This window comes from Chaetodon auriga, chromosome 1 (assembly GCF_051107435.1).
Source record: "Chaetodon auriga isolate fChaAug3 chromosome 1, fChaAug3.hap1, whole genome shotgun sequence".
Classification (NCBI taxonomy): Eukaryota; Metazoa; Chordata; class Actinopteri; order Chaetodontiformes; family Chaetodontidae; genus Chaetodon; species Chaetodon auriga.
In genome coordinates this window covers 3,065,555-3,187,450 of record NC_135074.1, presented here as the reverse complement: position 1 = coordinate 3,187,450, position 121,896 = coordinate 3,065,555, and the positions used below count along the sequence as shown (strand labels likewise).

At 40.1% G+C, this 121,896-nt stretch overlaps 4 protein-coding genes and 2 long non-coding RNA genes across 6 annotated transcripts; 2 read left to right on the top strand and 4 right to left on the bottom strand.

Moving 5' to 3' along the window:
- Nucleotides 1-1,307: 1,307 nt before the first annotated feature.
- il16 (interleukin 16) lies at nt 1,308-48,702 on the top strand. The gene is made up of 26 exons (XM_076728796.1): nt 1,308-1,451; nt 5,501-5,747; nt 6,096-6,375; nt 10,527-10,666; nt 18,941-19,058; nt 21,884-22,027; nt 22,209-22,314; nt 23,216-23,364; nt 23,907-24,017; nt 24,382-24,496; nt 25,000-25,073; nt 28,280-28,529; nt 28,770-28,887; nt 29,364-29,496; nt 30,821-30,908; nt 31,913-32,139; nt 32,352-32,489; nt 33,767-33,919; nt 37,269-37,365; nt 38,080-39,245; nt 40,353-40,504; nt 40,793-40,958; nt 43,678-43,779; nt 45,316-45,550; nt 45,752-45,880; nt 46,825-48,702. Exons 1-26 carry the CDS (start codon nt 1,439-1,441, stop codon nt 46,989-46,991), a joined length of 4,818 nt encoding a protein of 1,605 aa, XP_076584911.1. The 5' UTR covers nt 1,308-1,438; the 3' UTR covers nt 46,992-48,702.
- Nucleotides 48,703-48,739: 37 nt separating this feature from the next.
- On the bottom strand, nt 48,740-60,183 carry stard5 (StAR related lipid transfer domain containing 5). Its single transcript, XM_076728924.1, has 6 exons — nt 59,604-60,183; nt 58,510-58,559; nt 55,947-56,079; nt 55,267-55,384; nt 53,297-53,390; nt 48,740-53,185 (listed from the first exon to the last, which is right to left on the bottom strand). Exons 1-6 carry the CDS (start codon nt 59,691-59,693, stop codon nt 53,035-53,037), a joined length of 636 nt encoding a protein of 211 aa, XP_076585039.1. The 5' UTR covers nt 59,694-60,183; the 3' UTR covers nt 48,740-53,034.
- A 654-nt stretch (nt 60,184-60,837) lies between these two features.
- tmc3 (transmembrane channel like 3) lies at nt 60,838-87,824 on the bottom strand. The gene is made up of 22 exons (XM_076736987.1): nt 87,703-87,824; nt 84,102-84,248; nt 82,321-82,396; nt 80,304-80,385; nt 80,020-80,126; nt 78,077-78,175; nt 77,171-77,313; nt 76,540-76,687; nt 76,273-76,316; nt 75,343-75,490; nt 74,345-74,454; nt 74,155-74,233; nt 73,203-73,466; nt 72,742-72,870; nt 71,308-71,375; nt 70,816-70,944; nt 65,499-65,609; nt 64,934-65,059; nt 64,747-64,825; nt 63,667-63,709; nt 63,302-63,575; nt 60,838-61,840 (listed from the first exon to the last, which is right to left on the bottom strand). Exons 1-22 carry the CDS (start codon nt 87,822-87,824, stop codon nt 60,838-60,840), a joined length of 3,531 nt encoding a protein of 1,176 aa, XP_076593102.1.
- Nucleotides 87,825-94,091: 6,267 nt separating this feature from the next.
- On the top strand, nt 94,092-96,489 carry LOC143324231 (uncharacterized). Its single transcript, XM_076736560.1, has 3 exons — nt 94,092-94,939; nt 95,972-96,190; nt 96,282-96,489. Exons 1-3 carry the CDS (start codon nt 94,092-94,094, stop codon nt 96,487-96,489), a joined length of 1,275 nt encoding a protein of 424 aa, XP_076592675.1.
- A 463-nt stretch (nt 96,490-96,952) lies between these two features.
- Nucleotides 96,953-98,318, bottom strand: LOC143325937 (uncharacterized). The gene is made up of 3 exons (XR_013077587.1): nt 97,871-98,318; nt 97,216-97,430; nt 96,953-97,141 (listed from the first exon to the last, which is right to left on the bottom strand). It is a non-coding gene; the product is annotated as an uncharacterized LOC143325937 (long non-coding RNA).
- A 20,579-nt stretch (nt 98,319-118,897) lies between these two features.
- LOC143324077 (uncharacterized) lies at nt 118,898-119,697 on the bottom strand. The gene is made up of 4 exons (XR_013077433.1): nt 119,581-119,697; nt 119,348-119,482; nt 119,093-119,161; nt 118,898-118,977 (listed from the first exon to the last, which is right to left on the bottom strand). It is a non-coding gene; the product is annotated as an uncharacterized LOC143324077 (long non-coding RNA).
- Nucleotides 119,698-121,896: the final 2,199 nt, after the last annotated feature.

The window sequence follows — 121,896 nt, the reverse complement described above, 5'->3', positions numbered from 1 at the left end:
CAAAAATGTGGAGCTCAAAAATAGTAAAACAAATTGCAGGTGGCATGTTTGTGAAGTTTATGCAACAGAGGCATTCCAAAGTTAATCTAACCCTTCAAATACATAATAATGTTGCTATGCGCCTGCCAGATCTGTAAATAAACAACTGTTTGGTAATACGTCAGTCTTAATAACTTAATATAAACGTGATGTCAGACGTTGTTGTTCTCCCTAGAGGCCAAAAAAATCAATTAACACAGGTTCAACTTTGTAACAGTGAGCTTGCATTGCACACTGGAGGTGTGCAGTTTGAAAGATATGGATGTTCAAAAGACAGTGAGCATCATCAAATAGCAACATAAAATGCAATTCTCTTGCATTATGGGAAGTTCAGGATCCAGTGTTGACCCATACTGGATGGGACTAAAAATCAGGATATCTCACGCTCTGCTACATCAGTTTTAGCTCTTCTTTCATGGATCTGTCTCTCACCAGTCTCACTGAAGTACACTCTTAATGTGACATAGACAAGGGATTTCTGGTTGTCTTCACCAGCAAGCTAAGATTCTAACCTGCATGAATGGAAAATAATCTCTGTATGAAATTTTTGTAATTTACTAAATATAGTCTTATGGGAATGTTTCTCCATACAAATAGTTGTACAATTCAAAACTAATGCAACAATGAAAATATTTGCCTGTTGGCTTAAATCTTATCAAATGAGGTTTTGTGGCTGTTTGACGGCACCCTTTTTGGTAGGAATGCTGGTTTCCTCTGAGTTTGAAAATAACCCACATCAGTATCTTAAACCACATACCAACCTCTTTAAAGGCCTTAAACAAACTCAGAGTTCTCTCCATTCACAGCCCCCACCAAAATTAACCCATATTTGTATATTTACTGCCAGTGCAGCAATTCAAACAACACTGATCCAGACTGAAAACTGGATTCATACACACACACATACATACACTCAAATGAGGGTTGTGTGTTTATATGTAAACTGGAGGGGGCCACAGAGAACCTATTCATCCTGTGCAGCATACAGTATGTACCTACACATACTCTGGGCACACACACAGGCACACACTCACAGAGCCTTGTAAAAGACTATAACCAGTGTGTGATGCAAAATAGGTGTGAGGTCAGGCCCAGTTAAGTGTGGTGTGTTTTCCTCTCTGGAGCTGGCTCACAGGAAAAGGGCAGTGATTTTGGGGAGCCGTGCCTCACTGAGACACAGTGTTGTATTCTCCAGACAGAGGGGGAGGAAAAGGAGGGAGGAGGAGGACGGACGAGGAGAAGAGGTGCGGGCACGTTACCCCAGATGAATCACAGCGAGGAAGCCATGCTATGAGTGATACATCAGCTTTCGACCTGATGTTCTGTCTGGACTTCTGCCTGTCTGTGTGGACTGAATCCATCCTTTGGTAGAAGCTGTGGACACTGGCTGAAAGACAGCATGATCGGCTACGGTGAGTAGGACTTCCATTCCTAACGCTAAAGTGCTTTTAATGGGAATGTTTATCAGTGCAAGTCCATGATTATCTGAACCATATGTCTCTCAGACTGGTATCCAAGTTGACATTTACGACCATATAGATCATATGACAGGAAAGTAAGAGGAAAAAAATGTTGTTTTTGAGGCCCGTCTGAGTGAGCATTGTGTAATTATCAAAATGAGTTGCAGAGCAGGGAAGTTACATGATGCACTTGTTGGCCTGAGGGCTGGATGTGTGTAATAACCTGTGTGTGTGTGTGTGTGTGTGTGTGTGTGTGTGTGTGTGTGTGTATTCATGGACCCACTTGCACACAGAAGTCCTTTGTGAAAACACAAATTATATAACACTGTGTATGTCCATTCCAAGGCGACTTTTAGAGTACAAATAGCCCAATGAGGCCAGCAGTGGATGGGCATGGCTTCCTCTCTGCTCTCCCCACAGCCACACATAAACCCACGGGGCCAGGCTTAGATAGGGCCACATGGTCATACTCAGCATGAAGTTGTCATTCCACACTGATGCAACAGAGGCCATAGCAGCCAAGCCTCCGTCGAGAGTGTGAGATCATTTGCTGAACAAGAATTCAAGATGAGTCGTGTGCCCTTAAAGACCAAATTGAGGAATAATCTGTGATTGTAACACTGTGAAAGTGGTGGATTATTCATTGGCAGCCTGACTCCCTTCAGGTGGCTCTCTTGGCTGTCCTCTGCAGGCCCTGCTCCATCTCATAGACTGGAAAAATCCCCAGTGAAAACTCCAAACAACACACACGTTGTTCAGCTGCGCAGCGCAGCAGCCCCACCCACTGCTCTCTCTCAATCAGGTTCTGTTCAGCTGGAGTCCCTGCGAGAGGCAAGGAGTGGGGTTTCTACGAGGACATGTACACATTCATACACGTATGCACACACACACATGAATATGCAAACACGTCACACACGTCTATCCTAAACACATCTTTCAGTGTGACCTACACGACTCAATATCCTCCTCCTCCTCCTCCATTTTTCCTCTTGGTTTTCATTCTAAACAGTGTTACTGCTGAGCCATGACATCAACAGAATAGAGTGTGTCAGATGAAAGTTAGACTCTGAACTGCTGCCGACAACACATGAGAGAGTAACATCTTCAAGGCTCTGAAACAAGCATCACAGTTAAGTTGCCAAAACCATCAGTGATGATCGCGCACAAAAACCTGTGCTTGCTGACTCTATAACCAGAGACACAGCAGTGCACTGACGCACTGGGTGGAAACTGTTTTTAAGATATTTTTACAACAACTACCCCTAAAATCACAAATGATGATTTTAAAATTTCTGTGCAAGTTTGGATTAAACAAACAAGGCACAACATGTTCATAGAATTCACATACAATGAATTCAACAAACAATCTCACATTTGACTTTTTCTGAAATGAACTTTTGGCCTCTTCCTGCCTCAGCATGTGTGGGTTGATGGTAACTGTTCTCTTATCAATAACATCCACCCACGCTTTTACATCCAGCAGCTGCTTTTGAATTGGTCTAGTTGATGTGATATGTCTGCCAGTGATGATCCTTTGACTGCATTGAAATATTGAGAGCTGTAAAAGTAGAAAGTCAGTAAATGGTAAATACCCAAGTTAGTTTGGAGGAGTACCTCAAAAATGTACCAAAGTACAGAGCTTCAGTAAATGTACCAGTCAAACTAAATTTTTAGCAGTGTGCAAGTTCTTCTACATATAAATGGTTGCTTGAATATGGTACTACACTGCTGCAAATCTGACGCAGCTTTATTTAAATGCACATTGGTATTTATATTCACGGAGTGCTCAGAAAGAATATGATGGTTCAATAGCTGGTTTGGAGAATGTAGCTGAGATTGATTTACACATCCTACTGCTGTTCCCACTGTGCTGGCATCTGTCCATCTGGAGAGTGTATGAGCCTTTGAAAAGGGAAGAGGGGGAGATATGGAGTCTATGGGGCTTATAGGCCTCCAGCATAGAGATCCATGTCTCTGTTTCCTGTCTATCTGGCCAACACAACAAGCCGACTAATGCTCCATAATTGCTAACACACTTTCAGGATTGGAGCCACTGATTCATCAGAAAAGAAAACCTTACATCTATACTCATTCACTGGATTACTGAGTGATTTATTTGGCTGTTCAGGCATTTATCTGTTTATCTACATGACACTGAGGAAGAAAAAAGAAAAATGTAATTATCAAAAAGCAGGCAAGGTCAAAACCTGGAGATCAGTCCTTCAGGCAAACAAATCTAAAGAAGGCCAGACAGATAACCAGAATCCAAAAGACAGGCAAGCAGAGTCAGAACAGAACAGGCAAAACTAGAATTGCTGGAGAGCTTGACAACAACACTCAATCTGACTGAGACCAAGTGGAAGTGGACTGGTTTGTCTACTGAAGGACTAATGAGCCACAGGTGAGGAGATGGGAAGCTTTTGGAAAAGTTCTTCCAGGGTGAAGAGTTTTTGGCTTGTGAGTGTGCAGCGGCGTGTGTTATCTCCTTTGTTAACATGAGGTAATTCTGTGCAATGATGGACATCAAAATAGTGCTGGTGCTGACCTTGATAAGAGAACTTTACACTTTTCTTGAGGAACAGAGGTGTCAGAATATGCCTTAAAGTCACTGCTGCAAAATCCAACACTCCCACAACACAGACTGCACCATTAATGTCACCAGTTTTGAAGGAGACCTGGTTGGACCTCTAGCTGCAGGAAGCCAACCAGTAATAGCTTTTTTCTTTCAGGCTTCTGATTGGCTGTGTACATGTGGACTTGGTCTTTGTGATATGACATGGATGAAAACAAAACATGATGAAAACAGACTTAAAGTCATTTTGAAGCATTCATTTATGTAAATGATTTTTTAAATAAAATATATGTTATAAGAATTGTTAAATTAATTCATTTAATATTTAAGTTTCTTACTTGTTTTAGTTTTAGCTTTAGAGATATAGATAAAATTGAATGTTGGGACTACAACTCACTGCCTTGTGATCAGCACATTATACATAATATTTACTGTTTGAAGAGGTCTGTTATATTCCACCTGCATGCTGTAATATTCACAGCACAGAGAGGCATTTGTCATCATACAGGCTGCCACGTCACTGCAACAGAGCAGCACTGAGAACTCAGCCAAGGTTGCTTAATCTGACAAAGTGACCATCTCAAAACCACATGTGGTCTAGTCTCATGGTTAAACTGGTTTTTCTTAGCTTAGCATAAAGACTGGAGGAAGTGGAAAACATGTTGTTTTTGACAGGTGTAGAACACCTAATCACCAAAAACTAAAGCTGCAGCAGTCTCAAAAGTCGAGCTAATTACTATTCAGTCAATATGAAATGATCCAAGCAAGACGGTGCGAATGCCTCGTGCGGTCGGAGAACCAACATTGTATGCAGCTGGAAAACTGTTCTGAACCAGTCACGCTCTGACTGTGAGGGGGTTAGCAGAGAAGCTAGCAAGATAATGATGTCAGACCAAAGGCCTTATGGGTTCCACTAAGAGCTTCTACACATTGTTTACTAAGTGTTCATGGCAAATGTGAGAGGCTATCTACACTAGCATGTATAATGCATTTAAGGGGCATCCTACAGTGCTCTCTAGAGTGTGAAACACTGAAGTTTAAAGACCATCATTCACTCCAGCCCATTAATGGAACCAGTACAATATAGCTACACCATTATATTACATTATTTGTTCTCACAAACTATAGCCTGTGTGTACATTAAAAAAGAAATTGAGCTAGGAGTGAGTCTCTACAACTACATCAGATGCTGTTGTCCATGCTCCATGTAGTCTAGTCGTGTGTGTGAAGTATTGTTTCTCTCAGCAGCAGTCTGATGAAGCTGCAGTCATGTGGATTGAGGAAAACTTTGCCCTTTTTTTTCAAAGCAGGGAAAGAAAAGCGCTTTTATCTCTGTTAGCCTCCACAATTGCCTCAGCAGTTTCTCAGAACACTCTCACAGACGGATGCAGTCAGACTGTCCTAACTGAATTTTCTAATTGCCCTCTAGAGCGTCCCTCTCCATTAGGCTTCTGGCCGGCTGGGAGGAGTGTGTTGGTTCCTGAGCTTCCAGTGTACACACATACACACACACTGACAGCCATGCCTCAGAGATACTCCCACCAGAGGAGGAAAGCCAGCACAGCGGCTGCTCGGAGGATGGAGAGAAGACGCAGGGAGCAGGGTAAAAGCAGCAGCAGCAACAACCCAAGCAGCAGCCACAACCACCGCTCCAAGAAGCTGGCCATGCTCTCAAGGTACCAGCACCATTTAAAGGCTTACAGCTAGGGCTGCACAGGAAGGTCCGGACACAAGAGGCTAGCTCACTCACCTTCACGCTGGCAGAGATAGCAGAAACCTTCTCTATAGCCGCATCTAAATCTTGTAATTTCATAGTCTAGAGTTTGCTACATATTGATTGAGTTTTGTCGAATGAAAACCAGAGATAATAGTTTGAGTATTTCTTTTTTCATTTTCAGTTCTGATATACAGCATGCACTTCTCTATCACTTTTATGGCATCATTACTATGGTACTTTACAGCCTTGCAGAGTTGCTGTTTATATCATTTAATGCCTGAAGCTGACTTTCAGTGACTTTCTCCAGGTCCCTGATCCTGTGTCACTCTAAAACTAATGATGACTATCCAGAAGAGAGGCATGCTGGGGAAGTGTCAGACGGGTGCAGTACATGGAGTCCAGGGTGGAAGACGGATGTGACTGCTGAGGATCAAACACAGTACAGAGATACAGAAAACAGACACTGGAGGACAAGCCAGCAATCAGCCCCTGAGAAAAGAGGAGGCACTGAGGCAGATAACCAGGTGCATCATACCGCCACACTCAGGGAGAACAAGAGGAGCATAAGGAGGTCCTTCAGCATCAAGGTACGACTGCAAGAGTTTGCACAAGACTGATAATTTGCATCTGAAAATGATCTAAGCATATTCTCAGACTATTGTGAAATATTCTCACCCTTATCCTGCTTTTAATTACTTTAAAGGATGAATTCTCTTGACTTTGGTCATCCCTTGACTTTTCCTCTAGTTCCATCACCACCATTTTTTTTTATATCAATGCTAGTTGTCTTTTTCCTGTAGTGACTCTGAGCTGTGCCCTTTTGCTGGGCAACAGACATGCAAACTAAATAATTTGAGAGGAGCTTCTGTGATTATAGGCCTGTAATGTAGATATGGGAAAGTAGTTTATGCTGAATTGCATTAAATGTTGTTGTCTCAGATAGATGCATCTGTGTTACTATCTACTATCTCCCATTTATTATTCACTATTTCCAACTGAAATGTCAATCAAAACCATGTTTCATACATTGCCGTGTTTAATATTGGAATTATTGGAATTACGAGATTCTGACTCTTAAATAGTGCTGACATCAACATGAACATCAACAAGTGGTAATTAGGACTTCTGAAAGCTCCAGTAGATCCAACTTGGATCTTGGGAATACGGTAGTGCTTGAAAACCAAACGTTTATCACATCAGCCAAAGTCCATCATTCAATAAAATCGAAACCCACATTTCATTGATTGAGTGTTATTTTGTCAATGCGCGGTATTTTAAACCCTCACTAGCCCAACTCTGTAGTAAAAGAACTGTCTTGAGTTCTCCTGTCACAAGTCGTAAACATGGGAATCTGTCCTTCCTCTACCATCCATGCCATTGGTATAGCAGCATTACGGCATTCCAACATGGCATTACTCTCTCTCATGTCACTGAATGATTATGTCATAAAAACAACTGACTCGACTTCAGGCCAAAGCAGCCGCAGTTGAGCAAAAATGACATGATCTTGCCTTGAATGTCAAACTGCCAATGCTGTTATTTTTCTGGGGAGGACAGTCTCGTAATTCAGCGTTCTTAACCACTGAACTGTTAAATTAGTGGTTCCATGCATTGCACACTAGATTGTTTTAGAACAACTGTGACATGGATGAGTTCCAAAGCGTTATTTTAGACATTGAGATATATTTGATTTAATTTTTATATTTATATATTGAAGTCAGAAACAGATTTAGTATTTTAGTATCAATGTCACGAGGCATTCACATTCAGTGTGTGTCAAAGCCTTAAACCATAGTCACTTGACTGACTCTGTAGCTGATATGATGATGAATTGCCATGTTACAGTATTAAAAACCATGACCATGTGTGCTGAAACATGTGCTGAACAAACATTTTTCAGTACACGTGGCTCCTTCAGGCTCCCTGTAAAGTGTAGTTTTAGTTCATATTTGTGAGGAACAAGCACAGAAAACACTGACAGTTGCAGAAGCAGTGTCTGATGTACTGCACACGTGCATACAGCCAAGGCTAATTTCCAACATCATCATCAAGAGCAATCCCTTGATGGATATTGATAGTTCAAACTATCATTCAAGTTACATGTTGCAGTGTGAAATCTGAAAATGAATGTTTATAATAACCAAAAACAAGAACAACCATCTATGACATTACACAAGGAAACATACAAACACAAAAACAAATAGAAAAAAAGAAACGTGAGCTCAAGTAGACAAACAATGGCTAATGATGACTAATGGCTAGTTGGTGTTATGATTACAGTTCTGGTCAAGTTTTAACCAGGATGTGACTGTTGCAGAGAACGTTTTCCTGAATCTGAATTGATTTTGAACTGACAGGAAGGGAGGGCTGTGCTTTTAAATGAGAATACAGATCATGCAAAGGAAATATATCCCTACAATTGTGATTCATTCTAGTCAAATGACTGACTGAAGCATCTGCCATTTAACTTATGGTTCCAGATGGTCAGATGTATAACTTACCCATCAATAATGTCATATAATATATCAATAATTTTCAATCTTGACAAAATAACATGGAGAAATGAGTGTTTATTACTTGTATATGCTAAGCCTCAGCATGGTATCAACGTGCTAACGCTGTGCTCCATAAACTGTGGGGAATGTTTGTTGTCTAAATGTAATGATAATCACATGTCCTGTGTCGGTGTGTTGGTAGACGGAGAGCTGTGGCTGGCCTGAATGTCAAACAGACAAAGGCAGGGTTTGTCGTTCTGTTCTGTTTCTACAGCTCATACGGGTAGACAGTAATGATGCTCATCTTGGCCAGTGAGCATCATTAGTTATGTTTCCGACTCATTGTTACATGTTTAATGCAAATTCCTATTATTTTGAACTGGTCTCTTATGATCCACATGTCCCCTGTCTGGTTTTATCAGACACTATGGCACTTTGAGAGGTGGTGAGAGCTTAAAGAGATTCAAACTCGCTCCAAGACCATACTTCCCTCAACAGCCAGCTACACAAAGACCTTTTTATTATATTTATGTTATGCTCATGGAGAAGGAGGTAATGGTAGGAGGGAGTTAACTTAATATCTATAGCTGTAAGACTTTTAACACTTCTGTCAGTGTTTAGGAAACATTTATTCCAAAGATGAGGACGATTGTGCCATCAGAGAAGTGTTGCCTCAGCAAGCACTCTCCTGGTTTCCAGTCATTGAATGTGGACCACAGTGTGTTATCTTTTTTTATGGAGGCTGCTTGCTTGATTTTCATGCCTACATCAAAGTAAACAACAGAGTCATCTCACACACCTTGGAGTAATGTCACAGTAACATATGGTTTCTAACTATTAACAAGAACACTTGCTGTACAGGTGAGAAGCAGCACTCTCTGCATATCAGTTATTGTAGGATGTTAATATTTAATAAACTATTATTGGCTGCAGTTTTTAAATAAAAGTAGCAAAAACTGAGGCATTTTACATTTCCTGATAGAACACAGATTGTATTCAGTCTGTAAAAAGCAATTGACTTTGTTAAAGTAATTAGACCTTTTAAGTCTCATCAGGCAACCTCTGACTGTCTTTAATTATTTGTCGGCATGTTGCTGGAACTAAAAATTGAAATGATAATAATGAATAATTGAAGTGATTGCCTCCTAACTGAAATAAATCACATGAATCTATCTTCACATTAACAGCTCTGTGACAGCAGAGCTCACAAGGACATAGCTAACATGTTAATCTTTGGTCACCATCTTAGCTTAGCATGTAGCATGCTAACATTTGCTAATTATCACAAAACACAAAGCACAACTGAAGCTGATGGGAATGTCATTAGTTTTCTAGGTATTTGGTCATAATAAAATAATGGCCATTTTATAAATTTGACCTGATGATGGTGGAGGAGGATCCCCAAAGTGTTCACAAGTCATCTTCAAGGTAAAACAAATGTCTGATCTAAATTTTATTATAATTTGTTGAATAGTTGTTGAGATGTTTCAGTTTGGAGCAAGTGATCGACTGGCCATCACTGACATCCCTAAACATGTGCCTAATACTTTTATGTGTTATTGTCTAAAAGGTATGCAGTAACACATACCAAGACCTAAATGTGCTGAGTTAGAAGTAACTGGTATTTAATGAAGCAGTGTCTTTCCTCTTAGGCCAATTTATATCATGTTTAACAATAAATCAGTCACCAACCAGACAGAAACAATATCAGAGCCAATTTCTTTTGTCTTTTATGTTGAGAGTAAATGCTTTAGAGTCAAATAGATATTCATGAATGAAGTCCTTGTGAATATAGTCATGTTGCCATAAAGGGGTTAATATCAAGAACACATTAAAATAGTTTTTACTATCAATTGGATAATTGGATTTCCTTTTTTCACTTGTGAACATGTTCACCTTTGTGAAAATGATTGATATTTAAAGTAATTGACCCACAGGAAATACCTCAGTGCCCATTTAAAGAACACAATCATACTGTCTGTTTTTTATTATTTAATAATCTGGTCACATACTGTCCCCTTAAGAGCTATTGAAACGTAAATGACTTTGCCTCATAAGCTCAACCTCCAAACACAAGGACCCAGTTCATGCACCTATAAAACCTTACTGCTGTTTTCTTTTTCCTTGGCTGTTCCCTCCCTTAGCCAGATGGTGATATGCTCATAAAGCTTGCTTTCTACCTCCTAGTATAGAGGTTCCCTTATATGTGTTCACTGTGTGTATGCATGTGTATGTGTTTATAGGAGAGTAGTATCTGGAAAATGTGTGTAGCCACAAAACCCACTGAGGAGGTGTGTGGACCACAAATGGCTGATAACAGCGTCCAGACAGAGGACAAAGACAATAATGTGGAGCCAGCGAGGAATGGAGGGAACCAACACAGGTAATGAAACAGTACCACAACTCTAAGTGATTGAAAAATGTTGAAAGCTGCACTTAGATAGGTATACAAAAATACTCTCCTCATATCAGGTTAAATTAGAATGTAGTACAGATAAAGAAAAGCATCCAATCAGAACTTCTTTCTTTCATCACACTGAAAGAAGGTCTGGATTCATTATGTGTAGGTGAACAAAAGCTGATGTCGGACATAGAACCCACTTCTACTGCATCTGTATTTGGATATTTTATGTGGATCAGGAAAACTGCATATTAATACAACCGTAAATGGTCACTCCGCAATCATAATGGCCAGAAGTTATCTAATGGTCATGTTGAGATAGGGGGAAAATGAAATCTGTACAGTTTGTCCAAAAAAAAACAACCAAACAACTTGAAAGATCATCTAACCCCTAATCTTCTCCTGTTGTCTAAAGCTGGTGAACATTTATCAATACCACATGCAAAGGCCTCTTATCAGATGTCGTTACCCGGATAGCATTACATTATGATCCTTTCCGTGGATTTTGCATTATTTGTGTAATCTTTTAAATATGGAAGTAGGCTATCATAAGTGTATCACAGCTGGACTCATAGTGACTACATTTAAATGCACAGTTATTTAGAATATGAAAACATTGTGAATTTGATACAGGTCTTATAAACAGCATATTCTGTTTGGATTTTCTGAGTTAATTCTTATTTTGAATGGAGCATTTTCTGATTAAGACATGCGGGATATCCTGAGATTAGGTTTTAGGAGAATTCTTCGGACATGTATGCAGCAGATTTTGAATTTCCATCTCAACTGTCCCTTTGCTAAACCCTGCCCTCCTTAGTCACTGTTGCTACACATATGGAGTTTACAGTGATAACAATGGCAGGTTGAACATTGAAATTCACAGTCACTTTGGAAACACCAGGTCTTCAATCCCTCTGGGAATCTCATTAAACAACAGCAGGCATTTCTAGCTGACTGTGGATTTTGGAATGATGAGTCTTGCTTGCAGATGTTGTAAGTGCAGCTAGCTAATACAGTATAAGCTAATGCTAACGCTTAACGTCAACTGGAGACAGACTAATCAAGTGGTGTTAGTGGCTGCACATTGAGATGAATGATTTCTGCAGCATGTCTAATCTGGTATACTGATCAAGTTGTGATAACACATGAAACCTGAGGATTTGGTCATGGTCATGGATTCATTGGCTGCTTGGCTGCAAAGAGCATTCAAAGCAGTTAAGTTCTAAGTGTGTATTGATCCAAGGTTTACTCCTGTTTGCTGGTTAATGGCCATGGTAAAAGCATGACAGCAAGTGGAGTAATTCAACTCCAATCTGGATTAGAGGTGTGAAAAAATCTATTCACTTTAGTATCGCAATTCTTTGGCTTACGATTTCTAAATCGATTTCTTGATTCTTTCTTTTTTTTTCAACAATATCTTTATTAATATTTTCAAATTACTTCCAACAACAAAGATGCAGGTATGTTCTCATCCAGCAAGAGAATATCAAAAGACAGAAAAATTATTGTCCAACATTGAAATTGGACTTTCTCTTATATGTCAGACATTTGGAAAGCAACTAAATGCAAAGAACAATAACAGTTTCAAAACAAAAAAATGACAACAAAATAAAATAAATAAATAAGGTAAAAACAAACAAACAAACAAACAAAAGGGTTCCCCTATTGTTATCACACCATTACATCATTGTCAAACTCAAGGACACAATTTACAAAAAAAAAAAAAAAAAGAGTAATCAAGTATCAAAAGGAGTTAGTTCAGACATCTGCAGAGGACCACGTACATTTATATCTCATCCACCACATCCACCACACTACTTAGATCCACATTCTCCATATATTGTATAAAAGGACCCCAAATTTCTTCCAAGAGTGATTGTTTATCTTTAATAATGTAAGTGATCTTTTCCAGAGGTAAAGTTGTGGACAGCTCTTTAATCCAGTTAATAAATTTTGGTTTACTGGTCTTTTTCCATGAGAGTGATATAACCCTTTTTGCAAGCAATAAACAAAGATCCAAGGCAACCATAATTCTGGTAGGAGTATAATGTTTATCAGGATGTAAACCTAAAATGAAAACCTTGAGGTCACGTGTTAAGTGTACGCCCAATATACTCTCCAGGGCTTGTTTAAATCTCACTCCAAAACTGCTGAACTTTATCGCATTCCCAAACACAATGAAAAAAGGTTCCTTTTTCCTGTCCACACCTGATACACAAGTCCGGGATAGCACTATTGTACTTGTTTAGCTTTTCTGTTGTCACATATGTCCTCATCAGCCAATTATATTGTAGCAGTTTGAGCCTAGTATTGACAGTTTGTGTTTCTGCTTGGGCACATGCTGCTTCCCAGTCCTCAGAAGAGAAATCCTCTCTTAAATCCCCTCTCCAGGCATCAAGTTTTAGTAGAGAAGACTCAGAAGATCCCTCAAATAAAAGATGATATAGTTTTGAGATTATACCTTTTCCAAAGCAGTCGTTTTGCATTTCTGTTTCCACAATGGATAATGAGGGGATTGATGAACACTGATTATGAGATGATCGAATAAAGTTTTTCACCTGCAGGTATTTGAAGAAATGTTTGCGTGGAATATCATACTTGGTAACCAAGTCCTCGAACGACATTAAGGTCCCACTATCTGGCATCATAAGATGCCCTATTGTCTTAAGACCTTTTTTCATTCCACTTCATAAAACCTGCATCTGCTCTGCCTGGTGGAAAGGAGTGGTTACCCCATATTGGGCTGAAGCGTGAGCGAGAGAGGAGAGAACACACTGACTTTTGCTGAATATAAATACTGAGGGAGAGGTAATGTGATAGCAATTTTCAATATTCATCCAAGATGGAGGAGATTTATCTGGAAAAATAAAACATCATTGTCCTCAATTGAGCTGCCCAATAATACCAAAGTAAGTTGGGGCACTTAAGACCTCCTCTGTCATAAGGCAGGTAGAGGAGTGGTAAACGTAGCTTTGAGCGTCTATTATTCCATAGGAATCTAATGAAAACTTTCCTTAAGTTTGAGAATAGGCTAGTAGGAGGTGGCAACGGGATGTTCTGAAACAGTATGTTCGACTAATGAACATTAATTCTTCCTATGAGCGACAATGGTAAAGAATACCATCTATCTATGGAGGAGATAATTGAGTCTACCAAGGGGGTATAATTAACCTCAATAATGTCTCTAATACATGCCACTATCTTTATACCCAGGTAAGTAAAACAATCTACTATCTTGAATTGAGAAAAAATTCCAGTGTTAGGCCTATTTCTTTCCTCCGATTTAAGTGACATCAAGTAAGATTTGTCTTTGTTTATCTTGTAACCTGATATTCTTCCAAATAAATTTAACAGATCAAGCAAGGCTGCGATAGAGTTCTCCAATTTTTCTAGAAAAAGAATAACATCATCAGCAAATAGAGAAAATCTGTATTATACCAGTAATGTTTTGGTGACACCACACAGCAATGGCAAATGATTGAATTGCTAGAAGAAATAATAAAGGGGATAAAGGGCAACCCTGCCGACAGCCCCGCTGGATTTTAAATGGTCTAGAAGCAATTCCAGTTGTTAATATTTCTGCATATGGTTCTTTATATAACAGTTTCACCCGCCTACAAAAATTATCCCCACAGCCAAAACGCTTTTATATTTCAAATAAATAGGGCCACTGAACTCTGTCAAAAGCCTTTTTGGCATCCAGTGACAGTAAGGCAGTGTCTGGTTGTTCCTCCTGAGCATGAAGAAAATTCAGCACTCTCCTGACATTGTGAAAACCTTGTCTGCCCAATATAAAACCATTCTGGTCACTGTCAACTACCTCTGGCAAAACTCTTTCCAACCTTCGAGCCAAAATTTTACCAATTATCTTTAAATCTACATTTAATCCACAAGAGACTTATAAGTCTTAGATTTTCGCACTTGTTACAGGGTTTAGCAGGTTTGGGCAGCAATGTAATCAGAGCTCCTATTAGTGAAGAAGGAAGGATTCCCTTTTCAAATGAATCTGAAAACATATCTAAGAGAGGGAAGAGCAATTTAGTTTTAAACTTCTTAGAAATTTCTGCTGGAAGCCCATCTGAACCTGAGGCCCTACCACCTTTCATATCATCAATTGCCATAGATACTTCATCCGCAATTATAGCTACACCTAGATCTGTACTGATTAATTTTGAAATATTAGGTATTTGTAGGGCATCTAGGAAGTTTGCTCTTGTCCTGAATGTGTTATATCTGAACTGTACAATTTTTCAAAGAAGCTCTTGAAAGTTTCATTAAGTCTTAAAGGATCAACAAGTATCTCTCCATTGCAGTTTTCAACTGAAGCAACATACTTTTCATCTTGTAGCTGCCAAAGGCGCCAGACCAGTAATCTTCCAGGTTTTTCCCCCTTTTGTAAAATGTCTGCTTAAGACGCAGGAGATTTGAAGCCGCTTTGGAAGCAGCATGTTCAGTATATTGTGCTCTTAACAGCAGAAGTTTTTGATGTAGCCTTGGACATCCCGTTTGATAATATTCCCCCTCAAGTGACTCTATCTCCGCCTCCCGTTTTATTTGCTTTCTGATAAGTGTGTTTTGTTTTATAATTTATAAAACTAATTATTTGACCCCTTATATAGGCCTTGAAGGCTTCCCATCTAGAACAGGCTGAGGTTTCGTCTGTATTCATTTCAAAGAATACATCAATTTGATTGTCAATGAAAGAGATGAATTCTGGATCCAGAAGCCATTTCTGTTTAAATTGCAACCTAGGAGGATCTCTCCTTAATCTAAGATCTTCATATATTAACGAGTTTGGTGCATGATCAGAAATTAAGATACTATCATAGTGACAATCTTTTACTTTATATACCACATTGGCAGACACTAGAAAATAATCAGTGCGGAAGTATGAGTTATGTGTAGTTGAGTAGCAGGAGTATTTGAAACTATTGGGATTCATGTCCCTCCAAATGTCCTTCAGATTTAGTTCCTCCATAAAGTAATGGATGGTTTGTCTACTTCTAGAGTGAGAGTTATCAATACCTGAACTTCTATCTAATCCTGGGTTCAAAGTACAGTTAAAGCCCCCTGCTATAATGTAACTACCAGATAGGGATGAGATTATGAGAAAGAGATTATGGAAAAACTTTGGATCATCATTGTTTGGGGCATAGATATTTATCAAGTTCAGTTTTTCGGTAATAAGTGTGCCCTGTAAAATTATATACCTTCCAGCCTTGTCTTCAATTACCCTTGTCACATGAAATGGCATTGATTTATGAATTAAAGTCAGAACACCTCTTGCCTGAGAGGTAAATGGTGCTGAATACACACTGCCCTGCCACCTCCTCCTAATTTTCGCCTCCTGACCACTCAACAGATGGGTTTCCTGAAGGAACACAACATCAGAATGTACATTTTAACCTATTCATAACTTCTTTGACTGTATTCAGTTTCTGTAGTCCTCTGCAGTTCCAAGATGAGAACTTAATCCTTATCCCACTAAACATACCAGATAACAATGAACGGGTTTCCCAGTAAATTAAAAAAATATATAGGTAAAGAGAAACAAAACACACTTGGACTTTAAGAACTACATCCATTATGATTAACACTAACACTAAACAGTACCCCCTTAACTTTAAACTTGGTTACCCACTTCCCTCCCCCCTATGTATAATGGTACCAAACAACTAGTGGTTGTTCCACACACCCGTAAGGATCAACCTAACTATACTGGAACACTTTCTACCCCACCCCTGCTACAGAAACAGGAATCTCGTTTATAGATAGGGTTATGAAAAGGGTTAAAATTGGCTGTGAGCCTCTAGCCTGCCACATAACAAGTAAGCTATGTTCCTTTAACACAATTCAGGCTCAGTGATTATCCAACTCAGCACACTGTAAACATTGTCTGCATTACTCTGGTCCATTTTTTGATTTTAACTCCCTGATAAAATCCTCTGCTTCAGCTGGTTTGTTAAAGATGCGAAATTGTCCGTTGTGTGTCACCAGCTGCCGAGCAGGGGGAATCATGCCATACTGGATCCCCATGGTACGAAGCCGTTGCCTCGCTGCATCAAACTCTTTCTGCTTCTTGTGCACACCAGTTGCCAGGTCCTTATAAAATCTCAGCGGATGGCTCTTGTAGAGTATCTGCCTCTTCGCCCTGGCGATTCTCAACACGGACATTTTATCCCTGTAATTTAGAAATTTCATGATAAGAGTCCTTGGTGCAGCGGTGTTAGATGTTTTCTTCTGACCAACCTGGTGTGCTCTCTCAAGCGTCAAAGCAACTCGTAGTGGAGCCAAGTTCAGAACCTCTGGTAACCAGTTTTCCAAGAATCTGCAGGCATCCTCCCCCTCCGCACCCTCAGGTAGATTAACGAGTCTCAGATTCGACTGTCTTGATCTAGTCCTCAAGATCATTATTTTTATGTTTGAGGGCGTGCACTTTAGCTTGTAGAGAGTTAATGTTATCCTCAGCTTCAGATATCCGAATCTCTGCATGGTTGATACAGTCATTACACTCATTAACATCTTTTTTAATGTTTTCAACTGCCGACAAAATGTCATCCAGCTTGGACGAAAAATCTGACTTCAAGTTTGCGATAGCAGCTAATATTGCTTTTGATCCTTCATGCAGCATTTCCCCACCAGTTGACTCACAGTCTTTCTCTGCCATGGCCTCAGGTGTGCTAGCGTTAGCCTAGCTATCTTTACAGTTAGCATCAGGACCCAGCTTTGAAGTGAAGTCAGACAACTTTGGCTGAAACGGTTTATTGGTACTTTTAGTAAGTTTCCTTTGCGAGAGAGGTATCACAGTTGTCAATAGCACCCACAGAAGTCGATTAATGTTCCATATACCGAGTATTGATAAAAGTTTTGCAGAAAGGTAGTGGAGCCAAAGCAAGTACGTCCTCTCAGCAAGCCGGCATTCTCTTGATTCTTTCTTTGATTAAACCGCAAACAGAAATTTGCATCACAACAGTGGTAATATCTCAACAAATGATCCATTTTACTTCACATGCTTCAAATAAAACATACAAGTTTATATTTGCAAGTATATATTTCTTGGGATCTGTGGAAATGAACCGATAGCTGCTGACTTCACATGACATTGCTAACTTAGTCTGCTACATTCATTCTGTTGTACAGTTTATTGACCACTTTTATGTGTACTGAAGTTCAGGCTTTTGAAAGGACAGGTTTCAAGTTCAATTTCATATGTGAAGGATGTTAAGCTAAAGTTTCACATTTTCAGGGTCTGTATTCATTTTGGCCCAACATCTTGTTTTACCTATTTTCTTATGACACTCTTGATGAGCAGCTAAGCGTGATTTTATTTTATTTTGCTGCTGAAATGAAACTCAAACAGACTGGCATGTAATGTGCATTGTTTTTGGACACATGACTCATTATATATAGTCTCTAGCAGTGTATGACTCAACTTTTTTTTCCATAATCTAGTGTTCAAAAACAAATAAAAATCACAAAAAATCATAATATCAAGTTGCACTACCTGTAGAATCGCAGTAGTTAATCATAGTAGACATTGAATCAGCACCTAAGCATCGTGATAGTATTGAATTAGAGAAGCATAATATCCTGCCCTTATCTGGATCATGCCTCCTTTTTTTTTTTTTTTTTTTTTTTGGATAATCACACAGCTCATTGAGGATTACAGAGTACCTTTACAAAAATACTAGGGTTCAGACTGTGTTTGGCTTGCTGATATTCATCATGACTTTAAATATGTTAAATAGCACAGTGTCCTGGATTTAGAGAATATAGAAACAGTAAGCAAGTAAGCAGTACGCATTTCTGGAATTTAAAAAATAAAGAGAAATAAACATGAGCTAAATTCTTGTAAACAAAGCAAAATAGTACTTACTTTCAGAGTTACGCACCAAAACGCATTGTGTGTGTCACTGAGCTAATGAATGTGTTGAGTGCATTTCTTGCAGATCAGAGATGTGACATGAAACTCGTGGCAGGAGTGTGTGTCATGTAGTGAATACGACCATTCCTAAAAACAAAGCAGTATTAGTGGTCAGAATCTACACAGAAAACCATTCATCTGCTGACTCAGTGAAATGGCTTTCAATATGCTACTAATCAGTGTAAAATACAAAATATATTGACATTCGGCAGACTTTTGGCATATCAGTTTAACTCTTGTAATATAATGTTCATTTGAATGAGTTATGTAAGTTTAGTGCTTGAAAACTTTTGGACATGCTTTTCAGGTGTTTCTGTGTGTTCATTCTTCAGAGGCTGCAGCTTCCTGAGCCCAGACAAGCTGGCACCCTTTAACGGACAGTTTCTAAATGGCAGTGCTTGGATGGCAGGCGAGGGAACACGGAGCATTCACATTAAAGCCTATAATGAGGTAATAACAGCTGACACATGGAATGAACTCTAGTGTGAGGTTTCTCCTGCTTTTCTCTAATTTACTACGAAAACACTACCCTATTGTCATCAGTCCAATAAAACCAAACACTTGGGTAATTGAAACATTACGTAAGATAAATAGTTTCTACAGTGGCAGATAATCAGTTGATGCAGTACTTTGTGCACATATGACTTTACCTGTTGGTGCAAATAGATGCATGTTTTTATACTGCATGTGTGTATACTGTAAATGTCTTGCATAATGCTTAATGTAGATTGAACGTCATTATGTCACTAGTGCAACAGCTACAACCTCATATCCTGCACTTCATTTTACTGAAATTTTGGGCACATGTTTGTTTGCTCTTATCAATAAATTGTATCATGAGCAATCTTACAAATGATAAAGAAATAAGGCTTTATAAGGACAATAATGGACTTATGTTTGGCTATGCCGTGCAGGACCTCGTAGTTGTTAAGAAGACTCCTCACCTTCCATGAATTCTAAAAGTGTAAAAAGTCTGCATCCACAGTGATGCGAGCAGGTCATTGGATCTAGAGAAGAGAGGTGAAGAGAATTTAAAAAAGTTATTTAGTCACATAATTACAGTACTCTAGAAACATGTAATAAAGGTATTTATAGGTTTCAGCATCCTGGGTACTCATCCATGTGATGCGCTCACTGATATTTAAAGTGAATGGAGATATATAGATAAAGAACTCAATGAAACCCAATAATGATCAGATACATGGCTTGCGTGTGTCCATGGGCTGTGGATGAGTTAAAAATGACAGTCCAGTCACTCCAAGTCGCCTCTCGACACTAACTCTTTCTGTGTGGGCATGGCATTTCTCATGCTGCAACATTCCCAGTCTTCCCCCACACACCGAAACACAAGGCTCTTTGGAATCCAGTCTGAAATGGTAAGACACACACAGGAATTTAAAGAATTTGAATTTGGTCAACAAAAAAAGAGCGATGTGAGAAGAAGAAAACCCAGCAAAGTTTAGATAACTAGTACGCTTCAGAGTGCTCATGGAATTTCTGGAATAACATGAAGTCTAGAAAACGTGTATTCCAGACAGGAAGAGTCAAGGAATTTGATACATTCTGACATCATGAGCAAAGCACAGTTTGGGAATCTCCTCAGCTCGAGATTCAGGGAAATGATGTGTCATTCTACATTACATACAAGTCCCAGGTAAAATTTTAAAAAGGTGTAGTGAGATTATAGCTTTAATTATATATCGTCCGTATTACCATTAGACAAGGAACTGCATCAACAGGAGCGAGCAGCATAGCTGAGTGTGTGCATGTGTCAGTTGGAGCACAGCTGTCAGTGCTGAACCCGGCATGGTGTGTTTCCACTGCTCCTCACAGCCACAGGGGCAGTATATGTGGCTTTTTTCAGGTTTTAGGTTTTGGTTGCCGTGGTAGCTTTCCTGCTAGGCAGCGTAACACGTTGTCATCCTGCCAAGTCTATTTGAGTCACTTTTAAGAGGCTGTGGAAACCTGAACGGCAGAATGAAGCAGAAATGGAGAAAAAGAGCAGTAGGAAAGAATGTCGAACATGTGACGTCTGGGCTCAGCTGATTCTGTTTTCAACACTGTCTGTTTGATTTTTTTTTTCATAATGGCTCCCTTCAGCAATGTGCTCCAAAAGACTAGTTCATAATAATACAGCAGATATATAAATCATGTTGCTGTAAATATAGCTTTAAAGTCAGGGAATTGACGAAACTGTTACATACTCTTTGGGTCAAATTTGATCCCTTTTGACACTTGACATCAGTTAAAAAAAACCCTAAATGTCATTCTTTTAGCCTGAAATTGTATGACCTTTCCTAATGTGACCCAAAATTCACAAAAATCAAATTATGTAAAAATATTATACCAAGTTAAAGGTGTCACAGTTGTTTGACCTATGAAGCGGTTTCTCTATCGAAATAAAGCTTAGATCCACCAGCTGGTGGTTTTAGGGAATCTTGAAACTGTGAAACTGTGCATATCTTTATATATTGTATGGGACAGTTGTGACAGTTGTGACAGTAGTGAGTTGAAGGGGGACCTTGACACTGTCACAAGAACGGCCTGCATTCCCTCTGCTTTGAACACAAAGACTAGTTTACAATTGGCAAATACTTTTTGTTTTGTTTGTGAAATGCTAGCTAATGTCAATAAGGATTTTTTTGTATAATAAACCCCAAAGTTCCCAAAATACTCTTCCTATTTTCAGTTTTCATAGAATATGTTCAAATGATTTTGGCCGTTATGTCTTTCATGTCATAGGTAAAATAGATAGAGCATGATATTATATATAATAGAGGTTTTTTCTCCAAAGCCAGTGCAAAACCTAAAAAATGCACTCTCCCTGCTCTCTGAAACTCTAAGTAAGGATTAATCGCCCATTTGTTAATGTCAGATAGTCACTATTGACACTCTGTGCTAAGCTACTCTGCATTATACAATACTCTATTGTATATACTATAATGTACTATACTACTTTACATTAAACTGTTATTCTCTACTATTCTGTACTAGACTTTGATATAGTCCCGCAGTATGTTTAATGCATGTAATGCTAACTGCTCAGTGCAGTTAAGTGTCCTGATATGCAGGGTTTAGAGCTACAATAGACAGAGTAATCCATTACAACATACAAAGATTAGTGTAATGTATTACTTTGTGCTGTACAGTCAGAATTAGTACAGAAATGATCATGTGAACCAATAAATGAAGTAAGCCTAGTGAACTTTACAGCTACATTCTGCCATTGTTGTGCCACAGCTGAACTGCCTTTGCTGGTGTGTTGTGTACTTTAGGACATTTCCAGTTGTGAAGACGCTCTCTATTCACATAGCATGACTACAAGCCCACAGCATCCAGCTCTCATTTCCCCATCTGAACATCCATCATTGCCTGGATACACAGATGAAGAACTTTTAGCCAACAACAACCACCTCAAGGTAAACTAATCTTTTGCCAAAGGTGGAATCTCACCCACTATTATATTTATAATTTTGTCATCATTTACGTTGTTTTCTAAGCTGTCCACACTGTCCACAAAGATTTCTTTCTGTTTCCCATTAACACAAATGTGTGTGTGTGTGTGTGTGTGTGTGTGTGTGTGTGTGTGTGTGTGTGTAGTTACCCATCCCAGAGGTGAACGAGGAGAGATGCTGGGAAATGGAGAAAAGTGAGCACAGCCCAACAGGACAGATGGCCAGCAACAGGACACGCTCCAGCTCAACTAGTGTGTATCATACACTTTCACTCAGTTATAATTTATCTATCATCCACCAACATGAGTGAGAGGCATTAGTTTTACTGCATTTCACTTTGCATGTACAACCTGAATGAGTCACATTTAGGCAGAAAGCTGCACAAACAGGAGGAGGCTGCTGTTCTGTCCAGAGGCATAGCCGAAGCTTTTAGAGGGTGACAGATGATGAAAGAAGAGAGGGTGATGGGGGGATTGTCTTTAATATGTTTTTTGTCTTCAGGGAGGTGTGAGGCCAGGGAGTAATACCCTTTTAGCACTGGGAAGCCACACCACTTCTTGGAAATGTGGTCCTAATTGTGAGAAGTGCTGCACTTACAGTTCCACTGGTGTGAGATTTAACTGAGCAGATTGTAGATGGTGCTGTGTATCTGGAGTGACCCAAAATATGACAGCTGTTTAAGACATACAGTCACAGTGATCCAGATAATACAAGCTTCTGTGTGTTTTAATTCAATCCAATACATCCTTTCACTTTAAATGAATTTTTTACCAGTACAGCATGGGCAAACACATTCAGCACACCGTGTCAGCAGTGTATCATTTGGGCAGACATAATATATCAAACAATAAATGATAGTCACAGTATTGCTCGGTGTACAGTGAAGAGCTGCATGCATCACAGTGCAAGGGGATTAAAACTAGGAGAACATTTGGGGTAAAGTGGTAAATGTTTGGTAGCTGTTTCTATGTTATTGGCCCCTCTGTGTAGAATTGGACAGAGAAACACAGAAGTTCATTAAAATTGATTTCATGCGCTTTACAATGGACTGTTTAAATGGGGGTTCTGGGTCTATTTCTGTCTTACAATTTTGAGGCAGAGTCATTTTAACCTGACATTCATTTTCTATTGATACTATGTGTGTGTAACCAGGCGTTCATCCTTATTGGATCGGGGACCTGGACAGCATCATCATGAAGACCCCAGAGCTGTATGCAAGTCATCCTCATGGGAATGGTGGTTTATATGGAAACAGGAAGTCTCTGTCCCAGCAGCTGGAGTTTCCTCATGCAACTATACAGGTATTTAATTGATCTGACATTCTAAATGGAACACGTTAAAGATCGCACCATTGCAATGCACACCACTAGAGCACAATAAATGACAGGAACAGGTACATGAAGTGGATCCTCATCCTAACGATAAACAGACGACCCATATAGCTGGAAAACAGTGCATTCTTATCTGGCTATCTCCCAGCAGGACAGTTTGACTTTTTTTTTAAATTTAAATGTAAATTAAAGAACACAAATTAGTGACCAAAAATATGAAACAATACCCAGGACTAGTCAGCAGTATAAGACAGTTGCTGTATTGGCATTTTAACAGATATTTAAAAAAGTAAATCTGATAGAAACTTTTAAAAATCAGACTTAATATTGATGCTAGTAGTTTGATCATGTCAGCAACAAAATGTTATTGCTTACTTCTAGTAAAGGGAAGAATTACATCGTGATGTAATTCCCTGCTTTGTGTGTGTGTGTGTGTGTGTGTGTGTGTGTGTGTGTGTGTGTGTGTCTATGTCTGTGTGTGTGTGTGTGTGTTACACGCCGCTCCTCTCCAGCCTGTGCACCGTCCCTCCCGCTCTCTCAGCTCTGCCCAGCTCGTACACTCCTGCAGCAACGTGCAAGCCTTCATCATCTGTAATATTGTTCTAATGAAGGGCCATGGCAAGGTGAGAACACCCCCACCAACAAAGATGATTAGTTCTCTCTATTATCAGATTGTAAGTAAATGTTGTCACAGATCTGTACCTGCTGCTGTTCAGTCACCGCTGTCGTCAGTAGACCATAATAACTGCTGTACAATAAATGAATTATGTTACTTAACTGTTTTTTGCACATACTTTTGTTTCCCTGTTAGTACTTGACAGTGAGCTTGACACCCAACCAGTTGAAGTCTTAATTAACTCCTTTTATCTAAGTTAAATGCCAAAATGTGCCATTTAATTATGATTACGTTCAAAACTATGCTTGTGATTACTGAAAGATTAAAATCACTGCTGATGTTATTAATATGAATTCTGCTGCTGTTCTCAGGGTCTGGGCTTTAGTATAGTGGGAGGGAGGGACAGCATGTATGGACCAATGGGGATCTATGTCAAGACCATTTTTCCTGGAGGGGCAGCAGCTGCTGATGGAAGGCTACAGGAGGGTGAGTGACAACATACTGTACATGAAGCTCATACACAAACTACAGTGTGTGAGATAATTCATGTCTTTTCTCCATAACTTCCATCCTGCTACTCTCTATTATTAATCACTGTGAGGCACCTAGTTCACATGGGCTTTTCCTTCTGCTGTGGCTCTCCAACTGGTCTGAAAATGTGTATTTGACACACTTTTGACGTCTGATTTAAAAACTACAAGATTACAGCAGTTGAAAATTGGCAAGCATTTGAGTTTTAAGTGTGTGATAAGTACATGTGATGAAGGCACTTGGATCCTTAGTTGAAGTTTAAGCTCCATCAGTTGAAAAGTAAGAGATGAAAGCAAAATATTACACATGATGTGTTCAGTCTTGAGAGTGTAACACATGTGTGTTAAACATGATCAGTCGTATCCATATCAGATTTCTGAGCAGTGTGAGTGGACATGTCACAGAGCAGATGTCCAGCCTTCAGTGCTCTCAGATCTTCTGTTGCTGTGTCTGTGTAGGTGATGAGATCCTGGAGCTGAATGGAGAGTCACTACACGGTCTGACTCACGATGAAGCCCTGCACAAGTTCAAAGTAAGGCGATACGTTATGATCCTGACAACAGTGTTCCTCTCAAGTTGGAGTCAATTTTCTGTTGACACAATGAAGAAATGTTGTTGGAGAACGTGTCTGGCAAGTCATGTGAGAGCTGCCTATCAACATTTAATCGAAACTATGATCTCTTCCTAACCTTAACCAAAATGCTTTTGTTGCCCAAACACAACCGCACACCAGACGCCGGTGCAGTACTGCTTCATTCACGCAAGCTGCTTCTGATTACAGTGCAGGCAGAAATGAGGTTTGTCAGCACAAAGTGATTGAGAAAACAATTTTGTATGATGTAAATGTAATTTCTTGAAGACAGGGTTGATATATCACATATTATTTCCCATTGGTGGAAAGTCACTAACTACAGTTACCCAAATACTGGACTTAGGTTTAATACATTGAACTCTTGCCCACATTTATTTGACAGCTTTAGTTACATTGAAGATTATAGACTCTGCTCACTCACACACGTGTTTCCACTCACTATGCGCTAAGAATGATAACTGGGTAAGGTGGGCCCCCCCAATAGGTAACACCAACAGAATTGTGAGAGAAATCAAGCACAGAACTCATTAGGCTGCATAAGTGATAAGGCCTGTGTGGGTGATTATGGGTGTGCATTCTCTGTAAGAGTATACAAGAAAATGATATGATACCTTTACAAGACATGATGCATTGCTACTTATTAAATAACAGTATAAGTTTGCTTTAAGATAAGATAAAACTTAATTAATCCCACGCTGGGGAAGTTAAGTTGTCACAGCAAGGTATAAAAATATAGGCAAAAGCAGTGGCAGACAAAGATCAAGATAAAAAGGATACAGAATGAAAAATAAAAATCAACCATGTGCATGTACATCATGTACAGATTATAAGATGATAATACTGTTCTACCAAGGCCATATGTTGAATTGCACATGAGAAAGATAGTGTTGTATAAAAAAAAATTGCATAATGGATAATGAATACAGTGTTTGTACTATTGCACAATATAAAAAAATATACAACCAAGTAAAAATTGCACAAGATGTAATGGATGTGAGCATATATCAGCATAAATAACAGTAGTGAAAAAACAAACAGTAGGTTTGTGATGTTGAAATGGGAAACACTGACACAGTGCTACATTACATGATTCTGGAGTTAAACAGTCTGACGGGTTGAATGAAGGACCTGTGGAAGCGTTCTGAAGCGTTCTTCTGATTATACTATAAAAGTTTGCATGTGTACTATTTTGAATGCAGTATTTTTACTTGTTAAATGGCATTTTTACTCTGGGGTATGACTACTTTTTCTCAAGTGAAGCATCTTAATACCTCTTCCACCCCAACATATCTACTCAACTATATGCATGTGCGCATGTACAAGACAGACAAACAGACCAATACAAACCACAGGAAATACATAAAAAGAAACAGGTGACTTTCATATATGCAGTATGTGGATAAATATAATGAGATTAAAAGTTGTGCAATTAAGGGATTCATCTTCCAATACAATTAAAGTTCTCCAATCTATAAAAGCTTCTCCACTTTCTTAAATCAAATGTTTATATAACATGTGTGCGCTGCTTTACTCACAGTGAACTTTCTCTTTTGGAAGTGTATCATCCTTTAGAGCCACTTTGTCAGTTGGATAATAGACAAACATTTAGCCATCTTGTAGTATCTATATATGGCCGTGCTTCTGCCCATTTTGCCTTGATGATTGCTCTGTGCTGAAATGTGATGGTTGAATAAACATTACTTCCTGCTCTCTTACAGAGCAGACACGTCTCCTGCTTGCTCTCTGCTTTGCTTACATTCTTTTGCAGATTTCTTTTTTTTTTGGCCAAAAGTTTTGAAAAGACAAACCCTGATACTTATAAATCACAGGGACTTAAATTAATGAAAGAAACAGATGGCTACCACCATATTTTTTTTTTTATCACTTTTATGACTTCTTCAGTGCTTGATGAGCGTGACCTCTGGACAGCACAAACCTTCTTGCTGTGTCTGTGACTGGATCAGGACAGAGACAGCATGGTAACTGACTGTGAGCCACTGACTGAGAGAGCTGCACAGCTTAAAAAGATTGATTTACAATATAACTTTATTCATTCACTCTCTGAGAGACTTCAGCTCATTCAAATTCTGCAGCTCGTCTATTAACCAGAGCCAAGAGGAGAGAGCACATTAGTCCAGTTTTAGCTGCTCTGCACTGGCTTCCTGTAACATTCAGGATTGATCTGAAGGTCCTCCTCCTCGTATACAAAGCCTTTAATGGACGAGGACCAAGCTACATTATTATTTGCCTTCAAGAACACTGTGATCATCTGCTGCTGGTTCATTGGAGGTTTCCAGCAACAGACGAAAGAAAATCAGGGATGCAGCCTCAATTATACCCCAAAGCTCTAGAACACACAACCTACAGATATCAGTGAAGCCAGCTCGCTGAATATTTTCAAAAGAAATCTAAAACTTTTTTGGGCTTGGTGTAAATACGTACAGACCTAAAATTCCGAGTTTTGTGGCAAAGTGATCCATCTGTTTTCATTGTAGATGTCTATCATTTATTGTGCACAGTATTTGTAAGAGCCTGAGTGGTTTTATGACCTTGTGTGACCCATTCAGTAAGTAACATGCCTTTTTGTGAATGTGAAAAATGAATCGTGCATTTTACAAGTTAATCTATTCTTATTCTCTGAGCAAGCTCTGTTCACCAGTGTTCCATCCAAGGATGGTTTATTTGGTATATCCCAGAGCCCCAACCATTGGATCTTTGTGCTAATGTGATTAGTTGCAAATTTGTTTGGTAACACTGTGTGCACCACGGAATACACAACAATACGAGAGTACCGTAAAGGTGACACTTGATTATCACGTAATCATGAGGCCTTGTTTTGTTGAGTTGAAATCTGGTTCTAAAGCCTTTATGATTAGTGTAGCTTGTGCTTACGTGGTGCATATTCCTAAATAAATGTGAGTTTCATCAAGTTACCTCAAACAAACGTGTCATTACTAGTTACTAATCATACACAATGAGCAGAGAGTAGGAGAAACTAGGTTGTCAGCAGAATACCAGAGCTCATTTTTGCTCATGGTAGAATTAATCCACCCTGGTTACATCTTCAACAAGAGTTTTAGCCAGCCAACATTTCTTCAAGCATTCAGCATTGTTCTGAAATATGAAATGTTGGTTTCTCTGTGCAGCAAATCAAGAAGGGCCTGCTGACTCTGGTGGTGAGGACCAGCCTGCGTGTGGGAGCTCTGTGTGGTCAGGCCCAAGTTGCACAGCTGTGCAGGTCGCGTTCCCTCAGCTCCACAACAGGCATGGCCAGGGTCAGCGTTGACATGGGAGACTACAACTACCTGAACAACAGCTGCAGTAACACCCTGAGCATCCCGGGTCAGCCTGCGAAACCCAGAGACCGCATCATGATAGAGATTATCCTGCAGAAAGGTCAGCCTCAGGGGACAGGACTGACACTAAAGTTACTGATTTTGACAATTAATTAATTATTGATGTTTCTTTTATATATATTTCATCATTTAAAATACCAAATATGGTTCTAGTGTGCTTTATTTTAGTGTAAATGCTAAATCTCTTTGAAGTAAAACTGCCACCTTTAATGCTATATCATAACAGATCACAGTATAAAGTATCATAATAAAGGTTTTGTATGCGTGTCTCATTTCTCAGAGGCTGGTGTTGGTCTGGGTATTGGACTGTGTTGTGTTCCATCGGGTGACGGATGCCCTGGGATCTACATCCACACCCTCTCTCCTGGATCGGTAGCACACATGGATGGAAGACTCCGGTAAGGAGAAATCTGGTTAGAAAGAGTTCGAAAACCCCTACTGTGACAAAAACAAATGAGACAAAGTTTATGTGAAGGAGTGTATTGAGTGCGTTACTAAAAGACAGATACTGTTTGATGCAGCTTGTAATGTGATGTAAGGTTAAAAGCACAGAGTTCTGTATGTGACCATCAACACTGTGCTCAGTAATTAAAGCACTTCCTGTACACAGCCTTTCTCCTTAATGTATTTCAGAAACGAAGAACTCCTGTGGTATATGTATGTTACACAGCTGACCCAGTTACAACAGAGTTTATTTTTATATAGAATTTAAACAGTATATGTGTCAAATCATTTGTGCCCAACAATAAAATACCGTATTTTATTCTACCATGTCTTTGGTCCTGTGCATGCTCTTCTGCACACTTATGTTTGACTTCTCTGTGTTTTTTTTCTCTCTTTCCAACACCTTTTCCTGAACTCTCCCTACCTTTAGGTGTGGGGATGAGATCATGGAGATCAACGACACTGTGGTTTACAACATGGCGCTGAATGACGTCTACACAGTCCTGAGCCAGTGCACACCAGGTCCAGTCCACATCATCATCAGTCGACACCCAGACCCCAAAGTATGCAACGCCTCCTCCTCATTTACTTCAACCAGTGCAGATTTACAGGCTTACAGGGCAAAGCCTTCATTGGCTCAGTGTGAATGTTGCCTCATGAGTTCACCTCAGGGTCCCTGTGCTGCTGGCATGGACTTCCTTCAGCTTTCAACTTGGTGTTCTGCTCAGTCCAAACTCCAAGAGGTTTGACCTGAGGCTCTAACTTGCTGTGTGAGAGGGTGTGTGTATGTGTGTGTGTCTTTCTGGGACTTCCTCCCAGTACATGCTGGAATAGCTCTCATTCTCACCCCCTTGCTTGTCAAAAGGGAGGAATAAGCAGGGATGAAAAATGAATACTTAATGAATTGTTAGGACCTCAACAACAGTCAGTTATTGGCTGAGATGAAGCCCTTGAGGAAGTTATGTAACACCTATTCACACTATTGGTGTAGAGGCTGATGATGAAGTCATTTGTTTTGCAGGTTACTGGTCATAAATAAAAGTATTGGACAAATGAAATGCTTAACCTGTGACAATGGTGCTAGATGAGAAGTCAGTCTTGAATTTGCTCTCTAATACCTTTGACACTGTTTCTATTTTCTAGTTTCTTAAACTGCCTCTCTAGTATCTCCCATTTGTTGTTTGGTGGTGATTTGAAATCTCAGTATTTCTGTGTAACTAGTTTCTAAACTACTTAAAGCAGAAAGAAACAGTGGATTTGTTGGGGACTATTTTCAGCGGTGGATTAATTAGCATTTGGTGCTTTGCTGAGTATATGGGGCCGCAGGATGGTGTATGTTGTATTGAGCCAAATTAATGACTGTGTGTGTGTGTGTGTGCGTGTGTGTGTGTGTGTGTGTGTGTGTGTGTGTGCGTGCGTGCGTGTGTGTGTGTGTTATTGAAGGAGCATATCAACATAGAGTGGAGCCATGTGGCTCATTGCTGTGTTTTTAATAATTACTGACTTTGGATACACAGACAGTCCTTGTTAGTAGAATCAAGTCAATGTCGGTTTTGGTACTTTGATGAGATTTGTTGATAATAAGAAATGTATAGAATAATACCAGATGGCTAAACAGACAGATAAACAGGAGTACAGAAGATGTCATAGTTTTACAGACATACTGATAGAAGAATTCTGCTCTGTAGTAGCTCTATACAACTTGGATTTTAAGGCTCAGACAATAATGTTAGGACTGTTTTTATGCTCTTTGTTTTTATACGTATGTTGTCCTTTCTGACCTTTATAACTCTCTTTAAAATGTGAATGTGAGAGTCAGTACTTGTCATCACCCTGACTTGCACATCACCATTGACATTCCCATCGTCTGCACTCTGTGTGCCACAGGTATCAGAGCAGCAGCTGAATGACGCCATCGCTCAGGCAGTGGAAAACAGCAAACTGAGAAAGGATAAGAGCCAGTGGAGTATTGATGGTGACATATTTATTTGTTCATTATTTTGTTTCCATAGGCACATATTTGTCTTCACTCATGTTGTCTTGCACACTAATTAGCACTCCTCCATGTTCTTTTCTTGGCTCTGCTGTTATTGTACCAATTGGTGTTGAAGTTAATGCATTTTTTATTTTAGAATTCATAAATTCGTAAATCCATAAATATTTGCATTTTTTGAAGAGATTCACAAGGAATGTTTCCAATTTTGATCCCCCATAGCTTAAATGTTACAGACATTATACATGCAGTATGTCAAAGTGTGCTTAATTCTCTAGATTGGTGATAAGACTTTTCTTTGAAATAGCTTGTGTACATTTTCAGTTATTAAAGTTGCACTCAAGTAATTTGATGTTTGCCTTGCAGAATTTCATCAATTTTAGTTCCTTGTGGGATTTACACTCCATAACACTGGATTCTAGACATCCCATAATAAAACTCATTTATCAGAACCTGCCTTGTAAATGCCCACACAGGCTTCCAGTTCTATACTCGTAAATCTGTCTCCCAGCCCAATCCAGGATAATCTTAATGACATTATCAGTTATTTTCTCAGATTTTAGAAAAGCCGAAGCTTCTTCCAAAAGCATCACGAAAGACAAAGTACAACTTTTTTACTACTACTCATGGAAATTAAACTGAGCTGCATGTGTGAAATCAGTGGAGTGCCCGTCACAATCAAAATGTTTCATTCTCACTGTTTTTATAACTCATCACCAGTGTAGTGTAGTGGAAGGACCATTCAGATTTCTAATGCTTACTACTGCACATTGATCAAGAGTGAGTAACCTCTATGATGACATGGACAGTTTGAGACATACTGAACGCAGAAGTATTTAAAAGCCTCTGTTCAGTTCATTACATCTCTAATTCGGTCAATACTTTAAGATCAGTGAGTATTCATGTAATTTTTGAATCATTATTTCAATATACTATCATTCTCTGATATTTTCTGAATAATTCTTGGATTTATTTTCCCATGCCAGGGCTGCGTAGACTGGAGTCTTGCTCTCATAGCCGCCAGAGATGCGAGCATTGTCTGGAGAAGAGTTTCAGCCAGCTGACGGTTCGACGTGCACAGAGGACCATGACCCGCTCCTGCAGCGACAACACCACCAGCCACCACCACCACAACCGCTGCCTCACCATCCACAACCTCCACAACACACACCATAGCCCGTCATCCCGTGTCCACAGCCTAGACACACCCAAGGTAACCTAACGGGAAAACACATGGTTGAAAATACAGTTTCTAGGATCTGTATTCAGAGAGTTAGTTAGTTTTCTGTATGTAGATTTTTTATGAGAATGTATCAGAATGTTGATGTATGATTTTCTTAATTGGAAATTTATCAGTGTGTCCAAGTAATCATCTCTTCTGATGTGTAGCAGTGTATCTTATTTTGTCCCATTCCTGCTGCATAGTCTATGACAGAGACATGGTCTGACAACAGACTATCAGTGCCTGTGTATCCTGATGAAGACTATAACGTCCCATACAACTCCTCCTCTGCCACCTTATCCAGTCAGCAGGCCCTGGATCTGGCCTTCAGGGGCAACAAGGTACCTCATGCACATTCTTTCCTTCCTTCTTTCATATCCACTTCAAAAAATGTGTTAAGATTAAAATAAAAGTAGTTTTAAAACACGAACGAATTCGAGGTTAAGGGACTACCACAATAGCCTTGAGACCCTATTTTGTTGCATTATTTTTACTCACATCTTTAAGGTCCATCCATTTTCTATATTTACATATCCTGTTCAGGGTCATGGGTGCTGAACCCTATTGCACTGTTCATCTGGCACGACACATGGTGCAATAGGGGCAAGTTGCTAGACTATCACAGGTCCTCTGCAGGAATGAAAAACTGAGTCTTAGGAGGACAGAGATGACTAAGAAATTTTTCTAAAAAAAAAATTGTAGTCACTGATTCTTTGCTCTAAGCGCATCAATATTCTGCTGGACTGTGGTGATGTTACATACATGCATGTATTGTTACAATGCAAAATACTGCCTACCATGGACCACTGAGACTTCTTACAAATGTCAAAGCCCTTACCATTGCAGTTTGTATGCTGGGGTTGGATGGTCTGCCTTGTCCACCTGTAGACTTAACCATTGGCATATTCTTATTTCTAATGCTATTCTTGGTCTGCTTCCATCTTAACAGTACATCTACATTCTTCAGAAATGTACAGGGAGTTGTTGTCTTCACTCCCACTAACTGCCATAGAGTCTGTACTCAGTAACATTGCAGTACAGTTGCAAAATGACCTGAATCTTCAGCAGCTGTCTCACTTGATGCATTTTAAATGATTCTAAAAGGCTTGAAAGCAAGAACATCTGGCTGACATGTTTTGAATGTTGCTGAATATTTTTTGGTTTTATGATTCTGTAATTTTCTCATTGTTTTCACTGTAAATTGTTATGTTTGTTTGATGTCTGCAACTTAGTAATTGTGCTGCTGTCTGTCTTGTGTCAGGACTGTCTTGAAAAAGAGACTTTTAATCTCACTCCTGTTGAAATAAAGATTAAATACAATAAATAGATAATATGAATAGCCATACTGTATCCATACAGAAGTTCATACAAAGTTTAATGGGTACAGCAGCCAATCTAATGGACATCTGACTTCCAAACAATAAATCATTCACCCTTAATTATAACCTCAAAGGTTCCACCAGTCCCATGGCTCATGGGAAATGTGCCAGTAAACATAACTGCTTTACCATTTACTAGTCTGAATTAGGCCTTTGTATATTAGTGCATTGGCTGTAAACTGTGTGTGTGTGTGTGTGTGTGTGTGTGTGTGTGTGTGTGTGTGTGTGTGTGTGCATAGTCCACCTGCAGGGTGCGAGCTTCTCCACGTCGGTACTGCTGGCCTCAGGATGTGACTAGTGAGGAGGGTTATAATGGAGACTCCAGTGGCTCCAGTAGAGGATCACCAGTTAGAGATGAAGGACTGGAGTCGTCATCGCACACCAGCTGCCAGGTACAGCACTCTACATACAGCTGCAGGACAACACAGGAAGGGTTATAGTTAAAGGAAGCTGTAAAAAATTGTACTCGCTTGTATTTGCTCTTTAATGAACACATTTTTGAAAAGCTTTCAATTTTCTATTTCCTTATACACTTGGCATTTTTCAGTTGCACACAATCTTGTGCTTTCAAGGTAGCCTGTGGAAATTTAACAAAAATCCTCATCTGCATTGCTTTCATTTTCAATGCATCGCCACAAACTGTTCAGTGAAATAATGTAAACCCATAGTGAAACAATGTTTTTCACTTCATCTCAAGTGCAGGTATCTGCATGCTAATTTAAAACAAGATAAAAAAAAAAAACAACATTGCTCTAGAGCACCACTAGTGTTTAAAAACTCCACAGGGTTCCGTTTACATCATGATGGGGACGCCATGGTGTTTACTTTGACAATCTTTGGTCCTGAAATCATTGTAGATACTCTTTCTTACTGCAAATGACAAATTGTCATGTGCAAGTGAATAATTAACCACTTGAGCGTGATGAATCCAACTTGTGTTTGTATCCAGTGAAAACTGACTGTTTCCATGTTTACAGTACTAACAGATATCTTATAGTATTTCATGCAGCTTGGCTTTTCATGATACATTTTAATTAGCTACCGACAAAACCACCAAATTAAAACCTCCTCTATCCATCATACAGATATATGATTATTCATATGTATAGACAGATCACCATACAGGCCATTTGTATTCAGGATCTACAGACTGACTACATGTCCCAGTCTTGAAGGTAACTATGCCACAAGCCTCTAAATTAAAGCATAAAAACTGAACCTGGGGCTCAAACGTTTAAATATTAGGCAGCTATGTAAATGTATGTACATGTAGTTACACTCGTGATAAGACATTGGTTGCAAAAATATTCATTCCCTTTCTTTAATTGGCCTGTAGCTCATCCTCTATTTTCGGTTCAAATGGAGAAATTTTAACCAAAAGAGTTATGGACTGTCCTAAAACTGAGATCAGCAAGTCCAACCTGGCCAAATCTGCCAGGTTTGAGACCCAACCCTTACCTGAGACACTGGGTACATACAGTTAAAGACAAAAAAGGGACATTTCTTTAAATATTACATTTGGAGATAAACAAAGACAAGTCCAAAGTTCAGCAGAGTAAAATGTGTATATGTGTAAGTTTTTCTTGTTTACTGTATTGACCTTCACTGTCTGAGAGATGTTGCTCAGATCCAGCTAATTTGGTTAATCAAACAGTATCTAAGTTCAGTCACAAAAGCAAGTTGAAGGTATGCCTGAAGCTGTCAGCTCTGTTTGCCTCACTTCCACTCTGAGTCCTTTCTCTGAAGCATCAGAAGAGACAGCAGGGGGACTGCTACCTGCTCCCTGCACTGCCTTCTTCAATGTACTGTCCCTGTTTATACTAATCATGTCTCCCTCAACGTACTAATCCTGCTATATGTAACACACTCCTCTCCTCTCCTCTCACTGCCTGCAGTTCTTCAGCAGTGTATACAAGGCCTTGCGAAACATCCTCAGATTACTCTTAAGGAATGTATGTGAAATGATGTGGCTTTCAGTGATTTGCTGGTGAGAGCATGCCGAACACAGATGACCTTTTATGAATAAAATGTAAAGAGAATGGGACAATTCTTTATTCACAGTACACTGACAGCACACAATTTAATTGCTGTTCTTTTACATGTGTATTTTTGGTACTACACTTAAGAGTTTAAAAGTTGTAATTAAAGGCGAGGTTAAGGGTTAATGTTATTTGGACATCTTACTGGGTTAATGTATGAGCAGCCATTTTCCAGAGAGCAACTCAGAAGTTTTTCCCATGAATGGCCTATGATTGATATATAAATCATTAATTATTTATTAACATTAATAAAGCCACTAGTTACAACTTACAAGCTCTTTATAAAGGATGCCTCAATAGAAAGTACAGTTCAACCAAAACATGGTGACTACTGCATGCAACACTGAATCAGTCGTGCCTCCACAGTTCTTCCGCTCTAGTTTTTGTTATGTGCGCTCTATGACCAAAAGCATGTGGACACCACTGTCCATTTACTTTTGGGTGATTTTGCTGTGGAGCTATTTTTATACCGGATTTCAAAATCTTTTGGAAAGCCATCCGAGCAGAGACTATTGTAGCTGCAGATGAATGCTAGTGGTTTTGGAATGAAACGTTCAACAGTTACACATGGTTGTACAACCTTATCACTAAGAAAAAACACTGTAATCAGACCATTCTGCAACACCTTAGATTATGCTCATTGATGTAATTTATCATTCATTGCCAATGTTTTTACCATTCCTTCCTTCTACAATCTGTGCATGACAACTGAGGTATGGATAAAGTTAAGAAACAACTGTGGTTGCGTTTGATGAAACTTTTTTTTCAAAGGCAAACATTATTGCAGGTTTGCCACAGAATGCAGACTCTGGTCTCCTGACTTTGCACCTCATTGCATAACAGACCACTTCCTACAATGGCACAGAAAATTTGCACCAGGTGTACATACTGTATATTGTGCACTGCAGAATCATCTGATATTGGGCCGGAGTGTAATGTTAAGGTGGACACATACTTCTGGCCATGTAGTTTGTGAGTGTATACTTTTCTTTGTATGTAAATGGCCTTGAAAACTCACTCAAGTGAATAAGGAGTGCAAATGCATAATATAGTGGTTACAATACCAATCTTGTGTTCCAATCATACTTACTGTGCATGTGTGTGTGTGTTTGTGTGCATGTCAGCATGCAAGCACTGCATGTTGTGTGCCTGTATGTAGGAGTTAAATTGGGCCAGAGCACCGCCTCCTGTCATGGAATCACACCCTGTCAAAACTGTCACAGTGGCCAACTCTCACACTTTTGTCTTGAAACATCTGCTTACAGACACTGTGTCACGCTGACCAAACAAATGTAGAGTGTAGCCTCCTTCTCTTTGAGCAGTGGCCATCAAACAGCAGCAGGATTGATACATGTCTTCAATTTGAGAGGGGGTCTGTGGGCATTTTAGGCAACAGACAATCCACATGCAAAGAACACAATGTCTGCAGTTTTCATTGGAAGACATAGTCCCTATGAAACTAGCCCACCCCATATCAATGGAGAAGGGATCTCTCTCCATTCTCTCTCAATTTAACCTCTGTCCATATGCATCATGCTTGTTGCTTGTTAGATTATGGGCCTGGTACTGACTGAATGAAAGGGTGTGACAACAGTAGCAGAGATATCGATGAATATCTCAGCGGAAGCAACGTACATTACTGCACCTCTATGTGGTTGTTGCGAGAGAAGCTGCTGTGACACAATACTTCCTGTTTGTGCAGCAGGAAGGAGAACAAATAAGAGAACAGTCAGAGGGGAGCAAAGAAGATTTCACTCACCCAGACACAGCAGCCAGCACCAACGACAGACTACACACAGGTAGGAGATAAGCACTTTTACCTTACATTTAAGCATCCGATTGCATCTGCCAAACAGGCTGATTAATCAAGCAGTTAATTCAGCAATGTGACAGGAAGCTGCTGTGGTTTGCAGTATTTCAGTGGAAAGCAACTTGGGTTCCATTTCCTGTTTGAAGCAGTGTTTTATGTGTCAGTAGATAAAATTTAATCAAGATATAATGATGGAGTTCAACTGGGGTTGAGGCAATTTTGATGACCACCTGCTTTAGTTACAGCGGGGTTTTTAGGGATCCTTGAGCAGAAGCAGAAATATTAAAAGTCGAATTTTGTATGATCAACCTCACTTGAAATTATATAGTTGTCCTAAAAACTCTGATAATGACCAGCTGTGGACAACTGTTAGACACCAGACCCAACAGTGTGTTACACATATCCAAGTGGTGATATAAGTAAAAATAGCCTGGTTTTTGTTACACTTCCATCATGAGCAATTTTGTTACAGTTGGTTTTTGCTGGTTTTATATAAACTCACTTAAATGCATGAAATCAACTCATTTTTGGACTGAAGAACCTTGGACTTCATAGAGCCTGCAGATAACTATTTCAGCCATCATTTGTTTCACAGTGTGAAAGCACTAATATTTGGTTATGAGTTTGTTGAATGAAATGAAAATGTTTGAAACATACGACCACATCTCCATTTTTTTTGCTTTGCTCTGTGTTGTGTGGATAGGTGATTCATCAGGTGTGCTCTGCTCGCAGCCAAAGAGAGGAGCTCTGAGGAGACAGGCCTGTATTGACCAACACACCCAAGAGCAGCTTCAGGATCCCTGGGTTCGTCTTTCAGACAGCTCCCCTGAAGAGGTGCCTGAGATCCACCATCACTGCCCCCACGCTGCTGACAGGATACAGCCTATGAACGTCCACAGCAAGTCTACCACCATGAGTGATGAAGAGAACCCCAAACTCAATGGCACAGCCACAGACGTGACCTCAGATCCTCCGGCTGACGTGATTCCTGAAAACACATCTGAAACTCCTCCAGAGGCAAAGAAGGGGCCCCCGGTGGCACCCAAGCCTACCTGGTTTCGCCAGAGTCTGAGGAAGATTCGGGATGAGCAGGACCAGAAGGAAGATAAAGCAGCAGGGCAGAGGCCCACTGTGGCCTTCAACAGAAGTTTTGGAGTCAGGTCTGCCTCTACAGCTACAGCCAAGCTATCAATCCTACAAAAGATCAACTCATTTGAGTCTTTTTCCAGTCCAGAGGGTCCAGAGAAAGGGGGCAACAGGAGGCTTGTGGCACCTTCCACCTCCCCTCATGTTATGGAGAAGCAGTCCAGGAATTACCCAGCCTCACATGGAGATTATGGAAAGGGCAAAGATGAAATCCCCGAAGAGATCCAGCCAAACCAGCCTTCATCCATTAGGGAGACAGACAGCAAAACCATCTCTGCTACACCTTCTGCTATCATCTCCTCCACTTCTGAAGCTTATAATAAAACAACTGCCAAGTCCTCTGAAAGTGAACCTTCCCCATTCCACTCCCCCACAGATCTCCCACTTTCTGACACCACCAGCACTGATCTGGGTTCAGGGACACATGATTCTTATTCAGCTGCAGTCCATGATGAAAGGAATGCCGTCCCATCAAAGCAGGAGTCTGAGCTACAAAGAGAGGATCTTAACAGTTCTGCAGAGCCCAAGGCCATACCTCTTGTGACATCTGTGAGATTCAATCAAGGTGAAGGAAAAAGTCCCCTGGAGGAGCCAGAGGCAGACGGAGCACGGAGCTCAGGAAAGCTGACGAGCACGACTGTGGGTGCTGCTCCACCCACAGACCTGGCCCTGAGGGGCCTGGAGGGAGAGAGCTTAGGGAAAGTCCTTGCCTTCAGTAACCAGGTAATCATGAAGAACAATGGTAATGTGCTATATTCATCATATGAGAAATAACTGAGATTAAGGACCATTTTAGCACTGCTGTGACAAAGTCTGATGGGTCAAGAAACACAAACAGGCAATTATACAGTTGTAAACAAGCTACAAACAACTGTTTGTCCAGACTATCTATACAACATTAATTGGAGGTTAGCACAACTGAAATAATTTCTATAAGCCTTTAGGAAAGCTGTGTGTGTGCACCACTCCAGTCCCTCTACACTGTGTGAGCTGCAATTGACAAGGTGTCACAGTCATGGCTGTGCCTTCAATTATTTCCTTCCTTATTTCTCCTGTGTGTCTCAGTGCTCCTCTGGCTGTTTGTTTGGGTGGGTGGGTGTCATCTCCCTTCTCTTCTCCCCTGGCTCCCGGCTCTGCTCTTGCTATTCACCTTCTTTGTTGGCCCTGCTCCCACTGTTTTCCCTGCTCCTTTCTTGTTCTCATTCTCCTTAACTTGAACTTCTCTTCATCTCTCCAGCTGCATGTCATCCCCTCAACGGTGTAGTTTGTATTTTAGTCCAGTTTTGAGTTCAGTCTATGTTGAGTTTTCTTGTCGGTTTGCCTGTTCCTGTGTCTGAGGTTAAAGGATAAATCATCCTGCTTTTGATCCTGTCTTCCTGCTGTCTTCTGCATTTGGGTTCACTTGCTAAGGTGCTCAATGCACAATTTGACATGCCTCGGACTTGACATTGTATAGTCGGGCACACATTTCAAATAAAATTTCATTCCACCCATGTCACATTTCAAAGTCAAAGTGGAAGCAGGAAGTGGGTGTGTAATCTGTGGTGGATGTTTGCAGCAGACAATAATAATTTAACAATGATCATGGTTTTTCTTTTGACCATGTTTGGCTAACTTCAGGGTTTGTTTCCTGACTTGTCTGATCATCTGACTGCCTGTCTTTCTTGACCCATCACTTGTCTTTGTCCGACATATGAGCAATTAACATAAGGTTAACGGGAATACATCAATTTTATTCATTGGAATGATAACCAAATCTAAGAAAATAAGACTCAAAATAAAGATTGTAATTGTGTCTTATTCTATTTGAATGTGCTGTTTTTGGTCCAGGTTTCACAAGCGTTGATGCAGTCTCTACCCGCGTACCATTGCCATGGTAACCCTCACTCCCCAAACCTGCAAGACCCCTCTGCACTGGATTTTACAAACCCACAGGAGTCTGAGGTCACTCCAGATGGCACTGATAAGGGATTCTCTGTCAGGTAAGACATCTGCACATAGGATTGTCTAAACATGACTTTGTGCATGCAGTGTGTTATCATTTAAAGAGGTGCTCCTCCCCCAGAAGGCACACTGTGCCTGCTTTATATTCATAAGGAAGTGGGTTCAGGTTGAAAAAAATGACTTCCTGTTTTATCTGAGAAGCAGTGACAAGTTTTTCTTGACAAAACAGATGTTAAACACAGCACATTACACACCGCATGCACAGTACTCAGAGGTATCAGTAAATCTTCGTCTATAATGTGTTTTCCCTTTTTTTTTATTCACAGCTTGGCGACACTGAGGGAGTGTACCATTGAGCGAGGGGAAGGGGGATCTCATGACAAGGCAGCAGTCACTTCTGCATGTGTTCATTCTGTCATCTCAGCCATCCCATCAGAAGAAATACAGAGAATGATCCAAGAAGTCAAAGGTCTGGATGAAGAGACGCTGAAGGTAAAAAAAAACAAAACAAAAAAAAAACAACTTCCTGTTCATGACAGGAACATGGCGTCATGTGATGGTCATGACAGTGTCATGTCAGTCTTATACATACCACACTGAATAAAGTGAGACCCACTTTGTTGAGGTGAATGCTTAATCCTTTAAGAATTTATTTTTTGTTGACCTCCAAGAAGTCAGATTTAAATATGTTAATCATAGAATATACTGAGATGTACACATAAAACAGCCACCAAGTGTTAATTAATTATTGTAGAATTTAACTCTCCCACCTTGCTAAATACTGGCTCTGTCCACAGGAAAAATGGAGTTTTTCTTTGTGACTGTGAGGCAGTTCACACAGTATTGTTGTCACAGTGCGTTTGTGTAGTTTGGTATGCATCACGTCTGTGCAGAGACCAAAAGCAAACCTGTGTTTGCTGGCTGTCCATGGCAAACCACGCGGTGGGTGGAGACACTGCACTGAAGTGCAGGGTGCATTCACTGTTATGGCTGTGTTTGTCAAGCAATAGTTGCAGCACATAACTTCCCCTAAAATCACAAATGATTATTTTTGTCCCTGTTTGTGTCCACAGTAAGCATGTTAATTTGTGAGCTTTAGTGCTGCTGGCAGGTGTATTTTTGAACTTTGAACAGAGCAATCTAATTAAGTACTACTGTATTTACTGTAAACTTTTAGGTAGTATATTTTTACAAGCATGAAATATTTTTGCAGTGGTCTGGTACTGGATCTAACTGTGCACTTAATAGTGTTGCTGTCTCTGATTACTGAGAATCAAAGAGGCCCGTCCCTTTGAATAATGTTATTTGGCACGCAAGTCTTGTAATTGGTGTGTTTTGTGTTCATTTTTTGGTGTGTGTGTGTGTGTGTGTGTGTGTGTGTGTGTGTGTGTGTGTGTGTGTGTGCGTCCTGGGGGAACCTAGTCAAATGGAAATCTCAGTTACAACTCAAATATTTGGCCATCTGAGAGCCATCATGTGCTCAACATCTGCTGTGTATTAAACAGCAGACTGAGATCCTTCTGTGAATAGAGATGATCTGAAAACACAAGGTGCCTCCGTTTAAAGATCAGTGCTCTGTGTTCTATGTATAGCAACCCATAACACTGTCAGACAGGATTTTACACATTAACCATCAGTGTTCCATTTACCTTGATGAAATATTCAAACCCATCTGGCCTTTTTTTTATGACTGCACTATTAAAAATGTAAATGTAGAACTGCTCATGTTTTTTTCATTTGCCCCACGCGTGTTTTTTTTTTGTTTGTTTGTTTTAAGCAGTGCTTGTCCCTCCCTCATTACCACCACTGAGGTGCCCTTGAGCAAGGCCTTTTATCCCAGGTTCTCCAGTGGAACTGCTCAGTGGCCAGTAAATGGGACCATGGTTTCACTGAGCAGCTTCCAGGTCTGAATGTGTGTTACTGGCACTAGTCACCAAAAATGATTTTAGGCATAAAATAATGGATATTTTTAGAGTCAAAATGTCTGAATAGAGTAAAGTTTATTTGGTTTTTTAGCAGATGGTGTGTTATTGCTGGGGTGGCAGCATGGCTCTAGGGATGGCAATGTCAGTCTGCTGATCAGTCAAGTACTGTGTTGGTCCACACTGATCATCTCAACTTTCAGATGAATTCTAATGAAATTTTAAAAAATGACAGTCATGGGCCTCCAGTGGTTATCCCTGACCTCTCATCTCCTGTCACCTGCAGGACAATGTTTTCATTTATTCTGTGAAATATGCCACCATGAGGTTTGCAGGGTTTTTTGTTTGTTTGTGTGAAGCACTTTTTTTTTTTGTTTGTGTGAAGTATTTTCAACAAATTGGATAGATTGCCATAACATTTGGTATAACATTTTGCCCTCCCTTCCCCTTGCCATCAAGCGCCACCATCAGGTCAAAATTTCAGTTTGTCTCATACTTCAGTTTATGACCAAATACCTGCAAGACAGCCTCAACTGCATTCTCTAGTTAGTGTTAGTTAGTGCTTACCAGCCTGTTGGAATGCTAACATGCTAAACTCAGATGGTGAACATGGTGAACATTATACATGCTCAACATGTTTAACATTGCCACTGTGAGCATGCTAACATGCTAGTGTTAGCGTTGAGTTCAAAGCACCGCTGTGCCTCAGTAGCCTCACAGAGCTGTCAGCATAGCTGTGGAGTCTCACTCTTGTTTTTCCTGTTTGCTTATTGCAGTCCCTTCCGTGGGCGTTAGTTTTGTGTTTGTTTATGTAGCATAATTATTCTGCCTGCTTGGCAAGGACTCTTTGGAAAAAAAGACTTTGATCTCAAATTTTGAAAAAGTAATTCACCATGAAGTACAGAGCCACAGTCAAACTGGATTTTCCAGGTTCTTTTCCAGAAGTAAGAAAACCTCATTCAAAATCCTGCTGACATTTGTAACTGCACTAATAACTAAAAGTCAGCCTCCTTAACAGTGTGTTGTGTGGTTCACTTCATATATTTAGATGAGGGCAGCAGTGTTGTGAAAAACTAATATTCTAAAGAAAAAATAAATATAAAAATCTAATATTCTTGCTTATTCAGTGTCAGTTCAGGCAAAGTCTCAGACCTTAATTAGCTTGATGGTGCCATGGCTTGGTCACAGTCACTATGAATGAATAAAGTTGTGTGAATGTGAAAAATGCTTGGTGGCTCAAAGTCCTTTCATAAAGGCAGTTAAACTTGTAATGTGAACTTTTTCCACAGCAACTGGTGAACATCCATGTTGTGATTCTGCATAAAGAGGAGGGAGCTGGACTGGGCTTCAGCATCGCTGGAGGCTCTGATCTGGAGAGCAAAGCTCCTACAGTAAGCACAACTCTACACATTCATGCTGATCACATTAGAGCAAGACTTAGACTGATTTTAATTTGGATAGTACTTTTTTCACATTGATGTAGAGCCAGAAGTGACCATATTTGGATGAGAGGTATAGATATAGATATAGATATAGATGTAGATGTAGATGTAGAGATAGAGATGGAGATAGAGAAGCCTGCTGCGTCCTGAATGAGATGACGCCTTCCTGCTCTTTGTTTGAGTTACCCAGCAAAGTGAGGAGCCTTATAGTAATCTGACCAGGCTGAGATGAATGCATGCACTGAAATATTTTAACTTCAAATCATTTAGTTTTGTCTTGCTTAAATTATTGATGTGACTTTAAAAGTTAGCATCAGAGTCAAAATAACTGTTCCTTCCTGACGTGCTCACTGCGCCTCAGAGACAGCGACTGTAGGTCTAAATAGGCTTCCTGTCTATTTTTTCAAACCTGCTATCATTATCTCAGCCTTTTCTTTTTACAGCTGCAAGAAAAAACACATTGATGCGGTTTAGCAGCTTGCTTATAGGCCTGAGATCACCAGCAGACAGAAATGTACAGACCAACTGAATGTTAATGTCTCTTCATTAAAATCTCTTTAACACTATGAACAGAAAGCTAATTGTCCAACTTTTTCCAGTATTTTACTGAGATTTGGAGGTTTGAAATCAGTCTGTAGTTACTAATTACAAAAGGATCTCTTATTTTTCTCAGTAATGGCGTAATAAGAGAACCTAGGAGAGGAGGGGAAAGTTTCAGTCAGTGAGGCGTTCATAATGTTGGATGGACTTAAAGATTCCAGCTGCTTGATAACTTAATCCAGATCAGTGGAATTAATGGAAGAAAAATACACAACAGTGGATTATGCATCTATAATGCAGGCATTGTTGATTGTAGTTGCAATATTATGTCACTTTGTTCTGAAAATAATGTGCAAATTGGTTAAATTCACTTGGAAATGATTTGATTGGATTAATTAGTTTGTCAAGTGTAGAAAAAAAGAAATTAAGACTTATTTAGGTTATCAGATGAGAAAGAAATGATTGCCAAGAAGATTGAATTGAATTGTTAGAATAATAAAGTACAGACGTCAAAGTCAGCTGTTGCTCTTGGCCTTCTGGCAGATTCTCTTGATCATGATTCCATCTGGACCAAAACAGTGTAGTTTTGGTCAGACTAACACAGTCAATAATTTCCGATAAAGCTTTTGCGAAATTAACTTCTGTGGCGTCAAATGTTTGCAGGGTGGGTTATGTATGGCTCGCAGAGTCAGTGATAAACATATCAGCTACCGTATGAGGTCTCCCTCAGTTATTATGTCAAGGCTTCAGGTGAAAACAAGAAGAATGTGGCCTCTGAGACCTCTGAGACCAATGACACGCTTGCCAATTGTTACTTTGATCTGAAGGTTAAAAACAAACATGAAGATGTTCAACTTTTCTACTAACGCTACCTCTGCTCTGCACCTTCCACTCTGAGCCACCGTCTGCACACGTACACACTCTCTGAATCTGTTTTCCATCCAGGTGCACAGAGTGTTTCCCAGCGGCCTGGCGGCTCAGGAGGGCACCATTCAGAAAGGAGATGAGGTGCTGTCTATAAACGGACAAACGCTGCGTGGCGTCACACACGCTGATGCCACCGCCGCTCTGCGTCAGGCCCGCAGTCTGAAGTTGACTGTGGTGGTCATCAGCAAGAGAGTGGAGGAGGACGGAAGAGAGGGGGGAGGCTGCAGGAGCGAAGAGCTCAACGACCCTGCAAGTGAGTCATACAACAACACAGAGGGGTGGCGCCATCAACTGTTTGAGCATCACCACATTCACAGTGCTGTCAGAAAATAAGCCCTGTGGTTCACATTTACTACCATGACAGAAATTATACCAGTTAATATATCAAGTTTGGGTTAAGTTAAGGTGTGCAGGCTACATATGCCCTGTTTTTGTTGACTGTTCTGTGTTGCAGTGGAGGAGCTGGGGGCTCCAGTGAGTGTGGAGCTGGAGAAAGGAGCCGGAGGAGTCGGCTTCACTCTGGAGGGAGGAAAAGGCTCAATCCACGGAGACAGACCTTTATTCATCAACAGGATCTTCAAAGGTACACTATGATTTCATTATACGTCCAATGAAACAATTTCCAGTCAGTTCATAAGTTAGACTTCATTGCAAACCACCACTTACCATCTAACAAGGTTTTAAATGGTGTTTATCTATTAAAATGGACTGAAAGTACATTTTCTGAGAGATGTGCCGTGAATGAATGTTATCACTGAGAGATTATTCAGAGATTTAGATTTTCTTAAAGGAGGAGGGGATGTGCTTAATCTCTGGAGTGCAATTATTTTCAAACTTGGGAATGGAACCTGGTGAATGGAAGCTGCTACAGACATAACAACTACAGCAGTAATATTCGTGTCAGTCATCGCAGTAATTATCTAAAATAGTACACTACTGAAACTTGGCAGTGAATTCTGGTTTGTGCAGCTTTTTGTGCAAAAAAAGAAAAAAAAGGTTGGTAGAAACCTGCTTTTACTTAAAGGTCCTGTGAGTGGGATTTGGTGCCATCTCGTGGTGAAGTTGCAGATTGCATCCAACTGAAAACTCCTCCCCTCCCCTCCGTTTTGTGTGTCTACGGTGGCTTTCAGGTGGTGTAAAAACACAAAAGGCCATCGCTAGTGTTTAGTTTGACCAATCTGGGATACTGAAGAACGATGGCGGACCACCTGGAAGAGGACCCACTCCCTCTGTAGATACAAAGGGTCCATATACGCTAACAAAAACACAATTCTTAGTTTCATGTGATTATACACTAATGAACACATAATTATGAATGTTATATTCCACTCCTGCCAATAGGTCCCTCTAGAATCCTACACACTGGACCTTTAGACGATACTGAAAACAAAAGGTTATGGTTTTGTTATCAGCACTGAAACATCCATATTGAAACCAGTATGGTAACACTGTGGAAGATACCAAGAGCTCATAATGAGGCATTTCTTTTGGAGTACCCAGCCAAACCTGTGTGTGTGTGTGTCTCAGGCGGAGCAGCTGAGCAGAGCGGTCTGCAGCACGGAGATGCACTGCTGCAGGTCCAGGGAGTCAGTCTGCAGGACATGACTCGCTTTGAGGCCTGGAACGTGATCAAGGCTTTACCTGAAGGACCCATCACAGCCGTCATCAGGAGGAGGCAGGGGGGGGCAGAATGACAGACACAGCTGCTGGGAGCTGCTTACACATGGAGGGGCCACAGAAAGCAAAAAGAAATGAATCAGCAGCACTTGAGGCACACTGATGTTGGCATCATCTCATAGGAATTAGGTACCAGCCAGTCAGTGTCGCCCACCTGAGACAGGATGGCTCAGAGGACAATTTCTGAACACATTTCTAGTATTTTTATATTACATCTCTGATTAGATATGAACGTTTATTGAAGGGTCAGTTCATGCAAATCCCCACACATTGATTCAATAGCCCCATTGTGCAAACTTGTAACTAATTACTTTTTTCTCTGTAACACCTGCAACATCCATCTCTGAAGGAGCAGGTTCAGGCTCCTTTGGCCTCATTGGAAAGCTGTTCTTTGCTGATGTTCACCATTTCTAAAAAGAGCTGGTGAATGCATTATTCTCCTTAAATACAGGGTACATTAAGTTTATATAAGCCCAAACTATGGTCAGAGACAGTAAAGCTTCCTTTGTTATACACCAGTAAAAAAAAAAAAAAAAAAAAACTGCTGTCAGTATCTTTGGTTAAAAATTTGGGTAAACAGCCATGAAAGCTGACATTGGAGTAAGCATACTTCAAATCTTATTTCATACCACAGCAGTGATGTGAAGCAAGCAGTTTTATGTGCTCTGGCCATCACAGCAAGGAACAGCTAGCTTCAAATGAGCTACATGAGCCACTTAACATTTCATGAAAGACTGACTGTAGCTAATGTGATGCAGGTGGTTTCAGTTTATTTCTCCCCCTCGCTACAACAGCTGCCTTATAAATCAGACTTGAAGTCTACAAAATGGCTCAGTTTGATTAAAGTCAGACATTTGCACAAGCTTAAAGGAGACGGGGAGAACTGCAGGAGATACAATAACAGCAACACCTGTGCAGATCAATGCAGGCCAACACAACAGCAGAGCAACCATCCGATGTGCAGCACATTCAAACTGTCATGTTTGAAGTTCAGGTGCATTAGGTATTATTTTTAATGTTTGGTCTATAATGGTACAAAAAAAAAGTAATGCATACAAAAAGTGAATTATATGTGAAATGTTTATTTTTCTGCGCAGTGGTACTGTACGTGTGTGGGATTGGGAGATAAAGAAGTATAATGTACTTTGACTCAGGAGCTTTGAGATTGACCCTCCAGCCATGAAGTTATCCCGCAAATCAAACCCAAACGGCGTGTTATGGAGTCTTCTGTCTGAATCCAGAGCATGCAGGGGACATTTGGCACACAGACAAGCACATAAATTACATTTTGTAGAGGAATGATCCCTTCTGTGTGCAACAAATGTATTTGCATGTTTATCATCCACAAAAGCACACAGTAACTGACACCGTGAGTGTGTCCAAGGGTTGAGACTGCACAGAGCAGGAACCATAAACAAGATTTCTTTGCTCAAATGAAAAGATTCTATGCATGGGAATAATTTCTCTCCAAAAAATAACTTGTGTGTTCAATCTTTTCCTGTGCCTAAGATGTCCCATTCTGCACTCAGAATGTCTTTGTATGCAACCACAAAACAAATGTTTTCTATTACAGTATGCTTCAGAAATACAAATTTACAAAACAGATGTTACAGTCACAGAGCAGTTACATCTGCAGCAAGAATTCTAAATAACTTCTATAAAACTGTTCAAAACTGAGTGAGTGAGGTTTCATTCTCCAATGTGTAGATGCCTGAGACCTTTTCTGTTCTGTGCTGCTAAAGAAGACAAGTGGTGGACAACAGGATGTTCCTATTCATTTTAATGCTGGTGAAATACAAAAAGTAACTGGGTGCTAAACAGTACAAGATAAAAACTCTCATGTGTTCTGACAAGACATTTAAAAGTCAGTGTTAAGAGGTGCAACAGTTGCTCTCAGTCAGAGGAGTAAATTCTAAACATTTGACATGAATCAGGTATATTCTGTCATCAAATTACCCAAGACGGCATGTGCTCTAAAACAACCTGCAACGAGCGTAACACTGGAGACAAGAAATGTCTGAAGTGGCTGCTGAACAACAAGCTGCCAGAAAAATGCATATAAGGAAACTTTGGATTGGTATCTGATGATCTGATCTGATGGATTGGTGGTCATACAGTCCATCACAGTCACAATCTCATACTTAAAGGGTTTAACTAGGACTGATTCTGCCATAGTTTACACACTCTTTGACCACCCTGTCTGTGTGGATACAGTGAGATGCTTGTTGGTCAAAGCTCACTGAGGTCAGAGAATGAACAAAGGGTCAATCAATACAGATTCACATGTTGCACCATGAGCCAGCTGTTTGGTGGCAGTCCAAACAGAGCAGCTGGATGAGGACCAGGTTTCTATCTACTCTTAAGATGTGATCTGTAAGTTGTGTGTGTGAATACATGCAGAATGCAACGCAAAAGGAAGGCAACGAATATCTTTATCCAGGTAACGTAATTAGATACAGATCACACGTTAACACCAGGTAGAGATGGCAGCGAGAAGTCTAAAAGGTGAGCAGTGTTCATTTATTCACGTTGTATTCCCCATGTACTGGTGTTTTTTCTACTTTAGCAGCTACCTGTATGTACACTGAGAACATTTCACATAAAAAAAAAACCTACTGGCTCCATTTAAACAACACACACATGAAAATGCCTTTATATCCACATGTAAGCAGAAACATCTTGAGCTCATTTAACTCAGAATTGGTGGAATGTAATTATGAGGTCATTCATTAAGATTACTGGCTACACTGTGAGGTAAAAAGATGTTACAGGTAAAGAGGCAAAACATTTGAAAGGAATCCTAATACAATTCATCAAAGACTAATAGGTTTCATTCTATGGATGAAGGCTGTGGAGAAAGAGGGTTCGCTAACAGTTCACGACACAAATCAAAGCTTTCACCCAGCTTCCCCGACACTCATCTCATCTTCAGTCATTCACCTAAATTTCTTAAAGTTATGATTATGTTCAAGCAATATATGTAATCCAATTTACTCTATCTTAAGTGAAAAAATGCCTAGATTAGATGAAGGAAGTGTCCTCCTCAGCCGTCATGAGGATGGAATGAAGGGAAGGTTTACAGTGTCTTTCAAACCACCAACATGCAGCATATTCTTATTTTCTTCAGCGAAGCGAGCCTCAGTGTATGAGCATTAATATAGAAGTACAGTACAGTACATCTGTGTTTCTCCTGAATACCTGAAGAGGATTGTGGCAGTTGTGGAATAACTAACATTTCTAGATTTTGTATAAAACCTTTCTGTAAATATAATACTGTAGCAACTTTGACATTGTTAAGTTATTGAACACAGAGGTGATTTGAGACTTTTTCTTAGTGCCTTAAGCTTTGATTTTAGTGTGAAGGTACTGAGCAGAGACTGTCTGACCTGAAAGACAACAACACAACAGGACAGAAATCAAGCCAATGGTCAGCGTGGATGGACCTCTGTCCACTTATTACATGTGTCTTCAAGTGTCAAGAGTTAAAGAATGTGGACAAGTGGAATTGCTCTCATCAACGGCCACTTCCAGAAGGACATTTCCCCATTTCTTTTCCCCCATACACAACTTTGACTGAATACAATGTGTAGACAGTAAGGTCGCCTCATGAGAAAGTGGACCAAGGGGACAAATCCTTTATACACTGGAACAACAGCACAGCTGGTGGACTGTATAGTAAGGGTGGTCATGATTTGGTGTCCTTTATTTATGGCATCAAAAATAAAGAATTTAATATCAGTTCTACAGAACGGACAAGATGAGCATCTCTTAATATGAGCATGTTTCAGTCTCGTGCCTCTGCGTGGTTTCTTTTTCATTTAAAATGTTACTTAGGAAAAAGTTGAACCAGAAGATGTACTAATGTACTACAAGTATAAAAAGTTTATATATATGTATCATATTCCATACCATCAAATTATTATTACACCTGCATTAATGTGTCAGAAACACTTTTCTGTCTGAAGCTTGTTTCTTATTATGATAAAACAGCTGCCGGTTCATTTTCTGTTAATCCACTAATGAGCTCGTCATGATTTGTATGGAAAATCTTTCATTTCTAAAGTAACTGACACTAAACTAAAGCTGTCTGATAAGCACATGCAGAGGAGCAAAGACTACAATATTATATCAGAGCTGTAGTACAGTACAAAGAAAACATACACTAGCACAAGTAGTACCTTGAGTAAAATAAAGTACTTGTAGTAAAGTACCTTAAATTGGTACCTGTTTATAGTGCTTGAGTAAACGTAATGACATTCCATTATTGCACAAGTGATTTACAATTAAGATCACCATGGTAACGCAGACTGACTGCAGCTAGCTAAGCTCAGCCAGATCAGCCTGAAGATGTCTGAAGATGGGTTTCATATTACAGGTTGGGATGGGCTTCCACAGCATTTGACCGAATCCACTTCACACAATTTCATACCTGACCTACACCACTGAGACTCTGCTGTGGTGTAGTGGTGTCAGGTGTAGGCCCGCTACCGCACATTTAGCCACCGCTCTGCAACCCTGACTCCTTTTCTTTGTGCTGGTAGGGAAACCGGAGTTTGTCCTCACTGGGTTACTGAAGTAAAAACAGCACAGCTGATACAACAGAAATTCTACATCATCTTTTGCCAACTACCAACTAAACGAGGCACGATACACTTCACGTTACCTGAAGGCAAAATTGCTGTTGCACTGCAGCAGGTCTGAGAAGAGTCACAGAATACGGCTGAGTGCTCGTTACTTAGGTCCACACGATGGACGCCAGATAAACATCCTTGGGAAAGATACTGAAGCCCAAATCAGAAACCCACCCCGACTCACAGGGCTGGACTTTTATGTATGATCAACAGTACTGTATTTCTTGTCAAGTTTTTTTTTTTTATTATTATTATATCGTGTGCTCAATTTTCCAGCATCAGTTAAAAATAGCTGGATGTCTTCAAAATATTAGCCAATACCACAATCATACTATTTTACACCCTAAATCATGTTACTTTCAACATGCAGTGACCTCATTTCACCACAATACTTTTATCTTATTGCATCGTCAATATGTGATTCACATTGTCCATGTTACTTGTTCCCCTTTGATTAAGAAAGGCCTGAAAAATCCAGCATCAGCTGGTGACCACTTTTGAAAAACCTCTGTAAACTGTGCTGTAGATACATGAGACTATGCTGAACTGGTGAGCCAAACTGCAGGCAGCTGGTTTGGTTCTAATCTTCATACTGCATGAGGAGTTTAAGGGGCTGTATATGAAGAAAAAGAAGAGGGAAATGTCCATTAGAAACCAATGTCATGACCAGAGGGAAGACACTTGTCTGCTCAGTGGAGCAGTGCTGAGCACGTCCTATTAAAAGGTGTTATTTGAGAAAGAAAAAATGAGCTGCCTTTGTTTAAAAAGGCCACCTATGCCATCCCACCTGTGCTTCAGTGTAGCTGAGAAACGAGGCAGATTTTCATGGTTTACAGGTGAGTGGGAATAAGCAGAACTATGGCATTTCAAGTACAACACAAACAACTAAATATGAGGTATGAGTCAGTACTCCAAACCAATAATCTGATACCAGCATAGGGTAAATAAGGTCCATGCAACATGCATGTTTACTGTACACACTGAAGTATGCAATTAGAAGCAGAGGAAATGTCTTTTGACTCGTCATTCTGGTATAAAGGAAAGGTATTCAGTACTTTTAGCACATATACAAATATAGATTTTACATCTGTTTTTCACTCTTTAGATTGGAGGAAATAAGTTCAGCCTAGTGATGGGATGTAAAGAGACCGACGTTTAAGAGGCAGGTTTGTCAGATGCAAGCCCTCGTTCTTACTGTGGGACTTCTCAGTGTGAGCTGCTTTCAAATAAGGGGGGTTGACTACTGATGATTGTACTAGATTCCTCCTGCGGTCACACAGGAGTATAGGAATGCACATTACATACATTGTGGATTAGATCTATTTAAAATACATAAATGTTTGATAATCTCAGTGGAAAATGGAATATATTTTTGGCCTGACCAGTCAGTAGACCTCAGGTCTGAAGGCAGGATTCTTAACTCCTGGTGTCAAAGGTCCTTGAGGGATTTGACAGCCTTGGCTAGGTTGCCGTAGAACTCAGCCATGCTGGAGGGGAAGAACGAGTCGACCACGGAGCGAGGGAGGAAGCCACCCAGGTCTGTCTGGAAGAAGCTGAACACCTGGGTTTTGTTAGGCTCTCTGGAAATGGAACAGGAAAAACACACAAGAGAAACTGTAATGCAAAAGACTCTGGCCAGCATATCCTGTACTGAACAACTACAGTTTGTGTTTGTGTGATGGTGCACTCACCCTGAGATGGGGACACAGACGCAACCACATGGATGGTTGAATCCCCTCACGTAGCCAGACTGGGCAGGGCAGCCAGGATGACTCACGTTGGTGGCTGTTTGACATGACACACAGAACACATGCATACATGCACGTTGGTCTTCATTTTATTGATCTTGTGAGAGGTCATATTTCTGTCTGTAGAACTGTGGCTCTCAACAATCAGAGCTCAGGAAGTACACCAGGAGCCCAGTGGGTTTTACTTTTAACTGAAGCTTGCCTTTTGGGAGATATTTGCTTTGTTGCTGGGAATTAGATTAGAAGGTGGATACTGCTCTCATATCTGTCCATTCACAATGAAACTACAGCCCAACTGAGCTGGCTGTTGCTCCATGCTGAATGGATAGATATGCGCATTTATTTATCATCTCATCTAACTCTATGCAAGGCAGTGAAGATGTGCATTTCCCAAAAGGCAGAACATTTCCTTAAACAGTAGAGTGGGTGCTCTACTGAGGCTGGCTGACGGTGTCTGACCCTGTGGATTCACCGGATGGAACCTTCAAGACTGCCAATCTGCAGACTCTTGTAGACTCAGCTGTATCTTCATTCAACTAGCCAACAGTTTATCCAGATTATCAAAGCCACTCTCCTATCAGGAAGAGATCTGCAAACTGTGATGGATGTTCACAAGAGACAAAACTGTTCACCTTTAGCGCTTTCAATTACTGTAAAGTGGAACCACAACAGTTTGAAATTGGGAGGTCATTTGGAAAAATATTTTCTTGCTCCAAAATCCCCCAGTGGCTTACTATTTGTAAAAATTGACAGATTTCCTCTGAACGGCCACAAAAATAAGAGCCAAGTTGATTGATCCTTCAAGCTACAGGATCAGGTCTGCAGTGTGCCTTTCAAAGAAAAGGAAAAAGGAAAAATCACAGGTTGCTTGCTGCCATGTCATCCTTCATAACACCAGCAGCAAAGAGTGGCAACTACTTCTGAACTTCCTGATACCACATGCCTGTGCTAGGCCAATGAAAGCCATGGTTTTAATTAAATCAGCAACCCAGAAAAACACATTAACTCACAATGTAGTAGAGCAGTAGTGGCATGAGCAGCTGCCAAACAAAATGGGAATGCACTGAACAAAAACTGAGATTCAAGGTCCCAATATTCATGTTGAGACTGACAGACTGTTTCTGCTCATCTTTACCTCTTGTAACTTCACACATTTTGGCCACATTGGTGACAGAGAAATATTTGTGCACAGAGAGGCAAGAACATCACTGCACAAATAGAAATTTATACTGGAATTTTGTAAATTTTCAGCTTTCGTAAAGCCAAGGGATAAATTTGGGCATTGATGCGTGTGTTTCCATGGCATGTCAACAACTGCAAAGATGAGGCAAATTAGACAGATCACAGATTTAAAGTGATGGCTTTGGAAAGCCAAGGTGGCATTCTCTCCCAAACACAAATAACCAAATATGACCCCTGACAGGACTCTTTCTCATTTTGCCAGGTGCCTCATCAACCACAGCTGGCACTGTCTGTTGGTGGGAAGCGAGTGGAGGATCATGTCCTCCTCGCTGCACTGGTGACTCCTACTAGTTTGCCATTTTTTTCCAAACAGCTGTTACCTGTGTCTGCAATGGTGGTGGTAAACAAAAACAGATCTCTGACCTTTGGTACTGAAAACCCAGATTCTTTGAAAAACTACAACTTAAACAAGGCTCCTGTATTTTTTTTGTAGTGGGTTGATAACCCACTCAAAGATGGGAAAAAAAGGAAATCTGTTATTAAAGTCTGTATGTATAGAGTTCAGACCTGTAGGGTATCCTCTGCATAGTAAAATCTCTAACAGCCTTGCATCCAAAACACTTCTGCAAGTAAAAACAGTCCAGCCCCCACTCCACGGAACAATAAATCTTACAAATTACAAGAGCAACAAGCACAGGAAGAAGAGGAGACAAGAATGAGTCATTACGCACCATTTGATGAAATGGTGCCATCTTCGTATTGCTTAACTAAAATAACATCTACAAAGTCTCGTGGAGCTATGATGCCCATAGCTGCCGAGGGTGTGACTGTTCGGCAGATAGAGATGTCCTGTGCAAGAGTGGGAGACAAGGGAATGTACTCAAAGACTGAGTCGAACAAAGCAAAAGCAAAGATGGATAACACCTCTGGTATCACATGTATGCATTTAAAGCTGCACCAGGCTAGATTTTCAGGTCAAAAGAAATGTATGCAGATTTGTCCTAATTAATCAAATTCAATGGGATGAGAATGGTAACGGGCAAAAAAAGCAAACACAAGAAGGGACAAGTAAAACTTTGTTCAAAATACAAACAGGATCCCATACAAATGATCTTGTCTTGTGCGTCATGGTTTAATAAACCAAGTGGTCACTGAGGGTCTACATCAGCTTGTGACCTCACTAGATTTTTGGTATGGCAGCTCAGAGTTACAGTTTCCAAGCACTTTAGCTGCCATTGGAAGCCCCCAATACAGTATGTTAAGACACCTAGTGCAGCTTTAAAAATCATTCAAACTTTGATGGGAATCAAAAGAAATCTGACAACTGTATGGAGTGAAAACTGGGTTTATTAATACAGAATGATCATGATTAAACGTCCTCAGATCAGTAGAGAGAAATGAAGTTACACACCTCTGTGATTTGTTCCAAAAGCTCAAATTTTTTGACATTGTTGTCCCACTTGACTCTGAGCCCATTGGGTACCGGTTTCAGACACTCCCACACTTTCTCAGGGCTGCCACTGACAATACCCTCCCCTTTATAACTGCAGAGGAAGTCAGATGACACAAAACAGTCAGGAGAGCAGATTATTAAAGTATGACAGGCAAGTGATTTAAACCCTGTAATTCTACCGCATGGACTGACATTTTCATGTTGTGGCTGAATCTGTCAAATACATAAAGTTCTTACACCGTGTGATTTCAAATGCATCCACAGGTACGTGAAATACTGTTCCAGGCATCTGGAAGTTACTGAAAAATGTGAAGTATTCTCTGGTAGCAGCAAATAGCAGCTAATATTTTTTCAAAAGCTTAAGTAGCAGCAGTATTACACTCACTACAACTTTTGCCACAACATTATCTCTGAGGGATAGCTTGCTGTGAAATAGTTTTAAACTTCATCAATGCCGTTTCAGTTATCATGCTCAGGGCAGGTAGCACTATAAACATATGGTCATAGCTGTGGGCACAGACCATGACGGGTATCCTTGCCCTTCTGTTTACCCTTGCACAACAGCAAAATTTTCTATGTCATTGTCCAAATTGGTTTCACCTTTGAAATAAACTACCTGTCTCCTGGACTCCCTCCAGCTACACTTTTTAAAGATCTTTGCTGTTGTCTATAAACATTTCATCTCTCAGCCAAATTATACATAGTTACAGGAAATAAATTCCACTGCTACACAGATGACACCCAGCTGGACGTGCCTGTAAAGGCAAACAATCCTGATCACATAACTAATTTAGAGGCCAGTTTATCCACTGATAAGATGTCACGTGACCTCCTGCTCCTAAATTCTGACAAAAATGAGATGCTGGTCATGGCCCTGCTTGACATCAACACCACTCTGACTGAGTAACAGTGAACCTTGACAACTGCACCACTCCCCAAAGTTTAACAGCCAGAAATCTTGGCATTATGTTTTATCCTATCCTCCCCATCAATCAGCATATTAAAGAACGCACCAAGATTGCTTTTTTCCATTGATGTAACATCGCTAAAATTAGGCTTTTCTTCTGGTCAAGGCTGATGCCTAAATGAGATATCTTAATTCACACCATTGCTTCATCCAGGCTTGATCACTGTCATGCTGGTCTGTTCGACCATGTGCTTGTACAAAAACTTGTCAAATGGCTCAGAGGGCTGTAGCTAGAATCTCTACAACTACAAAATCTGACTGTATGATGGCAATTGCTGCTTCGCCTCATTTGCTTCCTATCATGCCAGATCAGACTTTAAGGTGCTTCTGATGATTCAGAAAACTGTAAACGGTTCTGACCTTTCACATCTGTCTGACCTCATTATACTGCTCTCTGCTCTCAGTCTCTCAGGCTCTGTCTGTCCCTAGAGTTAAAAAGAAGTCTGCTGGCTGCAGGGCCTTTTCCTATCCTGTCTTTTTCTTCTGGAATAACCTCCCTGTTGACATCAGACAGTCTTACTCTGTTGAGGCTGATAAATATATGCTAAAAACTCATCTTCTCTCCCTGAATTTCAATTAGTGCTCATCCTTCAATACCTCAGGCCTTGTCCCTGTACCATTATCCATACAGGTGGTTAGTCTCAGTCTCAATCATATCATTAACTTTAGTGCTTATGGTCCATGTTTACACTGCCAAGAAGAAATCAGCACACCATAAACGTCGGATTAACCACTGCACTTCTCTAACTTCTGCTCTCTTTGCTACTGTCTCCCACAAGCTGCCAAGCTGTGTGTGCTGCTCTTCTCCCACTCCTGCTAATTTTCTCCATCTTCTCCTCTTTTCACTGAGACTCTTCTCTGCTGGACCATCTGCTGTCCAGGAACCTCTCTCTCTCTCTCGCCTGGCAGTCAGTGCCTCATCCAGACATGTGGATCTGGATCATCATCCCCCCGGAGACTCAGCCTCTCCTCTCCCCATAGTTTGCACGCTGTCCTGTCTCTCTCTCCCTCTGCGTGTTTGTCTCTCCTATCTGTGTGAATGCTGTGCTGCCTCTTCTTGTGTGTGTGTGGACTGTCCTCCTTCCAGGTCTCTGTGGTTGAGATGAAGTCATGTGGTTAATGTCCTCTCTATCTGGCAACACCCTCAGCAGCTCAATGTCCTCCTGGATCCATACTCTTCACTTACATTTTACATTCTACATATCTGTATTTTCTGTCATTGAAGTTTGTATGTTGTGACCGTTTTTCTGACCTGTTCTGTACACATGACATCTTTTTCATGTCTGTCCATCCTGGGAGAGGGATGCCTCCTGTGCTGCTCTTCTGGAAGTTTCTTTCTGTTTTGCCCCGCTTAAGGGTTTTGGGGGAGTTCTTCCTCATCTGAATTGAGGGTCTATTCTGTCATATTCTGTATAGATTCCAAAACCCCTTAAGGTCAACTGTGATTTGTGATTGCAGGCTAGAAAAATAAAATTGAATCTGCAGACGTTGCATTGTGTTCCACTGTTATTTAAATGAAAACTACATGATAAAGAAAAATGGAAGTTTTCTCACACATTCCCAGGGAACTCAGATGAGGGACGCCAAGAAACAATCACGTCGTTCTGCCAAAGAAAAGAGTACATTTTCAGTGCCCTGGTACATGCTGTTCCCTCTGACACACTACATATTAAAACAACAAGCTAAGTCATAAATTATGTCTTCCTGCATTTCTACTTGAAGAGCAAGTGTGACAGTAAGGTCACTGTCAGCTGAAACACCAAGTTGACAGTCGGCCATCACTGAGCACAAGTAGCTGACCGTTTTCCACAGCTTTTGAAATGTGTCCAGCATCGTTGGCACTAGTCGGCCCTGAACTGCACTTAATTGTTAAGCCAATTAAACATATCAGTTCAGTAGTAGTGTTGATTAGGTTCTACATGTGAAAGACTTCTGACAAAGTACTGAAGAAGGTAACATTGCATCTTAATAATGAACTTTATGATCAAAGATGCCAATCAGTAGTACATGTTAGCTACGGCTGTAATTTAAACCTCAAAAATATTAACAGGCAAATAGACACAAAATGCAGGCTGCAAACATTCATGTTCATTATTTTTTTAAAGCATATTCACCAATATGCACCAGTGTCTGTGCCATGCAAGTGTTGTCAGCTCCACAAAGTAAGACTGTAATAGTCTATTAAAGTTTGACAGGGCATACTTGTACAACACTGAATACCAATGACCTTAACAAAGCAAGCATTATATATTGTGGCCTGACAAATGGTAGCAAACAACCATTGAAGTGTCTTAAAACTGGCAGCATAAAACATTTTTAACAGTCAAATACTGTCAAAATTGTACTCACTGCTTGTAATCACCTCCACACTTTTAAAGAACAATTCATTCCTCAGGTGATTCCAATACTTAATTAAAGTTACTCAAAATTTCGAATTGGTTCACATACTGCAAAAACTAGTGTTACCACCTTTCCTTACACTTCTTAACCCTGTCCTGTCACGTAAGCTACCTACGTCAGTGAGTCAGGCCACATCAGCACATTTACCAATGAACCTACCTGTTGGTTCTCTGACGTTATATGTATCAGCACAAGTGGAAAAATATCGTACAATTTCATATCAGACCATAATAACAACAAACGTTTACCGATTTCTTGCAGACTTTCCAGCCGGACTCATCCCTCTTGTAGCTCAGCAAGCAATCAGCCACCGCCTTCGCTTTATCTTCATAATCCATAATAAATATGAAGTCAACGCTACCTTGCTAACTAATTCACTTTGCAGACTAGCTGAGGTTACAGCGGCCGAGTGACTGACACACGGGACTGTAATCTCTAAATTCAACAGAAAATAAAAGTCACACTGGACTATGTGACACAACTGCAGCAGCTACAAGTAGCGTTACGTAATGTTAGCAAGTATCGTTACACCAATACCTGCTCAGGTGAGCGTGAACAGCCACTACAAAGCTAGCGTTAGCCAAAATGAATGAAACGTGCTATGCAACGCCCGCATCGTCAGCTAACAAGCAGCTAGCTCGCGGGTACGAGGTATGTAAATAGAAAACATCCCCAATTCTGTCTGATACTGTTGATTGTTATCTTTAAGCCACACGACAGCCCACCTCTGACCCTGTTAAAACGTTAAAATCCAAAAGTAGTTGAATGAATACCCGACAGTACGACGGGAATCGCCAGTAGATGTGTCAAATCATCCAGAAAAAATACACTTCCGGTTATGGCTTTCAAAAGAAATCCCTATTCACAACCTTGGCCATCTCTGAAAATGTTCCATGTTATCTAATAACACTTTCAGTATATTTCCAACAGCGTTCAGTAATTAAATCGAGTGCTGTACTATTGGTTTGTACACAGCATAACATTTCATTGACCGTCAAGTTCCACGTAACTACTTTAAATTGAAGGCCGAAGCGCCCGACTCTTTCTCTGTAATCTGATTGGCTTCATACACCTGCTGCTGCAGCGGTGGCAGCTAAGCAAACTGGGAATTGTAGTGATCACTTCAATCCAAATGAAACGCTATTCATTCAAGGTATAGGCTTGGTTGGACAGGCGTGAGATTTTTGACAATTTTATTGTGATTGCATGGGAAACTGGTGTACTCATGCAAGCTACATTAATAGTGTCAGTGTAATTTGTTTTTTTTTTTGTTACATACATTGCTACAGTAACCCATTTAATTATCTGACGTTTCAAAATGACACAAAACTACACACATACATAGGAGAGAGATATAATGACAATTACTCTCTGTGCTTTCAGTGTATTAACCCCTAGCATATAGTAGCACTCTATATAGCAGGCTATGTGCGTGGTATTTTGAGAAACATTTCAACAGAATAAATCATTTTAGTAAATATGTTATACATTGGAGGAGACCAGATCATTTGACTCTGCGAAATTTATATCAAAGCTGGTTTTGGAAATTTTTTTGGCCAGCTTTCCTTGGCTGGTATCAGACTTGAGACAGCGCTCCTTGTTGTGGATGACTTGAATGTACTGGTCAGTGCTGCTGTTCTGCTGGTCGCTGCTGGAGGCCAGGGAGGCTGAGTCTGACTCAGTCAGAGGGGTCTCCAGCTTTGGTCTCGTCTTGGGCTTCACATAAGACTCCATGTGCCTGCTCCTGGCCGGGGACTGATGGTGTCTTCCGGGGGAATGAATGTGACGCCTGGTTCGCACAAGAAGAGGGTGTGCTCCTCTCACAGTGGACTTGAACCGGGAATGTGACTCTAAATCTCCCCAGTCCATTTCTCCTTCACCATCCTCTGCTTCATCCTCCTCTTGCACTCCATATCTTCCTTGAGCAGTGCTGCTGTCTGCAGCCATGGACGTGTGGCTCTCTACACGGTCACCAATGTAGAAGTGTGCTGGCTGGTGGAGGTCTGAGAGGGAACGGGGCCGATGAGCCTTCCCTAATGACATCCTTCTCCTGCCTTTTCCCTCTTCCTCCTCCTCTTCCTCTTCACTCAGATGCTGCTGTAAAGGGTGGGACCGGTGAGGATGTGGCTGCTGGTGAATGGTGCGGGGTGTGTAGCGTTTGATGTTGCGTGGGTACAGCTCCAGGATCTCTGCAGACTCCTTCATGAGGTAATGGCGTGGGATCCGTGTAGCAGAGCGCAGCAGCTTCTTCCTGGGCTCATGCTCATTAACGATCACATACCGGGTGGTGTGACCACGTCGTCCTCCATAGCTCTGTGCAGTGATGATCCCGGCAGCCTCAACAGGATGTATGGAGCGCATGGTCTTTCTGCACAGGGGGTCAGAGTGGATGTTGTCAGAACAGCAAGCTGGAGGATTATACGCCATGTGGTGGTAGGACTTGGACCTGCAGGTACCACTAGGACCACCTAGAAATGGTGGGGGCCTGTTATGAGACAACACATAAGAATAATCTATTATTGTGTAATTGTTGTTGGTATTGTCACTGCATAATGCTGTTCAAAAGCATGACCTGATCTGAAATGTCTGCGCTGCATTGCTACATAACATCTCATCATTTGGACAAAATTATTTGAGGCATGATTCCCTGTGTGGAACAGGCTTCAATCACTGTTCAACTGAAATGAATGAAAACAAATGACCAGTGTGTTTCAATGAAATTTAAATACACTTAAAAAACTAACTTTTTGGTATGATTTGTCTTTTGTTCAGCAGTGATGGTAAATGGACTACATTTATATAGTGCATTTTTAGGTTACCGACCACTCAGAGCACTTTACAACACAAGTCAGCATTCACCCATTCACACACACATTCTTACACTGGTGGCAGATGCTACCATGCAAGGTGCTACCTATTCATCAGGAGTGATAACCATTCTCTCTCTCTCTCACACACACACACAAGTGGCACAGTATCGGGAGCAATTTGCCATTCAGTATCTTGCTCAAGGACACTTCAGCTTGTAAAGTGCAGGGACCAGAGATTGAACCACAATCCCAATATTTGATGCATTCATTTTCATCCATTCAACAAAGTGGTGAACCTCGCTCCATCCTTGCTTGAACAACTGAGCCTATTGAGGATGCCCCTTCCACACCCACTCATTATACAATCACCTGTTACCAGTGACCAAAACTTATCAACTTTGAATGCAGCTTGTCGTGTGTATGAAACTAAGATTATCTCAAGGAGCTGCAGGGCTGTGTATCATAATGTGTGTAACCGTATCATGTTAGGGATGTGCAGCACCAGTGTTGCAAATTGCACACACAAGCAAATATGCAGGCACCTCAAATTCACATGTACAGAGGATGTTAAAACAGCCCTTTCAGAGCCTACTAGGCATCATGTGGTGTTTAATGATGCATTTAGAATTTTGCTCACGCTCCCAAGATGGACAAGTGCAAGCCTTATGTTTGTGAGGAGTAACGTTCCTACCTTTCTTGTCATGTTGAGGTATTTCATGTATGAATGTATGTGTCGATTAACTGCCTCAAAAATTGTGTATATAATGGCTTTAACTGAGCGTCCCCATAGTGATGCATGGTAATCACTGTAGACTTATGAGCAGCAATGATTACATCTCTGTGTTATTGTCCTTTTTTAAATTTATTTATTTTTTAGTAATTGGACCTATGAGGCTGGAATAAAGTTGAATTGAATTGAATATGAGTAGTTTAGCTCATGAAGGATGTTCTACAAATTGAAATGGAAAAACATCCACCCCTGTATTAGACATTCCCATTGGCTACTTTGTCACTATTTCAATTCTACATTATATTCGTAGTCAATAAAATTGGACTATATCCATCATGTAAGAGGTCACCTGTTGTCTAAAGTCAACCTGCAACAACAACAAGTAACATGTCAGTGTGTGTGAGACCTATTAGGTATGTGCTCCAGCCTGTGTTTGGGCCGTATGGTCACTGTTGGACTTCTGACAGATCCAGCCACACTTCCTCTGTTCAGGTCTGCCCTTGATGCTGATTGGGTAATGGTGCGGATACTGTTTCCATGACGAACAGGAGAATGAAAGTTTGTGACGCTGCCATTCCGTCGGGGAGATGGAGCGTGGATAGAGGCCTCTTGGCTTGTGATGTCACTCTCCTCCTGATCTGGCTTTTTATCCGCTGCAGCCTCTGGAGCCTGCAGTCTCGCTAAGGTTGAGTTAAATGTCACAGGGTGAGTGTCACAACACTACAAGCAATGATGGAACAAACACAGGAGGCCTGAAAATATAGCAGATACCTGCAGCCATCTGGAAGACTTTCTTCTTGTCCTCAGTCCGCTCCTGAGGAGATTAAAGGAAAGCTTGCTGAGACCACTGGGTGTCATTGTCTGTAATATTCGGTTTAGGACTGCATCTATGGGTTCTTTTACATAATTGCATTCTGCATTTTGCTCATAAGTGATTTAAAATGGTTATCAAAATTGTTGCTGATTAATGTCTGTAATCCTATTTGGATCAGTCTTGAAACAGTGGTATGATTAGATTCATCATGTTCATCATTTATTTTTTAAATGTAAAATGTCCACTCAGTCCAAATGTTGCCAGGCTCCGTAAGAACTCTGAATCTGTTTTTAGTATTTTCCTCTGTCAGTGGTCATTTGGGAGTAATTCATTATTCTCCTTTTTCACTTTTGGCGACTGTGTTTATTGGTTATTTTAGTCGCAGGACACAACCAGGTTCATGGTTTAGAAATCATGATCAGGAAATCCTTCAGTTGTTACATTACATGTGGTCATCTTGTAGCTTCAGCTATCTTATCTTTTCCACCTTCCATCCTTGGAAAGCACTGCTTATAAATTCTATTTACATTTAAATCTGATTGTACATGTCATGTAACACATTTTGTTTTATTGCAATTAAATACATTATTTATTTACATGTTAATACTGCCAGTGTTGTTATACTGCAATGGTAGGTATGACTAGCTGTGGTTTTTCCTGTTGTATCTTGGATACTTCCAACATGTAGACTGTATCAAACCACCGCCTGTCTGATGAGTGGACGGCCGCTCAACCTCCTGAGCCACAGTGGTATTAGCATCAAGCAATCGATAATGTATTTCATTATCATTTCCATTACTAAAATACTTTGATTTGAAGGACAACAACAGCAAAGGGCATTCAAATTTACACCAACCTCTGACTTTCTCTTGAGGCCTCAGCTCTCTGTCAGTTTGTGTACAGACACACACATTTGGGACAGTATAAATGTGCGATGATTGAGAAGCATCTAGACATATTTTGAGTCAGTCCTAAATGATATATGTTCAAATTAAGATTGCTTGATCCAGTATGACAATGACTCATCAGAAACTCACAGTCTGGAGCTGCATTCTCAGCTGGTTGTTGGTGAATTTGAGGGATCTGGCTATGGCCTGGAGATAGTATATCAGCATGCTGAAACAAACAGAGACAAAGTCACGATCGCTTGTTGAGATATATATATATATATATATATATATAGTGTGTGTGTGTGTGTGTGTGTGTGTGTGTGTGCAGTCTTACAACAGTAGCAGCAGTGCTGGCAGCACTACGACAGGGCTGGTGACGTAACTCATCACTTTGCTGAACCACAGGGGGAAGTCACTGGCTACTGTCTCAGAGATGATGTCATAAATCTTCTCTTGGCCACTGAAATACACATTTAAGCACTTAATTTACGTTAACATTTAGAAATAATATAACACAACTACACCTAAGGAAGCAGGCAGCAGTTGCATTCACATCCAAGCTCAGAGACAGCATCAGGTACGTTGTGACTGAAGTGAGAAACGCTGTCCAAACTGTGGTCCAAAGTACAGAAAGAACTGTCTGCTGACCTCATGAACAAAGACACTTCACATTTAAAAACACCTTTCGCACAGCTTGAAGGACATGTCGACAAGTTGTGAAATGGGTGTGTGTTTCTGCTCATTGCAGAGATGTTTGTCCAGCACTGTGGCTGCTTATACGGGGTCAGAAGCAAGCTCACCTGTTGTCCAATGTCACTGTAGTAAATAAATGTGCATCAGACATTGATATCACCCTGGTAGAAGTGTTCAACAAACATCTTTTGATACTATGTGTTTACCTGAATGGTCCACAGTGCTGTGATGGTCTGTATCTCACTATGGCAAAGATGGTGGGTAGCATACAAAGAAACAGCATGAAAAGCAGCATCGCCAAGTAGAAATTGTTTGATCTAAAAATACAAAGCAAAGACAATGTGTGTGTTAAAATGAACAATGTTCACACTCCTGTTGTTTTCAGACATTTAATCTGCTGAACAATTCAGCAAAATGCCACAGAAATTTAAGTCCATGAGGAAAAACTTACAGATTACAGAGGGAGAAGCTGTAAAATGTCTTGCCTCATCCATCTACCTCAGATAAGCTGTGCTGTTTGTAAGAGCACGAAGCATTTTTACTTTCACTAGCTTTGTTTTATTTTCTGTCTCAATTGTTCTAAGGCCTATAGTCTGGTACGTCATGCATAGAGATGTAAAGCTAAAAGCACATCTGAAACCATGAAAACATGTGTGCATAAGGACATAAGTTACAAGCGTATTCACACTGTCCAGTCCCATTTAGACCTATTGGAACATTTCAGTGAAAGAGGTGTAAATCTTGTCAAGAAAGGCTGAATAAGAACAAGTTTAAAAAGAAGAAGCAACCCGGGGAATAATTTTTATAGACACTGTTCTTCAAAACCTTGGCTACTGCATTCTGTTCATTAGGTGGAAACCCAATAAGACCACTATTGCTCTTAATTAACATCCTGTTGAAAGACAGCTGGGACATTTAGACCGAGCAGATGTGAAATCATACATCCCTAACGTCAGCTTTATGTGACATTTACACACACAGCGGATAAAATAGCATGCACTTATGTTCTTTAAAAAAAAGGTTGGACCTGAATGAGCACAACATAACATATCAACTAGCACTAAATTATGAAAATTATATGTAGTTTGAAATTAAAAGCAAATCTTTTGAGGTGTGATACAGCCAATTGCCATTGGAACAGACACAAATCAACCGTTTTTAAACCCAAAGCTGATGTTTTAACTAGAGCTGTGCACTTATAAGCTCTGGTACAGAATGCCAACATCCAAACTACGCCAGACAGTAGAAACAACTCCGCTAGCGTTTCCTTTAACAGCCAGCGAGTGTGATCACAATGTCTCCTGACAGCACTGTCATCAGCACAGCAGCTGAGGCAAGGGAAGAGATTCCACAGTGCACTGGACTTTTATCACTGAACTACTATAACGAAATATTTTTATCATATCAATCTTTCATCCTCAGTTATCAAATTGCATCGTGTAACCTAGACCTGACTTTAACCTGAGGAGTGCTCCCCTTTCCCGGAGCTCTGCCCACCCAGTTACAATTATCTGAATGCACCCTGGTTAACTGGCCATGGTGGGAGTATTGCAGCTGTTCTGAAGAATCATCGCACTTTTAGTTCTTTTATCAATTTTGAAATTTTAACTTAATTGTGGGTGATGACCCAATTTGTAGTGTAATCATTTATTGATGTCTCAACTCATATATGGGTTTCATCAAAGAACTCTGAGAGTTACTGTCCTCTGTGCTTAAATGTGATAAAGCCTTTGTAGTATGTGACTTTATCATTCACCCTGACCCTTCAAACTAATTTCCACAGATTTTTTAAGCATTTGTAAATATTTAAAGTTTGTGCAGCAGTGATTGACCTTGTCTGTAATACAAATGTATTACCTTTGATGCACCTTTATTACCTATTACAATAACATAAATCCAATCTTGCATCTTTAATGAGCAGTCTGCAGCCATTATTAACAACCAAGCTTCTTGGTTTAATGATTTGTGTACATCCTGGCTTGATGCTTTCACTCCATACACCTCCAGACCTCTTCACTGAGAGTAACCAATGATATTTTTATGCATGCAGAACACAGGTGAATATTCCATTCTCATGATACTCTATTAACTGCTGCCTTTGATCATGCCATTTTACATTATAGGTTACTTAACTGTGTTGCCATTTCTGGTACAGCTTTAAAATGGTTTCACTCCAATTTGACAGATCGATCAATATTTTAATGTCCATGTCAACAACCATGTGTCCTCCTCAGCTCCCTTGCTGTGTGGTGTCCCTCAAGGATGAGACCTTGGACCAATTATTTTTTTAATTTTACATGCTTCCACTTGGTCATTTGTTCAGCTGCTTTCAAAAGCCTGTCATGTCTGTGTTATGACAGTGATACACAGATCTCTTTCTCTGTATCTTTTTCTGTAGTAAATCGGAATAAACTACAAGATCCTGGTGATTACTTAAAAGACTCTGCATAACCTTGCCCCCAGTTACATTTCCTGTTTCCTCATCCTGTTTTCTACTTCTCGACCCCTCCAATCCTCAAATGTTGGCCTTTCATCCACCCCTGCTCCAACTCCAAAACAAGATACAATTGTGTTTTGCTATTTTAGCCCCAACCCACTGCTTTGCTGAATCAGTGTACTGTTTCAAGTGGCTTCTCAAACAGATCTTTATAGGAAGGCCTTTCTAAAAATCTCCACTCTGGGCTTTATCCTGATTCATTTTTGTCTGGTCTCTGTCTCATTGTGCTGCATTCTATATTGTAATGGGTTTTTACCTTATTTGTTTATTCATTTTTATCTTTTTGTGTGTGAAACACTTTGTAGCTGTTTGTTTTAAAAAGTGCTCTATAAATAAAGCTTTACTCACTTACACAGTAATATTCATGTCGGGTGTGTTGCTTCTCTGTGTGTTATAAACATTTTAAAGATAATATTCAGCTTTGACTATATTACCTATGAAAGCCAACTGGCGGATTATTCTCCCATTTTATTTGCTGCATCCTTGCCTGAGGTCAAAAATAACTGGACTACTGCAATGATGCTAAAACAAAATCCATATTATCACAGAAATACTGTCAGTGTTACACAGAATCAAGTGGCTCAGCACTCCATAATAATCAGTGGGGGGCATAAAAAAAGCCGTCTTTACTAACAGCAATGTGTAAGTATCAATCTCTCTCTCCTCAAGCACAACTACATTTAATGACTCATATGAAATCATCTCTCAGCTGTTTAGTGGACTGCTTGTGTGTGTGTGTGTGTGTGTGTGTGTGTGTGTGTGTGTGTGTGTGTGTGGCTGCTGCTTGGATTTTCCACCACATCTGGGAGTGACTGATAAGGACTGAAAGAGGCAATGACAGCCTTGTTACATAAATCAGAGTGGGCTGAGCGCTTTGTGTGTAATGTATAGGAAGATGCATATAGTGTACTGTAGGACTACACACTGATTTGTCACCACAGCAAATGAAAAGGGATGAGAAAAAATAGGTAGAAAAACATGCTGACGATGTGTAATAGGAGCAGTGTGCTGATATAGATTATGTCTATCAAAGAGTGGATCACATACACACACTGTACAGAGCTGTGTGTGTGTGTGTGTGTGTGTGTGTGTGTGAGAGAGAGAGAGAGAGAGAGAGAGAGAGAGAGAGACGAAAGACTTCTATATATCCTCTTCTGTGCATTGTGTGTTTAAGATTAAGCTTTACTTTGATCTTTCTAACTATTAGAATTCTATCACATACAAAAGAGTCCTGTCACGGCCATGCTGAGGAAGAAGAAAAGATTTCAACAAGGTTTTAATATTTTTAGTTCCAAGGAAAGTTTCAATTTCCCAGAATCTGTAATATTAAGTTGTTTATTAGTGAAACCATAGTCAACCATATGATTAGATTTTTTTGTACATTCATAACTACATCCAATAGATTCTGACACAGTCATCATGAGAAATTAAAAAAAAAAAAAAAAAAGTGTACTTTGAACTTAGATTAAATACACATAGTTTTAACCTGGTGAACTCATCGAGAAATAATGCCATGAGGCATGCAGGGCACAGCCATCACAGCCAAAATAATACATCAAAACACATGTCTACAAGTTCATTTTCAGATGGCATTCTTCTCCTTGTGTGTAATGTGTGTCCCATGAAAAATAAGACAGCGTATTCCCCCTGCTGTGTCATCTTGTGTTTCTTGTGTGATTTACCTATATCTCACATCACACTGCAGGTGGCGCATTGCTGTAAACTGGATTACCCATGGGCCTCAGTGTGCTCCCAGGGTGTTTAAGTCTGGCTGCAGTACAGCAGTGGGTGAATGTTTGCCTTTTTTCTCTGCTCTCCCTTCTGCCTACCGACACTCATTTGGTTTGGTTTTTCTTTTTTTTGGTTAGCTTTATGTTTTGTTTGGCACTACACAGCACCCACATCCACAGACATTCCTCACTCATGCCCACTTACACCACTGACTATGCTCCACACCCCACATGTTGACAATCCTTTGTTGGCATTTGTACTTTGGTTTAATAAAACACCATTTTGGTAAAACTTTATCATTATGTGTCTCCCTTTGTGTTGTGACTTCCTGGGCAGAGTCATGACACACAGTATATCAGTTATATTTATGTTATAATGTGGGTTATTTAAATGCATGTCACAAATTTAATACAGCATAAAATTACAAACTACAGTGAATGCAGATCTCTGCCAGGTGTGTCTGGCGGCTTGTGGGTGGAGAACAGGGAGTGCAGACAAGGCTGAGAGTCCAGCATGTATGCATGAGAGTAGTGGAATACATAATGAAAAATATGCAGATTCTAAAACACCAGCTATGTAAACTCAATTTCAAAGTGAAAATGGTATCAAAAGAATCCACCAACATTAACGCCCCTAGCAGAAACAAGACTCCAAACTGAAGCAGTTAATCACTTGCGGCCTGTTATGAAAAGTGAGGAGTCAGCAGTATATGACAGCGAAATAAAACACAGCGGTCAATAAAATCATTTTTTCAAAAAAAACATGACTCACTGCAGCCATGAGAGGCCTTTGCGCATACAGTTATAAATTCACACAACAAATGCTAGTCTGATGTGTCTAGTAGTACACGAGATTAGCTATGGACATTTACACACACACACACACACACACACACACACACACACACACACACGACCAAACGCATGACCCTTCAGACTCACGCCTGGTTGAGATAAAAACGTAAGAGCAGGATCAGTTATATTGCTTGACTGCAGCCCAGCCACCACAAATTATGTGATCCTGACTAAGAGGCTCAGTGCTGTAAATAAGATGATATTGCTGGAAGCTGAAAAAGAGAAAGAAATGGTTCTTCTCCTGCCATTCTGCAGAAACAAACATAATCCACTGTTTCTATTGGCAACGTGTGTCTTTGTTAGGATTCTTCAGAGGTCAGACTAATAGTATTTTCAGTATGTATGCTATAACAATAGGTACAAATATATTATCAAAGCCCACAAAAAAAAAACATGCATGTATGTGTGTTGTTTGCATGTTTGCATGTGTGTGTCTCAGACCTGGAGGCTCGAAACACCTGCTGGTGGGGAACATTACAGGTGAGGACAGCCCAGCTCCTCAGATACATCAGACCAATCAGCTTCAACACGTTGAAGGCAGGAAGACAGGGAGAGAAAAATGCTCCCATCCTGGAGGAAAGAAAGAGAGTAACACATACACACACAGAGCCACAAGGGTCACAGCCCATATAAAAGGCATTATATCCACCAGCTCATGGTTTCACGTCATTATGTTCATTACTGCAAGGCGACATTTCTGAAATGAGTTGAGGAAATACAGTCAAGCCAGCCACAGAGGTGTAATGGAGACATTATAGAGGGTCACAGTCCTTTAAACATGGCCATGGAGACTGGCCAGGCCAAACTATTAACTCTGAATTAGATCCTCAATTACAAACACGGTGACAAGGCCAAGGTGATACGGTGGAATTAGAAAGATATCCGCAATGTTTCATTTTCTTTCACTTATTTCAGACAAATATTAAGACTTACCAGATCATTCCTTGGTTATAAATCAGGTGCAAAACGTTCTCTGCTATCTTGAATTCTCCATATTCAGGCTGAGAAAAGACAGAAAGGCATTATTGTGGTGTTCATGTTTTTCCACTTTTAGATTCTCAACCAAAATGTTTTTAGATCATGCAATGACATTAAATGAAGGTCTAATAGGAGAATTTTTAATGAGTGAACGGAGCTTTGTTGAAAAACCATATCAGACTCAAAATATCAGTATCTTTGGTAAGGGTGGAAAATCCCTAAACATAGATATAATGAACTGTGAACACTGAAACTCTAAACGGACACCTGAAATAATGCATTCCCTGTATGGTTAGCAGTTCCTTAACCTTGTAAACTAACTCGAGCAAGCATATGTTCTGTAGTGAAGCATGATGACAAATATGTTGGGCTGAATTTGGGGGCATATGTGATAAACAAATGATACACAAGACATCTAGAATATTTCCATCTGACAGGATTGTGCAGCCAAAAAAACATGAACCACTCGTACAAAAAGATTCGTTCTGAAGTTGCACGCACAGGTGATTTAAAAGAATTTGAATTTTCACATCCTTTTTCATAAAATGTACAGAAACTTCACAAGTGGTCCAGACCTGCCTTATGAGTCATGTACAGATAGACAGACAGACCTCCTGTAGGCTATAAGAAACTCAAAATTTACAATTTAGAAGTGAGAAGGACAAGGCAATCTTTCTTCTCTAACCTCAGCGAGACTGCAAATATTATTTTTAGTGTTATTGCAGCCTCTGATATGCTTCCATTAAAAAAGGCAATGAGTTTGTTCACTTCTTCATTAATAAAACTGAAGGTATTAGATTAGCCACCACAAGATCAATGTCATTCAACAAAGAAATTATCACATGGAAAGAAAATAGAACTGTGCAGCATTTTAAGGTGACACCCAAATTTATTTGCTCTGTCACCAACTGACGCATAGATGCTCTGTGCTAGAGCATTGAACAAATAAATGATCGGATGTGCTTGAATTTTCTCCAGATCAATCAAGACAAAACTAACATAGTTGTCTGTGGCGTAAAGAATTCAATCAATCTTAGACTTGGAGTTAAACTTTAACAGTCATGTCAATTACAAAGTCTGCATTCTAAAATCCTAAAAACAAGCATCACAGGATTCATGTCCAGGCAGGTCCAACAACTTCAGCTCATTTAGCATACTGCTGTTAGAGTCCTAACAAAGAAAGGTTCTCAGGACTCTTCACTGGCTTACACTAAGTCAAAATAGAGATTCTGCTGGTATATAAATCTCTCAGTGGCTTACAAAAACCAAAGTGTAAAAACAAGAATTTCTGAGTATGTGATGGACTATTGCTTGGCCGTGAACAGTAACTGCTCAAATCAACTGCCTTTAAAGCTTAAAAACACAAAACTCATCTTAAGTACAACTTACAAACTTGCTTTCTAAATCCCAGCAGCAGCAGTCACTCAGGTAGCGAACCACCAAACCTCTGATGAAGTCAATGAGCAAGATGCTGGCCACCGTGAAGATCATGTCAATGATGGACAGCTTCAGCATCTCCTGGGTACATCATGTAAATATGCAAACAAATACTGTTCATTTAAATGCTCACCACTCAAACCAGGCTAAACCTGCTCGTTATGTCAATGATGTCTCTCACAATGTGTTTCAGCACTCTGCCATGTGCACTTTAGGGACTTGCATCAGGGGAAGACCTTTACATTTTTCTTGTCAGTATAATGCATCTACAGAGTTATTAAGATGAACATGCCAGAAATGTCTCAGTCTGAACAATTATCTACAGCTGAATTATCTATCTACATTATCTGCATAGAAACCTACAAGAAATAAGCCATGTTAATATAAAGTGTACAACAATAAGAAGAGAGAACCTGTCCGACGTAGGTCTCCCAGCACTGGTCCTGCTGGGAGCGGGTGTTCTTCTCAAACAGAGCTGTCTGGTTGGAGATGCTCCCTGAGCTGCTCCTACCGCTGTTAGTAACGTCCAGCATCGTGGCCATGGTCGCTCTGGTGCTGTTGCGATGCTCAGAGACAGAGATCTCTGAAACCAAGGTGGAGAGGCTGTCTACCTCAGGCTGAGAGATGGTGGCCAGGAAGGAGCTGGAGTCAGACCAGTTACCTGGATTCACTGGGACCTGGAAGACAAACATAGCAGGGTGCGTCACCAGCTGTGTGCTATGTTTCTCTCATATGGGCAACTAATTATGCAAGAGTTATTAAGTGATGTGAAATGAATAGTTCAACATATTGAGGTATTTGTTTTTCAAGAGTCCAAGAGTTTTCATGTCTTTGTGTTAAGTGCACAAAGAGCTTTGTCAGGACATGACTTGAGTCAAACAGCTTGCTTGGCTCACTCCTATGTCATTTATTTAACCCGTACACAGCCAGAAATGTGTAAACAACTGTACTGCTCTTCAACTGCAGAGGATGGGCAGAGGATACCCTGCTGTTTGTCAAGAAAAAGCTCAACTTTTAGAGATGTTTGTAGGTATGTTTGAACTATGGACCGGGCCAGGCCAGCTGTTTCCCTCTGCTTCCAGTCTTTATGCTAAGCCAAGCTAACATGGCCTGACTCCAGCTCCGAACTAAACACACACGAGCTCCTCTTCTCATTTCACTCTCCAACAACAAAAGAAAGCATTTTCCTCAAAATGTTGAACTATTCCTTTGATAACTGATAATGATAGCACATGCAACCATACAGTGTAACATGGTTTTCTATTTATTGAAGCTGATTTTATCATAACTGAAAGGTTTATAAGACCCAGGTTATCAAAACACAAACATACCATATTTCCATTTTTCTGCATTGTCTATACTCACAGCAGAGCTCATACTGTTGACCTTATCAAGGAGGGCGATAATGAGGCTGTAGAGATTGCCCAGGTATAAAACAAGCACTCTGTACAGACATAAACATATGACCCATGTTTGTATGCAGTATGACCTGTGCTGTATTATATAGTATGTAATTAGTGCTGCATTAGTCAAGAGCTGTTTGAGTGATGGGTACCTGGCCAGCTGGAACCGCAGCGAGGTTCGTGGGTGGTACATCTCAAGCTGAGCCACCAGTTCAAAGGCAGACGGAGCAATCATGGTGATAAGAGAAACCACCACACTCACCTGGAGAGAGGAAGGGCATGAAAGTCACTGACATGACGGGTGTACTCCAAAACTCTTCCTTCTGAGAAACATTATCCTCTGTCTCTACAGACTTTTAGCTTTGTTTTAATTTTAGTGGACATAGCAAAGTTTCTACAGATAACAAATATGCCAGGCTGAATTTGCAATATAAAATAATACACAAGATACCAAGAAGATTTTGACTTGGTTTCATGATGCACCCATAAACCACAGAGAATACTGAATATTTCACTTGTATTATCATATAAGTTTAATGTATTTTGAATCAGAGCAGAAATAGAATATGTGATACTGATTAATCATTTGCAGAATTGATATTACTGAGTATTGAAAAACTGTATCAGTTCTAATCCCTTTAGTCAATGAAATCATTTTAATAAAGCAAGTAACACTGAATTAGCCAATTTTAAGCTGTCTTAACGTTCAGAAGACTTTGAAGCTGAGACCAGCCAGCCCCTCCCCCCACTCCCAGCTGTCCCCGCCGAGCAGTGAATCCTTCACATTTCACACTTTACCATAGTGAAGTAAAAGAAAAGATGTCTACTACTATTTACTTTCCCATATAAAATATAATATTATTTTCAAACAAACCGTGTGTTTAATCATTTTACAATCATGGTTACAATACATGACTTCTAAACATTGTGATCCAGAGCTTCGCTTTGAGCTGATCATAGCTGATACAACATCACCGTCTTTGAAGTGAATGACATGATCACTGACAGACTGAAGTTGACAGTCAACAGTCGTCTTCCACTGGATCAGTCTCAGGTCTCCACTTTCATTGATTCCTTGGAACTGTATTATATGTTAGATAATCGAATTAAGCTAATGATGATGATGATCATGTCTGCTGTGCTCTGCTACCTCATTCTTCTCCCACAGCGTCAGCTCTGGCTTCTCCTGCTCCAGTTTCTGAGAACGGTCCACCACAAAGTAGATGATGTAGATGCTGCCGGCCAGAGAGAGCAGCACCAGGATGTTGGCTAAGATTCTCAGACTGATCAGAACTGCCCTATACATACATACAAATACAAAGAAATGCATTGATCAGTCGGAGAGCACAGGTTTCACCTCCAAAACTCTGGCTCACAATAATTCTTTAAAATGTTTTATTGATGTATTTATAGCTGGAAAATGACACGCTACTCTCACTCTTCTCACTGCAACATAAATCCAACACACCCATTATTTGAGCCAGACCTACTGCCACAGCACTCACCTGAAAACTATGCTGTCATTTGCTGCTACCGCTGCCACTGTTACTGTTCACATAGCCTCCATAGCATCCACCCCCACCTCCACCCTAGCATCCACCTGTAGCCCCTCAATCTACCGTCTTCTATGGGGGAAGGTTTCATCACTCCCCATTCTCTGAATGTGGTATTTGCTTGTGGGGGTGACAAGGACCTATTTTTTAACCTGCTCTGACAGCTGTATCAGTCTGTGTGACAGAGTGGAGGATGACGTGTAACCAATGATAGCTGAGATGTGGAGGGAAATACAGGGCCCTAATTTATCTCGTTCTATCTTCTGTCCATCCAGTCATGTCGTTTTTGTGATTTACTGTCAGTTTCTATAACTTATGTCAGACTGAGTGTGCATCACTCTCAATAAACTGTAGATATTTCACATGCTGTGTGATGTAAACCAGATTGAAGTGAAATGATTCTGAGGAGAAACAAGCCCAGAGGCTGATAGAGTCATGGCTTGGCTGTTTCAACTGACGTAACAGGTGCAACACATGCACATCAAGAGCATGCACAGAACACAAGAAGTGAACAAAAAGAGTCCTACAGACTGGTGTCCTTCTTCTTTTCCTGCTCCTCGACAATGGCTTCCTGTTTAGACAAACAGATTGGTGTGATTGAGTGTAAAACGCAGCCAGTCACACACAATATCAGAAATTCATTAATAGAGAAACATAAGAGAGGAGAAGAGATGTCCCTTCCTGGACAGTTCATAAAGATTACTCTATGTGGAAATAGTTATGTACAGTCTTTTTATACTGTAGTGTGTGTGTGTGTGTGTGTGTGTGTGTGTGTGTGTGTGTGTGTCTTTGACCCTGATGTTGTTGATGATGGCAGCTCCTTTGCTCTCTGCAGCTTCTGGGTTTCCTATCAGGTAATCCCAGGCACAGAAAATCCTCCAGCAGAAGGTGAAGTTCTCATCAGAGGCACTGGCCAGGCTCAGGCGAGAGTTCTTGGCCATTCTGCAGCAGCATTATTATTCAAAGTATAGTGTCAAACATTCAATATACTATCATGTCAACATTTTTTAGAATAGAGATGTTAGTCATGTAATCAGTCAGTTGACCAGTCCAACACTTTGCTTCTGAGTGAGATTCTCAACAAACTCTGGTTATCTAATTTGTAATTTGTGAATGATTCCTTTCCTCTGGCACCACCACCAGGGTGTATGTACTTATTTATATATTTATTTATGGCCTACACAAAATGATAAGCATCTATTTCAATGAGTAGATTGCTGTGACATTATCCTTGGTAATGGCTCATTTAGCTTCTATCAGCAGTGTCGCCTTTCAAGGAGCAAAGTTTTTTGGTGACATAACACACTGCAGTCATTACTACTAGTCATTATCTAAAAACAAACCTGATCAGAAATCATGCTCAGGGATTACATCACATTATTATTTCATTAAATCATTCTCTATGAGTTGTAGTGTAATGATTACTTTCTTAACAGAATGATGAAACTGTAGGCAAAGACAGCCATCCCAACCAGGAAGTAAGCGAGGGGCAGCCGGTACCCTGCACTGCCAATTTTCCTCACCCTGCCGTAATACCCATAGAATAAGACAGAGTACTGCAGGTAGCCCTGTGGAGATCAAACACATATCGGAGAATCAGAGAATCATTAGAAGATCATCATGAATGCTACATCTGTTGGATGGATTTGATCTTATCAGACTTGGTTCACAGCAAGGTGTTGCAACAACTACAGACATAAATTGAATTCATTTGCAGAGCGTATGGTATGCAGAGGTTTGTTTGTGTTTGTGGTGACTCCCTGACCTTTCCTCCAATGGCAATGTCATGTGAAATATGAATATGTAATGGGCAGATGGCCATGCATTTCTATGGATATCTTGAATCACATACAAAATGTTTCAATTTTGTATCTTAAGCACTTTTGAGACATGGGATATGGAACAGCTCTGACTTTATCTGTCTGCTGATGGGATGGCTTCTTGTCATTCAGACGTAGGTAACTTTCACGTTAATGTTCCTTATGGTTTCAATCAGATACAACCAACCAAACATAACATAACATTACTGAAAAAGCCACAATGCTTGTGTGATATTTGACACCGGCTGTTCTTCAGCTGTGAGTTGAAAAGTAGCTGTTCATTAAAGGAAAAGAAAAGAGTTTGAATCTCCTCAACAACTTAAAACTGGCTCATTGACACTGTTTTGTGACATCAAAATTCGAAATCTGAATTTTATTTAGGCAAAAGAGACAGTAGGTGAGTGACAGTGCCTTGGTCTGGAGGTCAGGTAAAGTAATGTTTGAGTAATGGTCCAATGTATATGTTAGTAATGTGCTATTGACAGAACACTAAAAGGGAAGGCAGGCTTACCCCAAGAGACCAGATGGTGTCTAGGTCCTGGGCTGAAGCCAGATGCTCCTTGGGGATAGTTTTACTCCTTGTTGTTCCAAACGGAGCTCCAGCCAGCAGCTAGTACACACAAAGACAATTCAACGCATTATGAGAATGGTAAACAGTATACATAGACTGTATTATATGCACAGGCAGAGAAACACACAGAGAGAGTACCCTATAGTTTGATTTAAACTTCGGATCTGGTGAAACAGATTTTGCAGTTGAATAAGTGTTGGGAAACAACTTTCTTGAAAAATTTAAAGCAGCCAAGAGTGGAGCAAAAAATCTTTACATGTCATTGTAATTATTGATGGTAGCAGACTATTATGTTGCAGAATCTAACACTCGATGCAGATTCACTTAGCTCCCATTAACATATCCATTAATCACAATAACTCCAGGCATACCTATTGTATTTATTTCAAATGTTCGAAATGCTAAATACAATGTTGCACTGTGTGCAATATAACGAATAATTAGAAATAAAACAATGTTTCTGCTTCATTTAGACACATAATCACCCTGAAAGTAAATGTGTAATGTAGAAATATTTCCTGTCTTCCATACCTGGGGTGCTACAACAAAATCAAGGAGTGATGTGTATCTGTAGCGTTATCCTAAAAAAGGCAAATTTAAGGAATAACAAGGGAGGAATAACTGAGGTGACCCTCCATTCCTTCTTGGGTCACACAGTTTTGTGGGCACAGACATTGTGTCTGACAGAACATCCATGATGTTTGACTCACCAAGCAGAGGTGAGATATAGATGGGATGTGTGAGAGGAGACAGTGGCAGGTTAGCCCTGACCCACGATGGAGGGAGAGAGATGTAGAAGAAATACATGGAGGAATAAGATGAGCCACTGGGAAAGATTGGATAAATCATGTCTGGGGAAATTGCTTGTAGCTGCATGTCAGTGACAAACATAAATCCAGCAGCATTTTTTGTTACATTTTTTGTCCTTGTTCTCATCTATAGTTTCTGCCTCAGGAGAATCGAAAACTACACACTCAATCACAAGTGATCCTCTGATCTGTACTTATGAACGAAACATTTACTGAGGTGAAAAAAATCAACAGGGAGTTTAAGAGTTAAAACGACATTAATAATGATGTCATAGTTTTAGTTATTACACCAAAACAAATAGGCCAGAAAATTTTACACTGAAGAGAAATCAGTTGTGATCAGGTTGTGAAGTTTTTTTCAGTTAGCACTTGAGTGACCAAAAAATTGAAGTAATTTAGTTTTATATTTACCATTTGTCATATATATGGATAAGTCTGACATAAAGTAAGTGACAGTAGAGGATTTAAAGGACTGTTTGAAGTTATTTGCCAGCTGAGAGGTTTATGGATTTTGTTGTTTCGCTGAGACAACTTCTTTGGGATGGCAAAGTCTTTCTGTTACCCCAGATTTCTATTTTATTTCTTTCATTCCTGATACAGATATGTGTATGTGTATGGATACTGGTGATAATTTGTATCTCTTCCAAATGATGTTGCACACAGCTTTCTTTGATGACTTGAGTTTACAGATGGAAACATACAGTTACATAAGTTACTTACATAAGTATAAGGAATAATAATTTTTGCAATTGCTAATTTCATGTTGAATGTGCGAATTGATAGAGTGAAAAGTATGTTTCCATTTATACTTTAAGGTTTAACTGAGCGTTTGCTGTTTTAAATTCTTTACGCTTTAGTCACTATGAATAGAAGCATACCTCAATAATGGCAATTTATTGTTGTACCAGTGTTGTTCATGATATATGGAATCAAGTCAACAAAAAAAAGGAAAAAAAAAAAAAGAGATTCTTATCACCAATTTCAAAATTAGCCAACTATTCAGGCATTATTCACATATGATATGAAGTATTGTACATAGACTTGTATATCATACAGTGTCAGAGACCTGCTGACCTCTGGCAGGACGATGAAGGCTCCAGTCATTATGGTTAAGACAATGTTGATCCCAAACAGCCAGCGGAGGAAGATAAAGTAGGACGCCACGCCCGACCCAAAGTGACCTCAACAGGACAGAGGAAACATCTGAATGAGACTGACTGACATGTTGCACAATGCTTCATACAAAAACAGTAACATACAGGTATAACATCTAAAGACATGACAGATATCAATATTTTGGGCATGATACAGTGATAAAATTACTTTTATTATTTTTGTGGAGAAAAAAAATGACTCACTTTCAATTTTCTTGATCCTCACTTCCCACGGAATGAAAACAACCACAACATTGTAAAGCACACGGGAAATTTTCTTCAGCAGCTACAGGAAGAGAATCAATCCGATCAGTAGGACCTTGGCAGTGCCTCCCATAATGCAATGATTCGTATTCCTGGTCTTCTAACAATTCTAATTTTTGACAAATTGGTATCAGATCTGTGGATGTGAATCGATGCAGCCAAGTCTCTTACTCTTACGATTTGGGTTTCCCATGTCTTTCGATCAGTCTTTAGACCCCTAGTGTTCGCTAATCTAACACCACTGTGATTAAGCTTGTGTTAACTTTAGGCACAAAAACTAAGTAGTTATAAAGGTCATGGTCAAGAAAGCAACACTCAGTGCTGGTATTGCAAACTTAGAGAAGAGCAACAAATGCTTCTTCTGCCTTTGCTTTTGCAACTTAACTGCCTTTGGCATGTCCACAAGAGGTGCCTGTCAGGTAAATATGAGTCATTGGTGTTTCAAGTGTTTGAGTTAGCAACCAGTGCTGCTTTTTCTGGACAGTCATATCAGCCGTCTCAGCTGAATGACTGTAGTTTAACTTTATGTTATTACATTGCTTACAAATTGTGTAGTTGCATTACTCAGGAAGTAATTTTGTCGCACACATGAGAACTGAAGCTTTGTGACTCTGTGAACCTTTTCATAGCTTACGATGTGATGAAAAATAAAATCAGAACTGAGATGATGATTATTAATCAAGATAAGGTCATCTGGACCATGGATTCTGATCTTTAATTAACTGGGGGCCAAACTATAGAATTAATAACTCAGAATCAGACTGCTCACTAAAAGTCAATTTATTCTAATGGTGCCTGAGCAGCCTGAACATTTTAATTAAACTGAGCTATAACAACAGGCTATAAATTCACTCATGCTGCTGTGCCATGGCTGCATAGCTCTCTTTCTCCCTGTCTGTCTTTCTCTGTCTATGTGCGCATGTAACACAGAGAGTTAGATATAGTTACCCACAGATTGTGTGTTCAGTCTGCAGGAGGAGACAAACTTTGTTAAAATAAGAATTCAGCAGTCTGCACGAAGCAAATCCAACATGTTTTATCACTCTGGCTCAGATCATCAGGTTACTGCAGTGCAGTGAAATAACATAAAGAAGCTTCTCTCAGCATACAGTTAGAATAAATGGAGCTGTGGCTGTACAATATAGAGCCCATATTTCACTGAAGCTGCCCACGGTCACACATTGGAGGACAGAGGATGTCAGGTCAGCCAGAGCAGAACCATCTTTGTTGTTTTTAATTTCACATTTTTGTAGCACCATTTTTACTACCATGTTTTTTGTTTTTTTGTTGTTGCATGTTGTGCACAAGAACTGTCCTGATCCATCAATGCAACATTTTAAATAAACACACATGTCCTTCTACTCCTCAGCCTGTCTCTGTGGGTCCTTGATAATGGAGAAAGGTGGATTCATTTCATCTTGTGCCATGGCCACCCCTTGACAAAGCATTACCACCATGCTTAATGGATCAACAAAAAGAAACCTAAGGAATACAACAAGTATTCTTCACCAGCAAGACTGAACTATTTAGTTATCCTCTAATTTGGTACTGTTCTTATTTTAACCAATCAGTGGTGGCTAAAGTCACTTTGGTTTGTTTGTTTCTACATACACAAAGAACCCATGAATTTTAACCATGTGAGAATTCTAATTATTATTGTGCCAGTTTGTTTATTTTTTTAGTAAAATTGTACTGTTAGCTGGAATGAGCTGGAAACATGAAACCTGGCCCATTTTTACTGGAAATGATTCAGAAATTGCAGTGTCACAAGAATGCAATCCATATTTCGACTATTAATGAGCAAGGAAAACAAATTGAAAAACATGTCACATGACAAACATGACACTGGATATTTCCACAATTTGTGGCTATACTTCGAACTGTCTTTCAGTCTCTACAAAGCTGCATTTAAAGCTGGGATCAGCGTTACTGCGTTTTGACGTTGGGGTGTACGTACATCAGCTCCTGCAGTCTGGTATCCTCTGGTTCTGGTCAATCGGCCCTCGTACTTCAGAACAATCTCTCTGGCCTGCCTAGAAAACAAACATACACAAGCAGAAGCTCATTGAGTACATTAACCCACATTGGACTTGTTCTTCCATCAAATATTTGCATTTTTCAAATTTACAGTTCTTCACTGTTTGGGGTGTCCTGATAAAGACAGTATGGATGAGCTGAAGGTCAGGATAACCCCAAAGTGAAATTAAATGTGTTTCCTAAATGATTAAAAATGATTAATTAATTAATAAAATGATTTTGTGTGTGAATGTGGGTGCATTACATTTCCGTACATTATCAGTTCTTATTCTTGTTATCTAATCATTATTTGTGTTATTTTGTTGTTTTATGTAATGGGTGGTATTATATGGTATTGGTGTACCTGTTATTACTCTAACTATTATATTGTCCATCTCTTGTAGATAAAGATGGTGGCAGTTTTAGCTGCAGTGTTCTGTGGTTTAAAGGTGGTCAATTTGTGCATTCTTAAATGTTTAATCTTTAAAAATTTCTAAACGTTATGCTGAATACTATGGCCTGAACCTTTTCGCAATTATGGTGCACACCAGTAATAAACCTAGAGTCCTCTAAAACCAATTACAGCAGACTGAGCAGTCTCAAGTCATTCTGATTTACAGTCCATACGATAGTTCATCGTTCATCCTGTCACAGCACTGGGAAGAATTCTGAGGACTCTATCAGCAGAGGAAAACACCTGTACAGTTGTTTCATTTTGTGACATCATGTCATTAGCTAGAATGAGGGCTGAGGCTCCAGTCAAAATTACAATAATAAGTCAAACTAAAATTTTGTCGGAAAATCTCAGTAAAAATCACTGATTTGTGATATGAAATACGAGCTGTTATTGCGGTGGGAGTAATCGCAGACATTCAGCCTGAGATTAAAGACGGTATAAAAACGCAGGCTTGCATCCCTTCCCTGATGATGGTAATAAAACCTCTGCGGTAATAACAAACTGCCCATATAAAACCTGTTATCCATGGCACATACTCAGCACATCTTAGAAGCTCTCTATCTACTCTGGTTCTCTCTGGCTCAGCCTGTTCTCTATCTACTAGCCTAATTACATTTAGTCAAATATTAGAACACGGCTGTCACAGTTATGTGTCTGATCACTACTCTTAGGGATAAGACTTATTTCAAATGTGGACTTCCACAAGGCTCATGTGGCATTTGGACACCCGGCAGAATGTTAGTTTACTTTTCATGTGTTAAGCCATTTTCCACAAAGTTGTCTGTGGTAAGTGGTAAAATGTAAGTGGTAGTAAAATGGTTATGTATCACAAAAGAATACCTTAAACAACAAAAATTCAGTTTAAATCCTGCTATGCAACATAGACTCAAAATCAAGAATCATATAAATAACTATACATTTATGTAGGTGATGCTGTCACCCCACTCGTCCAACACAAATGGTGATAACATAGAGATTAGTTAGATATATTAGTATAGCATTAGTTCCTATTGTCATGTACTGTATTCCTCCTGAGGGTTTGCTGGCTGAGCTGCAGAGGTTTTGGCACACCTTCTTTAAATTCAGTGACATTTTCATTTCTAGAGCACAATGAAGAAAGTAGCCTCAAGTGTACAGGGGGTGTATGTGTGTGTGTGTGTGTGTGTGTGTGTGTTTGTTTGTTTGTGCGGTTAAGAGAAGAAGTGGAGGAACAGAGTACACTACCACTCAACAGATATAGAGGGAACAGACAAACAATGGGCTACTTTAGGACTTTAAGCTTGCGTCTCATTGGCCAGGGTCTGGTCCGAATGTTGGCAATGATCTCTTTCTGATACTGAATGTTCTGGAACATCTCCTCCGGGTCATTACTGTCCACCCGCTCATCGTCTTTATCTTCATCATCTGAGGAGCTGCAGGATAGGATAAGACACAGAGGCAGATGAAAAATAGTTCAGTCTTTTACCTTGTAAAGAAAAGAAAAAAACAAAGAATGTCATCTTAAGGACTGTATGAAAATGATTTGGGTGCAGAGGCGTAATGACTCCTATGTGTCACTTTATAAAAAGCAACTATTAAAACTAGATGAAACATTATTAGGCTACTATTGTTACAAATAGTTTCATCCACCCATTCCAAATGTTATAATAAATTTGAATTAGATCAGATGATGTCATAGAGATCAGATGTCTGACTGTTGATCATAATCAAACCACTGAGACCTGCGTCACACAAGCAGCTGTGTTTGATCCTCTGAGGAGACAAACCTGTCTGTGAATGGTTAAGATCCAGTGTGCTCTCACTGTGACAACTTAGTGGGGCTGGACTGCTGATTTGGCTTCTGATGAAGCTCTAAATGTCTTACTGTGGAAAAGCCTGCATTAAAAATGAGTCAAGAAGCACTTCACACTAACAGTTAATGGGTTCTTATTTCATTTTACCAATTAATATAGTTACTTACCTCAGTGAAAAAAATACATACATACATACAAATACATCAAATATTAGCACAGTGAGCATACTGAAGTGTACTTGAACCTACTATTAAACAGAAAAATTAAACAAAAACTAATTTTCTACTTATTACACTTAAATAGTACTTTGGTTGTACAAAAGTCCTACTTAAGTACACATTAAGTATACTTGACTGTGCTAAACTGGGACAATCTTAAGTATATTTAATATACTGCAAATATTTGATATATTTTATATTAGCTAACACAATTCTTCTTATAGCACAACTGAAATATAATGTAATGCAGTAATCTATCATAGATTACAAATACATCTACAGTGGGATTCTAGTGTATTTTTACAAACCTCTTGAGCATTTTCAATACTTTAAGTGTACTAAAACTAAAACTAAGGATGAAGAGGAGTTACTGGACATACATGCTCTCAGATATATCACGCATTTAATGCTCATTAATGTCTGCCTGTCCTTGAAATTATTGGCATCTCTTATTGTCTGACCCTTAGAAAATATTGGTCACTTTGTATTTTTCCAATATCATTGACATAGCATGATACATGTTCTGGATGTTTGCTCTTAAGACAATAAGACAACAAACTTTAAAAAGGTGACTAACTAGCATTGTCTGTTCTTTTGGCAGAAATGTGAAATTAGTTTATGTGTGAGGTCGGCCTTTTATGGACGTGCTTTTGTGTATCTGTATGTGCTACACTGAATGGCAAATAGATAGAAACAGATTAGTAAGAAAAGTATACTTTTAGTATGTCATGACAGCATAAAATGAACACACTTTTGATCTGTATAAGTTAATTTCAAGGGTATTATCATGCTAATAGTGTTTTACTAAAAATATGCTAGAAAAGTATTTGACAGCAATTATGTTAAAAGTACACTTTAAAATTTGAACTTACATTTTTATTTTAAATATATATTTATATAAATGTACTGGAAGCATACTCTGCAATATTTAAATATACTTTAAATATGCTTAAGTATAGAGTTTTTCACTTAGGTAGATTAGTTGCATATGTAATGCTGAACTGAACTCTATGTCAGGTTACCTTCATATGAATCTAATTGTACTGTGGTTCTGCTTTCAGTCTAATCGATGCCACTGAGCAATCAACAGGCACACCTGATATTTTTAGCTGCTGTTTCCTCACACCTCCATCTGCTCCTGATGAAGCATCTAAACAAAACCAGAAGCTAAATGTCCCCCCGCAGTCAGAAAGTCTGGGATATTCGAGCTTCACATATGAAGGATTATGTTTGTGTAGTTTGTACAGGAAACCATATCAGACACTGTGTGGACTTTGTCACATTTTGATCAGTTGCAATGATGGTGCTGGAGCAACATTAGTTATGATGTCCGAACAACACCGACATCGTGATATCAAATAAACCCACTTGCACACTGGGAATATTGTAAATATCAATATCATGTGAAAAGATTAGAATGTCGAAGGACCAAAACATGTGCAAAAAAACTTTTTTTTTTTTTTTTTTACTTACAAAAAATAGCTGTAAGTGGTGAATTCAGGTTCAAGATCTTTTTCGTTCAACAGAAGGAAGCAGCTCACTGGGGGCAGCAATTAAAGCTGTGAGCAGCAGCGAGTGTGTTTCAGGCTTCACAAATGAGAGCAAAGTCAATTCAGCTTGCTTAATTCTCCTTAAAGAAGGATCAAGACTAATCACACAGTTGTTTCATCGTCACAAAGCCTTTCAGTAATTGCACACTCGAGGTTCTGAACCTCCAGTCCACCAGATTTGAACAAAACTGTGTGTATGTTCAGGAGAAAACCATAATGGCGGACTTTTATGGTCCAAATGACATTTGACTTTACCCCGTCATAGCATTTGAAGGAAGCCTGGTGGGAATGTTCATGAGGTAGCATAGGATGTCTCATATGAGTTTAATCAGGATTGGTCAAAGGCACGTATTTGCTTAAGTGAGTTATGAGCAAATACATGGCACTTCAGATTCAGAACAAACTGGCTGAAACACAATTTAATCAACTTCTTAGGCATGAATCTTAAGAATCCTCTCTAAAGTACAATTATATTCTGTGCAGCATCTTAAAAATGTTGATACAAGTCATAAATCACTTTGTGATTATGACCTTTAAAAAATGTCCAGTGCTCTTCTATAGTGCATTGTCAGTATTTTCTGATGGATAAATACTGTGTAAATTTGGGAAACACTCATTGTATTGTCTCCAGTGTCAAGAATAGAGTTAATCTTGAAAACATATCAATAAATGAGAAGAAAGAACAATCATATTTTCTTACCATACTTCAAATAAATGAGATACATCAGTTGGGTCCATAACACGCCATAATAATTCAAATACGTCATTATGATTAGAGAAACGTGGATTTGCTTGTTGCAATGCTTTCCGTGTCCAAACAATGTTTACAATCACTGGATTAACTTTGATAACATATGACCTCCACTATGACCAAGTTATCATCAAAATGAAACCAAATATTTGGTGGCTGAGCAATGAAAATGTTGAGTGATGCACTGATACACTCTGTTTTCAACTGTATTCATGTGGGTACATTTCTGTCTTTACATCTTGACATTACATGTAAAAACTGATCGATATATCAGTCGTATTTTCATTCAAACGCATTAATAATCACTTGTGGTTAATGAGTTCAGATTAGATTTACAAAGAGAACCAACAGGTCAGAATGTCCCTGGATGGCAGTAAATCAGGACACAAAACACAGGAAACTCTTAGTTTTCTCTGATGATTAGATCTAATAAATGACTAGTTGATGACTACGAAGGTAACAACCACAGAAATCATGACAAAGGCAGCCACAGAAAGAGACCAAGAAAAACAGGAAGGTCCTGACAAAAATATGACCAGCACAAGCACACTCACCCCTGCTGGTGGTCCTGGTAGGCTGAATAAATCCTTCTGGAGTTCTTCCTGACACTTTTGTGTCTCTTGGCTGCAGACAGAGACCTGCTGCTGCCAACCAAAGGCTCAGATACTGTACTCATGCTGTCACTCAGAGTGGGTGTGCTTCACTGTCTTCACTGTGTGAGTGTGTGTGGGTCAGTGTGTGAGCAGACACTGCATGCAACTCAGCCTAACTGGACTGGAGTGTCTGCACTGGAGCTACCCGCTGAGCTTGAAGCCCCACTGGAGCATCACACACTACAGCAGCAGAGACTGAAACACACTCCCTCATCAGTCCAATCACAGTCATACTGACTGCTTAAAGGGACAGCACCAGGGAGGCCTGACAACTTCACTTTTTGTGTTTACAATCATGTGTTCTGTTCAGCTTATTTAGTTGAGTGTAGTGTATTACAATGAGATAAACTCTTGAAATATGATTATATGATTATATAAAAACAAAATAGATATATTCCAATGGAAAAGTAAAAACCTCAAATTATTTATATGATGGCTGATCCACGCAAACACATTCCATTTAGCCACCTGAAGCTTAGCAGGGAGTTGCAGACATGCACACACACTTCATAAAGGATGTGCAGAGATATAGTGTATTCATAAGAAATGGAGCATCATTTATTGAGCTATCAAGTTGACTTTTTTCACAAGAGAATAAAATGAAATCAAACACTGGACCCAAAATACTTTCATGGCGTGAAATGAAAAAGACCAGAAAACTGTAGCTTGAGTGTTTTGGGGGTGGGGGTTTGCTACAGCAATACTGTGCTTTATGTTCACTTGGCTCCTGACTGTTCAGTTATCCTTGAAGCTGAGGGGCAGAGGTATCATAGAGCTGAATGAGACCATGAAAGCCTGACAGATGTCTCATTTTTAAGTGGTGGCTGTTTGATTCTACTCAAAGGGGAACATCTGAACAATGTTTATTTGTCTATGGGGAGCCATCACAACTTATAACTTCAGATGGAAAACCTGGATGTTCAGCTCAGACAGACCTTGAATAACTCGGCATAGAGTTTAGGCAGAAAGTGTGTTGGAGCACAAAGCCTGTGGTTAAACTCCATGGCAAGATTAGATGTGCTGTCCTCACATCATTGTTCTGATATCTAGGTCTAGCTGTTATCTATTTTAAGTAATACCCGTATCATTTGCAGTGTATAGGAGATGAAGCCTGACAGCTTGCCTGACAACTGGATGAGAAGCAGGTACAGTCACGTCACTGGCCTATCACAGGACTAAAGGCACATCCCCTCCAGCAGTGTATTCCGAGGTGTTTCTGGTGTCTGTCATTCATCTCATGGAACAGATACATAGCCGCGGGAAGTAGGGGTGCTGGTGGTGCTGCAGCACCCCCTATTGGCACAGTGCAGCACCCAAAACGTATTTACCCCAAATGAAATAAATTAAATTAAATGAATAAAAATGTTTTACTATTCATGGAAGTCGTATAATTGGAACATTAAGTAATAAAAACTAGCAAAAACTGAATTGTCAGTTGATCTAATAATGATCTGATTGGATCACGTAGCAAGTCATGCAGTAACATCACGTCACGTTTTCAAATTTGAACATTTTCTCAACCGATGTAGATGTAGCTAGCTTGCTCGCCGCCATGGCGCAAAAGCGGATTTCAGAGGTTTTTTTTTTTTTTTTTTTTTTAACTGGGAGAAACGATCTGGGAGAAAAATTGCAGCCCAGTCCGAGCACCTACAAACCCCTGCAACCAGCGCACATGCCGCCAGCGGAGCGGACCGAGCACCTTGACCTACGGAGCGAGGACCCAGCTAATGCTAACGTTAATGATGTTGACATCAGCTTTGCGAGTTGATGTTGGGCTGCAACGACTCGGTTAATATTAATATATTGGCCATATGTCCAACAAGATGCGTGCGCATGTAGCCCATGTGTTCATTTGCTAACTATATTTCACCAAAAATCCCCTAGTTCCCGTTTTGTTAATGTTTTTTTGGTAAATGACTATTTACTGTAAATAATTCATATTAGGGAGCTTTTATTTTGATATTGGTGTTTTATTTTGGCGGTCCGGATCTTCTGGTCCGACGTCATTTCCCATGAATCCGCGGTACTTTCCTCAGTCGCGAGATGCGCTCTTGAGGAGAGGTGAGATTATGCAATTGTTCGTGTTCTTGCTGTGTAAAATGTGTTGAAAATGCTAAACAGAATTACAATATTACTTTGTACAACTCGTCAACTTTATTCTTTGTAGTAAGAATGTTAGTTCGGTGTGTATGGGAATCATTTTTGTCGTGTACAGCGCTTTTGATAAACTGCGTTGCCGTTCTCAAGCTAGGCTATATGAGCGCGGCTATGGGTTTTCATGCGGTCGCTATTTTCTCCCTCTTTTTTAAGGTATGCATGAGAGAAACCAGAGCTTGTGAAGTGCTGTACTGATATTACTGTGTTTTACACAGGTATGTGAGCTCCCTATTTATTTATTATTTTGTTTTGCTGATTTATTTTGTATTCCTAATTTTGTCCTTTTCCTTTTTTTTTTGTTTGTTCTCATGTTCAGTGTTTTTGTATGGAGTGTGTTCAAGTTCAGTGATTCATATTAATTCATTAAATGTAAAATTGCAGCTAGTCAATGATAAAAATACCCTCAGTCGCGAGATGCGCTCTTGAGGAGAGGTATGCATGAGAGAAACCAGAGCTTGTGAAGTGCTGTACTGATATTACTGTGTTTTACACAGATGCGCTTTTGAGGAGAGAATTAAAAAATCCTTCTGGCTGCAAGACGTCTGTGGTTCCACCTCCTTCCTTCACTTTGCATTTAAACACAACGCAGAGAGTATAGCAGTATGGCGTGTCAGGCCAGACCGGCTACACGCACAGTGATCATTGAAAATATGGAGCAGCTCAAAGATGACAAAAGTGTAAGGGGAGAGACTAGAGCCAAGACTGCAGGTCTGTATAAGCAAGCCATTAAAGCTAAAACCTACTTTGGCTTCCTGTGCTGCAAGGAAGTTTTCGAGCCGTGCGTGTCGGTGGCAAGAAGTCTACAGAGCACCAAACTGCTCAGAAAGCACCATGGAAGCACTTCATGATGATACAGTGGTGGAGGAAATGCTAAACAGGGTATCCTCAGTGGGATACCAGTTGAGCAACGAGCGACCAAAATGCCAGTCCGCCACAGGCACACAACGGAGCCAGAGCAAGAAGCGCTGCACTTATGGCGACGCGAGTTTTATGAGGCCGTAGATATAGTTACGGAGGAGCTGAAGAGGAGATGCGAACAAGATGGGATAAAAACAGCAGCTCTCAGGGAGAACGCGGTTATCAAAGCAGCCAACAAGGGACAAACAGGGAATGAACACTGCCTCAAACTTCCCCTGCACATGGACAGAGCCCAGCTGGAGATGATTGGGGACGTCATGGGAGATTCCCCCCGCACCAACACTGAAGACATAGCGACACGCATGTCCACACTCCAACCACAGACACGAACTCTTTTCAGAGAAACTCAAAACTTGATCAAACTTTGCCTCTGTCTACCCATCTCCACTGCTTTTCCACTCTGCGCCGTCTTGAGACGTGGTTACGCACCACAATGACCCAAAAAAGACTCACCAACCTTGCTCTCATGAATGTCCATGGAGATATTTTGGACATGCTGGATACTGCTGCCCTCATCCAAGTCTTCATTAGCGGAGCGAAAGGCCACGTGAGGAGCCCTGTGATGCAGGTAAGATCATGTTTTTGTTTTGTTTTGATGCTGCCGCCGTGCAGCAAGGATTTGTCTAAACAAATTGGACTTTGACCATGTTTCATGTCCTTGTTGGTTTGTAGTGCTGCCGCCGTGCAGTGTGTTTTGTCTTAAGGAAGTGGAAATTGGCTATACCTGTCATGTTGCTTTAAGAGTGGATATTAGCTTTTCAGTGTGGTATCTAGGTTGGCAGTGAGTGTTAAAATCTAGAAAGTTTAATCCTTTCAGTCTGTGTTTGTAAAGCCCGGGAAATGGGCTGTTGCAATACATTGTTTACTGTTTCCATAGTGTTCAGCACCACGGACAGCACGAGCGCAACACAGTCAAATCGCGCCAGTCAACAGTATTTTACAAACACACACGTTTTGTCAGCACCCCCAGGTCAGAAGACGTTATTGCTGTTACTGCTGTCTACTGAGGTCAGTGTTCTTGTGTTGAGCCTGACATGTATTTTGGTTGCATTGGTGCATTTTGCGTGCAAGATTCACAGAGTTGGATGTCACTGAACAGAACCGTTTGAACGTTGACTGTGTATTTGTGGTTTGGGGCTTTTCAAGATGACAGAATGCAACTTTACATACAAAACATATGATCAGTTAATAAAGTATGATGCATTGTTTTAAAGCAAACTACCATATATAAAACAGAGCACGGGAAAAAAAAAACTAGTTTCTCTTCATCATCGCGCGCACCCCCCCCCCCCCCCCCGCTCCTGCTGCCACCAATAAGAAGGATGAAAGAACCCTGTGGAGGTACTGACCCTTCAGTCACCACTTCAGTATGTTTGAGACGAAGTGCAGAACTTAGAACTACGAACGTAATCCTAAGAAGAAAACCTCCTGACTGATTTATCATATTTAGAATGGATATTTTCACTCAGTGTCTTAGAAAATACCATTTGTTTTGGGAAATAAAAGAGTTTCTCTTTATTGCCAGTGTTGGCATTTCAAACGTCAAACTAGGCCTGGGTGATATATCAATTTATTTCTATTTTTTTTGCTGTGGACGATTTAAAAAATAAAAAATTCAGGTTTTTTCTCCTCTTGCTACGACGCGCCTTTTGCCCCCCAGGAGCTTCCGTAGCCAGGAGCTCCCTCCCCCCTCCCCTTTTGTTTCTTTCGCAGAAATGCACACACACACAGCAGCAACATGGCTACCGCTAATGAGAGCGAGAAGTTTGTTCCCAAGAAAGGAATAGTATCGTCAGTGGTATGGAACTGGTTTGGGTTTGCAGCAACAGACGTGGAACAGGTGAGTGCACGCTGCAAAGTTTGTCTGAAGCCCATAGAACAAAAGGCAGCAGCACAACAAACTTATTCCAGCATCTAAAACAGAGGCATCCCGCCGAGTGGGAGAAATGCCACTTTTTACGAGGGGAACAAGACCGACCAACAAACTCCCGCTAAAAAGCAACTTACTGTGGAGGAATCATTTACCCAAGGCACCACGTATGATAAGAAAGGGGCACGATGGAGAACAATCACCAAAGCGTTCGTTTTGCACATCGCTAAGGATATGGTGCCCATATATATGGTAGAAAAGACTGGGTTTATCCACTTGCTGGAAACTGTAGACCCCAGGTACGTGCTACCTAGCCGCAAGTATTTTGCTGAAGTTGCCTTGCCCCACCTGTACAACAGTGCTTGTGAGATCAGTCGAGAGCTGGAGGGGGTGTCGTTTTATTCTGCAACGACAGACGTGTGGTCCAGTCGAGCCATGCAGCCATACATAAGTTTAACGGTGCACTTTGTCAACAACGACTGGGCCCTTATCTCTGTCATTTGTACTTACTGTCTTCTTTAAAAACTAGGAAAAAAATCAGAAAAAATCGTAAATCGAGTTTTTTGTGAAAAAACCAGAGATTTTATTTTTAGGCCATACCGCCCAGCTCTACGTCAAGCCAATGAGTCAGTGCAGGATACACGTCTGACATAAGCCCAGCCATCTTTAAGTGTTTGTGGGAGGAAATGAGGTCCAGTGTGTTATTAGCCATTGAAGAACTGATGACACTGACATGTATTTGTGTGTCAGGTTCCCCAACCCAGCACTGATCTGCTGAACCTCATGTCTGCAGAAGCTTCTGACACTGGAGGACTTTGCTAGAGCGTCAGCTGTCAGGAGCAGTTTTGGATATTGATCCCTGAAACTTTGCAGGATGCTCAGGGGTTAATGGGAAAAACATATAAATAAAATACCACATAAGTACAATGTAAATGAAGTAGAGCATTTTCATTGATAAGAAAAGACAGCAATAATTTCTTTCTATTATGTTTCTTTCTTCATATCCATTTATAAATGAGAACAGACTTCACTACGGTGGCCGGGAAGTGCAAACCAACATTACAAACTGTGAGACAAAATTATGTTTTGGAAAACATTTTTACATATCATAAAACAACATTACATTACCATAACACATTTACAATTCCCGAAACAAATTTACATTTCAGAAAACAAATTAACAAGACGCGAAACACTTTTACAAGTGCCGAGACAAATTTACATTTCAGAAAACAAATTAACAAATACAATCTACCGGAAAGGGAACGTCCCAAATACGGGGTTGACCCGGAAGTGATAACGGAAGCGGGTCAATTCGAGTTGTTGACATTTTCAATGGACGGAGATGGACAGAGACCGAGTCATGTTTTGCCCGTTTTGTGGACAACATATGAGCCAATTAACGCGGTTTTGTTTTTCGTGTGGTCGGTCTCTACAGTGTTTAAGAGGCATGGACCAGACCGGCGGACCAGATATGTTAGAGCAGTGCATACAGTATTTTAATGAGGGCCACTCGTACGTTGTAATCATGGACATGATGTCATCTTCACATGGTGTACACATCAGCTTGAGGTCACTGAAAAGTAAACTGAATGAAGCCGGGTTATATCGCAGAAAGGATTACTCCTCTACAAACGCGCTAATTAGGGCCATCCGATTGGAACTTCGTGGACCCGGACAGCTGTTTGTCTACCGCATGATGTGGCAGGTACTCAAACAAAAGTACAACCTGCGAGTGAAAAGGGATCATGTGATGAATTTGCTTCGGGAGCTTAATCCCAGAGGGTGCGAGAGGAGAGCACGCCGAAGGTTTATAAGAAGAACCTACCACTCCATGGGACCGAACTATATGTGGCACGCGGATGGTTATGATAAACTCAAGCCATTCGGTTTGGCCCTCTCAGGGTGCATCGATGGATTTTCACTTAAAGTACTGTGGCTTGCATGTGGACCAACAAATAATGACCCATCAGTGATCGCTCACTATTTCCTGTCATGTGTGCGACACCTTGGTGTCATCCCCATGAGACTGAGGACTGATTGTGGCACAGAGAACGGGACCATGGCTGCAATTCAGTGCACTTTACGCCACCACCACAATGACTACTACTCTGGAGCATCCAGCCACATGTACGGCTCATCCACAAACAACCAGAGGATTGAGTCCTGGTGGTCCATATTCAGAAAGGGAAGGTAAGCGCCTTCATAAAGTCATTTAATTATATTTAACCATTGATTTCATTCTTCAAACATGCATATATGCTTAGAAATAATAATAGTAATAATAATGATAGTAATAATAATATCTGTTGGATGAAATAACTGGCGGCACGGTGGCGCAGCAGGTAGTGCGCGTGCCTCACAGCAAGAAGGTTGCTGGTTCGAACCCGGGGTCGGGCAGGGCCTTTCTGTGTGAAGTTTGCATGTTCTTCCCGTGCATGCGTGGGTTCTCTCCGGGCACTCTGGCTTCCTCCCACAGACCAAAAACATGCTCATTAGGTTAATTGGTTTCTAAATTGTCCGTAGGTGTGAGTGTGAGTGTGTGTCTGTGTGTCTGTGTATGTTGCCCTGCGATCGGCTGGCGACCGGTTCAGGGTGTACCCCGCCTCTCGCCCATTGCTAGCTGGGATAGGCTCCAGCCCCCCGCAACCCCGAAATGGGATGCGCGGGTAAAGAAGATGAATGAATGAAATAACTGTCACCTCTGGCTGCTGCAGCTACAGAGCAAGCCTTTTAGTCGAAGCAGCCTCTTTAAGTGCACTCAAACATTGTAGCATGTCCTGTTTGTTAAAAAATAGTAATCCGATGTTGAAATTTCTGTTGAATTCTGCAGGATAAAAGCTAATTAGCAAACTAAACGAGGTGCCATAAGGTTACATTATGATGTGTGCAAGGTCGGCTCGGAAAAATGGCTATTAGGCGATAGTAAACAAAACAGTTATCATGGTGTGTTCAAATACAGCAGGCACACAAAAATAATGTAGGCTAGCTGTGTATGTGCACATTTATAATAAAATTGACACTTTTTTCAGTAATAATCACTTTTACATGCAGTAAATGATAAATGAATTCAATAACTTTTTAGTGAAATAACTAGTTTGCATGAATTTGTAGTATCTTAAAAATGTGATTAATCACTATTAATCACAGCCTAAAACTGTGATCAATCTGATTGCATTTTTTAATCGATTGACAGCACTATTATTTTCATATCAATTTCTATAGGTGTCAGTTCTGGATGGAACTATTTGCAGACCTTAGAGACGCTGGATACTTCAACGGGAGTCACGAGCATCAGTGTCTGTTAAGATACTGTTTTGGTGATGTTATTCAGAGGGACTTGGATGAGTGTGTGAGACTGTGGAACACTCACAGGATTCGCCCCTCCAGAACAGCATCATGTCCAGGAGGAGTGCCCAATGAACTCTACTACTTACCACACAGGTAATACATTTGGCAGCAGATAAATATCTGTATTTGTTTTACTTTTATCTTTATTTTAATTAAATGCAATTATGTCTTCTGTTTAACATAGATTTGGCTCCAGAGACTGTGGCTTTAAAACTGAACAGGCTGAACTGGATGCCCTTCCTGAGGCTCACCTGTCAAGAGCTCCATGTGGGGACCCAAACATGCAGGAGTACTTGGACTTTGCCATGGAGCACAATCACTTACAGAAGCCAGAGTACTGGCAGTCTGCAACTGAACTTTATCTGAAACTGAAAGAAATTGCTCAGCTGTGAATTAAAATTGATAAAAAAAAGGGGAGGTTCTATGTAATGGTGGAACATAAAGTGTCTGAATCTGTCACCAAAAGTGTCATTATTTTAAATGGGAAATAAATGAATAAAAAATAAAGTAATGTAATGAGTAATATTTATTTATTACATTACATTTTTTGTATTCTAGAAAACAGAATCTCGTGAAATACTGTTTGTCTTAGTTGATCAAAAAACAGCGATTCATAAACAGACCACAGTTTGAGCTAACACAGTTTGGAGCTAAAATAATTGTCAAAATGCTGAGAAACTGACAAAAAAAACATGCTCACATATCTTTACACTATAAAAACCCTGTTAACAACAGCAACTGCACATTTAGGTGCACCTTTAACAACAGAGACAGAGTCTGGGCTCTAGAGGTCATCTAGTCGTATGGCTTACAAACAGCTAAATCCTGGACTGTTTTGAATTCCAAAGTCCATTTGTGACTTAAACACACTGTATGAGTCGAGGAGTGGTAATTTCAACAAGTTTGAACATGTATTTGCCATTGGGAATGGAGAGTCATCCAGGAACTCTATCCGTGGCAATGGTTCCAAGCCAGAAGGGGGAAGTGATGTCAGCCCAGTTGCAAACATCAAAACATCCTTCACAGACACAGCAGCCTGGCCTTCTGCAAGGAAAAAAATGTTTAGATACACCATGGTAATGTGGTTTTCCAACTAGTTACAAAAATACCTTACAAACCTTCACAATCAAGGAGATAGTCTGCCCAGTAGGCCAAGGCTTGACTTTCTTTAAGTCTCCTGTTACTCCCTGAAGGACTGAGGTCAGGTTTGAAAAGTCTCTCAAGTTCAAAGCCAGTGAGTTGCTTTTCAGAGTGGCACAGGACAGGGGCCAGCAAAGTAGGGTGTTGCTGTAGTGCAGTCAAAAACTGCAGGGCTGAAAGACCATCTTTAAATCTACAAAGTGAACACAAACACTGTTTCACTGCTGTGTAGTGCCAACTGTATTTAAATTATCTAAAGAAAACTATTGAATATTCTCTTCCCTACAATTAGAATCCGCCTAAACACGTCTATGTTTGGGGAAAATGATTTTGTGTTGAACATCACTCTTAAATTCTTTTGTCTTGCACATGACTATGGTAAGTGTTAAAAACTACACAATCACACAGAGGAATGACAGAGAGGGTAGGGTGGCATGGGTAGTTATAGACTGGCACAAGGCAGGGAATGGACAGACATACATCACAAAGGCTATCAGTTTTAATACACTAAGGCACAAATTCTGTCACAGGGACTAACTGATAAGAGAAGGACATGCCATGAGGCATTTCAAACAAAAGATTATTACATAAATACATAAAAAAGAAGCCACATCATTATAAATATGATGTTACCTGTCAATTACAGATGAGTTGCGGTCGATAATATACCATCGGAGGTAGTCAGCCACGATTTCTTTCTTTTCTTCCACAGCAGACACACGTCTCAGACAACCTGCTGTCTGTAACATTGTGCTGTGTCTTATGATGCACTCCTGTAGAGCATCCAATGAAGCAGCATTCTCAATCTGAAAGATACAAAAAAGGGGGGCATAAACACTCCAATAAATAACTGTATGTACTGTACATTTATGCCTTTTTTATTCAGTGACATACATAGCATGGTGTAACCCTACCCTATTAAAAACTAATAAATGAAGCCAATTCTGTGTATGCAATATTGGAAGTAAACATTATCTTAAGACACTGCAGGATGTAAAACTCTGCCCTACCACACTGTAGCCTTATGCTATTCTCACCTCTTGCAAAGCTTTCCCTATTTCTTCATCAGTTATTAAATTAACTGTTGATTTGAACGAAGGCTGGCCAGCAAGATAATGTACAAGATCTTCTGCAGGGTTCTAAATTAACTTTTTTGATCACCAGCCAATGTGGCTGGTGACCCTCTAAAGTTACCAGCCAATCAGAATTTCCACTAGCCAAATTTTTTCCCGGTGAAAATAAGAGAGATTATGAGTGCCACTGAATGCATTTGATCATTTTATTTACATTGTTGGCATGAAAAATGCACAGAAAGTACAACACATGAAACAAAATATACACAGAAAGTGCAAACATTTAATTTATACAAACAAAAAATGCTGTCAGATTTATTTTATAAAAGACATTTTTCCAGTAAGTATTTAGTATCATTACATTCCTAATAAAATGTATTTTTCCTTTCAACTTAAAGTGTTTCTGCTTTCCTTCTTTAATAAGAAATATATATAAGTAACTGCCATGACTTTCTTTTTTTTTCTTTCGTGTACATGCAGCAATCCTTACAAAACATGACGGCATTTTCGTGATCAAACACAAGCCATTCACGACCTGTCAGCCATTTAGCGTTAAACTTTCTTTTCTTCGTTTCGCACGCTTTGTCGACATTCTCATCCCCTGCCTCCTTCCTCTTCTCCCTCCAGACGTCTGTCCCAACCACCGCAGCATTTAGTTTAACTTTACTTTTTACTTTTAGCTAGCTCAGTCTCCTTTTTTACAGTTTATACGCCGCCGTTCATTCTTCTTCTTCTTTGTGTTTGCGTTTCCGTGGTTTCTCGCGCCGGTTGCACTACAGACTGTAGTGTGCCTGCGCACAGCCAATGGGCGTCTTGTACGTCATCACATAGCATTACGACAGTGTTCATGGGAAATGTAGGACGGACCGTCAGGGGACAAATGACCAAGAACTGTAGAGCGGCTCTGACTGACATGATTGCCTAATGCATTACCGGCCAAATTGGCTAGTAAGTTTTTATTTACACCCGCCAATATGAATTTTAACCCGCATTTGGCGGGTTGGCGGGTGTTAATTTAGAACCCTGATCTTCTGACAGGAAATGGGGTCCTGGACCTCCATGTACAACTGACACTGCGATCATCTTTCCTGCCAGGTAGTATTCATCCTCCCTAACAGCTGTGAATGAATTCATATTGCAAAATTAAAACATACACTATATACTTTAAGATATTGCGGAAAAAAAGCATATGCCATGGTAAATATATGTTTAATGATCATTAACCAAACATTAGTATAGTACACATCTAACCCTATGCATACCATTTGCATTGTAGACCAAGAACCGATGTCCTTCTGGTCCATCAAAAATGGGCCGGTCTTTCAGGTGTTTCATTAGCAGAGTTAAAAACTCTCGTCTTGGACCACCTGTGTCAATTCCCTCCTCAGGAACGCCAGCATCATCAGTAAATCTGACCAGCATGTCACAGTTGTCAGAATATGTTGTACGCTTGAAACCTCTGACTGCTCCATCCCAAACATTAGCCCTTGATATGTTGAACCTGCTGACTCTTTTGTGATCAATAGGAAGTGACAAGTTTGCCACAGTGTCAGGTAGTGTAATGTTCATCTCTTCCCTGTAATGACAAAAGTGATCTAATTAATAGACATTTCAGACAGTGCACAATTTGCCACTTTTACAAAAATTATTTAAATGCCAGAAATACTGCACAATGAAAACACTAGAATGCCACTGTCAAAAGCTCATTTTACACTGCTGTGTGTTGGAAATTCTCCACATTGACTGCAACCAGCTCCTCCTCCTCTTCCTCCACACCTGGTGCATACAGGTCTGTGTATTTACTGTTGGGAAATTACAACTTCCATGTTAAAACATCTTACTAACAAAGTTCTTCTCCATGAGTTAAATTAAAATTATTTGAGTCACTGATTTTTGGCTTACCTGTAGCAAGAGGTCTTGTCTGGATTTGTTTCAGGTGGATCCATATCATCAGTGTCAGATATTACTATTTGAAAAACAAATTAAAATGTCAAAACAACAACACTGAAAGTAAGAAACATCAGGCTGCTGCAGTCTGCCTTATTACCTGTCCAGGCTGAATTGTTGCTGAATGCCCTGGTGCATCTCTGAAACATGATAAAAATTACAAAATTATTAAATTAATTAGGACTGTCCTTCAGGCCTACAATAGTCATCAAATAATGTAGACTACAATGAAAACAGCCAAGATTCCTATTGGTTGATTAGCACTAGAAAAGCCATCTCATTAAATATGTTATTCATTTATTTGTCCCTGACAAGGGCTAGATGCCAAAATGTCCTTACCTTTCTTCTTTAGATTTGTGTTTGGGAGTACTCTGGTTTTGTGGTTCAAAAACCTGAGAGGAAATGCATAAATTTATCAGCAATTTGTAATAGCTTCCATAATTGTTCCCTTACTACATACAGTATATATCACTGGTGAAAGGTTGTTTGTATTGACATAGATAAATCAATAAATACATTGATACATAAATAAGTATTAAAACAATAAATAAATAATTGATGTACCACAGTGTCTGCTCGATTGAATTCAGCTGTGCTCCTTGATGCAATGACAATTTCAGAATCAGAGTCTGAGGTATCATCCACTGCTGTAAAAACAGAAAATTCAACAGATCATGTGGATACTGTACATGTATCCTACAGTAGAGTATCTAAAATATGTGGAAAATATTGAATCATGAGATCCACTAACCTCCTTGAAAGTGTGTTTCTAGGCAGACGAAAAAGGTGATCCTGGAATATGGCTTTCCTAGTTCCTTTTTATACTCTGCCAATTTGAATGGCTTTTCTGACCCAGGCACATGGACCACCTCTGAGCAGTCTGGATACAAAAGGATGTACGGTCCTTCTTGCATGTCCTTGTTAAATGTTCTCATTTTCTGGACAGCTTGTTTCAGTATATCAGATGCTGCTACCTCTGGGTCTACAAATAACGGGAGTGTTTTCCCTCTTAGAGGTTTTAGAGCAGTTCCGTCAGTTCCATTTGGCACCATCAATCCAATGTTTATCTAGTAAAATAACAAAGATATGATTAATTTCATGTATTATGCACAGGTAAAATAAAAGATTATACATATATACATCAGTGTTTCCCATAAATTATGCAGAAAGTGGTGTCCCTCCATGGTCTAATTTGTGCCACCACAGTTTCACAGTGAGCCAAACATGTCCAGACACTCAGATGCGACAAAGATAATCTTTTTTTTTTTTTTTTTTTTTTTTTTTTTTTTTTTAACTTGCTTCAATCTGTGGGATGAGTCAACTATGATACTGATACTGATCCACTTCTGAGTCATCTCGAGTCAGATAACGCTAGTCGAGTACTGATAAGTACTAAGACAGTCAGTGCAACTTACCTGGACGTGTTTTCTGTCCTTTGCCATTCTTCCTTTCGGCCCATAGTTAAAAGACTGACGCTCTTTGGACTTTGAGCTTCTGTACTCTAGGAACTGTTTGTATGATGGGCAAGTTCTTTCTGCTGAAATAAACAAAGTTCCGTTTCAAAATAGAAAGTTAGCAGCCGCTAACCAATAGCACTATTCACTTTCATTCACAGACTTAAGATAGCTAGCGTTATGCTGCTCTTACTTTGTTTAGCGTTGTCCGGCTGTTGAGATGTCCCCTGTCCTTCCGTCTGGTCGGCACCATTTAAAAACTCTAACGACCGACCACACGAAAAACAAAACCGTGTTAATTGGCTCATGTGTTTGCCACAAAACGGGCAAAACAGGACTCGGTCTCTGTCCATCTCCGTCCATTGAAAACATCAACAAATCGAACTGACCCGCTCCCGTTATCACTTCCGGGTCAACCCCGTATTTGGGACGTTCCCTTTCCGGTAGATTGTATTTGTTAATTTGTTTTCTGAAATGTAAATTTGTTTCGCCACTTGTAAATTTGTCTCGGCACTTGTAAAAGTGTTTCACGTCTTGTTAATTTGTTTTCTGACTTGTAAATTTGTTTCGGCACTTGTAAATGTGTTTCACGTCTTGTTAATTTGTTTTCCAAAATGTTAAATTGTCTCAGATTTTGTAATGTTGGTTTGCACCTCCCGGCCACCGTACTTCACTAGACAATGTCAGTCATTAATTTTAACAGTAATAATAAAGCCTGCCAATGCTAGTGCGACCTGGTAGAAGGAGAGGCCTGTCTCCTCATAAGCACAGCTGGGCAGACTCTAGCAATGGTTTATGCAACTGTTCTCCAGCACCCTTGACTATGCCCAGAAAGGAGAAACACAAGAACAATCCCACATTAAATGAAGAACAGTACCTGCTTCCTTTCAACACCTCAGATGGTAATTATCTACCATGGGACCCTGTCTTTGAAGTTTAACTGGTGTCTCAAAATACATGTGGATAATTTTGTAGTGTTTAAATTTGCCCGCTGCATCTTTAACCTACCACCCGCAATCAGCTGCTATGTTTTATCTTTCTCGAGCATAATTAAAAGAACACTTCAACATTTGGGAAAGAGGAGATTGATTTGAACTGTAGAAACTTCCATGAACCTTCTGGAAAGAACAATTATCATATAGTTTTTAAATATATGACTCCAGCAGATATTAAAACAATATGTATGAAGCTCACTATAGTCTATAAGCTTACTTTAAAGCAATATTAGTCATATTCTTTCAAAATCAGTTTTCCTTGGTGTATCATGTCCTCAGTATCTTAGCGTGAATAGCAATTAACAATACCTGTGCTGTGTTGAATTTCCACAGGGAGACAGTATCATTCGGGTGCTGCTGCTTCATTCCTCACAGCTTCATCATTCACATCCATTTTGCTTGATAGTGTCTCAGAGTTATAGTCCTGGACCACACATGTAAGGCGAGCCTCTCAGGAGAGATGACCACATGTGTCTCCATACAGCTCTGAGGACGAACCAGGAGAGACTAACGTCTCTGACCTTGTTGAGAAGTAGAGGTTGTCCAACCAGTCACACTCACGAGTCCTGTCAGCTGTAAATTATATTACGTTTGGCTATCATTGTCGAGGCACCACACTCTGCACTTCGATTTATGTCTGATGATTGCTTCAGACATTTGTGTATCCATCAGTGTAGAGATCCATTACATTTACAAATGGATTACTGTAAATCATAGTTATCTGTCAGCACAACTTGTGCTCCGTCCCTCTGAGAGGTGAACAATCATTTCAAACTGCATTTTCCTTGTGAAAGCAATATAATGAGAGCTTTGCTCACAGTGATGTTTTAGACTTTTGGTCATCTCTGAATATTTAAAATAGAACAGCAGCATCATACTGACTGAGTTGGAATGAGACGTCTTCTGCTGCCCCTGTTTTGTTAGCCGACTGTTGACAAAAAATGTGACCAGTACATTTATACATGAATATATTACATATATTTGACAATGCATATATTTCTTATTTCCATTTGTGTTTACTACTTATTTCTTCAATGTGGTGCTAGTGCAGGATATTAACCACACATCTATATACATATTATATCCTGTTGTATTTTTGTCACATACTCCTAACTTTTATTTCTGTTGCTAAAATTTATCTTTTATATCGTCACACACATACATACACACCCACACAGATACAGACACAGATCAATTGTGTGTTCATTCGTTTGGCCACTTGGGGCAGCCCAACAAGCACAACAAACATTCTAAAATTGTTATGACTAAAATGTTCTAAACAGTTTTCTACTCTCATGCTCAGCAGACTCTGAACAAAGCAACAAATAGTTGAATATTGCTGTAGTCACTATGAGTGGATAGTGCAATGTCAGATCGTCTGTTTTTGTGGAAAAGAAATGAAATACATTCTTAGTGAACATTTTACTGGTATGTTCAGTATTAGCATTTTTGCCACTTGTCATGTATGTTACTTAACAGAAGATTAGACTACAATGTGATCCATCTTCTGCCATCTTAAGCTTGAAGTCCTATGGCAGCCTGGGACTACTTGGACTGACTGGTTGTAGGAAACCAATGAGGCTCTGCAGGGCTGCTTTGGACCAACAGACTGGGATGTGCTCTGTAATTCACATGGAAAAGACACTGATGAGATTATGGACTGTTTAACAAGACATCAACTTCTTTGTGGGTAATGTTGTTCCAGCAGAGACTGTACACTGTTTTCCAAACAAACTCAGGGACATCAGAGACATCAAGGTTGTCGTGAATGAGAACAAAAGGGATTTCAGAAGGTAATATTCAACTAAATGGTGTTTCCAATGGAAGTTCAGTCAGGAATATGATTCTTCAACATTCTTAGGTCTGTGGCTTATTTCATAAACCATCCTGCACTCACTCCTCTCTCACATGCTCACTCATAATTTCTTTGCTGTCATTGTCTGTGGCTGTCAATTAAGATATTAGCTGTTCTCATCAGCAGGTCACTTTTGTCCAATAGCAGAGTGACATACCTTCACTGTTAGCCTATCATCTCACTGCTGTCTTTGTGAATATGATTCTCTCTCTGCCTTCGTTCTTTCATGCTGCTGCTATTCACACCCCTCCACCTCCCCATCACCACCCAGTCTTTGCAATTCTTCAGCTTCATCATTTCATCTGCCTCATCAGCCTGACTGATTCAACAGTAGCATCCCCCACCAGTGTCAGGACTCCATGGAGGGATTTATCTTGCTGCTGCTCAGCAGACTTAATTATCACATATCATCTGTCATAATAAACACTTATCTTTACTTCATTCACTTTGCTCTCCTGATTGAACGGATATGGTGTGGGGTGGTAGAACTGCAATTTAAATCCAAAGGTTCCTGTTGGTCACAGTTATTACATCACTTCCTGAGGGAACTAATTTTACTACCTACTTGTTGGCATTCACTTGTGATGTTTACCTGTGCTTCTACTCTTTGTGCTGAGCAAGGCTAAACACCAGAGCGTCTGGGTAAGATGGCGAACAACTGGTAAACTAGTATGACTCCTCTGGAAGCTATATTTGAACCCAGATCTATGAAGGAAAACTAAACTCTGTGAACAAATGTTGAATATTCATTAGCCTGACTCTAGCTTTACCCAGTTGCATCATTTATGAATCAGACAAAAATGGTGCATTTAATGGAGGGGCCTCAATCTAAATTAAGTCCAGCTGGGAAATGACTGGGGGACATTATAGCTGAGCTGTGCAAAGGCATCTCTAAAAACACATCGGGCAATAAAAACAAATCAATAAAATGTACCAGTGAGCATTCTTATGTGTGCATATCATTCTGAAAGGCCTATTAATCAGTAACACATTAAAGCATTATAGTGCTACCTTCTATTTGTGATAACAGGCTCTAAATTTCATTTTTCCTGTGTGTGTGTGTGTACACACTAAAGCAGGATGCGTCTTTCACAGTGAAGGTTTAACATGATGACATATAATGTAGCTTTATGGCGCTCTCTAGTGGCTCTCTGATCAAGCACAACAGAAGTGATGAGTGATGAAGCTGTGAGAAATGAAGCAGCAGAACCTGAATGATACTCCTGTAAATTCAACAGCTATATGTAACATTATATATATATTCCACCTGCTGGTTACTCAGGTTACCTGTACATTGCTGTGTAAATGTTTGTTGGTTATCTTGCTGTGTTGTTGTCTTAAACTTCTATTTTGGAGTATAATTTTTTCCTCTGATCCTGCACCTGACTTAATAGCCCTTGACTGCTGTCCTCTTAATCAGTGTTTTTCAGTTGGTGGACCCCTTTTCAGTGGGTCGCGGACCTTTGCCTGTCATTAAGGGGTGATAGTAAGTCCCGAAGCCAGACTGAGCCAGTTGAGAACCACTGGTCTAGAGCAGACCCCCAAGAAATTATATACGCATGTAACGAAAACATGAAAATAGCGCATTTCAACACTTCACGGAAACCACACAAGCCTGGTATCATATGAAAGCACAGAGTCTGAAGATCACGAAGATGTCTTACCTTTGCTGTTTTGTGGTCAAATGTTACATTCCAGCTTGAAAAAATGTTGCTAATGTCTCCTCCTATGACTCTGTGTTAGTTTGAGACCAATCACGAAGGTATCTTGACTCTGACTGGTCGATAGAGGTGTCGATCATCAAAATAGACCAGTGGGTCACTGAGTTATTGTGTAACTACGCAGTTAGCTTCACCGCTCTGTCTCATTTACACATGAATAGGCAGAGCGCTCACAGAGGACTCTGCTGAGCAGCCCGAGGTGTTATTTTACTGTTTTATTTGCATTTTGTCCTTTTATGAGAGCTAAGGACAATAGCAAACAGAAAAAAGGCTTTTCAACAGAGGAGTTTCTCTGTATGCTTGGACGAGATAACGGTACTCTGCCCTGATGCGCTCAAATGAACGCCTGGACATACCTGTGTTAAAACATCTGTAAAACTGCTCAGGTTCATTTTTTTTAGCCTGTACTTTTGCACAGTCACCTTTTTCTCGAGTAAAAATTCAACCAGATACATTGAACGGAGTGGACTTCATTTTTGATATGACGATGCTACAATTATGTTAGGCCCCTATAGACGTATATGCGCAGCATTTTTTTTAATGACGGTAATGAAACTGATATCATCGCTATTTTTAGATATCGGGGGATACCTTATTACTGGATTACCGCCCAACCCTGGTTCTCACTGTCCAAACTAAATGATTTCAAGGGTCCATATTCAGTATAGTTTAAAGGTGATGTCTCCCAATGGTATCCTATGGACATTTGATGTGATTTGAAGTGATTTTCAGGGTGCTTTTGGGAACCCTGTGTTTTGCCTCAAATTTCATGCTCCACATACATATATATCAAGGGTCCTATCTTTTATATACAAGCTGGGCAGTGTATCATAAAGTAATGTTTTGGGATCAGGTTTCTATCTGGATACAACTTTTTGAACAAGTCATGGTGTTCCATTATTAAATATTTCAAATGTACAATCATGCTGAGTGTAACAGACGTAGAAAATACAATGTTGATGATTATCTTTAGTAAAAGCAACAGCAAATTCCAGTTTTGGTTTTGGTTTCCTTCTGGCACAACGTCACACACCAAAAAGTAAAGGGATGTTTCTTACAAGACAAAGAGTCTGAATAGAATTGAGTCCTATATTATTACCATTTCTGTCCAGGTTAATCCTTGTAGGATGATTTATGTTCTCCAAGTACCCATAATCAAAAGCAGAAATTCTGGAAAACATATCAGGTTTTGACAAAACATTATTTGAGAGATACAGTGGTATGAAAAAGTATCTGAACCTTTTGGAATTTCTCACATTTCTGCATAAAATCACCATCAAATGTGATCTGATCTTTGTCAAAATCACACAGATGAAAAAACAGTGTCTGCTTTAACTAAAACCACCCAAACATTTATAGGTTTTCATATTTTAATGAGGATAGCATGCAAACAATGACAGAAGGGGGAGGAATAAGTAACTGAACCATCACATTTAATATTTTGTGGCACCCCCTTTGGCAGCAATAACTTCAACCAGACACTTCCTGTAGCTGCAGATCAGTCTGGCACATCGATCAGGACTAATCTTGGCCCATTCTTCTTTACAAAACTGCTGTAGTTCAGTCAGATTCCTGGGATGTCTGGCATGAATCGCTGTCTTGAGGTCATGCCACAGCATCTCAATGGGGTTCAAGTCTGGACTTTGACTTGGCCACTCCAGAACGTGTATTTTGTTCTTCTGAAACCATTCTGAAGTTTATTTACTTCTGTGTTATGGATCATTGTCTTGTTGCAGCATCCATCCTCTTTTTAGCTTCAACTGTCTGACAGACGGCCTCAGGTTTTCCTGCAAAACATCCTGATAAACTTTTGAATTCATTTTTCCATTAATGATTGCAAGTTGTCCAGGCCCTGAGGCAGCAAAACAGCCCCAAACCATGATGCACCCTCCACCATGCTTCACGGTGGGGATGAGGTGTTGATGTTGGTGAGCTGTTCCATTTTTCCTCCACACATGACGTTGTGTGTTCCTCCCAAACAATTCAACTTTGGTTTCATCAGTCCACAAAATATTTTGCCAAAACTTCTGTGGAGTGTCCAAGTGCCTTTTTGCGAACATCAAACGAGCAACAATGTTTTTTTTAGACAGCAGTGGCTTCCTCCGTGGAGTCCTCCCATGAACACCATTCTTGGCCATTGTTTTACATATAGTTGATGTGTGCACAGAGATATTGGACTGTGCCAGTGATTTCTGTAAGTCTTTAGCAGACACTCTAGGGTTCTTTTTTACCTCTCTGAGTATTCTGCGCTGAACTCTTGGCGTCATCTTTGGTGGATGGCCACTCCTTGGGAGAGAAGCAGCAGTGCCAAACTCTCTCCATTTGTAGACAACTTCTCTGACTGTCGATTGATGAACATCCAGACTTTTAGAGATGGTTTTGTATCCTTTCCCAGCTTTATACAAATCAACAATTCTTGATCGCAGGTCTTCAGACAGCTCTTTTGAGCGAACCATGGTGCACATCAGACAATGCTTCTCATCAAGACAATTCTTACCAGGTGTGTGTTTTATAGTGGGCAGGGCAGCTTTAAGCCACTCATCAGTGATTGGGCGCACACCTGACTTAAATTGTTTGGTAAAAATTGGTTTCAATTGCTCTTTAAGTCTCCTTAGGCAGAGGGTTCAGTTACTTATTCCTCCCCCTTCTGTCATTGTTTGCATGCTATCCTCATTAAAATATGAAAACCTATAAATGTTTGGGTGGTTTTAGTTAAAGCAGACACTGTTCTTTCATCTGTGTGATTTTGACAAAGATCAGATCACATTTGATGGTGATTTTATGCAGAAATGTGAGAAATTCCAAAAGGTTCAGATACTTTTTCATACCACTGTACTCCAAAAGTAACTTTGTTTCATTTTGCGCCACCCTTAAGAATGTCGTGCATAATATCCAAATGAAAATTGTTGCAAACATGAAAAAACTGTAGGCTGTTAAGAGTTGAATTCTTCTTTAAACCCTTCTGTGGGTCTGACTGCAACTCACTGGAGTGCATTTCAAAAATCTCTTTTCCACGCAAGATTGTCTTGGGGGTGATCCTCACAGTAAACATTCTGGGCATCATCTTTTTCAATCAAACACAACCAACAGAAATACCATCCACTAAAAGACACAGAACTGCAAATTGTCCCCAGTTATCTGACATATCGTGCCATGGACCTTTTAAGTGGAGAAAGATAAACCGAGACCATGATTCTCCAGTGTTTTGATGTCATTAATCAGGGGCTGTAGAATTGGATCAAAGCCATATTTTTTCACATCTTCAGTATGAAACAGAACAACCATATGAATGTTCATAACAGCAGAGTTAAAATTTGGTGGCAGATTTCTGAGGACAAAATAGAGAGCACCTTTTTTGTGAACACCTCGTTTTAAACCCAGTAGGTTAGCGGCTTCAAAGTCGTGATAGTACATTTGAATTTGTAAAGCAGTTTGCAGTTTGAGAACAATTGATGTGGCTTAAAATAACTCCCATCACAGAAGTCATCAAATGTATCAGGTTTTGATACATGAGGTTTCCCGAGCTGTCTGCAAATATCAGAATTACGTCTGTTTAGAGATGGGTACCTTTCACATCTGAATCGATACGATACCGATACTCGGGGGGGATATGTGTTTGGTAATGAAAGTTATTTTGTATATTTAAAAAATAGTCAAAACTTCGGAATTTTGAACATTTATTCTTCAATAACATCAAGTGAAATAACTCCAACATAGAACTTGAGAAAAATGTGTGTGGGGATAAAGTAAAAAACTTAAAAATAAATAAATTCAAAATAAATAACTGTATAAAATGTTTCACATTTGCACTTGCTGCCTGTACTAGGCGGGTTTCTTTCAAAATAAATAACCGTATAAAATGTTAAACATTTGCACCTGCTGCCTGTACAGTAACAAACAACTTTCAAAATAAATAACTGTATGAAATGTTTAACTTTAGCAGCACCTGGCACCTCTACAGTAAACAAAGAACGTGATGCTGCTGAGCTAATTGAAGCTGCGTCGTCGTCGTCGTCTGCCTTTTTAAAAGGGGCCGGTTGTTCTCCTTCCTCGAAGCTGGCTGCAAGTGTTGAGCCGCTGGCTGCAGCAGGCTTGCTGGCGGTAACGTTTGCTGCTGGCGCCAGGCGAGTAGCTGTGGTAACGTTAGCCTGTGTTTTTAAACTGTCAAAAATCGTGCACTCCTCCGCCTTGAGGAATATTTGGTGTTTAACCAAGTGCTTCCTCAAGTTGGACGTGTTTCCTTTGCTGGCTTTGCACTTCGCATCACAAATGTTGCACCGCGCGTTGTCGGCATCCAGCTTGGTAAAATGAAGCCAGACTTTGGAGCGCTTGCGGTCCGCCATGGTTCGCCTCTGAAGATAAAGCAACCACTGACGTAACCGCGTCACTGCGTCCTCCGCTCTCGCTGACGCATAACTTCAAGGTGCGTACAGGGTTAAAAAAAAAAAAAAGGTGCACTCAGGTACCGAAATGTGGTACCGACGGATTTCCCGTGAATCGATACTCGGTACTTCAGCGGGAATTCGGTCGGTACCAAAAAAAGTACCAAAATTGTTGGCAGCAGGTTTTGCTGCCAACTCCATTCTTTTCTTTTTTGTAACCCTTATATTTCAGTTAATAAATATGTCAAAACTATTTTATGTTTTTGATCTACTCATTGTGTTGCTTCCCTCCGAGCCGGTGTTTGTAACATAATGGGGGCTCGTTGATTTTTGCATTTTTGCTGATTTTTTTTCTTGGGTTTTTGTTGGCTCATGAGTGGTGGTTTTGTTTCTGGTGGAGTGTGGCAGTTTTGTTGGTCCCTCTCTTTTTTGGTTTGCTTTTCATTTGGTGAGTATAACTGTTTGACATGCTTTTTATGAATTCAATATATGAGCTCCCTGGTTTGATAGGGTGAGTGTTCCAGCTGGACATTAGTCCTTCCAATGGTTCACTTTTTTTTTTAATTTTTCATTTTTTTTGTTGTTTTCGAGGGTATCCTGGGTGGGGGCACACTTCGAGGTTCTGTGGTATGCTGTACCTTTGGTTTACTGTGGAACCTTGAGTTCAGCATGTAAAGTTGCCTCGAGCCTGGTAACCTCAGAAGATAGTTAGGTCAAGTTTTGTTAGGCAGGTTACCAGGGTTTGCTCTATTATTTGAATTCATCTGTTTTTTTTGTTTTTTTTTTCCCCTGGGTGGAGGGAGGAGTGAGCATTGTGTGTTGGGTTTAGGTGAGGGTTGTGCTTTCACCAGGCACTGTGTTGGGTCCATGATCCTAATTCTAAAGTATAGTGGAATTCATTTTTTTCTTCTGGCAGAAACGGCTTGCCATATCATTGCGCTGATGGACGCGATCGTGCGGCGCGATGGACGCGTTGGCCGCGAAAATCGCTCCCATCATATGGCAAGCCATCCCTGTCAGAAATACGCCACATTCAGTCACATTTCAACTAGGGCTGCAACTAACGATTATTTTGATAATCGATTAATCTGTCGATTATTTCTTCGATTAATCGATTAATCGGATTTTTAAAAAATGCACTAATTTTACTTACATTATCGGGAAGAGAAGAACGAGGAGACAAGTTGGTTCTCGGTTTGATCCAGCACAGTGCTGGCATCATTTATGGTGGGATACCTGTCCTCATTAGCCTTCCACCAATCTAATGGACTTTGGCGAGGGGCTTCTCTCCAAAGTAGGTGAGTACTTCATTGCTCACTTGACTCTGGAGGTCCATTGCTTCCCCCTCTCTGTTCTCTTCTTCACCATCAGAATCCAGGAGTGAGTCCAGTAAAGAGACAGGAGCTGCAGGTTTAGCTGCTGCAGCAGCAGCTGTAGTGGTGGAGGTGGCACTGTTTCTTTGGTTACAGCCATGCTGCTGCTCATCCATCGCCCTTCTCTCTTGGAGCGCCAGGCTGCGCACTTTGTTTTGCACGTGCAGGACTTCCTCAGGTTTTAGAAACTTAAGTCTCTTGAACCTCGGGTCCAGGGCAGTTGAGAGGATCACTGTGTTTGGTGCTGTGTCTGAGAAAGCAGTCTCCCTCTTCCATCGCTGTTGAAGCTGCTCCACAGCAGTGAGTTGGAAAGCCCGCATTGGGGCTGACTCGAAGGCAGCACTCTGGGTGGACTTCAGTAGCCCCTTCACAAGTGGCGGAACTGCAGAGATGGTTATGTATTTCTCCCCACTCATGAAGACAGTGGCACATTCAAAAGGCTTAAGAGCTGTGGAAAGCTCTTCCAGCAGGCTCCACTGGTCTGCTTTCAAATCCAGGTACCTTTTGCCCCTCTGTGTGACAGAGGGGTCCGAAAGTGTTGCTGTTACAGGCCATCTTTGCTCAATCAGTCGCTCAATCAAATAGTATGTGCTATTCCATCTGGTGCTTACATCCTGCACAAGCTTTTTTATTTGCTCAGGTGGTCCCATTTGTTTCTGTTTCTCTTTTAACTTGTTGTTGGCTAGCTCACTTTTTTTAAAATGTTCCACAAGACATCTTGCTGCCCCGACAGCTTTATCAATGCTTGGGTGCTTCAGTGCAGAGTTGATCACGAGTTGCAAGGTATGGCCTGTGCAGCGTACAGAGGACCACCCATGCTTCTCCTCCAGTATGTTTGCCGCTGCCACAACATTGGCCCCATTGTCATGCACAATGGCAATGATCTTGCTAGGAGGAATTTTAAACCTGGCTACTCCTTCCTCCAACCACTCAGCGATGTTGGCTGCAGTATGTCTGTCCTGCAGTGGCATGGTGGTAAGGCAAACTGACTGCATATTCCAATCATCTGTGATGAAATGGCACGTAATGCCAAGGTAGGCTTCGGTGGCTACACTTGTCCAGGCATCAGTGGTGAGAGCAATCTTGCTGCTGTTGTTGTTTATTGCAGTCATCACTTCCTGGACAGTCTCTTGATGTTTCCTCTCCATCAGCTTTGTAAAATGGGTCCTTGAGGGAAGAGTGTAACCAGGCTGCAGGGCGTGGATCATTGCTTTGAAGCCATCATCTTCCACCATTGATAGTGGCCTCATGTCAGTCACAAGCATGTTGAGGATGCTATCTGTCATAACAGCTGCTTGCCGTGGTGTGCATGGCGCATTATTCCCCACCACGAAGCCACTCATTGTGAGTTGTTTTTGCCTGAAATTAGAAAGACTGTATGAGTTTGTATAAAAGCACGATTAATTTACATAAAATTTAATACATGCCTTGTTGTTTTAGTTAATTATTATTGCTTATGCACAGGCCATAAGGGCAAGTACAGACTAGACTTTTGACAACACACACACGCACGCGCACACACACACACACACACACACGCACGCACACAATAAATAAGTGACAGGAGTCAAGACTAAATACAGAATTAAATGAGAACAGACTGAAAACTTAGTGGGCCAGCTAAACGTTCGTTTCACAGCAAGTAGATTGTTTCGTTTATCTAACGGCAATACACCGCACTGTTTGCTTGCCATCCAGCTTGACAAGCATAGCTTAGCCGCTAACGTTAGCCTTGTAATGCGTTACGTTAGCCGGGTAATCTTGTCGAGATGGATGCCGAGCAAACAGCGGCTATTACACCTAGATAAACGAAATGAACTACCTGCTGTGATATGAACGTTTCCTCACCGCTACACACATGAATCTAATCTCTTGTTTGATGAAAATCAAGATGAAGATTTTGTAGTAACGTTAGCTAACTTACCCAGCCGAGCTGCCTTCCCCGACGGCGTCATCCATAGCACCAACATGCTTCCTTTTTAAATGCTCCCGCATTACGGTTGTGCTTCCATGCCAAGCCAGACTCATTTTGCATAATTTGCAGTTAACACTTTTTTTCGTTTTTGTTAAAGTGAAATGCTCCCACACTTTTGATGACTTCGGTCTTGCCGTTTTCTCCTCCTCCGCCATGTTTGTGTGTTTTCTTTAGGCTCCGTGACAGCGACACAGCCGGCAGTGACAGGATTTTTTTTTTAAGCCAGTGACAGGCTGCGACCAGGCTGATCTGATCAGCAAAACAAACAGCTCTGCGGGCCAACTTAATCACTACCCAACGAATCGATAATCAAATTCGTTGCCAACGAATTTAATAATCGATTATTATCGATTTTATTGATTAGTTGTTGCAGCCCTAATTTCAACTTCATTGTGGCATAAAAAGCGCCATTCTTAAAATGGCGTAATGCGCAAAAAGAATGGCGCTTTTTACGCCGCAAGTGTGGGTGTGTCGGGGGCGGGATGTGAGGTGAATCCACCTGCGCAATCTTCCAGGTGGAGTGTGATTTATAAAGGGAAAATTGCGTGCAGGTGTGAGTACGCACGGTTTTATAAATCCGAATATTTTTTGCCGTACGCCATTTTCAGCTTTGGGGCGTACGCACAGTTTTAGTATGGATTCTCCGCAATGTTTTATAAATGAGGCCCCTGGACTTTGAAACAGAGACCTTTTAGCTTGCAGGTGCAAGTGGCATTAATTACTTGAACCCTTTGCGTTTTTGTTTTTGTTTTTGTGTGTCCAGAGCTCTAACCACTGTACCACTTCTTCACTTCATTGGCCAGGGAGTAAACCAGTGAAAATCAACAAAATCAACAATGACATAGACGCATTGACAAAAAAAAATAAACGATGCATGGAAGAGGAATTTAAAATAACGACGAAGTTAATTTATGGGATATTTTCCTGCCTATCACCCAAAAAGGAGATCTGTGCTGAACTGATTTGGTCTGCTTGTCTTGATCAGCGATTGGGCGCAGACGCTTCAAATTCAGTGGCTGAGAAAAAGGAAGGGTGGAGATTATTATCATACTAGAAAAACGCCGTTTTTTACAGGCGTTGTGATGTGCACAAACTTTTTTTTTTTCTTTTTTTGATGCACAAAACGGCGTTTTTTACGCGCGTTCTTGGAGGACTTCATTGCGGCGTAAAAAGCGGCGTTCTTTTTGCGCATTACGGCGTAAAAAACGGCGTTTTTTACGCTGTAATGAAGTTGAAGCGTGACTGAATGTGGCGTATTTCACTGCGGTCAAGCCAGCCCTCACTTTGAAACGTTTGGTCAAGCCAGCCCTCACTTGGAAAAACGGTGCGCGGATATACTAAACAACGCGGCAAGAGCGAAATTTCAGAATAAAAGCCCCCTGAATTGTCATATATCTCTGTACTACATGTACATTAACATTCATATTTCTTAAAAACTGCCCGTTATTATTCAACCGTTCCACTTCAGACTGATAGTACTCCACCTCAAGAAGACACCCAGCAAAAATCAGCTCAGTCTGATGTGGCATTTCAGAATAAAAGCCCTCTGAACTTCCATATTCCAATGTACTATATGTACATTAACATTCATATGTCTTAAACACTGCCCGTTATTATTCAGCCATTCCACTTCACACTGATAGTACTTGACCTCAAGAAAAAGACCAGAAAAAATCAGGTCAGTCTGATGTGGCATTTCAGAATAAAAGGCCTCTGAACAATGTAATACATGTACATTAACATTTAAAATGCAAAATAAGTTTTTTTTTTTTTTTTTTTTTTTACCACATTAATCGAAGTTTAATTGTAATTGTGTTTCTGATGGTAGTCCGCTTGCCCTACTGTGTATAATAATTTTTTTTGCAAATCAAGGTATCTACAATTGCACTACTGTGCATTAATTCCGCATTCTGTATGCTGTAAATCATTTCCATTGCATTATTGCACATACTATATAATTCCTCAAATAATCACAATTTCATGTGCATCCAGTTAAATATCATTCCATACCCTACTTCTATATATTATCACATCATGTTATTTAGATAATGCTTATGTACCGGTTAGATGCAATCTGCATTTTGTTGCCCTGTAAATGGGACATGTGCAATGACAATAAAGTTGAATCTAATCTAATATAAATTTGAAATATATTTGAATTTGTTGCTGGCATATACAAGTCTGGCTTAAGTCTATAAAAAAAACTTCAGTTACCCAGGAGTTTAGTCAACAGTCTTTAATAATATCACCAGGAGCAATACAGAGGTGCACAGTGAATCCAATCATAAATGAACAGTTGTACAAACAGACATTCATAAATAAACTGTCATACAAACAAACATTCGTAAATAAACTGTCATACCAACAGACATTCGTAAAAAAAACTCTCTTACAAACAGACATTCGTAAATAAACTCAGTGGCACAAGAGGCAATCCCAGCTCTCGTTCTTGGCCTTTTCCAGGTCTTTCATGTCCATGCCCAGGCACTGCTCATGGAACCATCTCTGACAAGAATCACATTGGATCTATAAAATGAAAAAGTGTAAATCACAAAGATAGCTGTTAATGTACTAATTAACAACACTCACCCCAAATCCAAAATTAAATATAGAATCACATTCTTACAAAAAAAAAACCTCACCCAATTAGTAACATCGGGTCCAGTTCCAGGAGGCTTCGCCATGGAGCACAAGGCACAGTTACTTGCAACATCAAACACTAAAATATAAATAAAAACAAAAACAAAACAAGAATATCCAGTTAATATGATGTTTTTTAGTTTGTGTTGAAGTTATTGAAGCCCTACCTTCTAATACTTTCAAGTAAAACTACTGATTTCTTAAGCATACTTTAAAATGATTTGAATAATTTATACAAAGTTAATGGCAAGAGTTTGTGTTTTAATTTCTAGTGTTTTTCCTCTCTGTGGGCAGTGTGGTTTCTCTTCAGCTGTAACTCTCACCAATACTTCCCATTGTATTATCCATTAGCCCTCACTTTTCAAATTCTAACTTGACACGCTTGCCTCATATGTCACTTATTACATACATATACATGTATTTTATTTATTTTTTCTGTATATCTGGGAGTTTGCCCTGCCTTTATAGAAAAGTATTACTTCTAATCAGTTGTTCTTGCCCTCTATGAGAATTTTTTTTTTTTTTCATTTGCCTGGGATGCTTATTTATTTGGTTTTCAACTAGCATCTGCTCTTTTTTAGTTCTTATCGCAATTCATTTTTTCTCTTTCTGTTAAAAATATTTAATTATGACATTTCTATTTCTGTCAGAACAGACAATTGTTCTACATTGACTAACAGATCCTTTTGTGTACACTATTTGAGTTACTCAACCTTAAAGATAGCCTTGGAGGCTTTCTTCAAGTTAAAAGAAAATGTAACTGACTGCAAAATGTGCCGAGAGAGAAGTAAAATATAGAATGTGTAAATAGCCATTTTTGCCTCTGAGTCTCATTAGATTGTCTTTTATATTAATTATAACCAGGGCACATTACTCGGTCAGTTGATGCACAATTTTATAAGTACCTGCTTTGCTATATCTGACTCTATCAACAGTCACTGAATTTTGCTTTAGTCAGACTCTAAATATGCTTGTAGTCTCAGGTCTTGATTTGAGACAAAAGCATTAATTAATTAATGCTTTTGTCATGTGTTGTTCATGGGTTGGGTGCATTTTCTAGTTGGAAGAATAAAAGGAAGTTTATCTTTGTTAACACTTTTCTAAAGTTAAGGATAATTTTCTGTCAATAATAGAGATTTTCTAAAACATTTATTATTGACCTATTTTCCTTTTAATTTACTTAACAGGTATTAAGTTGGTATTCATAAACACCAAAAACAAACATCTTCCATACAAACCTGAGGATTTCAGTATCTGGAGACCCATTTCTTCCCTTTCACTTGTGATTGCTTTTTTGGAGGTTCCAAAGCTGAAAACAGGGAGAGCTGGAAATCTCTCCATCACTGCTCTTGCCATTTACACCAAGAAACACATAATTATTCAGATTATTTACATCTGTGTTTGTATGTGATTTATAAATACCACGATGAAATAAAACTAATAAAACTTAGTTTTACAAAGAAATTGAGTTATTTTGAATATTTATATTAATTATATAAAAATCTTGAGAGTGTCATAAAAACTGCTATATAAGAATTCCAACTGAAAGCACTTACCATGACAACAATCACCCCGCAGCTACTGCTGTCTCTCTGTGTGGGATGGATCATCACTCCACCTTTCCATTTCAGGTCCACCCAGTCAGTTTTTCCCATATCTTATTCTCCTCATTTTCAGGTACTGACTGTAGGTAATTCATGATGACATTTACCAGAAATCAGTAGTTGTAACAGCTGTGATTTAGCAGTTACTTTTTCATTTGAAGACTTTAGAAAACATACTCTATAGTTACATTATTGTTGGTATATAAATGAAGCTAGACTTGCAAACAAGTTCACACTGAAAACTTGAGCTGCATAGCTCTACTCATGTGCCGAGCCTCACCCAATCATACACAAAAGCTCAATTTAGTGCACTATTTGAACAGCGGAATTTAGCCATCTTCCTTTTTGCTGCCATTGATACTGCTGCCAAGCCTAAAAATTGACTAATGCCTATTGTTTGCAGCAGAAATCAAACTGCCAACCCTCTTGCATATATAATGACTTCTATTAGGTGTAAGACCGCAGTGTACATAATTCAAATATAACTTGCATCGGCAGCATGCACAAAGAGTGAGTGGAGTGCCGACATAGTTACCAGGTGCAAGGACCTTTATTCAACACAATGAGAAGCAGATGTTGTCCCCACATTATTATGTGTTGGCCAAAAAAAGAAGAGTTATTAATACCTGAATTTCTTTGCTGCAAAGTTGGAATCTGCTTCCTCTCTTGAACTTGCTGAAGGATCCACCAGATAGACTGTTTGCGTGACTGCGTTTATGTACTGAAAAGAATATTTAATTACACAGAAATTAATTCAATAAAAATATGCAAGTTTACATCTTATGAAAATAGTAATATGTATGTCTAACATTTCAATTAAAATTGATCAAACTAACCACAAACTTCCAGTGTGTGTTGTCAATGTTAACAAAGGAAATAATGCCCTGATAACTGCCAAAATTCACCTGTGAAAGAAATATTCATTGTATTAGTCGTTACTTGTTGAAAATGTTAAAACTTTTCCAGTGAAATTCTCTGCCGGATATAATTCCATATGTGGCGTGTAATGCTGAGACAACTGTACTGATTCAACTATTTTTTAATCTGAAAACACATGAATCATCACACTACAATGTGGCTAATGAGATTACCTTGGACAAGCCATGCCGGGCAACCTGCTCTCGATCCCCAAACAGGATTACACCTGTTAAGTAGTGATTGAGAATGTATACAGTTTTTCCCATTTGCAGGCGGCTCCCAGAAAGGTGAAACAGGGCTTCGATTATCTATGTCATTGAGTCAAAAGAGAGAAAAATATTATTGTTTTTTAACATTAAAATGAATATTTACATGCTTTTGAAATATGAAAAAGGGAAAAATGTACCTCGCCTGTTAACCACTGGTGAGGTCTCAGCGAACAGAGTTCACTGTGTCGGATGACGAGATGTCCTTTGGTCAAGCAGGGGACCACTGAAACCACAATCTCTGTGGGTTTTTTTTTTTCCACAAGTCAGTGAGCTTCAGATATGTAACACAAAGATGAACAATATAGAATTTGCATTATTATATCAAACAGGTTAAACAAGAAGTCTTTTCCTTGTTTTTTGGATCCATCTACCTTTGTTACAACCTTTTAAATTCAAATTAAAGTACTTTAATTAAATTAATGATTATAAAGTGAAGGGAAAGTATTCAAGTCATACAGCCTAAATTAACAGTATATTTCAGAAATTACTGATTTATATGCAAAGAAATCAGTAATTTATGAACATACACAGTTTCAAATTCATTTTGAAATCTGATTTTATTTTATTTCAATGGGCTTACCTTTTGCTCTTGTGGTGGAGAACTACTTGGAGAGGAACTCCTTTTGACCTGCTTATGAGGGGGACTTGAGGTGTCATCACTGTCGAGACTCAGACCTTGACCTCTTCTTTTCAAACTTCCCTTGATTTTCTTCCGAGCGTCATCATGGGACAGAATTTTAACACATGCCCTTTCCATTTCTGTGACGGTGGATGTGTCATTATTGACCAGGTTGACTGTGAGAAGTCGATGTACTTTTCGCTGGCAATGAAATTCTTTTATTGTTTCCGCAATGACTTCAGCACAGTGTTTCACAGGGAAGTTAAAAATGCCAGAACTTACAGCAGGTATGGCAACAGAGGTGAATTTTTGGTTTTCCACAGCATTCAAAATGTTCCAGACTATTTTTTTCAGCTTCTTCTTAGCTGAAAGAACAGTTGATGCTGATGGGTTAGGACGAAGATGTGGGCCCACTGCATGTATGATTTTTTGCCATGGTAGGTTGCCAGCATCCGTTACAACTACATTACTTGTCTTCAAGGTTCCAAACTGAGCCATGTAGTTGTCACATTCTGTTTGAATGACAGGCCCTCCAGCTTCACTCAGGGAATGTGCAAGGCCACCTAAATGCTGCAGCCTGGTGTTGGCTGCATTTACTGCAGCATCAACTGTGACGGTGGTGAGATCAGCCTTCCAGACAGACACCTTAAAGCTTTGTGACAGCTCGATGCTTAGCCTCTTTCCCTCATGTGGTGGGATTTTTTCAGAAGGTTTATCGGAGATGGATCCACTTCCTATGTCTTCATGGGGCCCCGGCACAGATGATGTTGGCTGTTGGGACTAGGGATGGGTACCGAATTCCGGTACTTTTTTGGTACCGACCGAATTCCCGCTGAAGTAGCGAGTATCGATTCACGGGAAATCCTTCAGTACCACATTTCGGCACCTGAACGCACCTTTTTTTTTTTCTTTTTTTCTTTTTTTTTTTTTTTTACCCTGTACGCACCTTGACGTTATGCGTCGGCGAGAGTGGAGGATGCGGTGACGCGGTTACGTCAATGGTTGCTTTATCTTCAGAGGTGGACCGCAAGCGCTCCAAAGTCTGGCTTCATTTTACCAAGCTGGATGCTGACAACGCGCGGTGCAACATTTGTGATGCGAAGTACAAAGCCAGCAAGGGAAACACGTCCAACTTGAGGAAGCACTTGGTTAAACACCAAATATTCCTCAAGGCGGAGGAGTGCACGATTTTTGACAGTTTAAAAACAGAGGCTAACGTTACCACAGCTACTCGCCCGGCGCCAGCAGCAAACGTTACCGCCAGCAAGCCTGCTGCAGCCAGCGGCTCGACACTTGCAGCCAGCTTCGAGGAAGGAGAACAACCGGCCCCTTTTGAAAAGGTAGACGACGATGATGACGATGACGCAGCTTCAATTAGCATAATTTTATACAGTTATTTCTTTTGAATCTATTTATTTTTAAGTTATTTACTTTATCCCCACACACATTTTTCTCAAGTTCTATGTTGGAGTTATTTCACTTGATGTTATTGAAGAATAAATGTTCAAAATTCCGAAGTTTTGACTATTTTTTAAATATACAAAATAACTTTAATTACCAAACACTTATCCCCCCCCCAAAAAAAGTATCGAAAACAGGTACCGAAAAATACCAGTATCGATGCGCAGGTACTGAGTATCGGTATCATATCGATTCAGATGTGAAAGGTACCCATCCCTAGTTGGGACGATGGATCACTCTGTGCTCCAAGCGGACTCTGAATCACAGAGGAATCCACATATAGACGATCTTAGTACAAAGATAATATGTTGTTTAGGTCCTTTATTGTTTAGTAAATTATTTATTTTTCTTTCTTTTTGTAATCCAATTTACT

Excerpts from the sequence above, each read along its gene's own strand:
- il16 (XM_076728796.1), top strand. Across the intron at positions 28,888-29,363 it reads CACATGGATGGAAGACTCCG|GTGTGGGGATGAGATCATGG; the intron begins GTAAGGAGAAAT and ends CCCTACCTTTAG. Across the intron at positions 40,959-43,677 it reads TGGATGAAGAGACGCTGAAG|CAACTGGTGAACATCCATGT; the intron begins GTAAAAAAAAAC and ends CTTTTTCCACAG.
- stard5 (XM_076728924.1), bottom strand. The coding sequence starts at position 59,693 with ATGGATTATGAAGATAAAGCGAAGGCGGTGGCTGATTGCTTGCTGAGC. Across the intron at positions 58,560-59,603 it reads GGAAAGTCTGCAAGAAATCG|AACGACGTGATTGTTTCTTG; the intron begins GTAAACGTTTGT and ends TTTCTTTGGCAG. Across the intron at positions 55,385-55,946 it reads TTTTGGAACAAATCACAGAG|GACATCTCTATCTGCCGAAC; the intron begins GTGTGTAACTTC and ends ACTCTTGCACAG.
- tmc3 (XM_076736987.1), bottom strand. The coding sequence starts at position 87,824 with ATGAGTACAGTATCTGAGCCTTTGGTTGGCAGCAGCAGGTCTCTGTCT. Across the intron at positions 73,467-74,154 it reads TCAACAGTATGAGCTCTGCT|GTCCCAGTGAATCCAGGTAA; the intron begins GTGAGTATAGAC and ends TTTGTCTTCCAG. Across the intron at positions 71,376-72,741 it reads GGGATTTAGAAAGCAAGTTT|CCTGAATATGGAGAATTCAA; the intron begins GTAAGTTGTACT and ends GTCTTTTCTCAG.
- LOC143324231 (XM_076736560.1), top strand. The coding sequence starts at position 94,092 with ATGGACAGAGACCGAGTCATGTTTTGCCCGTTTTGTGGACAACATATG. Across the intron at positions 94,940-95,971 it reads TCCATATTCAGAAAGGGAAG|GTGTCAGTTCTGGATGGAAC; the intron begins GTAAGCGCCTTC and ends CAATTTCTATAG. Across the intron at positions 96,191-96,281 it reads CTCTACTACTTACCACACAG|ATTTGGCTCCAGAGACTGTG; the intron begins GTAATACATTTG and ends TGTTTAACATAG.